The sequence below is a fragment of the Pyxicephalus adspersus genome, chromosome 3, assembly GCF_032062135.1.
Source record: "Pyxicephalus adspersus chromosome 3, UCB_Pads_2.0, whole genome shotgun sequence".
Taxonomy (NCBI): Eukaryota; Metazoa; Chordata; class Amphibia; order Anura; family Pyxicephalidae; genus Pyxicephalus; species Pyxicephalus adspersus.
Window position 1 is genome coordinate 33,559,097 of NC_092860.1, and position 144,179 is coordinate 33,703,275.

At 37.1% G+C, this 144,179-nt stretch overlaps 3 protein-coding genes and 1 non-coding gene across 6 annotated transcripts in view; 2 read left to right on the forward strand and 2 right to left on the reverse strand.

Moving 5' to 3' along the window:
- Positions 1 to 32,452: 32,452 nt before the first annotated feature.
- Positions 32,453 to 46,137, reverse strand: CFAP95 (cilia and flagella associated protein 95). 2 transcript variants are annotated; one of them, XM_072407048.1, is made up of 6 exons: positions 46,008 to 46,137; positions 43,525 to 43,636; positions 41,528 to 41,649; positions 40,543 to 40,611; positions 37,191 to 37,251; positions 32,453 to 32,815 (listed from the first exon to the last, which is right to left on the reverse strand). In XM_072407048.1, exons 1-6 carry the CDS (start codon positions 46,121 to 46,123, stop codon positions 32,633 to 32,635), a joined length of 663 nt encoding a protein of 220 aa, XP_072263149.1. In that variant the 5' UTR covers positions 46,124 to 46,137; the 3' UTR covers positions 32,453 to 32,632. The 2 variants fall into 2 exon arrangements, with proteins under 2 accessions (XP_072263149.1, XP_072263148.1); XM_072407047.1 differs by having other exon boundaries at positions 32,453 to 32,818.
- A 7,154-nt stretch (positions 46,138 to 53,291) lies between these two features.
- TRNAQ-UUG (transfer RNA glutamine (anticodon UUG)) lies at positions 53,292 to 53,363 on the reverse strand. The gene has a single exon. It is a non-coding gene; the product is annotated as a tRNA-Gln (tRNA).
- A 7,128-nt stretch (positions 53,364 to 60,491) lies between these two features.
- On the forward strand, positions 60,492 to 86,972 carry PTAR1 (protein prenyltransferase alpha subunit repeat containing 1). The gene is made up of 7 exons (XM_072404169.1): positions 60,492 to 60,616; positions 66,997 to 67,166; positions 72,310 to 72,376; positions 74,532 to 74,636; positions 80,005 to 80,218; positions 82,415 to 82,686; positions 86,123 to 86,972. The coding sequence occupies exons 1-7, from the start codon at positions 60,531 to 60,533 to the stop codon at positions 86,475 to 86,477; spliced, it is 1,269 nt and encodes a 422-aa protein (XP_072260270.1). The 5' UTR covers positions 60,492 to 60,530; the 3' UTR covers positions 86,478 to 86,972.
- Positions 86,973 to 101,533: 14,561 nt separating this feature from the next.
- Positions 101,534 to 144,179, forward strand: part of APBA1 (amyloid beta precursor protein binding family A member 1) — an 80,363-nt gene continuing 37,717 nt past the window's right edge. The window contains exon 1 of one of the 2 annotated variants that reach the window (XM_072404172.1): positions 101,534 to 101,758. The gene's annotated coding sequence lies outside the window, so the exon portion shown is untranslated. The remainder of the gene's footprint in view (positions 101,759 to 144,179) is intronic. The other variant, XM_072404170.1, reaches the window with a different exon arrangement.

Consider the following 144,179-nt stretch of genomic DNA (forward strand, 5'->3'; position numbering starts at 1 on the left):
TTGGTTAAGAGAGGTCACTTGCTCCTAAATGATCCTTTGTGCGTTATTGTTGGCCATCAGTAGATGCCACTGTGTCCTCAGGTAAAGTGCGTGACAAACTTATGTCTCAAGTTTCTGACAAAGAGTTTGTTACACAATTTACTTGATGGAACAGCACCATCTCCTGGTGTGATCCGAATATGAACTGAGATTGTTTTTCTAATAGCATTTTTGCGAAATAATATTAAAAAAAAAAAAAAAAAAAAAGACAACCATCCTAGGGTATAGAAATATAGGAGCCCATCCTATATTTTTGACATATACACCATTTTAGGGGATGCAGGGGATGCTGAGACAGGTACATGGACAGCTAAAAGGAAACTGGGGATGCTGAAAGCTACAGGGCTGGGAATAAACAGCTGATTGCTTGATCTCCTTGGCTGCTGCATTCAACACCATTGAATGGAATAAACAGAGAGGGCTGGAATGCTCTGGCTTGTGGCGCAGGATCGCCAGCCAGATATGCATCTCCAAACAAGGCCTTTACTCATTGCCACAGAGTTAAAGTGTAAAATGACAGTACACGTGCGCCTAATTAAAAAAATTCTTTTTATTAAGACATATTTACACACCTTAATAAGAACTTTTAGGTATGTTTAAATAAGTAGATCCAGCGTCAATCATGACAGTCCAGTGTTGTTTACCAGTCACTGACCCAGACCTAAGTGACAGTAGTCAGGATAGGTGTGAAAAAAATAAATCTGCTGCCTGCGTTTCCACCCAGAAATACTAGGCTGAAGAAATTTCACATTGGCAGAGACGTGTACTTTTTTTAGTGAACAGGATTTTGGGATGATTTACTGCTCATTCATACTGGTAAGCCTCAGTGGGGACTAGCACAGAAAGAGATTCGAAAGGGAACCTTTTCAAGTAGTATTTTGGCAATACCATTGGAAGGATTAAAAATAGGTTTGATCTGATCCCAGGGTCATCATTACTTTCATTATGATTAGAAAGCTGTGTCAATGCTGTAAATTGCAAACAGAAACCCAAATATAATATATTGTATCTTATGTGCATATAAAGAATATATTAACTCAGAAGGATAGAATGTGATAGAATACATTTTCAAAGAAATTTGGAAAATCCTACTTAGTAGTTAGGGGTTTTAAAGGTTTAACATAGTAAACATGTATAAATAGGAAGTGACTTTTGGAAAAGTAGCTAAAACTGAGTTGTTGTTATAAGTACTTGTGCTTCTAATAACAATAATATAATTAGACATATTTTACAGTTTTTTAAAGACAGGTTTGAATATTGTTTGCCAGAATAAGCATTATACACGACTCCTGTTACTACCAATTTAGATCTCCCCTAAATATTTCTCCAAATGACAACCTTTACCTATCAGCTTCAGTGAACGTAATACTGAAATGAAAATACTATTTTTTTGTACAACATAAAACCTGACTTAATACAACAGGCAAGGCAAAATGAAAATTTTGTTACGACATTCTTCTCTGTTGCTAAACATTCCTTATCAATTTTAATTTGAAACATGCCTAAGTTGCAATCTAGTCCAAAATACATTATGCATCAGTAAAGACTGATGAAACAGAATACAGGGGAATCTTTCACTGTTGTAAGCCAAGCTAGAGATGAAAGGCCTCTTTTTAGTCGACTCTCTCCAGGGCTTTGTTTTGTATTTTTATGACCTTGCATACTATTTCTTCTTATTTGTAGATATAATTGGTTTCTCAGTAAGTAAGTAAAGTACATTTTCAGTTTACTTTTGGAGGCATGTGAATCACATACTGATTGGATAGGGTACTTGTTTAGACTGTCATATAGGAGCCTTTAGTTACTTTTAGTACTTTAAGTTAACTAGTTCTTAGCTCTTATATATCAAAGCAGCAGTTTTTATGCTTCCCGTGCCAACAAATCCTACTTTGTCATTGCACCCCTGACTCTGTCTAATGTTAAAGGCATACAATATTCTGCCAAAACATTAACTGAACATGCATAATGTTGTGTAGGTAACCCTTGTGCTTCCAACAGCTCTGATCTGTCGAGGCCTGGACACTACAATACCTCTAAAGGTGTCCTGCGGTATCTGACACCATGATGTAAGCAGTAGTTCCTATAAGTCTCTTGTAAGTTGTGATTTCTCTTTGGATTGGACCTTTTTCTCCAGTACATAACATAGACGCTTGATCAGACTGAGATCTAGGGAAATTGGAGGCCACTCAACACCCTAAACTCATTGTCATAATCCTCAAACCATTTGTTAACAATTTTTGCAGTGTGACAGAGTTCCCTGTCCTCCTGAGAGGAGGCCACTGCCATCAGGAAATAACTGTTGCTATAAAGAGATGGACATTGTCTGCAACAATCTTAAGGTAGGCAGTCTGTGTTAAAGTAACATACACATGAATGCATGAACCCAAAATTTCCCAACAGAACATTGCCAAAGCATCACATTTCCTCCGCCAGCCTGCCATCCTGCTTCCATCACTTCCCCAGATAAATGACACACATTCACCTGGCTATACACATGATCTAAAAGAAATAGTGATTCATCAGACCAGGCTGCTATCTTCCTTTGCTCCATGGTCCAGTTCTGATGATCAAGTGCCCATTGTAGGTGCTCTCAATGGTGGATATGGGTCAAAATGTGCACTCCAACTGGTCTACAGCTACACAGCAAGCTTCAATGCACTTTGTATTCTGAAACCTTCCTCTCATGACCAACAATAAATTTCAGCAATTTGTGCTACAGTCTGCTGTCAGATTGGACCAGACTGGCTAGCCTTTCTTCTCCACTCACATCAATAAAGCGTGTGTGCTGGTTCACTGGCTTTGATTCCATAATCTGCTTTTGGTAGATACTAACCACAGCATACCATGAACACCCCACAAGACCTGCCCCAGATGCTCTGACCCAGCCATAACAATTTGGCTCTTTTCAAAGTCACTCAGATCCTTGCTTTTTTCCCATTTTTCCAATACAACACCTAAAAAAACTGACTAATCACTTGCTTTCCAACAAATCCCACCTAACATGTGCCATTGTAAAGAAATAATCAATATTTATCACTTCAACTCTGAAGGCTCTATTTATAAGACAGGGAAATTGACATTCCTTGTTTGAAATCAATTACTGCCATTGAAACATAAAGTTTAATTCCCTGTTTTAAAAGTGGGGCCCTTAGTGGTTTTATTGATTTGACTTATCAGTGTGTATTCCCACTGCTTATGCCTGGTAGAAAGAAAATGAAAGGGAAGCACTATTCAAATAAAAATGTGCAGTTTCTATAATTGTTATACTCTTCTTCCACAACTGTCTTTGCTGCTTTGTTTGTCATATAAAGGCAACCAAATGCCTGCAATAGAAATCAAATGTCCAGCTGTTATCGTGTAGTGTATTCAGACAAGGTTTAGATGAATTTATGTGTGCTATGGGGAGGAAGCATTGAGTGATTAAAAGATTGTACCTTACCTAAAGTCTTCTCTCTCTCATTCTCTGTTAAAACTATCCTTTGCCACAAATGTAGCCAAACAGAAAATAATATTACAAATTACAATCCTTTAATGGAAACAGAGAAATGGAGTATAGATGTGTGAGTGTATGCATAGGTGATTTATTAATTGTTCCTTACCTGTCAGCACTCAAAACAGCTGACCTCTCTTTCACCTTGGCACAACTAACGCTATCTTCTAGTCAAGCGCCAAGTATGGTATAAGAATAGTTGCCAAAAACCTGCAATAGAATCCCAATCTGTTAAAAACTATCTTGCCATGACATAACACAACAAACAGCTAATAGAAGAAAAGTAGATAAATTCATTCTCCCATTGTATTATACAGATCCCTTCTGTGTACACGTTCTATTGCTACTGCAGGTATTGGTGTGTCTATTTTAAGTGCATATGAAAAAGTGCACAATGACCAAGTTTATTTATTTATTTTTTATTGAATGACTCTTATTACACATGGAACAAACATAGGCAAGATACATATAAAGAAATGTATTGTGTCTCCCTTTTGAGAATCAGTTTGTTACCTAATTTGTATCCCAGTGTTGTGTGTTGCAATGTGTTAAACAGCCTATTCCAAATAAATAGGATGACATAAACAGCAGCAAATTTTGTTCCACAAACAAAATTATGCAAGTGGGAAAATTGTGACCAATGCTCCTGCAGCTGCAGCCTTACTACCCTTCAGAGACAGACGGAGATAATATAGCCATGGTTTCTCTAGCAGAAAGAACGCACATATGCAGTGCATCTTACAATTTACTGTTGAAATTTCAGAAACCTCACCACCACTTCTAATTTGACATGTGATTGCAACTAATTTGCTAAATACAGAGGATTTCAGGAGCACCAGGGAGATCACCTCTAAATGTCACGTGACTCCCGAATTTCCCAAGTGCAGTAAGTCCCCAGGTTACAAACGAGATAGGAACTGTAAGTTTGTTCTTAAGTTGAATTTGCATGTAAGTCGGAACAGGTACATTATTTTAATAAATGCAATTAGGACAGATGTTTGTCTGAACATATTCTTAGGCAGCATGGTGTCAGTTACTGTATAAAATCGTCACTGTGAGCTAATTACCATTGTACATGCATGTATTTGTACTGAAACATAAGCACCATGGAAGTGAATGTTAATACATCGTCAGTGTGAAGTAAAATAAGGCACACTGTGGTATAGATCTACTGAAAGTGTTGGTCGAACAGCTGAGTGTTGGATTCGGCAGCTATTCGATCAAATAGCCCGATATTTTTTGGGTGATCAAACGCCGAATTCGAACACCATTAAAGTGGTGGGGGGGGACTTTTTTTGGAACTGTGTAGAACGGCAAAGGCAATCAGGAGCGGAGCTAACAGCTTCGTTCCCCTGATTGCTTTTGCAGCCCTAGCGTAACTGTAGTATACATACAGAACAGCAGTTCCTCTGCAGTCACACCTAATTGGAAGCACTTGCATGCCTCCTCCAATCAGCTGTGACTGCAAGTTCCCACGCTCCCCGGGCTGTACTTATCAATGATAAGTACAGCCCGGTGACCTTGAGAAACTGAACTCAGATGGACTCTTAATGGAGAAACTCCATTGAGAGTTCATCTGCAGTTCCACTGTGATCCCAGGGCACTAGAGATTAATTACTCCAATTAATTACCATCAGCCAAGTAGTCAGGATCAGATGATTCGGGGTTGTAACTGGCTACAACTCCAGTGCATTCCTCATCCCCTTCTACAGAAGCAAGTCTATAATGTGGCGGTACCGGAATTGGCAATGAATCATCAGGGGGAACAGGCCTAATTGCAGAATGGAGCCTGGGATATATAATTTTGTGCTTAGTTTTACCTGAGAATCAATGTTTGTTGACGCAGCAAAAATAGCAGTAGATTAGATGGTCTCGCAGTTCTCTCCACACCATCTGGATTGCAAATGGCATTGCTGCTTTACGCCGATTTAGCCAGTCACGCAGTCTGTTGGAACAACTGGTACAGATGACATGTGGAGCCCAAGATTTATCCTGGTCACCAAGTGGCCAGCCGAAATATAGTCTGTATATCTTTTTAGGTTCTGTGGTAATTTGGCGACTTTGTGCTTTCGCCCTGAATGAACCAAACACGTAACAGAAACTGTCTGGATCTTTAAGGCAATTTCTATGCATGATGACAAGTGAAATCAATCGCAGTTAGTGTGGTCTCTAATCTTAAAAAAGAAAACTGCTGTTAAATGTTGTAATATGTTAAGGCTATTCATAACGAATTACACACAATATATAAAAAGCTGCATTACAAAAACTAGACATGCTAAAGTAAAACTGAACACAGATTTAAAATCTGCATCAAATATGCAACAAAACCCACACAAAATATATCTGGTGAAAATGACATGTTGACCTGTGTCATTAGTATTAGAAGTATGTATAGCAGGTCAGTTGTGTTACAGATAAGTACACAGATAATTATTAATAGAGGTAAGTATAGCAGGTCAGTGATATTACAGGTAAGTACACAGAATATTAGTATTAGAGGTAAGTATATCAGATCAGTGGTACTCATAGCAGACCGATCTTTATGGACAAATACTATTACACAAGCTGTACATATGAGGAATCTCCTGACATACTCTGATTGTAGAAGTCAGTTTTTTCCAGGGATTTTCCATTTACTCACTTGTAAGTCACCATTTCAGACAATTTCCATAAGGTTACTCATTCACCAATAAAGGGATGTCTTTATTTCTTCTTGGAAGTAAAAAGCCACATGGAACATGCAAGCAGGAAATAACCAGATCATGACTAAATCCTAGTCCATTGGATCCAAAAGCTTTAATTTCATAACACAACTGTTATAACAGTTATTAACAATACCCCAGACATGTGTTTCCTCTTCCACAAATGTAGATAGTTCCCTCCTGTTATGAACAGGATCAGTTGTATATGGAACTACAAGACTGTTTTCATAGTGGTGTGGCCTCATGTTTTATGGTAGTGTTTCTTCAGAGTTCCTCCAAAGGCTGCTAGGGGTTTCTTGAGCAATAAGCATTTTGTGTCTCTCAGATTAGTTCATGTGACACCAATGATCTTTTTGGCTATCTGTAAGGGTGACATTTTTTCCAATAGCCACCAATGTAAGAGACAATCTTGCCACTGATAACCACATTAATGTACCCTGAGCTGTGGATACAGCCATTTAACAGGGGTTCTCTGAAAACCTGAATATTATTTCAAGGGTTCCCCATGTTAAAAAACATAGCAAAACACTGCTTTACATCTTTTAAAACAAAACAAAAAATATTAAAACATATTTTTTTAAAAATGTAATAAAAAAAAAGACAATTTTGACAAATTATAATCTTTTCAGCAGGGCCCACAGTTTTGCTGTCTTCAAAGTATTGATTCACCAGTTGAACCTATAATGTTGGAACACAATCCATTACATAAGCACAAATATTACGTATATAAAAGAAAATCATATGCATAATACATTTTCTATAATACTATATATGCAAAAAATCAACAGTTATATAAATGATGAACACTGACAGAAGTTTATTATATTGTTTTCATTCAAATCCTGCCTGTCACTGCTGTAGAAGAAGAAAAGAAAAGTTTATGCAAAGCAAAAGACATGTAGTTAATATGGTAATGATGTTTGGACGCAGTGGTGTAGGAACAAAGGCTGCTATGGCAACCATTCCTGTGCTCCTGAAGGCCGCATAGGGCCCTTAATCACAGTAGGTCGGTGGATTTTGACAGGTGGGCAAGGCCTGTATACAAACCCACAGCAAGAAATAGTGCTAGGTGGAGGTGGGTCCTTGGCCCATTCCTAGGCCTATGTAGCACCACTCCTTACTGTGGGTCTGTGAATAGGGAACTCCCATTTCCATATCTAGCTGGCCTAACATCCCACTGAAGCCACTGGACAGATCAGTGTCAATACAAGAATGAAGGAACAGGTAGGTGAACTCACTAAGAGGGGTCTTACTATGGGGGTTTGCAGTATGGAAGGTCTCTCACTGTGATCTACACTGAAGGAGTTCTGCACAGAGATGGGCTGCACTAAAAACTAGGGAGATTCACTGAGAAGGTTTTGTGTGAAGTCTCATTGAGAGGTCTGCGCTGTGCTGGGAGAAGATGGGGAGCAGAGTTGTGTGCCATAAGTCTTTAGTTACTTCACTATTTAGATCTTTTCAGTGCTTACCTGTCAAATGTTAGCCACAAGGGCACCTACTCTCATTTCTGATTGCCATAACACATATTCAATCAAAATTGTCTTTAAATAACATGTTTTTTCTGTTCGATAGAAAGGGGGAAGGATTAGAATTGAGTACATTCACCTTATTTGTCCCGGTGACCATTGTAGTGAGAAACTAACATTTTTACAGTTGTTGCCAAAATATCTGACGGAACACCTCTCAGTGGAGATGTTTTAGGTGACAACTGTCCAAGGAATGAAAGGAAATACAGATTACTTGGAGAATTGGCTTCTCACTTCCTGTTGCATATCTGGGATAAAAAGTAAAAGAAAATTTCTTCAACAGGACACAAAATAAACAGAGGTTTTTAACTCTCCCCACTTTTGGCTTTAAATACGCTTTCACAGTTGGTGTGCTTTTTCATCTCTCTATATATTTTTTTTTTAAAGAAAATTATAAAACTATGTTTCAAAACGGGGTGGTCAATGAAACAAGAAGTCTAGCCATTAAGAAGGTGAGAAAAACAAAGACCTGCTGAAGAAATTAAAATATAGTTTAGCATGCACCTTATAGCATTTACAAGTTTAAATATATATATATATATATATATATATATATATATTACTGTACATACTCGAATATTCATCCAAATTTTTACCTGAGAAACAACTTTATCTTTTATTTTTAATTGAGAATAAGGTTTAACTCAGGTGTAAACCTAGAGCACACGCACACAAAGAAGCCAATTACAAAAGCATAGACTAAAGTCGGATCCATCAATTCTCAAACTTCCCAGGCCACATGAGGATACACTAATCATCTTATTCACTTCTTCATAACCTTTGCTAATCAGCCCTTAAATTATCACACATTGATCATTCCAGCTTAAAAAGTGTTCTTTGGATATAAACTTTGCAGACCCCTGCCCGAAGAAGTTAATTTAATCATTCATCATAATTGAATCAATCAAAATAATAATTGTCGGATGTCATATTACACACTTCACCTGAGCCTGCCAAGGGATTTCCTCAGTCATCTAGTTACCCCTGTTCTTCAACTTTAGATTTAATTTAGTCCCAGGGGTATATCAAACATATTTACCTGTCACTCTTTCCTTATCCTTTCACAGCTACCACTTCCTTAAGGCAGAATCTTCTAATCTCCCTTCAGATTTACAAGCAGGCATGACTGGTGCACTAGACTTCAGTGTATTAAGTCCCTCAATACACACCATGGCCCTGATTTAGTAAAGCTCTCCAATGCTGGAAAAGACACACTTTCATCAGTGAAGCTGGGTGATCCAGCAAACCTGGAATGGATCTGGTCCAGAATTGAAAACATTTGCTAGCAAATAGAAAATGACTTTGAAGAAATCCATTCCAGGTTCACTGATCAATCCTTTCCAGTCTTGGAGAGCTTTAATAAATCCGGGCCCATAGCTATGTGTTGTGACACTAGCTGGCCGAGTTATTCGGCAGCCTCAAACCCAACTTTTATTATCTGTCCAATCCCGTTGCCTCCAGGACCTGTGACAAGGGGGAAGCCTAAGCATGAACTAGATACTGTTTCCTATAGCTTTGCAGAGGCAGAAAAAAATTAGGTTTATATCCAGTGCTTTAAATAATGAGCTGCAATGATAAAAAGAGACACACTTTCTTTGGCTAAACAATGCATATTTGATAGAGATATTCTGAGATTCAATATTTAGCCTCTCTTCACTAATAACTCAACCAAAAATATTTTGTAGTTTTGATAGAAAACCAGAAAAACCACCTGTATTCTGGAAGTTTTTTGTCATTATCTTGCTGAATACTTGTGGTCCAGAATCCAGGTCTAAAAGTGTTGTAGTGAACTGGAAATTATGTCTGCCTTCTCCCAAGGGAACATAATTTTTAGGGGTCATTGATATTGTTTATTGAATTTAACATTCCGAGGTGTTTACTTCAGGAGTTAAATTGTAGAAAAATAGTTTCCACAAAGTGGTGTATTCAATTAAGGCTTATGACTATTTCATCTAAACCATTTATTTTTTTGTTGAGATGACTGACAAGTCTATTGGGGTTTAAGAGAAGATTGTTTGCCATGACCCCCGATTCCTGTTTATTCATTTTTTTGCTTTCTTATGTAGTATTAACATTTTTCTTTATAAGTTCTTTACTTAAGAAGTTCTTTTTGGTAACCGGGAATTCTTTCTTGTCATCAGCTGCTTGACCAGCCAGCTCTTGCATGAACAGACATTATTATTATTATTATTATTATTATTATTATTATTAAACAGGATTTATATAGCGCCAACATATTACGCAGCGCTGTACATTAAATAGGCATTGCAAATGACAGACTAATACAGACAGTGATACAGGAGGAGAGGACCCTGCCCCGAAGAGCTTACAATCTGAAATTAGATATCACAAAGAAGAGGTTTAAAACCTAATCCCCCTTTCAAAGATGCTAGCAAAATGGCTCTTCTGACTCGGTTACAAGGAATTCATGACTAAAAAGTTGTTCTGTTAGATAACATGGAAATCCACTACATCTCACAAGAGCAGTACAGAATATATACATTCCCTAATATTTTATTGGGAAAGGCTTCTGGAGCTGAATCATATGAGAATTATCCTTGCATTTCTTTAAAACTGTTGGCTTTATGATTTGTGTGTAATTAAGGGATCAACTCACACATTTTTCCTTCGGTACATTTCAGCTAAAGCACACTTGCTGCTTGAACTACTTCTGAAGCTATACCACATCTAGCTCTGGTGTCAGCCTTGATCACAATCTCTGACTTAATCTCAGTTTCCAAAGGAATCCATTTACTTTCATCACGATTACCCAGCCACAACAGCGGGATGGAGTGTTTGGCCCACCCGGACCTTTCCACAAACTTTGGTTCCCGATTCAAAAAAGATTCACAAATCTGCAGGTATGCAATTACTTGCTACCTAATCCAAGACTTTTAACCCCTTTTTTTTGTAAAATGTACTAAAATATCAGAAAACTCTAAACCTGTCCTCACACTACTGACTCCATTACATAGTTAATGTGCATGTCCAATGAGTGAAGGCTTGGATGATGATAGAACAGTTGTAAGGTGTCTATCTAAGTAGGGGATTTCTTTGGAGTTGTTCCTATCCAGAAGATATTATGCTGTGACTATTAGAAAATTTAATCTTTGAGACAGCAAAAAATGGGCATATAATTAGCTGTCAAGATTAGTGGGCCATTAAGAAATGGAGAGACAGGGCATGTTCAGTTTCTGTTTTGAGGGGAAATGGGATGTAAAAAGTGCTTTCAGCCAGGTTAAAAAAAATTTAAAGTATATATATATATATATATATATATATATATATATATTAGAGAACATTTGTTTGGAAGCTCTATTTCTGTAGAGCATTATATATGAAATCCCTGGAAAGAGCTTTAAATGCATTTCATATATCTGACGTTAATAGCATTTTTTTGTGATGCATTAGGTGGATAAGTTGGGTCACTCTCAAACTTTTTAAGCCAAGGATCCAAACAAGAAAATGTATGTACTTGGATTCAAGAAAAAGCTGCTTACATAGCAGCAAGGGCAAAAAAACAAAAAAACAATGGTGGAATATCATTTAACCACCTGACCGATAAGCCCGACCTTGGTTTGGGCTAAAAAAAGTTACTATTTTCGATAACCCCGAACTTTTCTCCCTATATTAAAATCATCACTTACCTGGTCCCGCTGTGCTCATCCAGCCTCAGCCGGCCGGCGGAGAAGAAGATGCCGGCCGGCGGAGAAGAAGATACCGGCCGGCGGAGAAGAAGATACCGGCCGGCGGGGAAGAAGATGCCGGCCGGCTTCTTACCTGGTCCTGCTGATCATCCAGCGTCGTTCCCTTTCCAGCGTCGGGTGCCTTCTAAGACAAGATACAAACTAAATACAAACTCCCGTATCCAATCCAATACAAAATATTAGAAAATATATTTATGTGGTTTTGTCTATAGGTATGTGATGGACACTAGGGAGGTGTTTTAGAAAAATATATTACTATAAAGTATACCGAATTATCGCATTTTCAGTATTTTTCATTTATTTATGTATTCTTGTTTAAGCTGATTTTTTGTGTCTTTTATTTAATTTTATTAAAAGTAATTTTTTTTTTACATGATTGTGTGTTTCAAACATTTTTTATATTCATGATATCTACTAGAACCCTTGTTCGGACATATTTCTGTAAGTTACATGTCTACAATTTAAAAAAAAAATTTCATGAAAACCTGTAACGCTTTTGAAACAGAAATCTAGACCTCAGTGTAACGCCCAGGTGGTTAACAAACACATAAAAAGCAGGCATTTTTGTTTACATTGAAATAATGCTTTTTCCTGAGCATCATTTCAATATAAATGCCTACCTGAAAAGGCCCCCCTGGGCAAACTATCACTCCACAATCAATCACGACTGATTTCCTCCTCCTCTGATCACATATGTACCCCTCTCCTGCATTACTGCACCTCCATAATCTCCCCTGCCAATCTACACTGTATTTTTCCTCTTTAACCTTCTCTTATCCACTATTTATCCTTTTACTTCCCTCCCTCAAATTCAGACCAAGTAGAGGAAAAAATATAAAATTCAACTGGTAATTTGCATTTCTAAAGCAAGCACTTGCATGAGTAGGACAATAAATCTGCAGGTAAGAAAAAAGAATGTTTGGAGACCCTAATAAGCTGTTGCTTCTGGCTGATTGACAGGAAACATGGTCCCAACAAAAGAACCATCAGTTGGAATAAAGGAAATGATTATAAAACAAGGCAATTTAACACAGAATATGGCTAAAGATGTTGGTTGTATTTAGTCAGCTGTGTCTAAAATTTGGAGCAAGTACAAGCAAAGTGAGAAAGCTGGAAAAGTGAAACATACAGGTAGACCAAGGAAGACATCAAAATGTGAGGACACAAAGCTCAAAGCTTTATGCCTGGAAAAAAAGAAAATGCACAACAGAAGAAGAAAATTGAAAGTTTAGTCAATGTTTATGAATAGATGTAGGAAATTGGATTTACATACAAAAAGCCAAATGTAAATTATCAATATCACCTTAATCGAAGAAAACAAGATTATATTGCTCTAAATAGAAGCAGTCATGGACTGTGGAGGATTGGATGAAAATAATATTTGGTGATGAATCACAAATTTGCAATGACCAATGGCATGATGCTGAAACTTTTGTTTAGTATTGTTCCAATAAAACATATTAATATTTGAAAGTGGGTTTGGTGATGATGAAGCCATTTTTCAGGCTGTGAATGCATCTTTCCACAGAGCAAATTGCAGGAAATCTTCAGGAAAGGCAAATCATTTCAACAACATGCCCAGTAAACAAATGGTACATGTCAAGGCTCGATCCTGCGTTGGGATCTGTTGACTTATATACAAGAAAGCTGGATCCTGATTGATGAAGAATGTTGTTTTTCATTAGTACAGTTCATGCCTTAAAGAGTCTAGAGAGGAGCCACAAAGTACTAAGTAGATTTTATGGGGTTGATTCCAAACTATTTTCCTAATTGTCGACTGATTCAGTAATTTCCCCCTAAGAACAAAACATGCACCATAAAGTACAATAATGTTGTTTATTACTTTGAGTTATGTTTCCAATGCAAGAATACCAGCTATTAAATAAAATAGTTTTGGGTCATATCTGTAATGTGTTTTCCTTGCTTTCTTTGTAAAGCAACTGAAATCCCCTAAGCGTAGTGATTGCTTGGGCTTGTAGGTGCACCAAATGAGGAACAAGAATGTTACTAAATTTCTTGTGATATGATAGAGAGAACCCATTTGGGCCTGGTGCTTTGTTGTTTTGAGTGTTTTTATTGCAGAGAATATATACAGAATAATTTATATATAATACTGTAATTGCTTCCATTTTTTTCACCATGTATTGTGCTGCAAAAGTGGGTTGGTACATTGAAGGTTTCTGATAAAAGTTAGTTAAGAGAACTGTATATTTTCACAAAAACGGTAAAATAGCAGCATTTCTGCCATTTGGTGGATGTAGTCCTTTCAGTTTGTGTTTTTCTAGCAGATTAGCTAACATTGGGGTCAGATGTGTCGATGCGTGCAATAAAATGTTGCTCCTCCAGGATAGCTGCTTTTACCTTTCCGCGTGTGGATGTACTGTTTTAGTAATTACAAATAAAGGGATAAAGTACTTTTCACTTTCTACTTCTATTTTTACTTTCACTTTCTTCCTATAGCCAAATAATAGCACTACCTATTGAGGTTTTGTGGAGAGATTGGGAAAAATAAAGGTCCCATATTTTTATTATGATATTTGTGATAGAAACAGTGTCCATGAAGTGGAGAGTCATTCAACTGTCTCGGTTAAATTGGCTTGGGGTAAACAGTAGGTTGCTTTGTGGAACCACAGTGTAGTTAGAATTTTGGCATTAATTATAGTTAGTTATAATGAAGAGAAATTGTAGGTAAACAAAAACATGGTCATCCATTTTTTGCTCCCTGTGTCCCTTGTGCATAGGTTCTTCCCCTCTCTTTGTCCTGATGACCTACTTTCCCACTCCCTAGTTTTAAAATAGCACACACAAAATAGAAAAAAAGGTTAGCTGCAAAATAACAACTGGAAAAGTTGAAATACAGCCAACAGTTTCTGGCTCGTTTTTTAAAAAAATAAAATCATGAACTATATATTCTTTCAGTATAGTGCTTAAAGGTAAACACTAAATATGCAACTGCAGCAGAATCTCCTCATCATTTTTGTAATCTCCTTTGTTTCAACAAACTTCTCCTTGAATCATTGTGTTAGGCTTAAGTCATCATATTTGAGGCTTCATTTTTTCCCTTGCTGACAGTGTGCATTATGGGCTGTTGCATCTGATTTCCATACACTGACATATGTTTGCTGTTATTTTGTGTGAGTGTTTCAGGAAATGTGAGGCTTGTATAAACACAGTTAAGATTTAAAAGAACATTTAGCTTTTCCTTTTGTTTTACAATTTTAAAATTAAGAATACTGATACACCTTTTCATTTTAGCTTGATTCTGCCAAATATTGTTTATTGAATATATTTAGGGTTACTTAATGTATGTTGAATGGTTGATGAGATCATGTTTTTTATGCTTTAAAATTGACTTTACATCTAAGCTGTTTAAAGCTGCGGTCGCCAACTGGTGGTCCGCGGCTCTGGCCGATGCAGGAGAAGAACCCTGGAAGGCCAGAGCCGTGGACAACTACAACCTCCAGGGCTGTCTACTGGATCTCCCAGATATCTGAATAAATATTTAGAAAAGTCTTTGAAATGTTGCTAATTTGCACTGCTGGCAGTAAAGGTTTTTTTTTTTTTTTTTAATTTTAATTTTTATTCAGTGAACAGTCAAACATACAATCTTTGAACATTAAATTAAATGTATCCAAAATAATCATCATCTTCCGCATAACAGGTATATTATTAACAGGCAAAATAGAATGACTGAACACAGACAATTTTCATATTATAGACAAAACAAAAAGCGAGAAATAGGTGTGGGGGAAAGGGGGGAAGGAGAAGAGGGGGAGGGGTATGGCATTGCTGGCCGGGCTGAATATTGGCCAAATAGAATATGATAGGGAACATAGAGCTATAAATTCAATAGTAGCCTCGTCACTCAAAATAAATCGTCAGCGTTATCAGCCTCACTGTAGACTGAAAGATATGCCTGGGTAGTAGTGTATTGTATCCAATAAAACCAGGTTTTAAGAAATTTATCTGATCTCCCCTCTCAACTGGTAATAAAATCTTCCATCGTAATAATGTCGTTCACCCTTCTAAACCAGTGCGATAAAGTGGGGGGAGAGGATTGTTTCTATAAGGCAGGAATGCAGGCCTTGGCAGCATTTAAAAGATGCTTAAGCAGAGAAGCATGGTGTTTCTTTTTAGACCAATCATTCAAATGTAAAAGGGCTAGCTCAGGTCTGTTGCGTATATCTACCTCTGACAATTCTTCAATAACCGCCTCCACCCCTGACCAGAAAGGGATCAACATTGAGCACTCCCAGAATATGTGGATAAGCTACCAGCTGCAGCTTCACAATGCCAGCATCGATCATCTACTCCCGGATACATTTTTGCTAGTACTGTCAGTACTCTGTACCAACGTGTGAGTAATTTATAGTTCAGTTCCTGATAAGAGTTGCTAAGAGCAGCTTTATGACCCGTGTATAAAAGACATTCCTGTTGTTCTGGGGAGAAGGTAGTATTAAGGTCACCCTCCCATTTGTTTAGAAATGGCAAAGTTGAGGGGGTAAGGTCTGCCAACAGCAACTGATTGGCACTAGAGAGAGCCCCCTAATAGGACCCTTGGCTACGCACACTACCTCCACCTGTGACAGAGAACGCACAAAACTGGACGGCAGTGGGAGAGAGCGGAGAAAATGATGCAGCTGTATACTGCGCCAGATACCCAACTCTGGGAGCTCATGAGCTACTGTCAAATTAGAAATAGGTATCCAGTCCGTGCCCCTCAAAAAATCGGATGCTCTAAAAATTCCCCGCTCCCTCCAAGAGTGAAACCCGAGGTCCGTTGGGCAGTGAAGGTTTTGATGTAGTTTACTGAATGAACTTTTGCTAGTCATGCAGTGAAAATATGAAAATATGCATTTTGAATCCTTCCCCATAATTTCCTGCACCTTCAGTAAGTTTTTAAATATGGGATCCTACTAGCATATGTTTGCTACAGATTGAAGAATCTAAAGGTCAGTTTAGAAATTAGCTGAATAGTTTGCCCAGGTTGATTACTAATTCTATTGCTAATTCAAATTCAGGTGAAGTTTTCCATTCATCCCTATTGACTGAATTTGTTGTAGGGCTTCAAATGTTTTTTTGCCACTCTGATTTTTCATCAGGATATTGTGCTTAATAGTTTCATATGCTGGAACCTCTTTTACTGACTGGTCCCAAATCTAAATCTTTATTATGACAGGGTAAGATTCTCTGGAATCACAGCCCTTACAAATCCCTAGACAGGTAAGATTTTTTTTCTAATTAAGAATTAAAAAACTACTACTGTATATAAAAGTAAAGATTAAAAGAATAATTGAAAATAATACATTTATAAAATGCTTACCTTTTGCTATTACATATAGAGGTTTATCAGCCTTTAAGATATTCCAGTGATGGATAATAATATAAATACTGATAAAATTAGTCACAACACCTGAGTTTTAGGAGTTTTCCTAAGGAAAAAAAATTACCTCTAGGGGATCAGTGTACATTGCAAGGATTTTACCAAACTTTGTTTCAGACTCCTACTGTTCTTCAAGAAAAAGCTGATTGCTTCATTATGCTGATTCCTGAATGGAAGGGCGTGCATTAACTGGGTAATGTTCAGTGTACTCATTAGGAAAGTTGCAGTATCTGCAGCCCTTTATAAGTAATTACCACTTATGGTATATCTTACCAGGAATTACATTTCTATAACAGGGAATGTCAGGGGGAATGATTTAGCTAACCACACAACCAGAAAATGACATTTCTACGGACCTTCTGTACAAACGCCTCCAGGCTGCTATATTGCACTGCATTTTATAAACTATTTTTAAAAAAAATGATAGTTGCTTTAGTTAGTTTATTAACATTAAATTATAAAATAGCTTGTGTAGAAATATAATATGCTATAATATTTTTTTGCTGCAGTGATTATTAAATTTGATCTTTAATGACCTGTGGTCCCCTTGACCAGAAAAAAAAAAGAGTGGATACTGATTTAAAAAAGAAATCACTGACCTAAGCACTTAGACAAAATCTTAGGAAAAGAAACATACTCTGTTTTATTATCTAGCAAACCAATGTAATGGTCCAATCACTCAAAGAAGAGTTTAGTAAAGTATTTCTAAACCAAAAACCAAAATCTTTTATGAGATTTAATATGTTAACTTAGTTTTAAAAGTTATTTTAAAAGTTTTTTTTATGATTTATTCCAATAAATTATAAACTTTCATTACTTTCCTCACTTCTTGATATGGGGTGACTGTCTTCCATTGCTCTGCGTTGTCATCCTGTCACATGAGCGCTTGGTGCAGAGTGGAAGCTTCTGTGCTGAGATACATGGTGCATCAAGTATTCAATCCAGAATAATATTATGCTGTTGACATGGATTTAGACCCACAAGCAGAAAACAACGATCAAAAAAGATCAGTAGCACTAAGTTGGAAAAGGGATATAGAAATACTTTGATTGTCTGGTTCATTAGATGTCCTCATTTGAGTCCTAAATGTTCCACAAAGTTTGGCAAATCTGTCTTTAATTGTTTAGCCCACAAGCCTTGCATTTCCCTAATTTCCTCTGTTTATGTGCCTTCAAATTTTCCTTCTGTTTGATCTGATTGGAGCTTTTAAAGTGCATCATTTAGGTTATCTCAGCCTTAAAGGGTAATTAAAATAACAGTTGGAATCGCTATTGGGATTTAAACAATCTCAGCCTTAACTAAAACTTCCACTGAAGCAGAGTTGACCCCTTTTAACCCTCACAATTGGAATTTACTGATATTTCCTATAGTTTGCTACAAAAATCACTAAGCATGTAAGTGTGGGCTTAGCTATACAAAAACATATAGCATTTTTTTTTAAGTTATTTTATTTTGTCCATTATTTAATTTGATTTCTTTATCTGAACAGGAACTTGTTTTTAATTTATCTTTGAATTCATTATTATTGAAAAGATCGACAGATTACTGAGAGAAGCCATGAACATATAATGAAATAGATAAGAGAATTTCTTTTAACATTTATATGATTAAATTGCACAGGGTTTTATTTAAAGACCACTTATAAATCAAACACAATCATGTGTATGGTGAATTATAATTTATCCTGGTCATTAAACACTGGGGTGCAGCTAACACCAGATGCCGAGACAGAGTAATCACATAACTTAATGGGACCATGTCACCAGTTTAAAAATAGTGCAGGGAGGAGCACAACAATCAAGTGTTTTTTAATGCTTACTTGTAGTGTTTTTCTTTATATTTTATTAACTTGCATTGTTCCTTTTATTTTGTGATGTGACTGCTCCAGGAAGAGAAAAATCCTTAGACCAGCTGCTTCCTACACGTCATAGCCCTTTTCTACTCTATAGTATTCCCCCATTCATATGCTGAAACCTAGCAGAAGTCATATGGCTTTTGGATGTCTATACAAGAGAGTTTTTTCCTATATCAATAGGCAAAATGGCAGTGACAGAAGAGAAAAATACTCCCCTGTCACTTGTCAACAAATCTGCCTTCTGCCCCAAGACCTTCCATAGAAATCATCCCAGAGTTATGACATCACAGGTAATAGGAATTTGGGGTAAAAAGATATTTATCCTAGAGTTCCACCCAATTTATGTCAATTTGATGGGTAACAGGCATAAAGTTAGGGGATATTCCCTCTTGTAGGGATACAGTTTTAAATAAAACCTCATTTTTAGTAGTGGAAAGGCCTGAGATCTTTATAAGGATTGTATTACTATCTGTGCACCCCCATTAAGGAAGTTTCTCCATTTTCTGCCCAGATGAGAGATGTCTTCCAATAACCACACAAACATCATCAAAATATAGGTTTTGGTGCATACAAAGTTTCAAGGTCCAGAATACTGTTGATAAGGAGATCCCGGTCACTGTGGAAGCTGCACTGTTTAGTAAAATTGATATAACATTGTCGAAACCCACCCAAAAACTGATTAGACTGCTACTGGTGGCAAGTAGAATTGCATTGGCTAAAGCCTGGAAGGCCCCTACAATTCCCTTAGAACCCATAGCTTCCAAACTGAATTGGATCATGGTGAATGACAAACTCACTCATACTTTAAAGAATTCACTGGGCAGATGTGAGGATGTTTGGGAACCATGGTTAACATATACCGGTATATAATAGCTGGTTATGGGACCTCAACTCGTATTTTTGCTTTGTATTTAGACTCCGATAGTGCTTCCTCTATCCCTCTCTCCCCAACACCCTGTTGCTGTTTTCCTAATTCCTGTTTCCCTTTCTTTACACCCTTTTGTGTTTCCCCTTTTGTTCGTTATGTGTTAAGAGTCAGGGTCAAAGTGCGAGAGGCATCTTCTTTTCTCCTAACCGTAATATTTCCTTTTATTTCTCCATATTTTTCTGTTTTTGCTCTGGTCTTATACCGGGATGGTAAAAATTACGGGTTCTGATTGCTGTTATTGAATTTTACAATTCCATATATCACAGATGTCTCTCATGGTTACAAGTTGTTTATTTTTGGTTTTTTGTCTTTGACCCCTGCTGTAATTATTATTGTGATTGTTCTTTAAAGAGTCTTTAATGTTACTACTTGTTCTAAAAACTTCAATAAAAATATTGAAATACAGAATACTGTTGATATTTAGATGAAGCTTCCTTCAAATTACATATTCCAGACAAGCAGCAAAATTATTGAAATCCGTGAATGTCAGCTTATTTACCTGACAGAATATCTAAATCTAGTTGAGTCAATGGTACTGATTTATTAAAGCTCCCCAAGATTGGAGAGTAACATGGGAGACCATGGGTGATCCAGCAAACCTGGAATGGATCTGGTCCAGGATTGAACACATTTGCCAACTATTAAATTATTTTTTCCAGGTTTTCTCACTCAGGTTATTCCATAAGAGTTTATCTTCTCTATTCTTGGAGAGCGTTGATAAATCATGCTCAATGTTGTGATTAACAAACTGGCAACATTTCTGGCAATTAATCAACACAATTATTCATTAACAATGCCATGTTCTGTACTGTGTTTTTGTGTGATGATGACTAGTGGTGTAATTTTCAAGAGGCAGCAGGAGAGGTTGAGGAAGTATAAATTCAAAGATAAATTAATATTTTTGCACTGAATCTTTCTCTCCAGCAAGGAGAACAGTGCAGAGGACAAAAGTGACAAATCTCACTCCACATCTGATGAGATTATCAGTCACAGGCAAACTGCCTTTCATTTAAGCTGCGTACACACTGCCAATTTTTGTCGTTGGAAAGGATCTTTCACGACCCTTTCCAACGACAAGGGAGTGCGCGATGCATGAACGATGCTGTACATACAGCACCGTTCATGCTCTATGGAGAGGGGAGGGGGAGAGCGACGGAGCGGCACCCTGCTGCGCGCTCTCCCCTTCACTTTCATTACGATCGGCTGTCGTCCATCGTCCGTGGATCCGGCAGGTCGGTCGTCCGGACGATGGACGACACCGACTGTACACACGGCAGATTTTCGCCCGATAATTGGCCGATGCCGATTATCGGGCGATAAAAATCTGACGTGTGTACATAGCTTAACACTGGTTATTACCAAGGAACAGTAAGAGCACTGCATTTCTGGGAGGAATTCAGGACAAAATCTGCAAATCTCTGGATAATAATATGGCGCAATTTTTCCTATAGTGTCACAAATCTTTAATCTGAGTTTTACTTTTAAAGCCAGCATAGCAGGACTGATTCAGAAAAAAATGTAAAAAAGAAAAGTGTCTGCTAACGTTTTTTTAACACAGATTTAAAAATTAAACACATCTGTCTCATGGACATAAGAAATATCTAATGTGTTCAAAATTTTACAGACAAACCAAATTGTTAGTAGACAAACAACAGTTGTACAGACACAGATTGCCAGTCTCTGATATGAGCCTTTTACATTATGTACAGTAGCCACGATTATATGCATGCAGGTCGGTTCTGAATTATGGTGGAATTAAAACATCTGCAACTGTTTACTGGAAAGTAAATGTTTAGAATCCCAAGACAGAGGATTGGCAGAAAGACTCCAGACCAGTGCCAATCAAGACAGCAGCAAGACAAAACAAAAGATAAACAGGCAAAGTAACCAACAAAGAAATCTGGCAAACAAGTATCAACAGATCTAGATGCTACTACTGGAAAATATTTCACAAATGGACATCCGGGGGCAGCAGCAGCTGCAGACTACAGTTGTTCAGCTATGGAGAAAAGTGTGTACTGAATAAATGGCAGACTTTATCAGCCAAAAGTCAAACCATTTATACTGCACAATTATTTTTTCCACCTAATATTAAAAGGTTTAATAGAGGATCAAATACAATGAACTCAGGATAACAATACTTTTAAGCTAAAATATATACCGGTATATATATATATATATATATATATATGTTTGTGTGTTTTTTATTATTGTACTTATTGAGGTTTAGTTTGATTATTATGGTTTGACATATGATTGAAAAACACACTAACTCTTTATATAATATATAAAATGTAATAAACGCATTATGTATCAATCATTAGGACATGTTTGGTAATAAAATCTGTATTGTTCTGGGAGATTTTCCCAGATTATGGCTTCTAGGGAGGTAGTAGTTAAAGGCAAAGTGGCTCAGACCTGCTATGGGAGACAGGTTCTGGCATTATTGCTCAGGGGGAAGTTTCTTCCCCTTTTGAGTGACACCCGGCTCCCTGCGCATGCGCGGTCTGGAGCCAGTAAATTTAGTGGTCTGTGGGTCCGAAAAGGTTGACAACCACTGATTTAGGGGAAACCATGGTGTGTGACCTGTCCTGATTTAGGCTATATTTTCCTGTGTGTAAAGAAAATAATTAGAAAGGTAAAACTATAGATGTATTGTCATTGCTTTCTTTTGCTAAAAATTTTAAAAATGGTTAATAATTACAGGAAAAAAGTGGAAAAGAACTGTAGCCAGGTCCTTTAAAAATTGGTTAGAAGCCTTCTAAATTAACGCTAGCGTTATGGTTGAAAAAATTCATGTAAAAAGTGTGAGGTTCTTCCAACATTATGATGTTATTTTAGAGGTGTATTAAAATGTTGCTTCTTTGTTGTAGTTCTTTATTATGAGTCATTCAGACAGCTGTTTCTGTCTCAGAAGGTTACGCTTTTTCTCTGGCTCAGGCCCCTTATTTGTTGAGTTATATAATGTATATATATATAATGATGGTGTTTGTACATTTGAATGCAGGTTTAGACATTAATGCTTGTTTTGTGCAGAGCAGCATCTGTAGTTGACATCTGTACCACTGGGTAAGGAGCTTTTTTCCAAAAAGGCTTTACACTGGTGAAAGTGAGAGAAATGCTGCTTTGGGTGTTGGCATATCCAGACTGGTAGAGGTGGTGGAGTATTCATGTTTGACGGCTTAGTTCATTGATGTTTGGAAAGGAAAGTGTTTTTATAGTTTGAAGTTGACCTATTGTTACATCTTGAGTAATTTGTTGTTAAAAAATTAAGCAAAAAAAAATCCATTGGCCATTTACATCCATATGCCATTGTCCAGTTATTTGTTCATTATCAATCTTCCTCTACAAGTACCATGCTGGATAAAATCCTGAATATCTTCTCCCTACTCCAGGTTTCTCACCGCAGCATGAAATGTTGAAGGGTAATCCCACAGCCTTCTGGTATACCTATGTCACTTACCCCAGAAGGCTGCAGGATTCTACACAGTACATGACCATTCTTGTTCGTGCATGGAAAATATAAGGCACTTGGTCATTTATATTTGCAGATATTGCAAATTCCCAGGACAAGATTGGGCGCTTCTGCCAGTACCCTGTAAAGAATCCTGCTGCCTCCTCGGGAGCAGGGAGGTTCATGACTTTTAGGTTGAAAAAAACAACACAAACAATTATAAATAACACATTTTCTAACAATGTCAGGGAACAAGCAGTCCTTCCACACAAAATTACATTTTTGGTGATAGGTCAACTTTCCTAGGTTAGGATGAATTTGCCATAAACATCAGGACCAGTTATTAAAATTTCTACGATCTGTTTATAAAGTATTAAACATTTTCCTTTTATTATCTTTTCATTAGGCATAATAATGTATTTGGAAGGTATATTTATACAGCCTAAGTAATCAAATTTACATGAGTAATGATGCATAACAGTAATAATTAGTAAGTGAATTACTCCCAGGAGAGCTTTGTAATCACAAGGATGACCTTTTAATGTAGAAGTTAAGATATCACAATAAAGCCAAACTTACTTTATGGTTTATGTTTTTTTCACTTGTTATAAATGAAAAGCAATATTAAGATGTGAAATTTTGACTACATAAAAAAAAAAAAATTGTTGTGTCAATTTACTAATTTGCACAGTATACTAATAAATCCTAATAACACATTCATGGGCTTTAGGTAAATATCAATCTATATTGAATTGTACAATTGTAACAGTGTTTCCGCCATATTATTATTCTAGAAGTTTAGCAGAAAAAAACTTGTTTAGCATACACCCTAGCTTTTTGTGTGAATTCTTGTGGACGTCATGCATTCAGCAAACGGGGTTTAGTCCCTGTAAGTTTTTTTCCAAACATCAGCTGCCTAGTAACACCATAGCAGAATCCATGGCTCCGTTGACAGTAAAACTAAGATGAGGTGGTTCACCAACAAGCTTTAGAAGTCACTGTGAGGCCACCACATCGTGCAAGTGCAGTGCATTGTTCCTCAAGCAGTAGCAGCTGCAAAGGATATGTGTCATTGGGCAGGACTGTACAATGATACATATCCTTTGCAGCAAAAATGTTTCGACCATGTCCTCTTCTTATGTGCATATTCACTGAGCCCCATTCACTGGTATAGTTAGGCCATATTGATACATGGATACATAGAAACCACTATGACAATGGCTCATCATCAGGATAAAATGGGCATTAGGTGCATGCGCGCTAAGCAAATGCTGCAAGATAATCAGCCAGGAGCAGTCAGGAAGTATTTTTCCAGACATGGTGCAATCACTAAAGCTACATACACACTTCCAATTATTATCGTTGGAAAACGAACGACGAACGTTCATGCACGATATATATGAACGATCGTATAGCACCGATCCTGCACATAGAGTTAACGACACGATCGTTCGTAGATATTGTACACACAATAGATACGATCGTTTGAGCGATAGAGGAACTATGTGCACGACAGGAAAGTGAACGGACGTTCGTTCATCACGCATGCTCTGAACATGAACGATCAACGAACGACCGTACACACGAACGATGTTCAACGATCGTCGCCCAATCCGATCCGTCGGTCCGGTCGTTCGTTTCCAGCGACTTTCCTCGTTCGTCGGCGTCGTTGGTTACTTTTTTACGAACGATTTTTGCCCAATCGATCGTTCGTCGTTCGATTGGAACGATAAAAATTGGAAGTGTGTACGCACCTTTAGTGGTGGGAAAAAAATAAATGGTTAATAAAATAAATAAAAGATTAAAATCATAATGATACCTTTTTTTTCCTCAGTATATGCCAGTTTTTTATGTATGGCATTACCAAAGTTTAAAACAATCTAATCATTCATCACAATCATGCAATGAACCAAAAGGACCGGTTGAGTGAGTTAAAGCTAAATTCCAGGCAAAAATCTCCATCTGGTTAACTGGGCAGTAAAGAGCCAGCAACAGATTGAATGTAATAAAAAACACATTTTTTAATGTCCTTAAAATGTTGATGAGGAATAGAAAAGAAGGAACCAGCAAAGGCTAAATACTAGCAGATTAAACTTCAGTGTCATATATATTCATGCCTGGTGTTCTGTAAGTTTGTAAGAGACGGGGAACAGGTCAGTTCAGGTTGTGTTATTTTCCAGACATTGAAGACATGTTTTTTGTTTTATTACAGGGCTCAGTGTATATGAAAATGTCCTCTACAGACTCTTTCTCTCCTCATTTGCACTCTAACAGTTTGCTTTCATAACTTGATATGTCTCTGATTTTCCTGTTTGGTTAAAAGTAATTTTTCTTTTATGCCAGTGAACATCTGCACTAGCGGAATGGCTTGTGGCAAACTTTTCTCAGTGAAATAATTCCTGTGGCTATTACTCAGTCAACTCTACATGTGACTGCTGTTATTTTTCTCCTGTGACCAAGTCCACACACATAGGTCATCCTGGTCTCCTTATTTTACATCAATATTTGTCCCATAAGCATATCATGACATTAAAATGTGCACAGTTCCATACAGTCAATTTAGAAGGTAAATTTAACTTTACAAGCTGCATATATAATGTGAAATATCAAAACGATGGAGGCCCACAGAAGAGCACTGGCTGCCAATCGAGCAAGTAATAGGGTAAACATGCAACTACTACAAACATTCTGTAGGGTGGCATTGACTTTACTCTCAGTCTGTATTTCGAGATAATGGAAAGCTATTATAAGGATATACTATCTGTATTTGTAATTACTTTGTGTTATGAGTGTTTCTCAACCAGGGTTCCCACTGGTCACCATGCAAATATACTCTGAGAGGGGTTCCCTAAGACCTAAAAGTTATTTCAATGTTTCCCTCATTTTTAAAATGTCAAAAAGGGCTTTTAGTTTTAGTTCATATATAACCTAATTCATTATCATTGCCCTAAATTCAATTTTACCGTTTCTGTACAAAATATGAGTCATCTCTGTTGTGTTTCTGTGAGCAATGTTTTATGCAAGAGCATCAAAGTCAAATAAAGCTAGGTGTGATTTGTGTGACAGGACAAAAGTAAGTGCTAACCTAATCTATCAATGTCCAGTGGGACACTGAATTTATTTGCCAGTCACTTTTACAGGCTTCTCCCTCCATATCATTTTCTGTGAACCCATTTGATTCCTTGAAACCGAGAACCATAAATTTTATTTATGTGCAGAATACAGATAACTTCATTAGGCCTGGATCAACTTCAGCTTAGGTCCCAGAAGGAATGAGGCATTTCATGGCTTTGTATTTAAAGATGTAACATTTCAGGGTTGTGAATTCACAAGAATGCAGTTGACAGAGAGTATAGGGGGATAAAGGGCATATTACTGGTGCTAGAGAATGAAAACTTCCTGATGGGGCCAGGTGATGAACAGAAGCAAGGTGCAGACTGTGCTACCACAAATCCAGCTGGTTGGAATCAAAGGAAGAACCTGAGGATTCCCAGCAGTACAACATAAACAAAAGATAGACAAGACAAAAGAGCTTCCACAACTAGGTCCAAGATGCAATGGGGGCCAATGGGCAACTCAGGAGCCAGAAACCCACACGGGGTCATCAGGTCAAAACCTAGTTAAGAGGTAGAAGAGCCCCAATCTGTTGGGGCAAATATAGGGGAGCAGTACTACAAGACAAGACACATTATGTTATGGTTTACAAAATAATTACAATGGTTATGCAGGTGAGAGGTGAAAATGACTCTCACTAATACCTTCACTCACATTGCTTTTGTCTTGAGTAAGTTAACATAGAACAGGAAAAAGGTTAACTTGGCCTACTTATATAAGCTGTAGTTTGTCCTAAAATGTTTGGTGGATATTTACAGGTAGTCTCAGGATTACACACGATATAGGTACTGTAGGTTTGTTCCTAAGTTGAATTTGTATGTAAGTCGGAACAGGTACATTATTTTAATAAATGCAATAAGGACAAATGTTTGTCTCAAAATATTATTAGGCAGCATGGTGTCAGTTACTGTATAAAATCCTCACTGACAAAGCAAAAAAAAAATAAAATCTTTATGGAGCCTATACATTCATTAACTTCTGGAGCAAGCTGTGCTTTGATATGCAAAAAGAAACAACTACAGAGTTTGAAACTCTGAGAAAGAGCTTACCCCCTAAGATCACCCACAACCTCAGCTGTGTTTAGCAAAAGTTTTTTTCTGTGTTGTGTTTAGCAAAACGTCATGCAAGCCTCCATTCTGCACACAGCGAGCAGGGAAGCTGCTCATATCTAGGAGACGTCCATATGTCCCTTTACCCAGGGACTACCTGTATTAGAAAATCTGTGTAAAGTGTCTAGGTATACCTCTGATGTGCAATAGAGGGATGAAAATGAAAGATGTGACCCTTCCTAGCTGACAGCTGCAGAGAGCAGTGATGGTGATATTATTAGGTATTATAGTGATATTTTTAGTCAAAATAACTCGATACGGAAATGTCAGGTCCATGATTTGTAACAGGTTCACTTTAAAACATTTATATGCCTACATTTTTCTAGATCAAAGTGTGCAAATGACAGAGCTATGTGACTACTCCCCTTAATTTAGCTGCTTCCTTCCCACATCCACCCTCTGCAGGGCTGTATGCCAGCAGTCTTCATAGCTGGGGGGCTAAGCAAAGTTCTGAAGAGCCAGCAGCTAGGTTTTCCCCTTCTCTTTTCCACTGGCTTCTGGATCACTTCTAACACTCCACAGAATAAGGACTGACACTAGAAGGATGCTTATGTTACTTGAACTAGCCATTGCTTCTCACTTATCATGAACAGCCGTCTAAAGAAGAAAAAGTTTTACCTTGAGTCATCCAAATACATTGTACGACTTAGCTGGTCATTTGCTAATTAATCTGATAATGTGCTGTGTTTTCTGACACTGATTTCCAGCATTTTTATTAATCTGTTTTGGTCTTACCCTTGTCACACATAGAGCATGATTTAATAAAGATCTCCAAGGTTGGAGAGCATACACTTTCATCAGTGAAGCTGTGTGATCCAGAAAGCCTGGAATGAATCTGGTCCAGGATTAAAAACATTTGCTAGCAAATAGCAAATGACTTAAGAAATCCATGTTTGCTGGATCACAAGGTTTCACTGATGAAAGTGTATCCTCTCCAGCCTGGGGGAGCTTTATTAAATCAGGCCTACAGAGTGAACGCTAAGAAAAAATCCCAATAAATAGTAGTGTACAGTAAGCTGCACTCATGGTCACAGCTGTGGCTAACCCTGCATCACTAAACCTGATCTTTACTCTGTCTCTGGATTTTCTTGAAAATTTCAGAGCCATTTTATTGACACTATCTTCTGCTTTGTTCCAAACAATAGTATATCAGAAGGTACCTAGATTGGTAGAGGTTATACATATTTATCACAAGGCAACTGTAAAACTTTACCAACAATTTTATGTAAAAATGTTTTGCAGGTTTCCGGGTATATAAACTATCTTGTCTTTTGTTATGTTAAAAGCTCTGTACTACCTTGCACTGCATACCGTTCTGTATGCCGGATGCCTTGTACTACCTGACACTGTAGAAGAAGCATTTCCACCCCAAGTCTGAAAACAAATTAATTAATTTAGTACCAACAGGGTATTCAAGTGTCCCTTGTTCCTAGCTGATTGACATGGCAAAATCTACCATGTGTATTCGGCAAGTGCAATAAGAATAGAGAACACTTAGATGCTTAGTTATGTTTGACTATTTTTTTAGTTCAAATAGCTTATTCTTTCAAATACCAAGTTCCAGATATAATCACATCTGCTTTTGTAGATTTTTTTTATATACATATATAGCCTTTCTACCCACCACCCGCATAACTTTCCCCAGATCCCATTTGGTCTAAAAACAGATCCAATAAAAATTACAAGGTTTTAGACTGGCATTAGTAAAAAAAAAAACATATGTTTCTGTATAACACAAGTAGCATAGGTTAAATCATCCATTAGGGGATCAGAGCTGATGGTTACAAAACTGAAATCCACAGAGTTGATCCAGAGGAAAGCAAAAATAAAACAATGAAGCTAAATCCAACTTGCTCCAATAGGGAAAAAGTGCTAACACAATGAGGTCTAGCAAACCAACAGGGGTCTAGCTTATCTCTAGTCCTCATAATTATATTATGCAAAATTACAAAAAAAACAATCCCTTTTCCTCTAATGCTTCTTTCATGTTCCTGTTCTTGAACATTTTTCAAATCTTTTTCTTGAAATGTTACTCCCCTTTAAATGTTTTCAAATTTATAGAAACAGGTCTCCAAACCATGTTCATGCCATAGAGATCCTCCTCGTTGTGTTTTAGGGGTTGTGGAGCTACAGGTTCTTTGGTGCACATTTGGTGGTCCTGTACCTTAGCTCCGAGAATGTCTTCAATTTAATTCATGTTGTTCTTAATTTACCACTACTAGTTAACCCTGATTGTCTTGTTTATTAAAGTAATATTGCCCTTGCCTAAACTCATCAAAAGATTGTTTGGATACATCTTCTTGGCTGCTCACATTGCACTTGCTAAAGCATAGAAATCCCAAACCAGTTTTCTAGCGGTCATATACTCCAAACTCAACTGGATCATGGTTAGTGATAAACTTACTTGTATTCTTAAGGACACCCCAACATCTTTGAACTCACTTGGGATCCTTGGCTGGACTACTACCCTTCAAGACCTCCACCTGTGTAGATGTGAGAATATATACCCCCTCGCACCTCGTTGTTAAAGATCTCCGTTCGCCCTCAACCTCCCCCATCTTTGTTTCATTTTGTAATTTTCTTTTTTACTTGTTTATAATTTCTTGAAAATGTTCTTCATTCTAAACTGTATGAAAATAAAATACTTATCTTTTATGCCCCCCCCGCCCCTTCTGATAAAATAAATAAAAACTTTGAAATATAAATTGTGTCAAAAGGTCTCGCAGTATTTTAGCCAACAGGGCCCTGATTTATTAGTTGTTTAAACAGTTTAAATCTGAACTTCAGCCTTATCTTCCACCTTGCACAAATGGAAATGGCTTACTTTAATTTTAATGAAGTCAGCTTGTTATACTTGTTGTAGTGTGCAATAAAAACTGCAGCATATTAAACAGAGCTTACCCTTTTTATGGCTAAAGGACATCCAGCATTTTCTAGCCATTTCCTCGCTGGTTTCCTGACCCTGATATGCCTTTTCATTCATTTGGTTCCAGTCCATTCAGTCATAGATCTTCAGTATCAGTATGAGGTAGGTGGATGTTTTTTGGCTATGTACAGCACCTTGTTAATCCCTCCTACCAGCCATTATCTGTCTGTATTGCACAGTAAAGAGAGAGAATGAAATGGTCTCACTAGATTAAAAATAAGATATGTAATGAAAAAATGATTCAAAATATAATCAGGACGTTACTGAACAGGGTAAGATGTCAGCAGATCAAAAGCAATTTGTGCTAGTTTGTAAATGTATTAATACAATTAATCAGTTGCTATGAGAAACACAAAAACTTTTTCTTTCCACTCTGACAAAATAAGTTAAGTGAAAGCATATGACCAGTGTAAACATCCTCAGAGCTTTTTTCCCTCTCTGCGTGCTACATACGGTTTTCACTCACCCTGGTTTCACTCATCTCTCCTCACATGACTTACGTGATAATGTAATTTTACTAAACTGATGATAAATTGTGAAAACATTCACAATTAGGAAATCCTGGAACTGTCCTACAGCGACCTCATGTTTGTCTGACTACAGTATAGTATAGGTCTATAGATACTGTTCCAGTTTTACATGCATTAGTTTTAATTCTATTGCCATTACACATTCTCATTCACATTTTTTGCAATGGACCACAAATGTGGAAGGATGCCCCCATTTTAAGGGTCTTCACCCACACTCACAGCCCTCCAGCCATGATGGTACAAATTGGTATCCGGTGGGATCTTGGGGGGATCATTAGATTCTACGAGACAGCATTGTGCTGCACCTAATTCTGAAGTGCTTTTCAGTTATTTGTATTCCATACAGATGCTCAATGTGCTTACGCATGTAGAAGCCTTTATCCTCCAATATGGTTACAGTATTGACTTTGGTTAGGTGATTTCTGCTTGTTTTTCAAAATATGTCGCCTGCCACTGGTTACACTTTTCTAATAATGCTATTAGTCTTGCTGTTATGCTGTCCTAATAGTTTGATTTCTATCTGAGCCATAGATCACAAGCAAATATGCATAACAGGAAAGTCAGAAGTCATCATCATATTTGCTTAGATAAGAGACCTATAAAGTGGAAACCAGAAAGTTTAATTATAAAGCCAGGAACCTAGCATTTTCAGAATTGTTAGCCAGTAAAGGTTGCTCTGTTTTTATGTCTGTTAGGGTTTCCTTTATTAAATTCCCAGTGTCATTTTGGGGTAAATGTCATGTGGACTGTTAGAAGATGCCTAACTGGCCAGTGATCCCATGCTGTGCGACACCACAGTATAACACGCCCCGTTTATTCTCTCTGGTGATTTCACTCACAGCAGGAAGGAACATGATTAGTTGCCTATTTTCTGCAATGCAGCTCAAAGCATCTTCTGCTTCCTTTTAGTTGTGCTGCCTGAGATGTAACTTCTTGGCATCCCCAGCACATATTCTGCGAATGTGCACAGCTAAAGGGGATTATAGGAGCAGATTAGTGCCCTGCAATTGCTAAGAATTTATAGCCTCTCTGCTCACAGTCACCAGTTGCCTGTTGTAGCCTTGAGCTTAGCGGACTTGCTACTGGTGTGTTTATCTCTCATGTTTACTTATCTCTGTGTTTACTGTTGCTGACCCTTAGTTTCTATGCTGCCTGGACTGACCTATGCCTGTGCCCCCGACTCGGCTTTGTCTAAACCCTTTGATACCTCATTTGGTGGACTGTTTACCTGTGTATGACCCCTGAATCTGTATTCTGGACTTTTCTCTGCTGGAACCTTTGTACTGCATTACCAGTGGGCTCCTGGTCCTTGGTCAGTCCCCAGATGCCATCCTGTGTGCACAGAAGTCCAGGGGGCAACCTTGTGCTGAGAAGGCACAAATAGCCTCCCAAGGCTGAGTTGAAGCTTGCTATAGGTGAAGAATGCGGCATTAGATTGAGGGACTGGAATCTGGTGAGCACTGGTGCTGGGCACAAATCTTACATGGCCAACTTTACATGACCACTTCAAACCATTTAGGCATATTTGTTTTACCTAATAAATCTTATTAGGCAAAGTCTGAAGTTTGTGGTACTGACAGTTTATTGTGTAGGCAGTTTCTTGAATATTTCAGAGACAGATTTTTTTGTACTATGTGCTATCTGTTAGATTTTACACATATATTTGGAAAAATAACCTGAACAAGTGACTCTCCATGAAATGAATTTAATCAGGAGATCCTGTTGCAAGACAATCAATATTAAAATGTGTATTTCCACTTCCAGTTTTCTAGGTTTGTTGATATTTCATAAAAACAGTTCCAATATTATTGTCAGTAAAACATGGTAAAATAAAGAACTAAATGATGCACATGATTGTACATGCCATCCTCACAAGTATGGTGTTATTGGACAGGATGGTTTTAACACCAACTGCTTGATTTGTCTATTGGCATACAATCCACTTTCATCTTGCCAGGTGTTTCTGCCATGCCTTCTATAGTCTGCTGTGTCCGTAAACTGGGAATGACATTTCTTGTAGGCTGCAGAGTTGTCTGGGACTTCTTGAACTTTCTGCTAGATAAACACAAACATACATTTGCTTAAAACATTAAAAAAAACAGAATAAATGAATAGTTAATCAAATTATCACACAGTTAAATCGTAAAATCTGCATTGCTTGAAGGAAGAAAAGGGGTAAAAAGTACAGATAGTGGAAAAATTTGTTAATAAGGCAAAGTTGTTCCAAAATCTATTCTCATGTTCTCCCTCTGGGGTTCCATGCTGCATGTATTGCTTATTTACCAACTTAGCTACATGAAGATCTGAGGATCAGCTCCAAAGCAACAACAGCTGCCTTTAAGTTATATCTTTACAATAAAAAAAGACATAAGTATGCCAATTCCCAAGTGCAATTTTTTTATGAAGTGAACATCTCTCCATAACAACAGACAGATCTTAAGCACTGCTTGCTCATTTACTGTTTATACATTTCTGCTTTAGGAATGTATGCACATCACGATATTGCAGAAACTGGACTCTGATGAAACATGTCATTACAGAGCTGTGTAATATGTTGGCCCTATATAAATCCTGTTTACTAATAATAATAATAATTTTTTATCTTTTGGGGTCTTCAGGAAAGGAATCTACACAGCAGGCTATCAAGTTCTTCCCCTTACATTACAATACACAGAAACCAATTCTCTTTTGCAATATTGTTCATAAAAGAAAATCAAAATGCAGTATGGGGAGTAAAATTCTCTTTGAAAGAAAGATTTACTATGTATTTAAGATTGAATTGTAATTAATGGTACCACATTACTCCTAAAGGACTTTTAAGGTACCTTCTTACAACAAATACAATTATATAAAAAAATGTATTCGTGTTTATTTATAAATGTTTACAGATATTTGTAAGATTCACAAAACTTTAACATAAAATTCACACATTGGGCCTGAGTTAATAAAGTTCTCCAGGGCTAAAGAGGATACACTTTCATCAGTGAAACTGTATGATCCAGCAAACCTGGAATGGATTTCTTAAAAGTCATTTGCTGTTTGTTAGCAAATGATTTCAATCCTGGACCAGATCCATTCAAGGTTTGCTGGATCTCCCAGCTTCACAGATAAAAGTGTATCCTTTCCAGTCTTGGAGAGATTTAATCAATCAGAAATATTTTTCCAACGGAACGTAATATGTAAAAATGAGTGAATCCAAGGTAAAAGTTGTATGAGTGGATAAAAACATTTCATAAATAGAATGCAGTGTCATCGCTCTGGTAAACAATATTAGGAACTGGATGAGTATCTGCTCTTACCACAGAATGTATATTCTGTTCAATATTTTATTTGATACTCTTTCCTGTATTTTCATTATTGTATTTAACACCTATGTATTTGTGAGCCTTTTGGTACTTTTTAGGCCACATCAGCATAACCTGGTTAAACTTTTTGTTTATCCTCAAGTCCTATGCAAGTAAAGCAATGGGTTCCAGACACCACACTTCTTTGGAATAAAGGTCTATATAGTAATATTAGGCTGATGTCACACCACTTACAATGATCACTAAAATATACAGGGAGAACAGTGCATGTGTAACTTCCTTGTTGGTTTCAGAAGGAAGTTGTGGCATATTGCTGCCAAAATGCTGGAAAATGCCATCGCCAGCAAGAGAGCAATGCATGCAAGAAATTGAGTGTTTCACGTCCATGCTGCGTTCTTCATACTAGCTCAGCTGCTGGCCATTACCAGGATCATGAGTGTGTTGTCAATCACAGGTTGTATATATACTGTTAAGCAGGAATCCTGAATGTTGCATTTGCTCAGAAACAAAGAGAAAGGGTAAGTATAGCATTTTACTATCTTTTGGATTTGTAATAGAAATGAGACATTCATTATCTTCTGTTTTAGAAAGGCTACACTGTGATTGATTATAACCAGAATCTGTACTTTCAAATTGTTCTGTGACAATCTAGGCATTTGAACTGTACTATGTTTGCTACTTCGTTATCAGCAGTAACTGTTTCTAAAGGCCATACGGATCTACAATACCAGAATAAAGTAATGCAGTTGCTATTGGGATATGTTTTATTGATTTCATCCTAAATAACATGGAACTAGTGTTGCTGGATATAAACATAGATATAGATAGTTTTTAACAGTGTATAGTGGTGACCTACATATCTGTAGACACTGGTTGATCCCTCAACTAAATTCCCAGAAATGTCAAATACTCCAGGATAAAAGTACTTGTACTGTCAAGGAAAGTTTTAAAAGGTCTTAAAGTATTGAAGGGTGCCATGGGCATGCAGTTACATAAAGCAGAAGTAAAGTTGAACCCCAAGAATACTTTCCCCCACCCACCGCCCTATAAGTAATTGCTTGGTTAAAAGAATAGGATAAAAAAAACATGGGAAAAAACAACAATTGCACAAATATGAGCTTTAATCTAACTTTGAATTTTGATATGTAAAAGGATTGTGTATAATTTCTGAATATTAGAAAAACAACATTATTCTTTTAGAATTTTTTCTATTGCCAAAATATTTGGTAACAATTCTTGGGAGCTTATTTCACCCTCTTGTCAGTATGTAAGCAAATCAAAATATGAGTTACTAGAAAGATGTAACTATAAACTATCTTTTGGCTGCACAACAAATGGTAATTAATAATCATAATCAACATAACGGAGTATTATTATTTTTAGAACAAAGTATGGTACGTTGGGAGTGGTAGAGAAAACTTAATTTTGAGAAACTTTAGTAAATAATATCTGCTGCATATAAATTATTTCTTTGGAGTAAAACTGTTGATGTGTTCTCTTTAACATCTGTATAGATATCACATACTGACATGGTCACGTTTCAACAACAAATAACTCTTAAGCCATTCAACATTAGACACAACTTGGTAATATAAATATACTTGCTATTAAAAAGTTCAAAGTTTTAAAAACAAAACAGTTAAACTGAAATGCTTCCAAAGTTAAAGAAAAAATTAGGTATTATTTATGGTTGTATGTTCTAACAGATAAAATATGAAAATGTTTGCCAACATCTTGTGTGGTCCAGTGAGCATGCACAATCCCTCTTTGTGTGTAGTATCATGGATATATTCACTGTGTAATAGAATCATTTCAAGAACAAATATTGGGCTGACTCTGCAACAGACTTGGGATAGAAGGAGAAAGAAACATCTCACTGATAATGTTATGCTGTTCTACACTGATCAGTAAAATTAATAACATTTTGAGCTGATAATGTGTATATGTTTTTTTTTCTTCAGTTAAAAGATAAGAACTTTGTGTCTGAACTATGACAGTGACAAGATAGCAAACTCGCTATGGGAGAGAAGCCTTGAAAAACACCAGCTTTCTTGCTAAAAAGTCTGTGACAGGCGACACATCAAGGTATGGGGCAATGTAACTCTCCCGCAAAGTGGCTCAAATCTAAACATCTCCTTTCCGCAGAGGTTGCCTCCTCCTGTTGTTCACACATTTCCAGGGCAATTGAAGACCTACTCGAATTGTTTGATTTAGGTAATCTGTGCAGTAAGATATATTTGCCAAAGTGAATGAACATTAGGTTAGGAAATGGAAAAGAACAATCTTTTTCCACTATGCCTTCTACAAGTATTTTAACACCAATGTCAGCGGTTGACATACGATTGAGTTCACAGAGCATTCTGCCTATGCAATCTGACTGCACATCTCTAGATTTTGTTATATCAAGGAAAAAAATGAAATAGGAAACAAACTGTTGAAATCTACTTTTGGTAGACTGGCAGAGCTATTTTACACATTCGTATGATCCTGAAAAAGGAAGGATCCTAATACCACTCTTTCTTAGTCTACAAACAACTAACATCCCCTTTATAGTTCTGCTTTCCTGCATGCCAGAGATAAGGTCTACTTCCTTAAGTCCTTAAGAAACGTTATTTTATGTTGATATCAACTGGAGCTTCAAATATTAGGCCAATAATACTCCCTATGACATTTGGAACTACCCCTGGCAAAAGCCCAAACTGTACAATTATATTTTGACCTTAGAAAAGATCCTTTCATATCTACAACACCACCTTTTCCTTGAATCCGTCCTATGCCACAGTTTGATAATTATTCTGTTGGCCCTCCAGGGATTGTTGTTTGATGTTTCAGGAATTCCCTCCTTTATCCTAATTTACAACCTTTATATACACACAACACACATTAATCATTTATATATATAAAGTCGGAGTTAGGCTTCAATTTTTAAGTCTCTCTTCTCTAACATTTAATTCATTTTGCTAAGAGAACAGCTTCTGTTGATAATCAACCCTAAACAATAGCAAGTAACTCAACCCACCATGTTACATACACAAGTAAAATAGAACCAATAACAAACACTTCAATTTGAGTAATACTTTAAACTAAAATAAACAAATATGTAACCAAACCATAATACTTACTAAAGTTGTTGTGTAAGGATAAGGGGCCACATAGTCTCTGATATATGTTGTGTCCAGATGTCTACACATTGAACAAACAGCAAAATAATTAGAATCAACAAATGAAAGTTGAATGCAAGTTTATATTTACAGAAATAGTTCATAATATTTAATACTTTGGATACTACCGGTTTTAGTCATAGTGCAACTGAATTGTGACATTTTGTATATTTTGTCCTGATGAATCATTCTATGTCCTAAAAGCTGCTTCACTCTTCTATTTGCAAAGAAAAAATCTGACAATGACAACTTTATTATACCCTGTTTCCCCGATGATAAGATACTGTCTTATTTTTTTTTTGAAGGCCAAAATATGCTCTAGGGCTTATTTTCAGGGGGATGCCTTATTTACCCATGAAGAAGACTACAGTACACAGATTTTTACCTAAAAAGGGGGGGCTGTCTTATTTGATGGCCCTGCCTTATCATCGGGGAAACACGGTACCACTTTGCTTTTTTGGAAAAAATCTGAAATAACAGAAGCTGGTTTGTTTTCAGCCTGTGTTCCCTACCATTTAATTTTTACCAAAACAATGTGAACCTTATTTTAAGCTATGGGGTTTTCACAGTAATGGATATGTTCAAATGGTGCTAAAGGCATTTATTATATTTCTTTTTAAAATAAATAATTTTAAAAGGGCAAAGCAACAGTAAAAATTTTACCTCTTAAGACCCATTGTCTACTCTATCTGTAATTACATTTTGGCTACATTTGGCCCATTGTTACCATTTTTACTTTAATAACAACTAAAAAACCTCAAAAACACAAGTACAGTACTATATTACAATTCATTACCCAGACATGACATTGCCGATTTATTAACAGTATTACTGTTATTTACTCATTAGGATGTTTGCTTGACCTCATTGGGACTGGAACATTTATTAGATCTGGAATATATTTATTACTTTAACTCCTAATGATTTTTTCACAGTATATATTCTTTGTGCTTTTTATTTATAGCAGAGGCAAGTCTAGCTTTCTCATCCTTAGTCCAGTTGTGTTTGATTATTCTACACAATGCAGGAATGATTAACAAGATACCTTTGTTGCTGTTTGTCTAACTGATGTGCATTACAAAATTGTAATGTATGCCATAAGAAAATGCAATTGTGAACTTTCTGTGGTTATAGCTGCACAGAATTAATTGTAATAACATTCAAACAAACATTTACTGAAATAGAACATTAAGTATGGTAAACTCTGTAGCTGCCACTTTCACAGCATGGTAATATAAAAGCTAAAAATTATAGGAAATGAATAAAGGAATACAGACAAAGGTTTTACAAAGTTAGGCTATATCTCCACATACTGCCACACTAAGCTAAGGTATGAGCTTTGTTCCAGCCCACTGTAGCTTAAATCACAGTTTTTAAAATTTGCCCAACTTTAAAGCACCTTATAAGTACAGATATACAGAAGCATAAGGCCAACAGTTCTTTGGAGGAAAACTTTTCAAAGAAACCCCAAATGTTGTAAGGCATGTGGGCTGTTATTAGGATAGCAGGAGATTGCATATTACTGCTTGTAAATATCAGTCTGCTGGTTGGTGCTGGAAAAAAAAGTGGGTAGTATGTATTTTTTTATAGTGAAGAAAAGAAAAGATAAAATCATTAAAGTGCTTAGCCTGTAAAAATTGGTTCAGCATCCTCTATAAACTAAAAATATACAACTCCAAAAATGCAGAAGAACTTTTAAAAATATATTCAACTCAAAACCTAAAATAGTTATTAACTATTTTATAACTATTTAACCACCTTGCAGTTAAGCCCGACCTTCGCTCGGGCAAAAAAAAACTGCAAGGATGGTTAAGCCCGAGATTTTGTACATCCATACTTACCTGGTCCCCCTGTGCTCATCCAGCGTCGTCCTCCATCGATGATCGTCCGCCGATCTCTTTTTATATTCATATTATCTACTAGAACCCTTGTTCGGACATATTTCTGTAAGTTACAGGTCTACAATTTAAAAAAAAATTTCATGAAAAACAGTGGATCACTTTTGGTACAGAAATCTAGACCTCAGTGTAACGCTCAGGAGGTTAAATATTAAATAGATATTAATAACAGTCCATGTTTGGTGAATTTCAGGAGAAATCTTGACATAGTTAGTGATAAATAGGATGAATAGTATAGAATGCACTTTCCCTGTGAAGAACAGATACAAGACAAAGCCTGTTTGGTGAAAATTTTACATGGATGAATCGTATTTGATGAATTTTGTTTGAAAACAGGTAAAATCCTGTTTGAAACAGATACAAATATATTACAAGTAAAGTAGAAAATTGAATTCTGATTAAAAAATGGCCATTTGTTGGATGAAGTTCTCAAATCTATGGGCTCTATTTATAAAACAGAGAGTCTGACATTCCCATTGCCATTAAAACACATGGACCTGGAAGATTCCTATGAGAGAGTGTAATGAATCCCTGTTTTATAACTAGAGCCCTATGAAGTGTGCATGCCCTATTTTTTTAGTTCAATTACAAAAACATCTAGAAAAAAAATTAATTCCTATGGCACCTTCAGGTAATTTGAAAAATCTAATAACACAACAGTGACTGTAACAGGTGAGGTGGTGCCATGTTATAAGTAAACTGCATGTTTCCCAGCACTAAAGTAGCATTGGTGTAGTTTGTTGTAAAAAATCTAAATATATATGTCAGATAAAATATGTGACCAATCTTTAATTTCACTGCATAGTTTCACGCTTGTTGTCTTAAACCTACATTATCTATGTTTCAATATATATATATATATATATAGGAAAATAAATCATGTAAGTATATACATATACATATATATACATATACATATATATATATATATATATATTTATTACTTGAACATTACTAGTGCATGTAGTTGCTAATTTCCTTTTTTAGTATGTTATATGTGATAAATAAGATGTACCGAATACAGTAGCTACTAGGTGTAATATCACAATTATGTAATGGTTTTGGTACTGTGCTACATTGGTATTTTAGAACAATTGATAATCACTTGTATTGTTACTTATTCCATTGAGGCATAAAACATAACAAAAATAAATTTAGAATTTTAATAATGTTGACACAATGAGCCGGATTTATTAAAGCTCTCCAAGACTGGGGAGAATACACTTTTTATCAGTGAAGCTGGGTGATCCAGCAAACCTGGAATTGATCTGGTCCAGGATTCAAAACATTTACTAACAAATAGCAAAATGGACATTAATTTCAGGTTTGCTGGATCACCCAGCTTCACCTATGAAAGTGAACCCCCTTCAGCCCTGGAGAATTTTATATTAATTAGGTGAAATATGTAAACTTACATTTTCTTATGATCTTGACTATGGTGTGGCAAAACAGCTCCAAATCCTTTATCTGGACATCCAGTTTGCCTGAAAAGCATACATTAATTATGTGTAAGGTGTCAATTTTTTAAACTGCTACAAAGTTTTTTGAGCAGCTTACTTTTTATTTCTTCTTCAGTGTATGGTTAGAAAATATTATCCTGGAGCATTCAAAAAATAAGCCATGAATTACACACAGTTATGTGAATAAAGATATTGATAAAATGTCCATGCTTTGGTCTATCCAAGAATATGTGCTACAGACACACAAAGAATACCCCTTTATATCTGTATATGTTAGGGATATGCACCTTATCTATGGGTCTTGGTGACTACTGCCACATTGAAAGGAAGTGATGGTAAATCCAAACGTTTACAGCTGTTAATAGAACAGGATTTAAGGGCAAACCTTTCAACAAAGAACATAACTTACAACCCAGGTTTTGAGAAGGCCTTTTACTTTACTTTGAATAGATTTCTGATGACCTCTTTGATTGCTAGGTCAAAAAGTATTGGCAAATCTTACTAATGGGATACAAAAAAATAACATTAAGGGGATCTAACCATTTGCCTTGTCGTTACAATATATTATTATACCGTATGCAGTAAGAATTTCCTATTCCTAGTTCAGCTTGCTATGTCAACTTTCTATTCCTAGCCTACCGAATTGATAGTAAATCAGAATGTTCACCTCCGTCCAATGAGCAGTGAGCTGAGCTGGGAAGAATAAATGCCTAATATGTAATCAGTAATACTAAACCAGGAGGGGGTAATGTAGCAAGATGATCCTACTGACTAACAAAGGTGTGTGTCACAAAAATTCATGGCCAAAATGCCTAATCGTGTGTGTGGCAGGAAGTACAGTAAAAAATGCATGTATTTATGTCCTGTATTTAGCTACATGTCTAAAGATTCACTTTGATAACAAAGCAACAATTCAGAAAAATTACAAATAAAAATTTACCTCCTAATATCTAGAATGCCAATGTTGTCCTTATTGATCATTGGTTTAGGTAACTCTCTGACTTGATATTCATCTTTTAAATTAATCTGAGATAAATGTTGTTGTGTTGTAGTATTCCAGTCCTAATAAAAAAAAATGGTATGTTATATAGATTATATGTTATATAGATGTCATATAGATATATGTAGCCATACTACTGTGAGCGTCCCATGAATAAACAAGCTCCAAAAACAGACAAAAAGTCTGTGCAAGTTGTAGATTGAAATTAAACCGGTGAGTAGTCCAAAAATCAAAATCTAAATCATCTGCAGCTAAATACCATTGATTGGGAAAAGGCTGAATACACTAACGTCTATTTAAACACTTCCGATTAAGGGCAGTTGTATGCTGCAGCATGACCTGAGCTGCAGTGTTGAGTAATGACCAGTAGGTGGTCTCAAGGCTTAACATCCAATGAATAACTTTCTAAGAAAAGTTCAGAAATTACCTATAGACCAGTGGTCGCCAAACTTTTGGACCCCGCGGACCACAAAATTTATTTACGCACAAAAAGCTTTTTTTTTTTTTTTTGTAATATCCCTGTATAAAAAGCACATTTTACTCTCCTGTAATAATTTTAGGCCACATCTAAATGGTTTTAATCATTTGCAGTGAACTGTAAAATTATCCAGCTGCAAATATTTCTTTTTATTTTAGCACATATATAAAAATTGTTACAGGACAATTCTTTGTTCCAACACTGCTAAAAATAAATGTGGCGCTGAGTAATCATAACCCCATTTAGCATCAAGTGTTAGTGCGCCCCCTTGTGTTAACAAAAGAAAAAACTCAGACAAGTTTCTCAACAATCATCATATCAATGTCATCATCATATTGGCATCAATCATATCGCCTCTATGTTATGCAAAGATAACAGGTTGGCTGCAGTATAGTACAATAGTGAAATGTTTGTTAAAAAAATGGCATTATGTCATTAGTTACATTTATTAACAAAAAAAGAACAAAAACAAAAGTTACAATATAGAATCATTCTGCCTGCATACAAATCTACCTGCTCACATAGATTATGTGTGGATGCTTGGAATCTGCTCATTTTTGCTGTATGATCTGGCTTGGATTACAAGGGGTGTTACTACCTGACATCCATTTTTGCAAGGCTGTGTTCCTGCAACTTTAGGTAATCTACAATAGGTAGACATTGGGGTTGATTTACTAAAGGAATATAGGACATTCACAAAACAATTAGGCTATGTTCAGACTAGGAGTGAGGTTGTAGTGTGGTTACAACTGTTTTAGGTGACATCTTTCAATACCAGCTAGTATGCAAGTATATAAAGCATAATTAAATATTATTGCAAGCTATCTCTGAGTTTACAATGTTCCAGTACTGACAATGTGTTATTCTTTACTGCTCCAATAAGGAATTTAGTTCTTGATGCTTTCTCTCTTTCCCCAGTGTCTTCCTTGTTTCTAATGCATTGGGCATTAAAACGAATGCTAGGAGAAAGAACCTCAGTTGTCTTTTAACTGCTCTCTGTGTTCCTGATTTTCTCTGACCTGCTATTTTTGTTGTCAGTGGAAGTAAAGACAGCAAACCACCTATTCAATCTAAACAAAAGGTTTTAGCTGGAGTTTTCCTTTACTATCATACAGCTTATGTTGATGAATGTTGCATTCCTGTGTTTGATATGTTTGAAATGAACCTCAATGCATATCAGCAAAACACCATTGACTTTACCTTTTTTTTGCCAAACGATGCATTTACCATTTGAACTCACGCACTTGCATGCTAATAGCAAACACAGAATTAAAAAAAGAATACCCTTAAATATGAGCCCTTAAGGTGTCATAATAATAAACCAAGGGTAAGATCATCTTTGTTAGAGCTAAAATATTTACCTTCCATCATATACCCATTCCTTTCATTCCATTAAATCCCTGAACTATTAGGGTAGTTGCTATATGAAGTCACATTTATAAAGTCAGGTGCTACTCACTTCTGCATCTACATTTCCAAATCTCCTATATGAAGAATGACATAAATTCTTCTTGCCCACAGGAGCTTCTCCAACGTCGTAATCCTTAGGTTCAGCTTCACGATTTTGATGCCTAAAAGAGGAAATGAAATGGGAACAAAGGTTCAAAGTTCAATAAAATATGCACTCTTAGACTGTAAGCTCTTTGGGGCAGGGTCCTCTCCTCCTTCTGTGTCACTGTCTGTATTTGTCTGTCATTTGCTTCCCCTATTTAATGTACATAGCTGCGTAATATGTTGGTGCTTACATTGTGTAAAAGTTACAAATTCACCTGATGTGAAGAATAGAGTGCATGATTGAATAGATAATGAACACAAAAGTATTAACATACTCCAAACAAGTAGCAAAGGCACTTTAAACAAGCCATCATTCATCTCTGCAGTTTTGATTACGTGAAGGAATTGATTTTTAAAGATCACAGACAGAGGAACTATGTTTTCCTATAAAAGCAGAAACTTGGCAGACTACCATCCCTCTCATGTAAACAGTGAGTGTTTCTAAACTGTTAGAAACTAACAGTTTTTATGATCTTTAAAAAAGAATACATGAATTCATAATAATACAGCAAAAAGAAAGGTCATTTGTAGTTCGATTTAAAGTTCCTGAATTAAATAAGTAATAAAAAGAGTATTGCCAACTCAACAGGCCCATAGCAGAAATGTTAACATTTCTCTGTTTAAAAGGGACGTATGCAGGTATGACAGCAGACATGGTTAAACATTACATAAATAAATCAGCACATAGCTAAACCTACTATAGGAATGCATCATATTAGAAGATCTCCAGCCAAATAGAACATAAAAAAAGGAATTGCCACATTACAAAAATAAAAAAACAGGTTTGCTTTAATGTTACGCCAATGACTTTCCAAGCAGTCCTTCTTTTAACCCGCTGGACATCCTTAGACTACGTTCAGACTGGCAGAAGGAACAACGATTCCCACACAGTTCCTGTAAGCCTGCACCTTGCTAGTCGCTTGGCTACCCCCTGTATCACTGTGCTTGGTCACAAAAAACAGAGTTTGAGTATTTTACAGTGGGCAGCAGTAGCCTGTACTAAACCTGACACCCCTATTCATTCTATGGGTGAGACGCTACATGATCATCTCACCCCGAGAGAGGGTTCAGGGAAGTTAGGAAGCAGTAACCTCCCACTAAACACAGCCTTAGTCTGATGGCTAGGTGTATTTTACTTATTTTCCTGATCACCCTGGATAATCCCAGACTGGACAGTGAAGGAAGAAAAAGCACAGTGATAAACTCATCTCTATATCACTTTTTCTTTCTCTTCTTAAGCTGAATGATGTGCTGCTTCTTCCTCATTCCAGCCCTGCTATACAGAGATTATAAGGGGCTAGTAATAGGACAAATTATTTTGTGTCTTTTATATATGCCTGGAGTATAGCTAGAAATAGTTCCAATGTTGCAATGTTCCAATGCTGAAAACGTTTCATGGCTCATTCAGATGACTTCCCGGTTCTAATATGTATCAGAAACATACCCCAGCATTTATATGCATAATAGCGTACCTAAACTCAAAAATGTTTTTTTGTCTGTAGACAACCCTTTTATATTCAGTAAAAATTGTTTTGTTTTTTTTTGTTTTTTTTTTAGTGCAACAATAGTTTAAAAAAAAAAATGGTGCAGCACCACCCCCTAATTGCCGATCACCTAGGCAATCAAGAATGAATGGGAGCGCAGAGCCTCCCGAGATACCTAGTTTTTCCCCATCTATGTCACCTGATCTCACGCCTGCACAATGCCAGATTGGGTGATGTAGGAAGAACGCATTAGAAAAAAGGAGAAGATGTCGGCGCCTGGCGCTCCCTCTGCACCGGGCCGAGGACAGATACTGGGACAATGCAGGACCCGATAGAAGAAATCTCCCAACAGACTGATCTGCGAGATTGAAGGTGTGATTTTTTTGTTTTGGGTTTACTTCCGCTTTAAATGGAGCAAGGGAAATTGTGATTGGTATGGAGCACTGGGCTCAAGGCAGCAGCAGACATAGCCAATAGTGGACCTCTGTGCAGTACTGCCTTGGGACCCCCCTATCGAACTCCTCCTTTTGGCTGAAAAGGGTATGGGCCCCCCTGTAGTGGTACACTTTGCACCTTTCCATGTCTGCCCTTGATTACAGATCGATGGTGGCTAGGCATTCACACATCACTTATTGTATTCAAGGTATAGTAATTATTAATAAGTTGTTATTAAACAGGATTTATATAGCACCAACATATTACGTAGTGCTGTACAATTAAATAGGGGTTGCAAATGACAGACAGATACAGACAGGAGGAGGAGAGGACCCTGCCCCGAAGAGCTTACAATCTAATATCATGGAGATTGGATAATGATAATATTTGCTGTGCAGTAAGGAACATAAAGAGAAAAGTGAGCTGTACCCTTGCTAAATAAAGCCAGTCATCCTGTGTGTGCTCTTACCAGCCAGTCACCATAGTGCTCTTGTTATAGTGCATATGGTTTGAGCGCAGGTATAGCGATCCTTTCCTCTCCAGCATCTCCCCCCTCAATGTGCCATCCATCACATACATGGCCATGGCGCAGCACTCACTTCTCTGCCACCGGAAATGGGATAGGAAACTTTATAAGGTGTTCATCCGCACTGCTGCTTCATACATATAACATTATAGCTCACGTCAATTCATTGCTTCTAAAATAGGAAACAACCCAGGGATTACACATAACAAGCTGCGTACCCGGTTTTGAGTATACAGAGGGAAGAAAAAAGAAAAATATTGTGCACTTTTTTTAGTCTCCATGGAGACAGAGACGCCAACGGGAGATGTGTCTGTGTGGATCACTCCGCCGTCACCGTGCTCCTTATAGAGAATGCAATGAGCTAGTGTTGTCACAAACTATCCGACTTGTCACAGTGTAATAAAGTCATTTGTAAAATAAAACATTATTTTTACCAGAATAGCAGAATATAGTGAGGAGAGCATTCCATTACTTCTTTGCAGTCACCTGTTAGAATTAGCGGCACAGGGGTTTGCTGTCATTAAACAGGTTTTGTGTTTATATACAAATCTATCAAAATGCAAAACTTAAATTAATTAGGTAAAAGGCAGGTTATATGCACCTGTCAATGAATTCTTAGGCTGGGCTCCCATATATATGGCTGTGATGATGTGTTTACGCCCCACTACACCCCTGCCTATGTGTCACTCAAAGGGGAAGAAACTTCCCCCAGAGTGACGTCATGATACCAGAACCCCAGGTCTGAGCCTGCGATGGGAGAGTCGGCGGGTTGTGTTCAGAGAGATAACCTGCCCACAGCCCCGAGCCTGTGATGGTCCGCAGCTGTGGAGGGGTCCACCAAGAAATCCTTTGCAAAATAAGAGTGGGTACGCATGGCCATTACCGAAAAAAGTGAGGGCACAGCATTCCCGCCCCACTACACCCCTGGTTAACATGTGTGTGTAACATGCATTGCTTTGTTGCATCGCCATTCATTTTATCTCCAACCCAATACGCTAAAACTAGGCCTCTATTTAACAAGCCACAATATATGAGAGTGCAATGGCCTGCGTTGTGTTACAAAAAAGGGTCACATATGATTTTAAGCTTCTTAGAGTGCCCTCACATAATGCTTTTGCTTCACATAGCAGCTTTCATTTTTATTATCTCATTCAAGTTCATATTTTAAGTTGTACGGGGGAAAGACCCAAAAGAAACAGGACTGTCCTCCGTGTGGTTGGACCATGAGTGGAGGGGGTTTGATTAAGGTCAGTGCTTGTTCCCTCATTCCTCCAATCAGTAGCCAGACGGACACCTCTGTGAAATGATCCCACTCCTCAGGCAGTGATTGTTTTTAAACATTTTCTCGAAAATTGTCAAATTTCAGGGAGTAAAGAACTTGTATGAAACTTTTTTTTCTCCTTGGCAAAACACTAATGGAGTCATTACAAATGATTCAGATGGCTTTCAAAGGAAAACTTCTGAGTCGGACGAGAGTTTTCGATGTTTTCACACTTCAAAAAAGGAAATTTAAGCATCAAAGGTCAGCCCCATTCTGCACACCCCTCAAGCAGTCAAAACGATGAGAACAGGTCTTCTGTCCTCTGTACTGAGCTCCATGTCAGTCCTGTAGTTTCTGATAACTATTCAATTGTCTAACAGTGGTCTTCAATGATTTTTTTGCATTTTTTTCAATGTTCTTGTTCTTTAATGATTTTATTGGTGTTTTGCAAAGGAGAAAGTTCTTTGCTCCCTTAAATTTGAAATCATAATTTCGACAGGGTAACTAGAAAAGTGTTTAAAAACAATCACTGCCTGAGGAGTGAGATCATTTCATAGAGGCGTCCGCCTGGCTACTGACTGGTGAGGGATGATGGAACAAGCACTGACCTTATTCAAACCCCCTCCACTCACAGTCCAGCCACAGGAAGGACAGTCCTGTTTCTTTTGGGTCCCTCCCACACTAAGGACAGTCCTGTTTCTTTTGGGTCCCTCCAGGACAGTCCTGTTTCTTTTGGGTCCCTCCCACACGGAGGACAGTCCTGTTTCTTTTGGGTCCCCCCTCATATCTGCTGTCCACATTATTAATAGGCATTTTCAACAAACCATTTAATATATAGTATACCCTTCTAGATGGATTTTTTTTTACAATTGTAGGAATGTTACAGATCAACTTATGATTAGCACATCCCAATGTTACATTGGGTAGCCACCAAAAAAGTGGACTTGGATTGAACTCCGCCAATCACTAAATCAGCAAATAATAACCATATTTTATTAATATAGCCATATACAACATAAAGCCTGCAGCACCCTGAGGAAGGGTGGTGTTATGTTACTTGCTTTTTTATTAACATACAATATCACCTATACTGACTTTGACATGATGTTCCTCTACGCATTTCACTTGTGAGCTTCTTCAGGGGAAACATATAGTATAGTATAGTATAGTATAGTATGGTATAGTATAAATACTGTAAGCTGGATCAGAGGAAAAGCATGATTGCAGTGCTTCTCAGAGTCAGCAGAAGAGAAGAAACCAAGAACAAGTAACCAGGTGATATAGACAAACATTATGAAAGAATAGCTCCATCAAGCAACAGATGGTAGCTTTGTTATTAAATCTATATTTATTAATATATATTTTATTTATTTATATTATATTTATTAATAATAAAATAATTTATATTTTCTAAACAGCTAAAAAGAAACAAAATATACCATTCATAACATTTTTATGTATTTTTAAGCAAAAAAAAATCATATATAATACAATATAAAATTTTATAGCATTCACAAAGCTATCAGAACTAAACACAGATTTTATTTATTTATTTAGTATGAACAACTACAAAAAATTATAAGCAGCCCAAGGTAATGACCAATCACAATAATAATTCCAAACAACACATAGGGGCTCTATTTATAAAACTGACATTCCCTCAAACATTCCCTAGCGAGAATCTTCCAGGTCCATGTGTTTTAATGGCAGTAATTCATTCCCTCCATGGAATGGTTTTATAAATGGAGGCCATAGTGTCAAGGCTGGATATTTGTGACCTTGTGGGAGTTGTGAGGGTAGAAGTTGCAGCAGATTTAGTTCTTCTTCTAAGGAAATATATAGTTTCCATGTTCTTAAAAAAAATTTAAAAAATACTGTACATGTTAAAGGTTGTCTTTCTGTAAATATTATTTGAAGTTTTGATTCCTGGGATAAAACTCGGCTTTGGAAACGTACCCCAATCCACCATCCCACTGTGCAGTAAATCGGCTCCGACACTATTAAACTATCCCTGTTTAAGCCATTCCCACTGTTGGATGTGTTCTGGAAAACCCCACCATTCTCCACCACACTCTCCACCAACCACAGAATTACTTTATTTAGGATTTTTTTATATTAGTTCTTACCTTGATCTGCTGTCATGTGTTGCTGGACAAGACAAAGTTGTATATCACATTTTCCACTGTCTAACTGTAAAACAACTATACTTTTAAAGAGTTTTAAAATAAAGGTTTATTTTTTGTGAACAAGCTTGCTGTTATATGTGTGTAAACCGTACAAATCAATTGTACTCTACTGCTTGCATATGATATTTAATAATAAATTGTGTTAAATAAAGATTACATCGAGGCTCTACATCTGAAGACTGCTTTTGGCAAGACTGTGCAATGGCCTATATCGTGAGGTCTTTTTTTAGTAAGAATTATTCCTCTTCACTTCAAAGAAATCCTGAAAACATTTAATCCCTTCTTATGAATGTTATGCATCAATGAATAATCAACAGATAACCGCTGATAGAGTAGAACAAATAGGATGGAAGATACACAGGCTAAGTAAATTTTCTCCGCACTAAAATGTATATATTTTGTAATTAAAATAAAATATAATTGTGCATTAAAGTCTAAACACTAAATAAGGAGTATTACTGATAAACATTTTATTAGCAATGTGGCTGGCATATAGGTCAGAATTATTGTCAAGTGTTAAGCTAATGGTCAATAGCAGTTGTTTGTTCTCGCCATGTGCTGGGTTTTGCCACTTTTCCGAGCAACAAATGAACCACAAATTGATCCTATTGACTTCAGTTATGATGGTTTCGTCCACATATTGACCGAAAAAGGTGTCTGAATTTCCCTATTTGCTTTTATGCTAGATTTGGATAACGGTGTCTGCCCATAATTTACAGGTAAGTGACCTCTACAGACATCTTGCCGAATAAAGCCTTACTGTTCAGTCTGTAGGGAGAGACAAAATTATGAATTAGTTTGTGCAGTATAACATGAGTATAATGCCAAGATAGAGTAATTGCAGAGATAGATCATCCACAAGACAACCCTGAACGTTTGTCTGATCCCCCTGTAAAAATAGAGTACATATAAATATGTAATATTAAAATGTATGTAATATGTTTCATTTGAAATTGTCTTGCTTGTTTCCAGCATGAGAATAAGATGACTGCACCATTTCTGCAAAGAGAGACTGGGTATAGTCTATGCAAAACAACAAAGCACCTTGACAAGACAAAATTAGAGCTAAAACAAAAAAGTAGGAAAAGAATCCACAATGATATTTGTTGTATAGGGAGAAATAGTGGAAAACGGTTATATTTTACCTATTTCACAGAAAAAAAGTCATTGCACTGCTGAGTACAACAGATAAAAATGGAAGACTAAGGGGGAATGTCTTTTATCATGTATTGGAATGGAAAAAACAGATATAGACTTTACCAATAGTATGTGGATTCGATGTATAGATGTACACCGTATGACAAATCTAGTTGAAATGTAAAGAGAGGCACGTAGCCGTAAGAATTAGGCGCAGTGACTACATGACCGGGGGCTGGGCCTAGCCCAGAGCTTTTAAGGGGTTAAGAAAAAGGGTAGTGTTGCCAGAGGGGGCTGGGCTAGTGTACAACGTGGGATAGGAGGAGATTAGGAATGGGAGATGTTAAAAGGGGCTGGACGATAGTGAGAGGCCCTCTTTTGGAAAGAAAAAGTTTCCCACCCACCCTCCCTCTTATGTTTAGGTAGAGTTGAGAGGTGGGTTCGTTTTAGAGGTTGGGGTCTTGGAAGGCAGGGATTCAGTGTATTGAAAAGGGGTGGATTTTGGCAGGGGGGATCCCCTTTGGTGGGGTCTCCCCTTTATAGTGAACGGATGATTATGGCTCCTGAAGGCAGTGATGGGCAGCTAGGGGCCAAGGTGGAGATGTTGGAAGGGTTCAATTCTTGTTGGGTGGGATTTTGCCTTCTGAGACCTGCAGCTTGGTTGTTTGGGTGTATAATTGGGAGTTTGATAACATTATGGATACTGTTGTAATGGTTATGTATTATTAAAAGGGGAATTAAGTTGTTGTTGGTTCATTAAGCTATATTCAATGTAATATGTTAACATTATATAATCCCGTTTAATAATAATTATATTAATAATGGAGTGTTGTGTTAATTTATGTTAATGTATGCTTATCAAAGTGTAAAATGTAATTTATTTGGCATTTATTTATTTGGATATTTGTTTGTTAATTATTTGGAAAGTTAAACTTTATTTAATGGTGTTTTAAATAAACGGCTGCTTGCCAGCCAATTTAAATCCAAGATTTTGTGTTGGGATATTTAATTGGGGGGAGTGGCTGGTATGCAGGGGGAGGTTTGGTAGTAGAAGGGAGTTATGACAATGGTGTTTATAAGGGATGGGCTAGAAGGTCCGAGCTCCCCGGGTCATGAGTATGGCAGACATTCATCTGCATTTCATCAGTTTCTAACAGGTTTATGAGTGTGAAGCAGTAAATATATTAGAAGTGCTAGAAAAAACTTTAATACGTACTAAAAATAATCCTTGAAGGCTTTACTAGAAAAGCATATCTTTTAAGGATTAAAGTGCACTGGGTGGTATGATTAAGAGAGATTTACCTACTATCATAATCAGACAGAAAAAAATAGTATAGAAATGCTGGAAAGTCAACTGAAGTGCACAAGACTGACCATACAATAGCCTGATAAAGGAAAACAAGACAACTGCTCTGAAGATCTAGATGAGAAGTTTCATTTAAAATGTAGACTTTTAGGCATCCTGAAATGGTATTTAACAAGGAATAAAGACATAGTGAGAAATATAAGTTAGCATACCTGCAGCAAATTGCTGCTTTGCTGGACTAGGTAACATGTTGCAGGATTTAATATTGTACAGAACTTGGACAATGCCAAATCTATAATGGTAAAAAAGCTCATAACAAAAACATGTAATAACAAACCAGGAAACCAGGTAGGTAATTAGAAAATAAACAATATTAAGGAGACACAAAACCTAGGCAATGATCACATGGTGCCTGACTACCAGGGGCATTGTGTTTGTTTCAATCCATTAGAGACTGCATAGTGTAATATTTATTGACAAACTTGTGATGTGAAAGGATGAACAACACACAGCCTGCAAAGATAGATGGAAATTAGTCTTTTGTTTTTGTTAGTAATGGATGAAGTAGTAAACTTCCTCAATTTTTTCAATAATTTTCAAGTTTGGCCCCTGACTTGGTCTATGTTTTTAATTTCGGCCCTCTGTTTATTTGAGATTGACACCCCTGGTCTGGAGGATTCACACCTTTTACTAACTGTATTCTACTGTCACCCTGTTCTGCAGCTCATATGTTATACAAGGTGACAAATATCCTATGTACATGTATAACATCATCCTGCAAAAAGGACCCCACTACTCTTTTTTCTTTGCTATCATTTACACCAACTATGCTACCTTTTTAGACCACCAATCTGGAGTGGAGTCAAGGCAGCCAAGATAGAGCCTGCTCTTTACCTCTAATATCTTGAGTAGATAGAATTGTTGGTGTTACTCCAATGCCCCTTTTCCCCCAATTCTCTAGTCTGTACCTTTAGACAGAAGGTAAATCAAAGACTCACAAAGTTTCCTATTTGAATACCTCTCATACTCTTCATATTACTCTTGGCAATTACCCACATGCCCTTCAGACTGATACTTCTCCCTCAACAAATGAATTTAGTGATGTAAATTGAATTTTGATCCCTAAAGATTTTCACACAGATCCCACTTTGTCCAAGGCCACAATTAGCAGCTGTATTTGTTAGATATTTTTTGCTTGGGTCAGGTTCAGCTCTAACGTTCTTTTTTATAATGTAACAATGTAACCTTCATTAACCACCATACCTGTATCTATTGTCATGAGAGTACTAAAAACGACAGATAATTTGTAGAAAATTTACTTTTAGGCTAAAAAGCCTAGGTTCCACCGAGATTCGAACTCAGATTGCTGGATTCAAAGTCCAGAGTGCTAACCATTACACCATGGAACCAGTTGTTGGGGAAGGTTTTTGTTGTCTATTTACACATGAATTATCTCTTTGTGTATAATTATATATTTGTATATATGATTCAGTAAAATGTGGATTATTGTGGGATAATTATAACCTGTCTCTGCCTAGGTTTAGTAACTTAACTAGTTTAAAGCCACTCCCAATCCCTAAAAGCACTAAGACTTTTCAATTAGTCAGTCAAGTAAATTCCATAGAAATACTACTCTGAGATGGGAGTAATGTGCAGTAGTTGTATAAATCTTAAGCCTTCTTGAAGCATATTAGTCATATTAAAATTAAACAAATGGTCAAAATTCGTGTTGATTTTTAGTAAAATAGTTTCTGATGAAAATGTTTGGTAAAATGCAATACATGCTTTTAGATATTGCTTAAGTCAGTACAATTTCAAATCTAAATTGATATTTCAAATTAAATAAAATGTAAAATTTAGGTTGTATTGGTAACATCATTTTTGTCAAGTGGTTTATGGCCTTTATGCGGGTGTGAAAACTGTCTTTGCCCTGGCAGCTACTTAGTGCTACATTATTTGTAATTTAATTCTGAGAAATATATACAGGCAGCTAAGCAGCAATGGTGGAACTGGTGGCCTACTAGTTCATGCTGTATACTTTATTTCATCTTAGGCCCATTGATATGTATGTATTAAGCAGACATTGCTTAGAGGTACTTTTGGAAACCTATAAAAGTTTGATCAGCTATGTAGGGTGTTTTAAGGTTTGCCATTACTGTATTGTTATCCACTGAAAGAAGGGAAAATGTTGTTCTGGCCATTGCAAACACAGTTCATGGTACTTTTAATCTGATTTCTGATTCTTCTGTCAAACAAATCTTCTTTGTAACATTGGTCTACTTTTCTATGTCTTGCTTTGTTTTTTTTTATTCAGGACCTGAATATTCCAGTCTCTTCTACTTCATTACAATCTGGCCCTCTCTTCTACATTCCATTCTGTTTTACTCTGCTCTGACATTCTATGCTGACCCTTGTTCTGGCCTTCCTTGTGCCATTCTGATGTACTCTGATCTAGTCCTTTCTGCTCTGTGATGCTCCATCTTGCTCTGGCCTTCAGTACTCTGAAAAAACTTGGACAGCAAAGTTCTAACCTTCCCCAAGATATTCAAATCAAATAAACTTGCCTGTAGCTGGAATTTACCATGCATATGTTATGAGAGAATTATTGACCTGAAACGAGTATAGTAGAACCCCAAACTCAGATAACCGGAAAACACAGATAACAGCTCCGCTTTCGGTTTTCAGTTATCTGAGATCTGAGTTCCGGATAACCGGGGTTCTACGACAATGAAGAAAGCAGAGCAATAAGCAGAGCTCCGCTGATTGCATTCCTCCCTGATTGGCTGAGGAAAGGAAAACCCTGATGACACTTGAGCCATCTGCATCCAAAACACATGCCACAGCTCTGCTAGGGCTGTAAGAGCAATCAAGAAAGCGGAGCTGTCAGCATAGAAGAGCTCCGCTGATTGCTCTGCTCTGTGATTGGCTGAGGGGAGGGAAACCCTGATGACAGTCAAGCATTGTCAGGGTTTCCCTTTTCTCAGCCATTCAGCACTAGAGATTAATGGGGAAAAGTCACCCAATTCAAGTCTAGTGCTGAATGGCTGAGAAAAGGAAACCTCAGTTATCTGGAAACTGAGAAACTGTATACAAAAGTGAAATTTTTAAAAATATAACAATATAACAAAATACAAACATATTGGGTCTGATTTAATAAAGCTCTCCAAGACTGGAGAAGATAGAACCTAAGTTCACCCATGACATCTTCTCCAGTCTTGGAGAACTTTAATAAATCAGGCCCATTCACTCAAGAAGAATCAAGACACGAAGTGTTTGTGATGTAACTTAAGGCTAAAAGCACTTGTGGCTGCCTGTGCACCAACAGAGATGAAAAAGCTATTTAAATGCCATTTGATTGATAATCAGAATAGCATGTGGGTAATATTGACAATAAACATGGAATGACAGTAACTTAATACAATTGCTTTTGACCTGATTCATCAACAGCCTTATATATGTTGGTTCTTTGCATGACTTCCTTCGGAGCATTGTTTCTCACAGTGAAACATGATTGTGGTACTCATCTCCACCCTATACATTCCATTTAAACATTAAAATTTACCCAAGCCTGACATTTGTATTGCTGAACCTATAACTGGACAGACAGCATGAATGTTTAATTGTTTTCTCGTATCTATTTGCAATTTAAAGGAGAACAACAGGCACTGTAATATTTTCACATGTAAATGTTAAATGATCATCATTATGTGAATATTCCTATTCATGTGTTTTAAACCTTGTGTGAAACTTTGCATATTAAATACACTGTTCCTGGTAACCAAAGACCATGTGATTTTTTTGCCTAGGCACAATTTTATTACAAAAAACAGAAGTTTTCTATTTAAAATAATGGATGTGGTTTGATAATAGCAGCTTCACTTATTTATGTGAATCAATATATTATATTTAATAACTGCAGTTATTGTTGCAAATATCATTTAAAATTACACTTTCTAATGGGGTCACTGTGGATGTTCATTAATAAATATCTTTATTACCAGCACTGCAATATGTTGGTGTTACAAAAGAACAGATTAAAAATACTGCTTAAAATGTAGGTCACTGAACAACCTTTTAGAAATCATATTTCCCATTTTCCTATCCTTAAATGACCTCAGGCTCACATAGTTAATTTATTGAACCTACCCCATCCTTCCGTGCTAAAAAAATCTATTCATAGCTGCTTGGTTCCCACACATTCTATAACATTAAATAGCCATTTTCATGCTGAGATTTGACCCAAATTCTTCTATGACCACATTCCTGTCTTTAGCCTCTGTTTTACCCAAATGATAATTTACCCAACATTTACCATAATCACAAACACTTTCTTATAAGGTACATGTACAGGAAGTATATTTTACCTGCTACAACCACCATACCTTATTATGTTCTTATTGTACAAGTGCAGCAATAGCTACTACCATGTAGCATGCAAAAATGTATTTTTGATTTGATAAAAGATAGCTTTTTAAGGGATGACGTTTATATTAAAATGTGTTTGCATTATAGGGATCTTTTCAATAAAAGAGACAATCTGCTATTTGCTTGCCACTGCTCTTTGAAATGGGAAATCATTAAATCATAAATCATTAATTATCAAATTACAAATACTAAGGAAATAGTTAAAGATTTAAAGCAAATCTTCAGCCAAAAATATCAAAATAAAAATGATTAGCCAATAAAAGATAAAATAAAGCTCTTGCTTTTGATGCAATATTCACATTTATACCAACTCTACCCCACAGTATTTATTACTCTTCCTCTATTATGTGTCCTTCAGGCCACCTCCTCTGATTTATTTAAATTTACTTTAAGATAAGGATAACAATCACCAAGGCACTAGTACATTTTGCAAAAAAAAAAATAATGTGAGAATGGATTCACAAATCGCTATAGGTTGATTAAAAAAAAAAAAAAATCAGTAATAGCTTCTTGCCTCTCGTCACACTTTATATGACTCTTTGCCATGAGCAGGCAGATAGATGATATATGCTGATAATCAACGGCCATTAATATATTTGTTACATGTAGAGATGACAAATGTAAATGTAAAAAGGTGTATGAAGTTGCTGGTTAAAAATAATGCAAATAATAATTTACAATATTTTATGTTAACCTAAAAAAAGTACTTTTTATTTTTTTTGTATAATCATATCAAGGGATTATGGCAATGTACAGTGAGTGTTGCAGTAGATCAATGCTGTTTATGATCACCCTGAGAAAACCATCTGCATGGTGAGTCATGGCTGAGGTAGCATCATTGATTGATTGTTTTCAGCAAAAAAGAAATGTGAAAAAAAGAAATGAGTGATGGGCAATAGGTTTAGGACCTTTTCATACCAACCAGGTCCACTGCAGTGTGGTAAATGTGTGGTGAATAAGGCAACATACCATGGCAAACAAAAAAACCTTACATGCAGCATTTCTAAAATTTCTCATATTGCAGTTTTTTGCAATGCATACGCAAATGTGGATTTGGGTGCCATTCAATATGAACAGCACTGTATTCCACCTGTGCATAATGCACCAATCATGTGTTGTAAATGGGTTCTTAAGGTACAGCGACCCTGATTTATTTAAGTTCTCCAAGGCTGGAGAGGATACACTTTCATCAGTGAAGCTGGGTGATCCAGCAATCCTGGAATAGAAGTTAATTGCTAGCAAATGTTTTGAATCCTGGACTAGATCCATTCCAGGTTTGCTGGATCACCCAGCTTCACTTATGAAAGTGTTTCCTCCCCTGCCTTTGGGAGCTTTAATAAATCAGGCCCAGTATGTGATCTTTCACAAAATTAAAAAGGCTGAACCAAGAGTTATGTTACCTGTTAATAAAAAAAAAGAATATTAACCTTCTTGCTGCCAGCACTGCTGATAGTCAACACCAAAGTCCACTGGCAACCAACACTTTTAGACGTCCCCAGCAGCTTTAATTGGTTTCTTGTGCAGACCTCTAGGAAAGACATTCAAGTTCACGGCAACTTAGATGTGATCAGTGGCACCTGGTCCTAGAATGTCTTTTTATATTTTGGATATCTTTATTGAAGTTTATTAAAAGTAAAATACAGTACAAATACATTACAACATACATAGAATAAGAAAACACAAAATAAAATAAAGAACATCTCTTGACCATGGTGACATACAAAGCAATAGTGACCAAGAAATTTCAACATTTTTTATACAGTTGATGCACAGATAACCATTCGTTTACCAAATAACATTTTATCCATTGTGAACAACCCAACAACTGTGGGGTAAAGTTCTTCATTTGGATTCCATGAAGCAGGTCATAACTGTCACATACCATTCAGTACCTCCAGAAATGTTCATATAATCTAGACAATATAACAGCAGCCTTTTTATTTAGGCTGTGGCTACTTTAAAAGAAAACAAACTGTAAGGCATTAAACACCTTTTGCTTTGATGCACTTAGAAAATAATTAGCTGATGTAAACCGAAGGTTTCATTGGCTTTGAAATAGACCCTTAAGTTCAATGTATATAATGTCCAAGCCCCTTACTTTTTAAACGTTATAGATGATTATAACTAACCTGTAAAGCAAAAACTTAGATTTGATATGTTTGTGAGGGTTCCTGTTCATCTAGAGCAGTGGTTCTCAACCAGGGCTCTTTGGAACCCTAGGGCAGTGGTCGCCAACCTTTTTGGACCTATGGACCACTAAGTGCACAGACTCATGACTGTGCAGGGAGCTGTGTGTCACTCAAAGGGGAAGAAACTTCCCCCAGAGTGACATCATAATGCCAGAACCCAACCACTCTCCCATTGCAGGTCTGAGCCTGCAATGGGAGAGTGTATGGGTTGTGTCCAACCCACCCACCGTCCTGAGCCTGTGATCTGTACGGAGGACATGGTACATGGCTCTGGCGGGTGCGTTCCCCCAGCGGGGTCCTCCTGCCCCCAAGAGCTGTGTACCACCAAAATTTTACTCACGGACCACCAGTTGGCTACCACTGCCCTAGGGTACCCATGGAGGATGCTAGGAGTTCTTTGAGCAATGAGCAATTTTTGCCTCTCAGGTCAGGTACCACTGACACCAATGATATTTTTAGCTCTGTAATGGTGACATTCTTCCCACTGTTCAGCAGGATAAGAGGCATTGGTCCAACTGACCACCATACTAATGTACTGTAAGCTGTGGATATAGTAATTATACCTGAGGTACCCTTCAAGAATTACTGCTCTAGATCATGGTATATCTAGTACTAATTAGCCATATACATCTTGTTCTTCCCAATCCAGAGCAGCCCAAGTTTCTTGAGAAGACATTGTTACAAGAACGTCATTTTTTGCCAGATTTGGGCATCTCTGTATTACCCAGGACCTTATTGGAGGGAGGGGGATGTTTCCCCTATCATGGACATTAGAGGTGGGTGGTAAGTGATCTAACTGGACATTAAAAGGGCCCTGTGTCAATGGGATTTGAGCTGCTTCTGAGTTTATTTAGAATTCATCTCCAAAGGTGACGTAGGTATCCTGGGAGGCTCTGTGCTCCCATTCATTCTTGATTTCCTAGGCAATCATAAATTAAGGGGGCAGTGCTGTACTTAAAAAAAAAAAACACAAACAGAATTTTTACTTTAAATAAAAGGGTTGTCTACCCTTTTATGTAAAGTGAAAATTCTGAGTATAGGTACGCTTTAACTCACCTTTGTGCTACGCTACATGGAGGAAGTGGAATTATAATGGCTGCATGGGACCCCTGGCGGATGGCAGATCATGGGCACCGAGAGGACCCCATATTGGTATTTATGCACCTGCACCCAACCTGAACTTGACCAGCTTGAAGCAGTATTTTAAATCTAATAAACTCGTGCAGGAATACAAAAGCCACTTTAAAGGGCACCTAAACTTAGAACTTTCACTTTACATAAAAGGGTAGACAATCCTTTTATAAAAAGTAAAAATGAATGAAGAATAAATGGGAGCCTCCCAGGATATCTACATCACACATCCCAGGGCGCTCTTGGCTGCTCCTTCTGCACATCCCCCAGCATCTCGGGCATGCGCAGAAGGAGTCCTTTCGCCAAAAGCGTAAAAACTTGCCAATCGCATGCATCCGCAGTGAGATCGGCAAGTTTTTTCCCATCTAGGTCACCCGATCTCACGCCTGCGTTGGGTAACATAGGAAGAAGAACCTGGAAGAACAATAAAAAGATGGGGGCGCCAAGCGCGCCAGCCCAAAGACGGATGCCGGGACGACGCAAAACCTGATAGAAGAAACCTCTGGACTGATCGACTGCTCTGCGGGATTGAAGGAAAAGTAATTTTTTTTTGGTTTTGGCGTTTTTGGGTTTACTTTCTCTTTAAAACAACAAAAGTCTAATGACACCAGGCCTGATCCTTAATTCCACACTCACTTTGCATTAAATCAGTAAATTGTTGCTGAAGAGGAATCAGTCCATTTTAGGGGTCACATGCAGCAGATTAGTGTCAGTGTGTGTGGATTATAACATGTGACAGCCATGTAAACACAGGGAAGGGTTAATCAGGCGGTGCGGGAGGAGCGGAAGGCTGACCCGGAAGCGCATGTGTCTCCGCCCGTAGCCTCGGAGATGGCGGAGTGGAAGGAGGAGGTGGAGGTGCTGGTACAGCGGGTAGTAAAGGACATCACTGGAGCTTTCCGCAGGAACCCCAATATGTGAGTCGCCATTGTTACGTCATTCACACACGTGATCACAGCACCGGCTGATGGACGCAGCTGGCAACTTGGAAACTTTAAGCGCTGTCATCTGCTGAACGCAGCCACGCTATATGGGGGTGACATAGTGATGGGAGGTTTTACATGGAATGTACATGTGTGATAAATAGCTATCAGGTCTATATATATATTATATAAATGTACACACACACAGCTGGTGATGCAAGCAATCTAAGCCTGTAATTAGCCTGTGACAGGTCACCTTGTGTTAACTGCTGCATTGCACTGATTAGGAATCTCTAATTTTACTAAAAAAAAAAATCTTTAAATTGCTGATAGAAAAGTAAATAACACAGATCTACTAATATGGGCTCTGTATTGTGGAATGTGGTATTATTAATAATAAACAGGATTTATATAGCGCCAACATATTATGCAGTGCTGTACATAAATTAGGGTTGTAAATGATAGATACAGACACAAGAGGTGGGGGCCCTGCTCCGAAGAGCTTACAATCTAGGGGGTGATTACTATTAGGGTAAAGCAGACACCAGGAGGAGGGGATCCTGCCCTGAAGAGTTTATAATCTAAGGGGGGGGGGTTTAGTAATTGTGATGTAAGAAGAAACATTATTACCCCTCATTAAACATTAATACCCCAGCTGGGGTAAGTCCATCACTTTGTTCCTATACAAACTTGTGTGGATCCTATATGTGTGATGGTATTCTAATATTTATATATATATATATATATTACATCACATCTCATGCTTTACTGGTTGGCCCAAGATTTTCCAAATGTCCTTTGGAGCTGGGCTTGTAACAAGTGTTTATAATCCACACTCAGGTGGGATCATGTATGTTATCAAACTACAAAACACAGCTTCATGTGAAAGTGATCTGATCCTTGTTTTTATTTGATGGATATGTAGCCTGAAGATATAATCCCATACACACTTTTGTTTTCCTTAGACTATTAATAATTTCCTTAGAATAGTAAGGATAGATTGCAAATTAAGCAAAACCAAACGGTTGGTTTTCCAGATCTTGTCATTTCCAAACAAACCAAATCTAAATAAAAAACAAATAGCCCAGTAGTAGTATTATTATAATAACAAACAGGATTTATATAGTGCCAACATATTACACAGCGCAGTACATTAAACAGGGGAGCAGCAGACTGCCCAAAAAGAGCTTACAATCTAAGAGATCACTAATATGCAGTGCTGGGTCCCAGGTTTGAATCTCAGCCAGGACACTATCTGCATGGAGTTTGCAGGTTCTCCTCGTTTTTGCCGGGGTTTCCTCCGGGTGCTTCGGTTTCCTCAGTTAGGTTATTTTGCCACCCCCCAAAACCTTAGACTGTATTGATGACATATGACTGGGGTAGGGATATTCGATTGTGAGCCCCTTTGAGGGACAGCTAGTGACATGACTATGGACTTTGTACAGCGCTGCGTAATATGTTGGCATTATATAAATAGTGTGTAATAATAATAATGTGTATTGTAGTGGCCAGCTGTGCAAATAAGTACTTGTTCACTTGCAAAATTGCTGCTGAACCTACAGTCCTCTGACCCCTTCACAATATGTTAGCTATGGGTGTAAGAGAGTGAGAGAATTACATATGGGGGTGAGAATTATTGTGACCGGATCCCATCCTTATATTCACCCACAGCTGCAAATATCTGGAGCATTAATGTATTTAGCAGGCATAGATCCTACATACCTGGGCCATTCCAAAATAGTCTTTGATATCCAGCCATTACTTATTTCTCTATCTGATATCCAATGCTGCTGAGAAATAATGCACCTAAAGTCCGACGTCATTTAAACTAGCTTTTCTCACTCTTTTTACGCCAAAAGGAACACTCAATTATTTTCACACAATTAACACAATTATTTTCAAGGAATCAATTTATTTGGGTGCTTTTTTTGGTGACGTGTCTGGTTATTCAAGTGGCTTTGGCCACAGATCTATGCAGCTAGGATCAAATGTAGAGTCAGCTGACCACAGCTCTCGGAACCCCCAGCCACTTTTAAAGGATCCATGGAACCCTGGATAAGAACTGCTGATTTAAACTATTTCAGTGCTCAGCCCAGAAATTATTTTAAGCTGGGTGGGTAGAAATTTTAGGTGGGTGGCATCCCCTGTATTGTGACCCAACTCATCAGTAACTACCCAAAAACAGCTGGGTGGTTACTGAAAAGTGCCGGGTTGTGCACCCGGCTAAAAGGGGCTGGGGAGAACCCTGTATTTACTTTGCCAGTGTGTCCACTGACACCTAGTTATTCTCCCACTGGGTATCTTCATCTTGTCTCTGTGCCTATCATTGACTGGTTATTCTTCCATTAGCTGCCTTCATTTTACATCTTGCACAGCATACTCAGGGTGAAACCAATCAGTCATGTCCAAATACCTCTGTCCTTCTGTGATGTGCATGTGTTGCTGATCTCTGCATATCTTAACAGTTTGGGAGATCAGGTAGAGATGGAAATAAGGTTTGGTCTGTTTACTTTCAACAAAAAGTGTAAATCAGCAGTAGCATATTTTGGCAGAAGAAGTGCATTTTACAAAGCTAAATTTGCATTTTTGTGATGGAAAGGATCGTTTAAACAGATATAGGCCCACAATCAGCTTATCAAGATATATAATATTTTCTTTTTATCTATGACATTTATTTAACATAACATAACTCATTGTAACCTGACCTTAACACCAACCTCTAATGATAATTTCAACCCTGCAGCAACCTACTTTATGGTTTTATAAGGTACCACAGTCATATATTAACTGAATTGTTGCCAATATGGTGTCTGGATGCCCTGGCTAGCTGGAAAAATTGATATGGAAGGCCTTTCACGTCTCATATGTTTGCGTAGGATTTCCAATAGGTTAATCTTACTGTTTAGGTGTACAATTACTGATCCTTAATAATGAACAAATGTGCAAATTGATATTGAATGCATTTTGCAGATGGTGTATATTTAAAACCATCAAGTTGTACATTACTTTGATATGACTTTGCAATTGTCATTTCATTAAAGGTGACCAAATGTCTTTGGGCTAAATTGGTTATACACACAGTGTAAGGTTCTGTACTCACAGGCAAATGAGCTGCCTGACTTATCCGATTGTTACCTTGATTGGCCAAGATTCCGAAAACATTCTGATTTCTTGTGGATAGAAACTACCAGAATTCTGATTTGAAATAGTTGTTCATTTGTACACAGGATACAGCTTGTGTTCTTCTGATAAGTATTCACTAAAATGGGCTGGATGTAGATTTCAGTTTCATAAGGTAGTTTAACAAAAAATGATATGGGCATTTGAAATATCCTTATTAATGTAATATTGATTAAAAGCCACTTTTGTTTACTAGTAGGAGAAAAGAAAGCACAATGTTACAAGTGCTTCTTTTTCCAGTCCCCATTTGGCAAAACAAAGGTAACATATAGTTCTGCTGACGCTAAACAGAAGCTCCTCCATAGATTGCCAGCAGCTCCATGCCATGCGTGCACACTGCTGCATCACGTTCTTCACCTGTCCTGGACTTTATTTCCTCTCCTTAGAGCCAAGAGCTTCACTTCTGCACATCATTCAAATCCTAATATTTTCTCACAGGTAGTCTCTGAGATCCTGGGCACTTAGGAGTAACAAGGTAAACCAGGAACTAGTGTACCTCATCCCCAATAAAGTATAGCTCAGAGATTGTGTAACATCAATCTGTGTGCACTGATCATTCCCCCCGTACCTTACTCCCTGGGCACAGCAAATCCCACATACCTCACCCCCTCTTCGGTCACAGAACATCTTCACCCACATCACTGCATACCCCTCATCTCCACTGGTTATAGCACCACCACACACCTTACTTTTTGGTAAGAACCTTTTACCCCTTGACCCCCTCCCTCCAGCAACAGTGCTTCTTCCACAGCCACAATCGCACTCATCGCCCTTTTTTCAATCACAGCGCCCTGATACCCACCTCACTCCCTGGTCCCAACATCCCAGCCTTGCCCTCACTACTATAGTAGTGCCACCACACCCTTTATTGTTTTCTTTTACCCCGATTGGAACACCTTGCACCTAACAACTCATTTTTATCAATGCAAATGATTCTTGCTCAACAAATATTCCATCTGCTTTCTCTATCGCTCATCACCTGCACACTAATATCTACTCTGCTTTACAAACCAAAATCTGGAACAGGCTGACTTTTGCTAGGAATATATAAAGTATGCCACACTAAGATCAGAACAGGAGTACAGCTGCCTTATACTTTTTTCTTTTGCTTTATTTGATTGTAGAAAGCATATGCCCTGTCCTGCTTAATATTCCATGTGTTGCCTGTTGGATTTGCACCAAATATGCAATTTAGAACAACCCTCAGCCAAGAATTAGCTAAGGTGGCTGTGTAAGATTTCAGTAGAAGTTAAGGCTTGTTTATACTTGATGTAAATAAAAAGCGTGCAGTGTTATGTGATTTAGTACACACTGTCATGCATTTTATTATGTGTTGTGCTACTAGTCTGGAACTGATTTTAGTATAAGATTGGTACCACGTGTACCCAGACATACATGTACAATAATTTCAAAACACCCCGCAATGACCTTGTGAGTAAATTCCCTAAAGCAGGGGTCGGCAAACTCCGGCCTTTAGTCCAGATACGGCTTGTCCATTCCTAACACCTCCCTTTCAGTAATAGCTGTATAGGTGATGTGAGTTTTCACCACCCTCTAGTTAGTTGCTATAAAAGGAATATGTAATGGTACAAAAAGTCTAATTCAAATATAGCAGGTTCTTTTTGATGTCATCTGCTAAATCAGCTACAAAAAATGTAAGAAACATATAGGATGTAGGGGAAAATGTCAGACAAGGGAAGTGAAATACAATGATTATCTTGGTACAATGGCACATCAGTGTTCTCCCCAGCCCCTTTTAGCAGGGCGCACCACCTGGCAATTTTCCAAACCAAGCGGCTGTTTTTGGGTAGTTATTGATAAGTTAGGTCACAATACTGCTACCTACCTACAATTTCTTCCCACCCAGCCCAAATTTCTGGGTTGAACACTGCATCAGCAAGTAAACTGTTTTTGAGGTGCTGAATTGGGAACAGGAAAAATTGACAAGCACAAGAATCTGGGCGACTTTGATAAAGGACAAATTACAATGGCCTGGGTGAACATTTTTAAAAAGCAGATCTTCTGGGGTGTTCCTGGTATGTAGTGGTTAGTACTTACCAAAATGAGTCCAAGGAAAGACAGCTTATGAATTGGGGACGGGGTTGTGGGTTCTGAAGATTCAAAGATGTGTATTATAATACTTTTCTAAATTTAAGTGTGGCTTCAGTACGTGTAATGTGGTCTCTGCCAGGTTTGTTATAGTTGATTTGAACCACAGTAACCTTACACAGTACGTGTAACTTTCCTGTATTAAACAGAGAGGGGTAATTTGATAGGATAGAATTTCACAGAAATTGTCCTTAGGCTAAGTTCAGATCTATTTTTTTTTATTCAAGCAGTACCCCTGCATTTTGCAACACCCCTAAATATGCTAACATTAGAACAAATGGGTTTGTTCATTTATCTGAGCCTGATATAATAAAGCTCCCCGAGGCTAAAGAGTATACACTTTCATGGATAAACCTGGGTGATCCAGCAAAACTTGAAATGGATTTCTAAAAATGTTGTCAATCCAGGACCAGATCCTTTCTAGGTTTACTGCACCACTAAGGTTCACCCATGATTGTTCATCTTCTCCAGATTTACTCGGTCCTCGGATTACCTTGCCTGTTCATGTTGATGAACCAGAGGACCAAAACTGGGCTACTGATATTGCTGTGTAATGCTTGTGGACTGGTAGGCAAATATTGCACAATCTTTTATGATAAGCATGCAAACATGTTGTTTACTTGTTTCTCCGGAATGGACATCTGAGAATCTGGCAAGAATTCAAGAAAGACTAGTAGTCTGTATTGGATGCTGTAATCAAAATTCAGTGTAAAATGTCTGACAGTTTTTTGGATGTGATTTTGGGGATAACACTTCTTATATTTACTTCATCCTTCACTGTTTATTTATAATACCTGCAAAGAAATGGCCTAAACAATTTTTATGTTACTACTATGTAATATGAAAGAATACATAGATCCAATAAACTCTTTGTAGCTTAATATTTTAATTTGAATAACTAAGTATATACTATTGTCTTGCACCACAATCTTATCACCCCCCTTCCCGAATGTAGGCATTTATATATGTGTTCAATACAGTAGTCATAATGCTAGTTTCTGCACATGAACAAAGATAATATTCTGGTATTAGTATCTTTGTTTTTACCTGGATTGCTGATAATCTCATTTTTTGTTTTTTGATAGAGATGAAATTGGGTTGATCCCATGTCCTGAAGCAAAGTTTAATCGCAGCCCCATAGTATTGGTGGAGAACAAATTGGGAGTTGAAAGCTGGTGTATCAAGTTCCTGCTACCCTATGTACATAACAAGCTTTTGCTTTATCGACAGAAGAAGCTGTGGCTTAATAGAGATGGTGAGTGTATTTTTGATGTTTACGTGTACCTGACACTTCAGTATTCTATGTTTTCTGTGTATCTTGCATCCCAAACAGACCCTTACGTGAAATAAAGAATACAAATTTAATGTTATGCTTCCTAAGTGGACACGTTGCAAGAGCTTGGTAGCCTTTGTACTGGAAAAGTTTTGCTGACATTAATCAAACATAATTTATGCTTCCCCAAAAACTTTTAGGAGCTCATAGAAGGCCATATTTATCAAAATGTGAGCCTAACTATCTTACATAATCTGTTTTACTTAATAGCAACCAATCAAATAACAAGCTATGACAGTAATGCAGTGTTTAACCCAGGTGGGAAGAAATTATAGGCGGGTGGTAGCCTCTGTATTGTTACCAAACTTTTCAGTAACCACCAAAAAAAAGCTGGGTGGTACTGAAAAGTACCAGGCGGTGCGCCTGACTAAAAGGGGCTGGGGAGAACACTTGTAATAAATTAAGAATGAGAATGGGGATCGTAAAAAATGTATTGCTCTTTGTCATACGTAGTAACTAATCAAGTAAATAGTTTGTAAGAGTACAAGAAACTGTCAGGTAATGTTACTTTTTAGTATCCTGGCGAAACAACCATGCACAGGGTCTACTAGTGAGTTTCTGCAGGTTTGGCATATAGGCACCTATAGATGCCTGGCTGCCTTCTTGTCATTTATAAATCTTAGACCAATCTGATAAGCAGCACTTCCTAAGGGTGCCACAGCCAGGGGTGTAATGGGGCAGGCACGGGCAGGAACACCGCTCCCCCATTTTTTAGGGAGTGTGGGCATGCGGTGATCCACGGCTCCACCCTCCCGCAGGGTCAGAAGAAGGACTCGGCTGCAGGGGTGCACTGGCCAGAGCTGTGGACCATGTCCTGTATTGAATTGTAGGCTCAGGGAGTCTCAAACCTGCAATGGAAGATTGGGCAGGTTCTGGTATTGTGACGTCACTTTGGGAGAGGTGTCTTCCCCTTTGAGTTACACAGGTAGGGGTGCCCCCCTTTTTATTTTTTATTTTTTACTACACCACAGCTTGCCTGTTCCCCCTACTTCCTGCATATAGTCATTTACAAGTTTGCCACTCTTCCTCCTAATGTCATGGTCTCTTTAACTTTGACCTTAGTGGTTTTGGCCCAACTCAAATTTTTACACAGTTCTGCTCATTCAGTCTTGAGTCACATCCAGGATTCTTCTTTATTTTTTAATTGTATTTGTAGGTACTGCAAGAAATCTCTTGACAGTCCAGCTGACCTCTTGTGCCATGCTTGCTGAGGAAGCTTGTTGGCCCTTTCGGCTCTACCTGCTTTCAAGGTTGTTACAGAATATACAGACATACCTCATTTTTCATACTGTAGATTTTTGAGTAACAAAAAGAAATAATCTTTATTTTTGTGAAGTGTTCTGTAATACAATATTTAGCATATTTCTTTTTTAGTTCGCAAGATAACAAAGTCATAAAATGTGTATACAACACAATAGATTCACTACCATACCTGCTTCTTTTTAATATTATATTTGATTTCTTATTGAATGCAGAGCTGCATTGATTTGGGGTATAGCTGAAGTTGGGCTTTAAGTAAAAAAAAAAATACCTCTCAGTATACCACTTGCCCAAATCAATGTTTTGTATAATTCACAATATATTCCCGAAAGCTTTTAAATGTAATTGTGAGTAAAGCTGGAGCTATAATTAATATGACTCTATGGCTGCTCTTTGCAAGAGAAGGCCCATAGTGGTAGGTTTGTAAACATATAAATTTACTTGCCATAAAAATATTTTATATTAAAATTTTAAAATGAATAATAGATATTTTATAATCAGTTTATGCACTATGGGAGGAATATGTAATGCATCGCACCTGCTACACTCCCAGTCCTAGGCCACTGCAAGCACAAATTACATTTCAGTTTTAGGTTTATTAACTATTTGGGGTTTTATACTAGAAAACACATTTTAATTTTCGATTGCAATATTTTAGTGGTATATAGCCAATGTTTATATTTTACCTATACCATTGTACACAACGAAAGAGTAACCTAAAGTGGACTTGACTTAAGCAAACAAAAGGTGCACTTGTTTAGCTCTTCAACAGAACAGCTCAAGATAGACTTGGCTGGTTTTACGGATTTTCCCATTTCAAAGACTCCTTTGTGTGAAGCCAAGCCAATAGTGACCACTTCTCAAATCGGGCATAGTTTTGCTTTGAAGAGCTTTATGCGTTTTCATTGTTGCTTTCTTCCCAGATGGTATTGCTGTATGCGATAACATTTTGTTATCTTACTTTCGTCTATAGCAAGCTTGTAGCATTTTATCTGTAAACAGAAAAATGAAAACCTTTTTTTCACTTTTAAGAAAAGACAACACCCCAAATGAAAAAACAAACTGACTAAAGGTTAACTTTGGCAAAATTTATATATTTTTTCCCTTGTAGTGGGTCCTCCTTTCTATTAATTTTTTTCTAGAGCAGTGGTTGCCAACCTTTTCGGACCCAGGGACTGCTAAATGCACAAAATCTAGACCGCACATGTGCGGGGAACCTTGTGTCACTTAAAGGGGAAGAGACTTCTCCCATACTGTTGTCATAATGCCAGAACCCGCCCACTCTCCCATCACAGGCACATGGTCCACGGCTCTTGCGGGTGCACCCCTCCAGGGGGGTCCCCCCTGCTGGGGGGTGCACCAGCCAGAGCCGCGGACTATAAAAATTTTCTTACGAACCACCAGTTGGTGACCACTGTTCTAGAGGATGCTTCTGGAGAAAAAAACTGACCTCGCACCCCATTTCCATAGCTTCCAGCCCTCTACTATCACTTTGCTAAACCAGTCCTGCTCAGCCAAAGCAGCAGCTTCTTTGTGCTATTAGTAGGACCGATGAAGTCATCCCATCAGGGACAGTCTTTAGGCCTTTTACTATATAAGATGAAGCTAAAGCTCTACCCACAACCTGGATCATGGGGCTGTGGAAAGCAAGCAGATGCAAGAGTGAGGGATGAGGTCAGTTTTTCTCCAAAATTCAGCATTGAGGGAAGGGGGATCTGCAAGGAGAGAAAAAAAAATTAACTTCAGCATTGTGTTCCTTAAGCTATTCCTATAGTAAGGATTGTCCTAAAAACAAACAAGTTTATGCGTCTTCGTTATATTGGATGTGTGTGTGTTTAATGTTAAATTGTTGTTTTATACTTCTAATGAGAAAATACTCTTTTTCAAAAACTTGCATAAATTTAGCTCTATTGTTTTTATAATCTTAAATATATATGTGCAAAAAAAAAAAGAAAAACACTCTATTCAGTGTTTACTAAAAACGTTGTCATACTTTGCCTTAGAAATTTAAGGCAGTGTTGCTCGCCTATTCATGTACCATCAAAGAGCACCCCAATCTTCTTTCTCCTCCTCTTCTTCCCGTAAACTATCCTGTCAATTTGATTGGTTGTACTGAGATATCGTAACTCCCACGCAGGAGTTCATTCTTCCCCGGCACATGCAAGGTTTCCTTTTCAACCAAAGTTGATGTTGCACATGTGCAGCTCAGCTTTGTGTCCAGAAACCCAGAGTGATCAGGCAGGTAAGACACATTATTGCAGAAGAGACGACACCTGTCCCTTTCTGCAATAATGACCTGCCTGATCAGGTATTTGTAGAAGTGGAACTTTAGTTCCATTTTACTTGATATTCTAAGCAGATTTGACCAGTTTACCATGGGTTCCATAGAATTAGCTCAGTCCATTGAACTCCCTTATTTATTGATTTTTAAAACAAGAGAATATTCAATTGCATAGTATGGTAAACTACATCTGACGTTTCCTTATTCTCCTTCACCCTACCGTAAAGGCTTTGGAGAGTATTGTTTCATTATTGGGGTGTTAAAGCTTTCTTTTTGGTAGGGTTTAATAGAAACGTGCATTTTGCCTGTTTAACATTTAGCACAGCTTTAACTAGCTAGAAGCACTTCATTAATCTTTGATGAGATCATTGATGCCCTGAATGTAAAATAGTGCACAGAACATTACAGCATCTGTTTAGACAAATTAGGGCCAGGTTGAGAAAATGTGTGTTCAGATTTAGTGCATAGACAGATGTAAAGATTTTTTTTTAAATATTGGTTCAGATTTTGGGAAAAAAAGCCTATACTAGCCATCTGTCAGGAAGTATGTTTTTTTTTTTCTTTAATTACATATATTAGTAGTATTACTTCTCCTTTGTCCAGAATCCTTTAGAAAGTAAAACTTACAGACCTTTAGGAAAAAAAACCAAAAGCAACACCCAATATGTAGGCTGCTATTGCTGGCCTCTCTCTCTCTGAAAATTTAGTTCACTGTATAGCCTAGACCAATGGTCCCCAACCTTTTGGACCCATGTGTCCCCAACCTTTTGGACCCATGTGTCACTCATTTTTGGGCTACCCCCAAAATGGTATCCTGATGCCAGAACCGGCCCACTCTCCCATCACAGGTCTGAGCGAAAGATACAACCCGCCCAATGCCCTGAGCCTGCGGTGCATGCAGGGGACATGGCCCGCAGTTCTGGCCAGTGCGTCCTAAGAAAATTTTGGTGGGCCGCGAACCACCAAACTTTTTTCAGGTTAGGGACCCCTGGCCTAGACTAAATGCTTTCTGTGCTTGGCTTGCTTCAGGCATATTTAGGTAATAAAATCATTCAATGAAACTGCTACTTTAAAGAAGTTTATCTTATTTATATTCAATGTTCTGCACAGCTAGAACAGGGCTGCAGAGGTGGCCTCAGTGGTACAAATAATGACTTTTTATAAAGATTAGGAGCTTGCAGGATTCAAGAATTGAGATTGCTGGTCCTACAAAATTGTGTACACATATGATCATTGGCCTGAAAGTGAACATAAAACCTCACTGTCAGCCCTTGGGTTTGCTTGTACTGCACCTTTAGCAGCTGAGTTCATGCTGTTGAATGCAAAGTATATTAAAACTCCATATTTGCAGGATTAGCATAATTTTGTAGCAGCATCCACTTGCTGTACTAATAACAATTTAGTTGTTTATAAAAACCTAAATGTCTGCTTGTGTATATAATTGATTTGCATGCATTTACAAATGCCTCCTTATCTGGTTTTATACATTTGTGATGTGGTATTTTCTTTCCCTCATTTTTGCAGAATTAATTGACGTAACATGTACACTACTGCTGTTGAATCCGGATTTCACCACTGCCTGGAATGCAAGGTATGTAATACATCCTAGGACTTACATCCTTTCCTTTAGTATCCATCAATGTGTGAGCACACTTATTAAATGTATATTGTTTTTTTTTTTTAATATTAATAGACCACTTCTGACCCAGTATAAATATATTGTATAAAAGGATTTTCTTCTTTTCTATTAGACAGAACTTTTGCAAGAACATACGATTACTGAATACAGATTAGCAGAATGTTGGCAAATAAGCTATAGGACACCACACATAGTTTTAAAACCACAATTCTACATAAATGTATCTACTGTTATAGTTTTGTTAGTACTGACTTGCAGTATATAGACATTTATCTTTACACATGCCAATAAATGATTCATTCTTTAAAGACTGCATATAATGCCATCATTAGCAGGTATTTTCTCTGAATTTTAGTTTATTTATTATAAAATATTAGGCTTTAAGTGATAGGCATGCATTGGTATTTGATGAGCTGATCACCATGTATCCTGTGGTTTCACAGGTTTGGGACTTTTTTTACTATATTCCCCAAAAGCACAGTGAGGGTATGGGTTAGTTTTCTTTCGGCTAGAAGGCAGTTGAGCCCCATACTGTATTGTTTCTGGCCCACCTAGTTGTCCAATCAGTCTATTGTTTCAAAAGGAAAGGGCTGACAATCCCCAGTGTACCCAGAAACCTACTTGTAGGGAGATTTATTCAGAACTGTTGGTGCCCTGAAAAAGGTGGCAATGTAACATGTCAGCGGTTTATCTGCAATTTGCCTTTACCCGGTGTGATGACCCTTTTCTGTTCACAAACATGCAGTTGAATGCTATGACACAATAATCTTACAGATACATAGCATGTTTTTTTCCATTCACCTAACCCAACCCATGTATAATTCTCCTACACTTGAAGATAATATCTCTGTGCAGATATATTTCCACTCTGACAGGTCAATTAATATTTACATGTTAATATGCTGGGGTACAGAAGGATATTATTGTAGAACAAAGCTTTTCTGATACAGGCTTTTAAATTTTATTGTCTGCATTTCTGTAGGCCACGTATAGTTGACTGACATGCAGTAAACATTGGTAAAAATTTTCACAAAAGCTGAACCATTGTTTAAAATAGTTTTTGCTGACTGAGTATCACTGATGCCAGAACTCTCTCCAGATTCAGCCAAAATAATGTGTTGCATAATCATATGTTGGCTGCACCTGTTAAGTGGATATTGCATTCAGTCAAAACATTTACACTTCTTTCTATAAATGTTTTCATACAACTTTCACATTTTCATTTGAATCCTGTTTAAAACTGTGTAAATATTGTTTGAAAATTTTTGCATATAGACCTTAAAGTATATGTAAATCTGCTGTATTATGACACAACTTTTCAGTAACAACCCAAAAACAGTTATGTGGTTACTGAAAGTTACCGGGTGGTGCGCCCAGCTAAAAAGGGCTAGGGAGAACACTGTTTCATTAAAATAGTACCTGGTGATTGGGCTGTAAAGGTCATTGTTCAGAAAGCTCATGGAATAGATGACAATTTCCTATTCCTGTCTACCAGTTGTCCGTCTACATTGTCCTTGTCACATGGACTTCTGTTGGCAACCACAAGTAGACAATTCGTTGCACACAAAGAGTTGCTGTTTTTCAAAACTTTTAGAACAGTTTATCTAAAATTTGGGCTCAGTAAATTTCTTTTTTAAGAAAACAAGTAAGCTGCAATGCGTCATTTGAGTTTTCTTGTGTTCCAAGTTCAGATCTGATCATTTTTGCTTTCAATATGATCTGCAGAGCTAATGAAGCAGCACAGTTGGAAAGAGACCTGGCTGACTGACAACAGGATAATAGTGTGTGCTGGCAGATTACTCCCATGTGAATATATTTGATTTTATTGGAAATATGTGAAAAGATGCCACAAATGCTGCTGATATGGCAGCTAGTCATTACTTGCTATTTTTCATACAGCGTCTTTATTTTTAGGGCATGCTAATTGTCACTGCTTGGTTTGCTAATGATGCTGCTTTTTTTTTTCTTTTTTACTTTTCAATAATAAAATGTCTTGATGATACGGTTCTAAGTGCTAGCTACTTTCTGTTTTTTATGGTCTATAATAAATGTTTTGGCAGTGAGAGTATGTATTTCACTCAAATGAGCGTTTCTTTTCTCTCAACAGGAAAGAACTAATCCAGTCTGGAGTCTTAAATCCTGTAAAAGATCTGCAATTGGGAAAACTGGCTTTGACTAAGTTCCCTAAAAGTCCAGAAACATGGATTCACAGGTCTGTACAATGAACATTTAAATATAAAATTCACATATTAAAAGAAACCTTTACTGAGATAACAGATATTTATTGAGACAATGCTTTTTATTGTCATTGAGGAATGGTCAAGAAAGCTGTAAACTCCCCCTGTATGAATAATAGGACAATAGGATGCCTGTGGCAGAATGCTTGTGTGTTCTGCGCTGGAGCATTGATCAAATGATCTTAACCAAAAGAGTACAGAGCCATTGATCAACCAGCCCACAATGTCTCTCAACAAAGGTCATGCAAACAGTTCTTTGGCTATTTTCACAACCCTTTTATTTAAAGTTAAAATGTTGTTTGTTTGTGTTATTTTTTAAATGCAACACCTTTTTTTTTTTTTTTTTTTTTTAAAAAAAGATGTGGCACTGCCTGCCTCTCTAATTCTAATAAATGGGAGCGCAGAGCCTCCCGGGATACCTACGTCACACATCCTCGGGGGCTCTTGGTTGCTCCTTCTGCGCATGCCCGAGTCCTTTCATCAACATTTGTGCAGTGGGATCAGCAAGTTTTTTCCCAATCTACATCACCCAATCTCGCGCATGCAAAGTGTGAGATCAGGCGACGTAGGAGGAAGAGAGGAGAAGATGGCGGCACCTGTTTTTTTTTTTTTTTCCATACCATTGTTAAGCCCTTTTTGAGGTCCAAGCACTTGGTTTTGGTACTGTCACAAGAGCTGTTGTATACAAAAGAAGTATAATATTAAATACAGTTTAGTTTGGAGCCCATAATATCCTGGCTGAAAGTCATGAAATAAACAGATGTTTAAATAACCAGAAAACACTCCAATATTTCAATTCTGAACTCCATAAATCCACTTACTATCTGTTTTAGGAGATTCGGTTTAATGCATTTTTCATGCAAGGTGCACTGCATTTTAACATTGGTACGACAAGGTCTAACTGTGTGAGTCATTTAGATAAGCTACCCTGTTTCCCCGATTATAAGGCACTGTCTTATATTTTTTGAAATGCCAAAATATGCCCTAGGTCTTATTTTCAGGGGATGTCCTATTTTTCCATGAAGAAGACTACAGTACACATTTATTGCTGAAAGTCACTCATGATCACTCATGTTCCATTGATTGTCCCCTTCTGATCACTCATGTGCCGTTCATATTCCCCTTCTGATCACTCTATGCCATTCATTGTCCCCTTCTGATCACTCTATGCCATTGACTGTCCCCTTCTGATCACTCTATGCCATTGATTGTCCCCTTCTGTTCACTTACTGGTAATTAAGTGTAGGGATCTCCTTTAGGGCAGGTAACTTCGTTAGGGCAGGGATCAGCAGCGTGCTTCCTGGTTCAGAATCGCGGAGGCGCGTGTCCGGCTTTTTACTTTCAGTTTGGCTCTGCACTGCAGCCAGGAGCAGACACGCGCTGCAGCCAGCATTAAGGAGACACACACAGGATTGGATATCGGGGGATGTCTTATTCACGGGTGAGTGTCTTAATTATTTTTTCAAAAATCGGGGGTGGCTTATTTAATGGGGATGACTTAAAATCGGGGAAACACGGTATGTAGTTGAGTTCTAGTTGACCTTTTATTACTGGATTCAATATAAAACTAAACACACTTGTTTTTACAGTCAGTGTTCTTGTTAAAGTACATTGCAGGTGCCTTACCAGACGGTACTAAATGGATGTGTTAACAAAATTGTATAATCTCGCAAAAGTGTGTACGCGGCCCTGTATCTAATGTGACCTCCATGTCACTATTGTCGCCTGAAATAAAGTGGCTGTCATTAGGGGAAAAAAAAGAAACGTGGAGGACCCAGGAGATCAACACTCCTGAAAGTGTCCTTTTCCTGAAACACTTTGGGGGAAGAAGGAAAGGGAAGAATATACTTTTTTTTTTCTTTTACAAGGTATGTTTTTTAGGAAGGTTATTATATTGATGGGATCACTTAACACAATTAGTTTATGCTTCACTACATAGCAATTGTTAAAATAATTTTCTCTCAAACTTTTCACTTGCAGTTTTAATTTTCTGTGATAGTGGTTTTAGGGCAATATGGCATAGGATTAACATGTGTTTTTTCCCCTATGTTCCACAAAATATTCATGGGCCAAATAGCTTCTTATCTGCTTTCATAAACAAAACCTGCAACTAACACCACAAAATTAATGAACTTTCTTCAATCTATATACCAACCTTTTACTGATGCACTTACTTTAATTGACCTAATATCCAGGCTGTTATGTGCCTCTTTAATTGGTTGCATTCTGAAATGATTTCTCCTAGGAGTTATGACGTTAAGTAGTTTCCTGTCAAAGTCTTCTGTGAGCCCATTTCATTTTCGGTGGGTCGCAGTTGGATTAGCAGCGTCCCTGTAAGGGAACTTTCCAAGGGAGATGTTATCTCCAGAGGGCCTGCACTGAGTATCCTCCTATTTAGGAAATTTCTAGTTTTCTTTCCTTTTTTTTTTTTTTTTACACAGAATAGAAGATGATACTATTTCAAGTTTCTAAGCTTCTAGGAAATATTTTGTATGATAGAAGTGAACTCTGGGATTTTATTGACCAATGTAGCAGAAATGAATGAATTAACTTTTCTTTGGGAGTATCCTCTGCCGAGAGGTCATTTATCAAGCCCAATGTATTTCTAGATAAATGGTAGTAATGTGCTATGTAATATTGTAAAAAAAACAAAACTTTTAGATTCCATGATTATAGTCAGGTCACACATGTACAGCAAGATCTTTTTGGTCAATAAAACTACCTCCAACTCCTAATGCATTTGGTGTGTGTGTGTGTGTATGTATGTATATATGTGTATATATATATGTATATATATATATATATATATATATATATATATATATATATATACACACACACACACTATTAGTTAAGCCATGTCCTTTTGGAAATATTTACTCATCTCAGCCAGCTGCACTCCTGCTTTCAATACTTGGTGGTGCAATACTTGGAAGTGCATCAGGTCCACTGAAGGCCTGAATGGATGAAGGAGGACCCAGCCCTTAGTGTTGTCTATGGGACTTGAACCTGTAATTTACTTTGTAGGTACGGTGTAAGGCCCTGGTCCAGGGTCAGTACTCACCAGGTGCCAGCCCCCAATCTAACTCTGCACTCTTCACCTATAGTAAGCCCCTGCTCAGCCTTGGGAAGATACATGCACTGCCCCAGCACACGGTTGCCCCCAGGACTTCAGTGCACAAAGCATGGCACCTGGAGAAGGACTGACAGAGGACAAGGAGCCCACAAAAACAGGACAGAGGACACAATGGAAGTTAGACACGGGAGGGTCTGTTACCAGGTGATCCACAGATAACCCAGTAGAAGAATCCAGCAGAGACAAGTCCAGAAACAGATCCAAGAGTCATACGTGGGTAAATGTGCAAAGGTCAGTCCAGGCAGCAAACAATCACAGGGTTAAGAAACAGGAAGAGTCAGCAACAAGTAATCCAACAGATAGTCACACCACCAGCAGGTTAGACAAAAGGCAACTGGTGCCTGGGAGTATATATGTGTATATATATATGTATATATATATATATATATATATATATATATATATATATATATACATATACACACACACACACTATTAGTGTGGTGTATTTCAAGAAAAGGTTAGGTTAGGGCATGCTAATTGCTGCTTGGTTTGGTAATGATGGCCTGGCCAGTTCCAAGTCTTAGGGTTTAGAACTACAGAATTGTGCAGTAGATGTTCTGGATTTATTTCCTACAAAAAAAAAAATGTTTTATTTGTTGTGTGTGTGGTTTTTTTACTCTATAGCCTGCTTCCATATTTTGCTTCAGGTATGAAAATCTTTACTTACGACCTTTTTCCCAGACTGGCTGTACTGTGTGTAATTTCAAAAGGGATTGCAGCATTAGGTACAGATGAATTGAAAGATGTGCTTTATACATTTCAATGACTCTGGTGATAGAAACAAAATAAACGTTGTGCCTAGAAGTGCCCAGAAATACCAAATTTTCTCTGGTGTGGCATGTTAAGGGTAAGGAGATCTAAAGCAACAGATCTAACACTAAGAATTAATAATGGGTAAAAAGCAAACCATTATATATTAGCAAAGGTTTATACAGTCAATCTGTGTAGAGGTGGTCAGCAGAGTGTCTGGAATATCAGTTTCCTTCCTATAAGAAAAATATTTGTCCCCTTATTTTGTATATAAAGGATGTGGGTGTTTTACACCTGTAGACGTGGTTCTCTACTGGGTAGTTGGATGACTACAAATGAAGACATAAAGCATGAGTTATAGCCACAGGCATTATGATATGTATTTCTATGAAAAGTATATTTGGTATTTTAAAGCAACAGGGGGAAAAATTAATCAGAAGATATTAAAGTTTTTCTTTGTTTGCACTTTTTTTTTAACTTGATGAGAAAGATAGTGTTGTGTTTAAGACACCTTGTCATTATTTAAAAATAACTGTAAAACTACAGAAAAAAATAAATATTTAAATAGTTACTTGCAGTGTTCTTCTGTAAACCTAAACATAAATTATTTTTAGTTCACTTACAATGTTCCTCGTAACTTGCTAGCAAAAATGGCTACCATAGGAGGAATCGGTTCCCTCTTCTTCACTTCAGAGCTAATTACAGTCTGTGCTTGCCTAGTTCCTCCATGACTTAACTCCCTGCAATACCTTTTCTGTTGCTGTCAAAGAAGACACAAAAAAGATACATTAAATACATAGACACAATATCTTTTAAAAAGATTTTGTTGAAATCAGTGGACTTGTGACGGGAACATCTTAGGAGTTAAAGTTGGGAATAAGGTGTGGGTCAAAAGCCGACCTTTGCTTTTAGCTTACAGATATGTTAAGTTGCAAGAATGGAAAAAATGTAAGCATCGCTACAGGTAGGCTTAAGCAGCATTTGCTTAAAATACATGAGTTCCATGCAGCTGATCAGAGATTCCTGAAGGCAAAATTAAAACTTCCCACAGATGCTTAAAATAATAAAAAAAAGACTTGCATTTGTAAATGTAAAGTCATCATACCCTTGCGATCATTATTCAGTCGGTCCCGCACCACTGCATCTTTCTTCCTGATCCTGGCACAGACTGGACCCCGCGGTGTTCTTCTTTACTCTTCTCCAGGGAAAGTTAGGGGTCAGGTTATAAAGGCCATATGGCCAAAATATATAATTGTAAGATGCTTTTACCATTGAATTTCTGTACCTACATATACAAAATGTGAACCCCATACATACATACAGAAAATGAACCCCTGTGTGCATAGGTTTATTGGGGTCATATGAAAATGACTTTCTGTAGCACCATGTTTTCAGTAATTTAGGTTTGATTATTTATAGTTGGATAATTCTACTTTTTGTTTATGTGGTTATAGGCGGTGGGTTCTACAGCATCTTCTCCAGGAGCACATTTCTCCCTCAGTTGCATCTAAAGAGGGAGCACCTAATACTCTTACAGAACAGGTTCAGGGAATTTTACAAGAAGAGATGAATGTCTGCTGTGAAGCAGCAGGAAGGTACCCAAGTAACTACAATTCTTGGTCCCATCGTATCTGGGTTCTACAGCACCTGGGAAAGCTAAATGTTAAGGTATAGTAAGACATTTCAAACACAATATGTTCTGGACAAAAATGTTGTACTATGGACAAAAAGTATTCAGTCCACTGCCTTGGTTATATATACTGTTTGTATTCATAATTCAATGTATATCCTATAAGAATTTACGATTTGAGGGAGGCATTTGGCTTTAAACTGACCTGACACATCATTTTTCTTTTTGTACTTGCTCTTTTGTGGTTCTAAAAAATGTTTGCTAACTTTTCTTTTGTCTTGGAGAATTAAAACTGTCTTCTATTAAAACATTTCTTCTTACACTAGTGCAAATCTCCAGGGATCCCTGAAGGTTTACTAGAATGTATCTGAACAGATAAAATAGATTAGCAATATTCTGTAGTGAAATAGGAAAAAAATTGTCTGCCGCTTGAAGATGAAAGTGGTGTGAATTGCTTCAGTTTCCCTCCCTTTGGGAAACTTGTCTAGAATTGGAGACATGGAACATTTTGTCCAGAATATCCCTTTGGAGCTTCACAGTGGCACAGGATACTTTTGTATAGGTTTGATGTGCTAATGTAGAGAATTTTTTTTTTTAACCTATCATTGTTTTACGACCTACACCCCCTCCCCCAAGTAATTGTTTTATACTATGTGACAGTGGAACATATTCCAGGAGCTCCTATTATCCTATTACTTACCAAGCATCATAGCGTAAGTCTATGTATAAGTATACTGTGCTTTGTGAAAGTATTCATCCCCCTTAGTGTTTTTACTGATTTGACGCATTACAACTTTAAATGGATTTTAGGGGTTAGCCTGATATGTTTATTACAACCTAACTACCACTTTCAAGGTGCAAAATATTTTTTTTATTTTGATAAACATGTATTCAACCCCCAAAGCCAATACTTTGTAGAGCCACCTTTTTGCCGCGCCTATATCTGAAAGTCTGTGTATGTATAAGAACATCTGTGTGTGTGTGTGTATGTATATATTTATTTGTCTACTAGCTTAGCACCAGCTAAGTAGCTGGCCACTGAGAATTTTGACCCTCAAGGCAAAACTGCTCCTTTAAATTTACATTACTGTATAGAAACCTTTAAGTCATGCCACAGATTCTCAATTTGATTTAGGTCTGAGTTGCTTCGCATGACTTGCAGAAGAATTTTTTTGCTAAACACAGCTGAGGTTGTGGGTGATCTTAAGAGCTGAGCTGATCTGTAACATCTTGTAACTCTTAAATGACCAAAGACAAACTCTGCAATTGTTTCTTTTTGCATATCAAAGCACAGCTTGCTCCAGAAGTTAATGAATGTCTATGCTCCATAAAATGTTTTTTTTGTTTTTGTGATTAGCTAACAGTGAGGATTTTGTACAGTAACTGACACCATGCTGCCTAATATTATGTTGAGACAAACATCTGTCCTATTTGCATTTATTAAATAATGTACCTGTTCCAACTTACATACAAATTCAACCTAAGAACAAACCTGTAGTCCCTATCTCTTATGTAACCCAGGGACTACCTGTATACTTCTGATCATTGTCCTGCTGCACACTAAACACAGGGGGATGGCATCATGATAAAATATAGAGTATCTGTTTCATCATTCTTTGCTTTATGTGTACATTTCAAATTTTATTGCAAGCATCCAGGACCCATTCAGTATTCTGTAATGTGCTCTGCATCTCAAACTTTGGCTTAGTCTCCACGGACTATTTTTTAAAAGCTTATAAAGCTACTTTTGAATGTGTTTACATGAGTTACAAGTGTTTAAAAGTGTTTTAAAGCAAGCCGAAAACTCTTATACAAGCCCACAATGCTTCTTTTGGCCGTTTCTAGGCATTTAAAATCCGCTGATATAAATTCGTTAAGAGGAGAAAAAGAAAGGGGTGTAATTACGGTTTATATGGCTTTATGATATCACAAATACAAATTTATAGATTCAGTAATAAAAAAACATAGGAATCAAAAGATTAGTTTTAGTAACTGTAAGTGACAGTTCCTTAAAATGTTTTTTTTTTTTTTGCCATTGTAGTCTTTTGTTGTCTGCAATTTCAGAATCTAGAATAGATGTCAGTGTGTGTTTGCATCCTCCTAATTGTTCTCAGCATGTGCCTGAATTAGACAACTATTTTGATATTCTTTTTGCAATGGAATCCTATATTTATCTCCCATAATTATGTGTTTATAATAGGATAAACAATAATTGCATTTTTGTTTCTTTTTAGTTTCTTATAGATGAATTGTCTTCCACAAAACACTGGGTCTCCATGCACGTGTCTGACCACAGTGGATTCCATTATCGTCAGTTCTTGCTGAAGTCTTTGCTATCTAAAGCACAAACAGACTCTGATAATTCTGCTGTGTCACAGAGTCCCTGTCTTCCCAGAGAAGAAGAGGGCCCACGACTTGATGTTCCCCTATTGATAGAGGAAGAAATGGAGCTCAGCAGAGATTTAATTGAATCCTACCCAGGGCATGAAGCACTTTGGTGTCACAGGTGAGTTTTTTTTTTTTTTTTTTTTTTTTTTTATACATTTGCACTTAGAGGCAGGAGTTTTTGTCCAGGGATGCTGTTTTCCTGAATGTGAAATTCATTTGGAACACACGTCAAATGCAGGTCATCAAAGTCCTATTTTTATTGAGCCATGCTTATGGCAGTTCAGAAGCTGTGTTTAACCTTTTTTGTAGCATTTCCTATTCAGGCGCATTTGAACTGCAGACAAAACGGGTCAATGCAGCCTTTCCTTCTTTCCATGAAACGTGTGCATTTGCAGTTAAATAGCTATTCAACCATAAATATATTCTATTCAAATGCAAATGTCTTTGGGTGGTGAAAATAATGCCTGTGGATTCTTACCCTGTGTCCCTTAGGTAACACTAAAAGATTTACTGCTACTTCATTGTTGGGTGTTTTTCTTATATTTGGGTAAATTTCTTTAAGATGCTTATTCATGGCCTTGACTGCTTGCTCTTCATAGCAATTTCAAGTAGCATTATCATGAGGGCATTAACCTGCTGGGCGGTTCATTTCTGTCTAGTTTTATATGTCTAATAAAGTTTGAAACACAAAATCATGTCAAAATAATAAATTAATTAAAAAAATTATAATATACTCATACTATTATATTATACTGTAAAAAAAAGTACTACTTTTACACATTTAAATCCACTGTATTGCATTCAATACAGTTATTTTGTATTGAATGCAAAACATGGATTTGAATTTCCCACCCCTGCCCCGCCCCGCCTGCAACGTCCTCACGCACCGACGTCACGGGCAACTCGAGTGCCAGGGAAGCCAACCGAAGGAAGAAGGACGACGCAGGATGCCGGCGGATCAGGTAAGTAGCGATTTACTATTGTTTCCTATAGGTTTATCTACCCCGAGTGTGACTCAGGGTTACCGCTTTTAGCATCTTTTTTCTACCCCAAGTCACACTCAGGGTTACCCCCTGGAAGGTTAAGTAGGCATATTAATATTTAGCCTACAATAGATATATGCCCATATTTTATTTGGTGGTGGTGGTGTGGGGTACATTTGCTGATTATTTGCTTTGGATCTGTTCAAAAACTTGGAGATTAGTCTCCTGTGTTTTCACACTGTCTGTCCTAGAAATGGTTATAGCTCCAGAAATTATTGCTATGGCTATGTATGTGTAGAATCCAGTACTACATTTGCACTTTTCCCCAATTATTGTTTCTGGGACCATTTAAAGTTTGTTTTTGTGTTCTACCCTCAGATGGATTGTTTTTGGGTTTTTGACACATAATGGTACATAAACTTTGAAATAAAAAAAAATCCTTTTCTTGAGGTTGGACAAATATCCAACACTTCTGTGTATTTGTTCATTTTTGGGTACTGCTTGCCACAAACTGAAGCATGCTGATAGTAGGAGGGGTTATTTGAAGTGTGTGCAATCAACCTGTAGGCGGCAGTATAACTTAAAAGTGTGTGACAGTGTGTGTACTTTTCCCATTACAGGGTCAAAGTAAAGTATTTTTTTTACTAAATACAAGATTTATTATATTTATCTTTTTACTGTTTTGTTTTCTTTATTTTACAAATAATAAAGTTTGTCCATACCACAGGTTTTGTAAATTGCACAGCAGTAGCCTTTTTAGTGTTCAAGCTGTATCTCCCTAATTGGACCTTTGGATAAATTCTTATACAAAGAATTTATAAAGTATAAAGTACTGCATCCCTATCCTTATAAAGTAGAAGGATAGGGATGCAGAGACGTCTCTTGAGCTACTTAGCTCTGTAAACCACAAGCTCTTTTCAGTACAGTTTATACCAGGCCTGTCAATTTGTGAAACATAGCACATAGTTTTACCTGTTGTGTATTACATAAGCAATAATCAACATTGTTCTGTTTTTACAGTGTAGTTTGTTACAACCAAATATAATAAACAAAGTAGATATACAAAACCCTGCATTCTCTCTCTCTCTCTCTTTTTTTTTGGTGGTAGAACACCACATAGCAACTAATTTTGCATAGTTTACAGAATCAGTGCAATACCGATTAATCAATAATATAAAAATAGGAAAAATATGTGATCTTTTCATTTTTAGGGTATATTTTTTTTCACCCTTTACATATTCCTTTATAGTAAAAGAGACAAACCCTATGCAATCTGATAACACATTTCCCTTTAAACATGTAGATTGGTATTGGACCTAGACATCAGTGCTGTAGGCCATTTTGATAAACAAACCTGTAAATCTTCACTTCCCCCTGGCCACAGCAGCATATTTCCAGTAGTGAAAGAGTTTACGACTCTACAATTTATTGTCCTGCCAATGTCCTCAGTGTTAGCCGGGCATTAACATAGAAAAGTTATCGTTATCTGTGTAAGCAGATGGCTCCCCAGCAGCTCTACAGCAATCATTCCCAGCTCACTGCTCTGACAATGTGACCAATGCAACCGGTTGTTTCTGCTAATATAGAACTGTAGGTTTATTCCTGGAAGCTGCCTTCGGCATCAGTGCCAGTCTGGTGGCTCGTGGGAACAGTTACTGCATCCTATGCTTTGTCACCGTGTTTAAGTTTTGCAGTTTTCATTTATTCCAATACCAGGGAACAGTCATGAACCTGAATATTCCATTCCAAAGACTGAGGTATGTATTTTCATATAACCAGGGAATGTAATTGCATTAACCTCCTCTTATAAACTCTGTCTCTTATTAACTCTGCCTTAACCCCCTTAGCGGTCTAATTCTGTCCGTATTTCCACGCAAAAAGCGTTCCTTTTTTTTTTTTTTGCATGGAAATTTATTTTACATTGTAGGCCTATTATTCTTAGTCATAACCCCCCGAAATATGTGCAATATTTAATAAATTTAATTAACTTTAAATAAAAAAAAACACAAAAATCTGGTAAAAAAAATAGTGAAACATTTATTATAACTGATAAATAGCATGTATAATATATGTATTTATAATTATATAAAGATTTCGTTGTATTGGACTCAATACAGCTATTTTGTATTGAATGCAATACAAAATTTGAATTTCCCACCGCTCCTTCCACCCACACCAACGTCGCCGGGAAACCCCAGAATTGGTCTCGGCAGTCGCTGGCTGAAGATCGAAGAAAGAACACGTGTCTGTAGGACCTGCAGGGACCAGCAGGACACCAGGGGACGACAACGGAACAAGGTAAGTGTTTTTTTATGTTTTTTGCGACCCCGAGTGACTCGGGATTACTGCTTTTTACATGGTAAATCAACCGGAGACTCGGGGAATACCGCTACGGGGTTAAATTTGAACTACTCAAACGGAGTATGTAATGAAAATATTTGTAAGCACAGGTTACCTTTAAAGAAAACTGCATGTAAAAAGAATTTTGAAAGATACAAACAGCAGAGATTATCTTGCAAATTTTTTTTTTTCAGAGTTTCACGTAACTAATTTTGCTTCTCAATTATATAGGCGCCAGATACTTGGCTTGATTCATCAACTGCACAATGAACAATCTTCCTCTTCAACTGTGCAAGTCACAGATGTGGATGGCGCTGTTATTGGCCCAGAAAGCGGTTCTCACAACTACACCGGTTTTCTGGGGCACCCTACTAACACTATGGATATCGATGGAGCGTGCGACACAAACAAGCAGGGCTATACTCAAGAAACCAAGCGGCTAAAACGCACCCCTGTCCAGGACTCTCTTATATTTGAATCTGAGCTCAGGTTCATTAGTTGTGTCTTAACAGGCTGCAGAAATGCTGAGCAGTGCAGGTTTGCTGCTTCATACCGAAAATGGCTGCTGTCTATTCTAGGTCACTAACAAAACAATTCTGTACAGATTACTTACGGTGCAATATTTTCTTTAGCAGTGATATGCCATGGTTGTCTTTTGAACCATGTGCTTTTCACTAATTAAGACTATCCAGGAATTATTATTATTATTTTTAATTTATTTTTTGAGTCATTTCATCCCACTGTGTTTTTATTTTGTTCCATTTCTGTAACACAGAAAAAACAATAGACTTTTTTTAATGCTGCATTTGTTCATAAACTTTGCATTATTTACTCTCATTTTAAAACATTGTTACAAGTAAAAACGTATTTAGTTGTTAAATAATAAGCATGAATGGGATGGGAGGGATTGAAATAAGGTGGTTACTTGAGAATTTTTAACTGGGATTTGCAATTTTTCCAGTCTTGGTTTACTAACATTCTAGATTTCAGTAAAACATTGTCCTATTCCACATTTCTGTGCCTGACCCCCTTATTTTAATGTAATAAAATACAATAGAAAAAACTTTGGTAGCAGTGTGTGTTTTGTAATACCACCCGATTTTGGTAGCTTTGGATTTAAAGCAATGCATCATTTAAGGGAGTTTGCAGTTAAAACAAAATACTCTTTAGATAATTTTGATCTTTCAGCATAGTAAGACCGAGATGTTGTCACATATTGCTGTCCAACTTGAGCAAAGAGCAGGGTCCTTGTTGCACTCTAGTTTACATTTCTTTATGAATATGAGGACACGCATTGCAATATTTCTTTTGGTTGGCTAGTTGAACTGTAGCTCATATATCGTGCTATACATTATTGTTTAAAATATCTTCATAAGTATCTAGGAAGGCATGAGACCTAACTATAACTTTTCTCTGGGTTGGGGCATGCCTAGAGTACCCATTCAGAGTAATAATGGCTGTTGCTTTATGGCTCAACACTGTGACAGTGCTCCATTAAACCCCGTTGTCCTTAATGTACTGAAAATACAGCTTAACAAATCCTACCCTTGCCACCCTTTAATGTGATTCCTTTTTCAGACTGTGGTCTACAGACCCAGGAAGATGGCAGCTGTTGAATACACAGTATTGGGCATTATGATGCTGGTCCAAGGAGCTGTCTTGCCAACCCCATTACTATGATCACCAGTTCCACATGGAAGTAATAAGGCCAGTAAACACATTCCCAGATTTGTTTTCTGACTGATCTCCCCACCGATAGAAAACATGTCTGTGGCTTATTAAACCTTTGCCTATTTTCCTATCTTAGTGACACAACAAAATCAAGGAACTTCTGTTTTAGACAAATTACTCCCAAAAAAGTGTCCCGATGACTGTAATCCTCTTGCGATTTCCTTAACTTTTGGTGGAGTGGACACCAGGACAAACAGATGGTGTATACTTCCAATAAAAGCCCAGACACCGAAAAAAATATAGTGGAGGTTCTTACTCTTCCCAGTCTAAATAGAACAAATAAAATAGGCCCCAGTGGTGTGAGAGACCCCCAACTGGTGAATCGAGCAGACCTCCTAGAAAAAAATAAATTTATTGACTGCCAGATACAAGTTATAAATACCTGGTTATTCCACTTCTAAGTTACACCATAGATCAAATTGTCTTGATATTGAGATGTTGAGATGATGAAATATCATTATTGTAAAATTATTGTAGGACTGAATTAAAAAGTCTTAGTCTACCATTTACATGATTTCTCTACAAACCGATGGATCCGGCTGTTCCTTTTTCTGAGCATCCTTTTGGAACCGAATAGAAGTCTGAAAGCAGAGATTTTTTAACTGCACACATTTTTTTTTTTTTTTTTTTTTTTTTTTACAATGTTGCCACAAAGTGGTTGTAATAACTATTTTATAGGACGATCCCATTTTAGAATCATATAAATGTTCTACAAATATATCTACCGGTATGTACATAAGGTTTTTGTTACAACAGTGGCATAAAATGGTTGTGACTAGTGACAGCGCAAAGAAATAACCACCCTACTGCCAGCACAAAACAATGATTATTGTGATGACTGCTTTAAACACATCTCAGAACACTACAGTCTCTGTCATACACAACTAAGCTTGTATGAAGTTACATATCCTACAGGCACAATAGCACTAAGCTATCCAGCCCTCACAGCTGTAGAAATTAAAAGTTCTTACCCCCCCCCCCCCCCCTCGTCCCCATTTCTATGTCAGTAGCAGAATTTAATTGAATATCAACATTATTCAGTTCTTGGAAACTCAAACTGAATGAGTAATATCCGAAGAAAAATTTTATATTAACCCAAATCTGAACAACAACTCTACTAGGGAATAGGACAGACACCTAGAAAAGGCCAAAATAGTTTTCTGAAAAGTGAAAGCAGGCTCCCTGAATGTATGTTGTCACATGCAATTCTCACAAGGATTCTTGGAAGCAGATGGCTTATCCTATACCCTAGATCAAAACAAACCCTTGGAGCTCGAAAAGAGAAAATAAATTGGAGTAAACAATCAAGAACACTTACTAAGCAGATTAGTAAGAAAATACTCATCCTGTGTTGCCCCTATGTGATAAAGTGACTGATTACTTAAAAACAAATTGGGGGAAACAATTTCTGGATTGGGATTGGTTCAATGAACTTTAGAGAGTCTACAAAAGTAATAAAGAGTGTCCAAAACATTGATAAAATAATAAATATATATGTTTTTAAATAGACCTATTCGGATTCTATGCAATCACCAGGAATATACAGTATAAATAGAATGCAGTATACTGTTGCTAAGTAGTTGTCCCATTTTCTAGTACAAATGCAATTTTACAGATTATAGATTTTGGAATATAATCTGTATCGTTAAGATTAGTTTTAAAGAGCCATCTTTTAGGAAAGAAACAAAGGACCTAATTATATGGTCTTGTATCCCTTCTTCATCTGCCTTAATAGGTATAAATAACAGGGGTCCTGTAGGATTGGTATTGTTAAATTGAATATTTTCCACTGTTTTATTTATCAAATTGTAACAACAAGATGCTATGCCTGGGTATATTTCAAGTGTCAGTATGGTTTCTCACAAACTACTTCAAACAATGAGAATCAAAATGCCGATTGGGTATACTTAAAAACTGTCCAAAGCTGTGAAAATAATATAAGCATTTTCCCAACTAGTCTTGAATGGGATATTTGTAAATCACATAATTAGAATCAGGTTCTGGCATAGTTGATAGGGTTTCTCTTTAAGAAGGACAAGTTTATTGTTTTCAAAAAAAGTGATAGATTCTATATCAGGAGGCAGTCAGTTGGGTATGTTACCAAAGTTGCCTGATACAAGTGATACATGGCAAGTGGTGTCTCTTAGGGGGCAAAATAGTGTTTTTTATTTATCTGTTTCTGGACCAGTTTGCAAAAATGGAAGCATAAAGCGGAATTCTTCAATCTCGCAGATTAGTCTATTCATCGGGAGGTTTCTTCCATTAGGTCCCATGTCGTCCCGATATCTGTCTTTGGCCCGGTGCAGAGGGAGCGCCGGTCACCAACATCTCTCTTCTTCTGGGTTCTTCTTACTGCATCACCCGTGTTTGCACTGTGCAGGCATGAGATTGGGTGATGTAGATTAGGGAAAAGAAAATGGCCGATTTCACTGCACATGCATGAGATCTGCAATTTTCAAAGCAAAGCATGCATATTTTCTCCATTGATTTGGCAAGGTCCAGTCTCATTCCTTACACATGTTCAGGTGGAGAATTCGAGTGACCCTCCTTTAGTAACACTTTTTACATGGTGTGTGTTTTCCTAAATTATACACTGTTTCTTTGTAGTAAAATTTCAATTTTCTCGAAGTACCTCTGAATATTTTGTTAATAATAATTTTCCTGGTACAGAAAATCTATGCACTGTAAAAAAAAAGTTGATATATACATAGGTAGTGTATATTGCTGTAATAAACTCAAATGAAATATGTATAGAAGATGTTGATTTTTTTTTTTTTTACTGCGGACAACATAAAAAGAATATAGACCATGCAAGGAAAGAATTCTTGAATTCTCTCGCAAATGTAATTCATTCAGCTTTTCATTCAGGGGGCTCACACTCCCAGAATGAAAGCTGAAGTCCATCAATATTCTTAGCAGTTGCAAGACAAATGCAATAATCAATCATCTACCCACACATTAGCTATGAATTTGTGTGGAAAACTTAAGGTGCCTCTTGACCATAACACTTTAATAGTATTTTGACTGCTTGATACAGTAGTTCACACCAGGTGTGGTGTAATAAAGAAAAAATCTTTACCTTGTGTTCAAATTAAATACTCCATTGAGTAAGGATTATGTTTTTAAAAAAAAAGAACAAGAAGCCACCAAATAAACTTGCTAGATGATTGGGAAGGGAAAATATTAACATGCTATATTTTACTTTAATGAATAAATATTTCATAGCAATTAAAATCCACTATGCGTGTCAAAATATTCAGTATAAAGGCAGCGAATGAGCGGTCTAACTCTTGCTGTGGCTGGCCTTGACCCTGACATTATTATTATTCGTTCACTTTGATCAAAACCTTTTACAAGCCTAGTCAACGTAATAACTAGGTATATGATAAAAAAAAACTAAAAGCAGTATTACATATTGCATATTACATTAATCTATGACAATGGGATGGAAACTGGGGTGAAAATGTAAAATATTTTGCTTGTTGACCATTAGAACTAATAATATTCCATTAAAACTGACCACAAATACAAGAAATCGCAATTCAGAGAGAAGCTGATCATTATTTTGCCTGCAAAGAGAATGCTGACAGTGGGGACAGTAGCATTAGGGTAAACTCAATGCTTGTATAATATTTCATCTCAAATTGTGGCACCATGGAACTCTTTATATGTAGTTTGGAATTGGTGGTTTTGTCAATGATAACCAATCAAGTTGTCATTTTGTGTGCATTTTGCCTTAAGGAAAAAATGACAATTTAATTGGTTATAATTGACAAAACCACCAATTCCAAATTATATAAAAATAAAAAAATTCCATGGAGCCACAATTTGAGATGAGAAATTTTAAACATTTTATAGGTCTTTAACATATTAAAATAATAGCCAAAGATGAATGATCCTTTGCTTTCAATACTCTTTCTTGCCCAGTGCCTCACTAGATAGAGAATTCTTAGAACCTACATCTTTAAAAACAAGCCAGTAATAGCAACTGCTATATTTCTATCCTCAAGGTTCTCTTTAAATCACCATACAACTCCTTCTAGTGACAACAGACATATAAATATATCACAGCTCCTAGTGCCAGGAAGAGGTGCTAGTTCAGCTTTCTCAGAAATAAGAAACATGCATTTATCATGAAGAAATCCTCACACTTCAATCTTCCAACTTTAAATCATTTATTGCAACAAACATCGTACTAAAGGAAAATGTATTAGACTTATTCTTACAGTTTCCTTTTGTAAACCATTTGCTACAATAAATTATTAAAATCTGAACTACAGGAAGACATAAAATAAACACATTTTAATCCAGTATGTATTTCAAAGCTGAGACCAGCAACAATGCCAGAATGTCAGAATATTAAAGCCAATAGATCAACAAGGAAATTAGCATTTACAGACGGAGAGCTCAGCAACCCTTTACAAGTTCTTTTTGATGAGTTTTAAAGGTCGTCACATACTGTACTAGCAGGGGTGTAGTGGAGCGGGCACGGGTGGGAAGCCCTCACTTTTTTTCGGAATGGGCACGCATGGCCACTCTTATTTTGCAAAGAATGCTTTGGTGGTCTGTGGCTCTGGTCATTCCGCCCTACCCGTGGGGTTAGAAGAACCCGGACCACATCTCCCGTATAGAATCACAGGCTCAAGGTGGTGGGTAGGTTGTCTCATTGAACACAACCCGCCCACTCAGAGTGGGCAGGTTCTGGAGTCATGATGTCACTCTTGGAGAAGTTTCTTCCACCTTGAGTGACACATAGGCAGGGGTGTAGTGCACATTTGCTAACTTTTAATACACATTTCACTAAATATTCACCAAAAAAGATCTAACAACACTCAAAAAATAGACAAAACTAAGTCTCCTGATACTGAAACTAAAAAGTTACTGTAAATGTAACATTCACCCGAAATTCACAAATAAAATGAGAAAAAGTAACCAAGGATTTTAGCATAAGTTTCCCAATGTACAACCCGCTAATGTTCAGTGAAACAATCACCAGTCAATCTAGACATTTTATACATTCACCCTATATTGTCAATCAGCTTTGCTCTGTTCTATATTCATGTAGTTTAATTTCATAATAGGTTAGAATTTTACTTACTTAGTAATAAATGAAAGAGGAAGGAAGATATACATGGTGTCAGCATTATTGTATAGGAACGTTAAAACCAAAATACATGGGTATTATGTTGCAAAAGAGTAAAACATACTTGCTTGTATTTGCCTAAATATAACAAACATTTAGATGTTGAATAATGTTTATTGTCAGACAGCAACTTAATGTGCAATGTCAGTGTGTTCTATTGAAACTTTTATAATTCCCCTCTGCTTTTAAAACTTTCCTAATGATTTTTGCCTACATGCAGAAAAAAGCCCTCAGTCCCAGTATTGTATGCAGGAGGGTTTCAGGAGGAACAACTTCTCTGTGTTACTTTGTAAAGGAACTCATGAACAAGTTGGAAAGCAGTTGCCTAAAATGAAAAAATCCTATAAGCGCCCTTAAAATTTGCATTGGTAATGGACAATACATAAATGTGTGGATACACACATATACACATACCTCCAGAAACATTATCGGGCAGTAATAAACTGCAGCAAGGTGTGGCTGTATGAAATTGTAACAAGATGAAGGGACAAGCTTCAGTAATTTAACTTTCCTTAATCCTGTAATGGCCTACTATTGACCTTTTATTTTCTCTTCTTTTGTTAGAGGACAATTTATTTTTAAGAAATCCAGACATACAAGCCCTATTTGCACCTGAAAAGGGCCGTAGATTGCTTTTCATTACATGTGTTTCAGCTGTGGTTTTTCTCAGGATCTGGAAGATCAAACCCCAGAAAATTTACAATTTAACATTGCTAAAGCTGCAGGTCCCCGTATCATAAATGTTGACTAAAGCAAGAACCCCATTGTTTATTCTGAAGGTATGTCATACTTGGCACTAAGTTAAAATATTACCCCAATGTTGAATCTACTTTATCCAGGAAATCAGAGGCAGATATTGTACCATAAAATTATTTCCAAACTTTAAAATCAACTTCCTCTGCAATCAAAAACACCTTTTTATCTTGAACAATGTCCTATGTCAACTACTAGGGTCATGCAAGGAAGTTCACAACAAAGTTCCAGACAATCGGCCGAACTAAGTGAACAATTCATTTGAATGGATTTCTTCTACCTATTACCTGACATCTGCTATTGCATGCCAGTGAATGATCCTGCACTTAATCAAGCATGCATAGACATAGGGCCTGATTTATTAAAGCTCTCCAAGGCTGGAGAGAATACACTTTCACCAGTGAAGCTAGGTGATCAAGCAAACCTGGAATGGATTTCTTCAATGTCATTTGCTATATGCTTTGAATCCTGGACCAGATCCATCCCAGGTTTGTCACCAGTTTCACTGGTGAAAGTGTATTCTCTCCAGCATTGGAGAGCTTTATTAAATTAGGGCCATAGCACGATGTTTTGTAAACATAAACAGAACGTTAGTTCAGCTATACTACCAGTGATACTACCAATGAAAAGGAATAAGGAGTAAAATTAGTGTTGAATGGAATGTCAGCAGAACTACAGATTTTCTTTAAAGAATTAGGCACAGGTGAACAGGTGAACTTTGGAATGAGGCAGCAGTGTGCCCTTCTCTTGTACTGTGTGTCTGGTGTCTCCTCAGCTACGTTCTTGTTTTGTCCTCCACAGCTATCACAGTTGCTATTTATTTTCAGTGTCCACAGTCATCCCGTTGACTACAGAGTTTTCCATCTCTTCCTGCTTCAACATCCATTCAGCATAAAATCAGTTTGAACACAAAATTCTTCTGTAATGCAAGGGTAAATATTTTCTAGCAATTGGTTGTGTTATCCTGAGCTACCAATAAGCTTAGAAATTGATTTTTTTTATACATGTGAAAAGTCACCAAGCTGCCATGCTGTCATATTGGAATGAGGTAATTAAGTGCCATGCTTCTTTTTCCATATCTATTAGTCAATTCCCATTGCTCCTTTAGGAGAATGAAGGGAGATGTGCATCCAGATGATTGGTAGTTGAAGTGTAGTCTGGATCTCTGTATTCTGGTTACAAATATATCCAGCAGGTATGTGTTGCTAGGTGGCTGTGTTCCACAGAACAAAGCAGAGTTTGCAGGAATCAATGATCTGCAAATTAAACTTCTCTTACGGAATGGTACAGCCCTTAGCACCAGCACCCTTTCTGTCCTCGTATCTGGTGATTGCTCAGAATCTTTTTACCTATTCTTGCTAAGATGGCATTCTTCTGGTATGGAATACCTTCATATGTTAACACAGCTTGTTAGTAGTATATAACGTTTATTTTTTTATCATGGGACTCTTTTGTAGGGTTCCCAAAATTCCAGAAATAACAAGTTCAGTAGACTCAGACAGAGGCTAAGATGTGATTCCACCTTTTCCAATAGTTACCAGTATTTCTTTTTCTCCCAGGATTCTCAAAGGTGCTCATTACATTCACTGTTCCTCTATGATTCACAGAGTTATTATTATGTTGTTTATTCTCTTGATCATTGTATACCTTTTGTTAAAAAAATACAAGCAAAAAACAAAATAAGTGTGTATATTTATATATATTACACAGCTCAACAAAAAAATGTTTTTTTCACTTGCCAAGGATTTTTCAATATATTTAGTGTATTTCAGGTCTGCTGAATCCAGAAGAGACATCAATTTAATTGAATTAGCTCTAGTTCTTGTGATACAGTAATCAGAATAGACGATTTTCCCAACAACAAATGTTAACACGGCATATTATTATCAATCTTTATAATCACCAATGTTTTGCATTTTATATATTAAATGTAGCATTATTTTCATGTAACTTAATTTGCCTTTTTTTATTCATCCATTTTCTTTTATTACAGAAATATTCTTCAAGAAGAAGTTGTTTAAATGACCTTAATGTCACCCTTCATTGAAGCTGGTGTACTGTTGTAACATCCCTGGACTACTATCCCATATAGGAGTACCAGAATACCGAGCAGAAGACTGGCGGCTTTTCATAGACAGTTCCACTCGAAGTTTGAAATCTGTTTTACTGCATAATGGCAACTGCTATGCATCCATTCCAATTGGTCACTCAGCAAAATTTAAAGAAGAATCTGAAAATATCAAAATGGTCCTAAAAAAGCTTTGCTATCATGAACACCAATGGTCCATATGGGTTGATTTAAAAATGATGAGGTTCCCACTTGGACAGCAAAGTGAATACACAAAGTACCCATGTTTCATCAAAAAAATCATTCTCCCTCCACTACACATAAAGTTGGGATTAATGAAGCAATTTGTTAGAGCTCTGAACAAGAATGGTGATTGCTTCAATTACCTTTGTAGATTCTTTCCTGGATTGAGTACTGAAAAATTAAAAGCAGGAATGTTTGATGGACCCCAGATTCAGAAACTGATAAATGATTCAAATTTCAAGAGTTACATGACTGATACTGAAGCTTCTGCCTGGCACAGCTATGTCATGGTTGTCAGGAACGTCTTGGGTAACCATAAAGCACAAAATTATGAAGAACTGGTAAAAAAAACTTGTTTTTAAACTTTAAAAATTTGGGTGCTAATATGAGCATAAATGTACACTATCTCCATAGCCATTTGCAAACATTTCCAAAAAACCTTGGTGATTTCAGTGAGGAACAATGGGAGAGGTTCCATCAAGATATAAAGGTGATGGAAGAAAGGTATCAGGGCAGATGGGATAGACACATGATGGCAGACTACTGCTCCTGATCATCAGCATTAAAGGAATCATATGAGTCATGATCATATGAGTTTTTTGATGACTTCTTTGTGATTAGTTCTGTAAATATACTGAATATAGAATATATTGACATTAGGTATTTCAAAAATAAAATTTTGTATATATAGGCATATCTAGTTTAATTTTGCCTAATTTTCATGTTTCATTAGTTTTCTATGAGGTTATTATTGAGGTCATTATTTCAAAAACTAGAGCCAATCTAGCAAAAACCAATACCATATTTGGAATCTGTGCATCAAACATAACCTAAAATGACTTTAAGTAGTTTGGCAAGAAAATGTTTGTTGACCAGTGTTATTTATATACAGTATATTGGATAAGTGCAATTGGATAAGTGCAAAATATTCTGTTTATTTAAACTACAAAACATTTTTTTGATCTGTCCAATAAGATAAGCTATATGCTTCCTGGTAAAAATTGTCATCTCTTGCTAGATTAGAACTGCATTGACAGCGACGGAAAGTGAGAGCCTGCTGTGAGCTTCCAGCAGCACTTACATGAGTGTGCATAAATGATTGCACATTAAGATTATGTAGATAGCATTCTTTCTATCATGTGTACAGTCATTTCTTTACTCATTCTTTGAATGAAGCAATGATTGATTGGCAATCTTGATTGGCTGGCCAGGATGATATAACTTCTGCGTTCCTGCATCCAGTTCCTTCACCCTCAGGGGAAGCCGAGCTGTGCCAAATATGCTGGAAACCACTGTTGCTCAGCTCAGTAAATTTTGACAGGTGAGATAGTGATCAGACAGAATCATCATTGCCTTTCCCTTTTTGCAATAAATTCCAACCTGATGCCACATTCATAAAGTGGAACTTGAAATTTGTTTAGATGTGATCAGAAATGTTTTTTTATTAGTTTTCCTCCCAGGGTTTTATTAGATGGCTGATTTTGCATGCAGAGCGCAGCAAATGATAAATATGGGTATTATTATTCTCCATCACACAAGCCATACACTCCCAAAAAAGTTAGTAGGCAGTAGGAAGACAATTTCTCATTAATTTCTTTTCTCTTTTTAGACCCTGGCAAAGGCAGATAGAAAAGCTGAACACTGAAAGCTGAAAACATACGTTTTAATTTTTAAACAACAAAACATTAAAAATTCAGAGAAGTATGTAACGCATGGTGCATCCTCTCAGGCCCAAATGTAATTTAAGCTTCTCTGTATGGATCAGACCACGTACAATTCTATTAAAGGTATTTGTGTTTAAGGTTTATTAATACATTTTTATACAATCCTAATATTCAATTGCAATGTTTAATTATTTGTTGATATAATAAATTTCAAACATGCACAAGAAATGCACAATCACATATGTAGATGGTAAAAGTGATGATATATCTTAATACCCTAGCCAAGTAAAACATGTTTCAATAAATACACAACACACAATTTCTTTAACACGACAGTGTTCTGATAAAATGAATCATAAAAGGTATTTTCAGAAATAAAAATACATTTAGTTATTATATGAATATTATCAGATAAACATGAGCTTGAATATGAATATTTGTCTTTGCATATGTGGCCACCCTGAGACTCTTTGAAGCTATTCCTAATGATCCTGTTGAAAAAAAAAGTTCAGTGACTTCAGTAGCTCAAGCTAAAATGTATAGATACTAAAAATTAGTCTGAGCAGTGACTGTCTGTTCAGTCTAAAAAGGAACAGCTTATGGGTCAGACATTATGAATAATTTCTATAACATACATAATGTCCAGGCAAATTTGTGCTTTTATTGTAATTGATGTTGAGTATGCATTTGTAAAACAAAGATTTTATATCTACGGAAATAAAATAAAATACAACTGACACAAACCCATTACATTTTCTCTTTCAAATAAGAGTTTATGACACACCTTTCACCAACACCTAGGTGAGAGGTTACATTACTGGACTTTACCTTACTTCTAAAACAAAACCTGGGAAAGCTGAAGTTTGCACATCTGAAGGATGTGTTTGCACCACAGAACTTTATATAATACATTTCCATGCATGTAAAAGGACGATGAGTAATTTCCACATAAATAAATACTATTACCACTTTCGTAACATATACAAATATCTAGAAATACATTTTAAAAATCTGCCAGTCAGCTCTAAAACATTTGCACCTATAGGGTCTCATTTATCAAAGCTCTCCAAGACTGGGGAGAATACACTTTCATCAGCGAAGCTGGGTGATCCAGCAAACCTGGAATTAATTTCTTCAAAGGCATTAACTAATTGCCACCAAATGTTTTGAATCCAGGACCAGATTTATTCCAAGTTTCCTGGATTACCCAATGTATCTGATGAAAGTGTATCCTTTCCATCATTGGAGAGCTTTGATAAATCAGGCCCATTGTCTTTACTAAAACTTTACCAAGACAACTACAGTCTTTTCTGAAACCTGAGATTGATTTAGGGCCCATTTACTTCTTTACAGTATGTTAACACGTGTTATGTCACTCTCACATTAACTTTGTGTTGTGGTAAGGCAGTCCTCTAAAAATAAACTGGCTACACCTGTAAACCTGTACGTGATGCTTTTTTTTGGAGTGCAACACACTATTATGCTTGGCTGCATGCTACAAGGTGAGTGCATTACCTGGATGTATAGGGGTGTCATTAAAAATCAGGCACCTAGGCACCAACTGGCAACCCAATGGGTAACAGTAACCTCTAGGCTTTCTCAGGTGTTTGCAAGCAGCTTTAAAATCCTAGCAGTGCTTTTTTATTCACTCATTTTAGAGTTTTTTAATTCATTTTTTTAATTATTTTTTTACTCATTTTATTAACTCTAGGATGATTATAAAAAAATAGGTGCAAATGTTTAAAAATGTTTTTTTAAGGTTTAAGTTCAAGTCTACGAAGGCAGCTGGGATGCCCCAGGACGCAGCTTGTAATGTCTGACAAAACATGCTGTTTTACCTGCAAAAAAGTAAAACCGGGGAAAATATGAAATGGACCCATTGTTTTCAATGATAACCTTTTTTGCCAACAATGTTAAGCAAGGAAACTCTCAAAACCCTTTGCAAGAACGTTTAGTGTGAACACTAAGGGCACTTTTAAGACAAAAGTGTAAAACCGTGAGGCGCATAGCAAACTGCTGTTGTATAACCGGGTGAGGCAAACCACACCGTAGGCAAACACAGCCATGCAAATCCTGAACAGCATCTGCACAGCCAAAAGCATATTGTTGGGAACGATGCTGGGATCTGACACAACCATGTGCAAGAACATGGTCCCCAATCGGTTTCATTTGCTTGAATGGGAGCCGCTTATACCGTGGATGAGCTTGTGATAGAATGGTCTGAAATGGCCATGACTTGTTGTGGTGATAACTATAAAATATTGGTGACATTGGTAAATAGCGCAAATAGAGATGTAAATCCCTCCAAATGGGGACACAAATTGCTATAAAACATGGCAGAAGGCTCGACCCTTCCACAATCTCTTCAAACAAATGTACTCTCATTTTATGAAGAAGTAAGTAAACAGGTAGACAGTGGAGTAGCAGTTGATATAGTGTACTTGGACTTTGCTAAAGCATTTGACACCGTACCCCACAGATGGTTATGGCAAGTTAGGGTCGATAGGCTTAGAAAAGTCAACCTGTAAATGGATAGAGAACTGGCTTAAGGATCACATCCAGACAGTTGTAATTAATGATTCATACTCTGAATGGTCTAAGGGTATTAGTGGTGTACCCCAGGGTTCAGTGTTGGGACCTTTACTGTTTAACATCTTTATAAATAATATAGAGTTTGGGATTAAAAGTACCATTTCTGTGTTTGCAGATGACACCAAACTATGTAATGGAATTAAGTCCATACAGGATGTCTATAATCTACAGGCACTGGATGTACTGTTTGATTAGGCAGCCAAGTGGCAAATGACATTTAATATAGATAAATGTAAAGTTATGCACTTGGGAGCTAACAACATGCATGCTTCATACTGTCTAGGGGGAATACATTTGGGGGAGTCAGAAATGAAGACGGATCTGGGGGTAGACTTAGTAACAGCATGCAATGCCAAGCTGCAATATCTAAAGCTAGCAAAGTACTTTCTTGTAATAAAAGATGAATAGACTGCAGAGATCAAGACATAATCCTGCCCCTGTACAAAGCATTGGTCAGACCACATCTGGAATATGCAGACCAGTTTTGGGCACCAGTTCACAAAAAGGACATTGTGGAATTGGAGAGAGTGCAGAGAAGGGCAACTAAACTAATAAAAGGAATGGAGGAGCTCAGCTATGAGGAGAGATTAGCTGAACTGAATCTATTCTCCCTTGAGGAGAGACGTTTAAGGGCCTTCCCCTGGACCAACCTTCTCCATAGGGTTTTATATCTGGGATATGTTCATTTCCTTAGTGGTTAAACTTGATGGACTTTTTTCAACCTGACCTACTATGCAACAATAAAAAACGATCTTTATAAATGTCAGCACGTTAGAAATCTGGGAAATGTAATGTACGGTGGCTCAGCGGTTCGCACTTTGGGCTTTGCAGCGCTAGGTCCCAGGTTTGAATCTTGGCCAGGACATCTGCATGGAGTTTGCAGGTTCTCCCTGTATTTGTGTGGGTTTCCTCTGGGTACTCTGATTTCCTCACACACCCCAAAAACATACAGTTAGGTTAATTGGCTTCACCCCAAAATTGACCTTAGACTGTGTTGATGGCATATGGCTATGGTAGATACATTAGATTGTGAACCTCTTGATGGACGCTCAGGGACATGACTATGGGCTTTGTACAGCACTGCGTAATGTGTTGGCGATTTATACTGTGTAATATTACATTTTTTTATGCATTTCACAGCTTCTGAGTCGAGAGAGTGGCAGAAAAGGAACCTATTTATAATGTATTATTATTTATTGTTTATATATATTTTATTCATTGGCACAGGAGGTATGTGACAGGTTGGTCATTGCGGATACATTTTCCAGCATTCATGTGAAGAAGCCCTGAGGTAAAGCTGTAGGTGCCATGGCGGCCTCGCGCCTAGAGGGGGCAGCAGAGTGCGGGCGTGTTGCAGGAGGCTCCTGTGTCTCCCGAGCTGGGTAGCAGTGGCTGTGTGTAGCTGGGAGTGCCCGGGCTGTGCTGTGTTACTGATGTCACTGGGAGGAAGGAGGAGCTCACAGGAAAGAGCTGCTGGTGGCTGCAGAAGGAGAAGAAAAGGAGGAGGTGGAAGATGGTGGAATTAGAGGTGCTATCTGCCGCTATAGTGACACCTCCATCCCCGGGCTATCGCCTCTTCCCCTGATCACAGCCTGGACCCTGCAGCCGACGCCTTGTCATGTAGTTTGCTGGCTGTGTGATTGACAAGGCTGAAGAGATCCGGGGATTTGTGGGTAAGTGAAGGCTCTGTCACGGTGGATGTACCTTTCCAGGGAAGGTGTGGGCTTCCTGACAAGTGCTGCACAAGAGGGCCGGCTGGGAGGAAGCAGATGGCCTAAGCAGAGAATAGGAGTATGCAGGCTGTGGGTGGGATGCAGCATCTGCTGTGTATTCATGCAAATACATAACCCTTACAGGGCTGCTGGACACTACAACATTATATTATCATCCCAGGTGCTGCAGCATGAGCCCTGCAATGTGCATGCACAATATACACTGGCCAGGGGATATGGGGGGTGCAGGGGATATAGGGGGTGTGGGGGCAGCAATGCTGGGCAGCTAGCAGGAGACATGGCAAAGTTAATTGAGCAGCTCTGTGATTGCTGTCAGTGTTGTCAGGAGCTGGACCTGAGACTGGAGGGGAGGGGCCGCTCTATAATTGAATTGTATGAGCTCCAGCACATGGCAGTAGGCTGGTCATCATTGTGATGTATGGGTCAAACCACACACATGTGTTATGGGGGGGTATGGAAGGGTCTCTATTTATATAGCGTGTATGTATGGGGGGGTCTCTATTTATATAGCTTGTATGTATGGGGGTCTCTTTATATAGAGTGTATGGGGGGTCTATAGTGTGTATGTATGGGGGTCTCTATTTCTATAGAGTGTATGAATGGGGGTTTCTTTATATATACCTTTACTAGAAACAATCTCACAACTTGCTAGATTTCAACCAAACTTTAGACAAAAAAAATACCACTATCCCAGTTTTCACACATAGATGTCCTAATTTAATACAGAAGACATATGCACCATATTCCTCATATTTACATACTATCCGCTGTAGTCTCTATCTACTTCTGGACACTCTACTGTTTGTGATGTATTTCATCTTGCCTGGGGTGATATGTCTTTTGTCTACATTTGTATCTTGGTGGGTGGAGGTGCACCAGCCACTTCTGTTCAAACTCTCATTTGGCCAGATATTAGCATATTTCTCAAATGTTTCTTGTTCAATCCATCTTCATTGTTAGCTTTAAATTGTTCTTTTACTGTTGTAGCTAACCTGCTTCCCGTAGACGGCCTTTTCCACAGATTTGCTCACTGAACACAAATCCTGGGAGTCCCAGACTCCAGCGATATGTCCCGAACATACCAGTTTTGATCAGCCGATCAGTTGGCCTCCTGAGCCAACAACACAGAACCCAGTCTATGTGTAAATTACCAAAGGCTTTTACAGTAAATTCTCTCTCTCTCTGAAAGCATATGCTAATTGCACAATTACACCCTACACACTCTTATAAACAGATACACACACTCACAGACATCCACCGGCCTGCACCTCATCAATTCACCACCAATGTGCTCACAATTGAATAGATCCGATGTTATTCTTCTTACTATACCATCGTACAGAATATCAGCCAACACATTATCATTTTCATATCGGCTATTATACGATTGCACAGAACATTACCCAACACAATACCATCTTCATATCGGCTATTATACCATCTTACAGAACATCACCCAACACATCATCATTATCACCTTCATATAGGCTATTATACGATTGTACAGAATATTACCAAACACAATACCATCTTCATATAGGCTATTATACGATTGTACAGAATATTACCAAATACAGAATATTACCAAACACAATACCATCTTCATATAGGCTATTATACGATTGTACAGAATATTACCAAACACAATACCATCTTCATATAGGCTAACAGACTAAGCAGACAATGAGTCTAAAGGCATTTGTATATAGCAAGTTACAAAGGTGATGATATTCTACTATTTTGGCTGCAGTGCTCACTGCATCCTGCGAGACAGGACCGTTTACCAAAACGCAGCCATAGGACACGTTACTGCTTGTCCGAGACAACCACAGTTGTGAGGATTGACCCAACCTCACTCTTGGCAACCAGGTTAGTTGAGAGGAATACATTAAGGACATTTAGACTGATTACCCGCACAGATACAAATTCCACACACATAAACAACTCGCACGTGTACAGATCTTCTAACAGCTGAGGTTCAAGTGATGGAGCTTGTGAGTCACCAGGCCAGACAATGTAACTTAGCAGAGCCTAGCACGGGAAGAACCCCGGTAAGCTAAATAGGCTTTCATGCCAGCTGGGGCATGTCTCGATTGCTCCAATGTAGTTACTAAGGCTCTGGTCCAATCATCATCTGTTCTTCTCGGACGATTCGGCACGAAATGTCAAGGAAAAATATATCTGTTTCTTAAAGAAACGTGTTGTCCCAGTATCCGTCTTCCAGCCGGCCCTCCAGGCGCCGCCATCTTCTCCTCTTCTTCCGGGTTCTTCTTACAACGTCACCCAACCCGGGCGTGAGCTTGGGTGACGTAGTTGGGGGGGAAAAAACTGCACATGCGTAAGATCGACTTTTGACGAAAGGGCTCCTTCTGCTCATGCCCGAGCACCCAAGAGCCTCCCAGGATGTGTGACGTAGGTATCCCGGGAGGCTTTGCGCTTCTATTCATTCTTGATCGCCTAGGCGATCGAGAATTAGGGGGCTATGCTGTACCCTTTAAAAAAAAAAGAACTAACTTTTACCTCACATAAAAGTGAAAATTCTGAGTTTAGTTGCGCTTTAACTGATGTGTGCTGGGTGGGCTTTTGCCAATATGTGAAAGTATACCCAGCATACTCGTCCATTATGGTACACTTCTCTTACAGGTACGCCTTGCGCTGTGCAATGCAATGTCCTCCCCTGCCACTGCTACTTAGATTCTCAGGCGTCATTTTCAACTACTGTGGCCACTGATAAATAACTTTTGTGCATGTCCCAAGCACCGAGTCCATACATATTTTTGCTGGTAACAATTATTAACAACCGTCTACAGCAACTATAGCTGAAAGTTTGTATAAAGTTAAAGGGAGAATACTTAAATCAGTATTAGTTTTTTCCTAAAATCAAACTTTTTGTTCCAAATCTCTACAGCCTGAAACTTTAGTATTACACAACTAGTGACAGTATGCAGAATACCACCCTTGAGTATATACCATAAGCATGGCCTTTTACAGAATACTAATATATAGAAAAAATATATAATACATAAACTTGTATTATAATAGATTACATTAGACATCATATATATCACTGTCACAATATGAGCTGTGCATAGTAATACATTTGTACAATCAGTTGATGTAACATTATAATATACACAAGGTAAGTACATGAGTCTCTTACAATGATAGTGGTATAGCTTAAGCAACATTTCTAATTTTCGGGCTCTTTGGATCCCTTGGCATCTGGGACAGGTAGGTAGTATATTCTTTACAGGCAGATAAGACATCCACTTGAGGACCCCCAAGGTGCCTGCAGGCATTCCACAGACACCTCCTGCAGCTTGGACAGCCCTAAGGGACCCCATAGCTGAGCATCTCCCATTGCAGTCTAATAGCTGTTGGCAGTGAATCCCTGGGGGGATGTAACATTAATCAATAAACCTTTTATTTCATCATTACATTAGTAAAAGTGATGTTTTTAATCTCCCACCCCTATAAATATGCATAGATGATCTTTCAAAATTGGATTTGGGAAAAACAATCTGCCTGATCCTGCGCTTTTCATTCAACCAATCACAATATTTTTTCTTAGTAAAACGGATTAGGATGAAGCATAAGTAATATTTTAGTGACTGAAGAAGATATATCTGATGAAAAAAAGTTGAGTTGATCATGTTGGAGCCTATAGTATACAGTTGCATGATATTAATGTTTGGGCAACAATGTTACAGGCTGGGTGGGAAAGAGGATGGGATGGTGGTACACGGTAGCCTTAGTCTCTAGGAAGGTTTGGCTAATGAGGTGTTTTATACCACACACAACATACACCGCATAGAAGGAGGTACACACAGCATAGGAGGAGGATTTAAATATAAATACCCAGCATAAATACACAATATAAATTATATATAAATACACAGCATAGGAGGAGGGAGGTGGGCAGAGGTTCAGCCAGTAGGTAAGCATGGTCTTCCCAATACATTGCCTGGATGTACACAAGCCACATAGGTGGGAAGTGAGGTAAGTGTACAGTACAACATAACTCACCTTCCACTGCAGACCATCCAATGAGTCCCCATAGAACTGCTCAGCTTTTTTAACATAGCATGTTGTACAATTTTGTATTTTAGTTCAAAAAAGGACACCCCCCCCCCCCCCCCATATTATAAATTTTCTGAAAGCTGACCTGCTGCCCTTTAATGTCATTATATTTCTGCTGTCTATGATCATTGAGTTCATGGGTTCACCTATGTCTTTGTTCACCTACAAAGACGGTAAATCCCAGCAACATGCAGATATCAACAAGAGACAGATTACAATGATATTCACCAGGTCCCACAAATCTGGACATGGCATTCACCCCCATAGCTGAGCATGTCCCATTGCAGTCTAAAAGCTGTTGGCAGGTAATTCCTGGGGTGATGTAACATCAATGAATAGTCCTTCATTTCATCACTAGCTGATTATACAGGAAAATAAATCAAATAAAGCTACAGTGTTAAGTAAAAGGCACTTTCACTAAGCAATACATGCAAATATACCTCTGACATATACCATCGCGCTGTACAAAGATCAGATCTGAGTCATATGTCTAGCATGTTTAGTTGAAATGTGTTGATGCGTTTCCTAGTGATGACATACATACATCCAAATACAGCTCTGACATATAGCACAGCGCTGTACAAAGCTGACTGGTGCATTTACACTCACATATATATAGTGTACTATGTGTATGTATGGGGGTCTTGGTTTGTTACTGTTGTCTGTGGTCCTCCAAAGTCTTACACTTGGATTGGGATAAAGAAATAGTAGAGCAGCTTTATATGAAACAACCAAGCAAAAGTGCTGACATTACCATGATAACTGTAATGAACGTTCTGTATGATTGTATGGAAACGCCACTTATGTAGGGGACGCCTATCGGTAAAGCTGTAGGCCTTATCTTTTTGGTTTCTTCCAGCAAAGTAATGATCCTTTTGAAATGATTTGTGGTGAGACACAAAGATGTTTCCTTCTTTTTTTAAAGCTGATTATTTTTATTAGCATGTAAATTGATCTATTGAAGCACAATGATATTTAAACATACTAATCTTATACTCTGAACAGCAGTGTTGTTGTTAGTGCTATGGATTTTCTATAAATGACTCTTCTACAGGAAACTCCAGGCAGCATCCAACGACCATACTGACCCGGTTCCAGCTCTGCAATGGCGGACTGAGTGCATAGCTTCTCTACCTTGTTCTGCTACATCAGAGCTCCCCATCCTGTGCCATCTGCAAGGTTCAGCACCTCTGGCAGTGTTGATCTCTAGTTCCTTCCCATATCATATTGGTCATTACGGATCAATGGGAAGGTGAAGGAGGGTATAGAGCCAGCAATATACACTACAGTTTGGAACCCTGTAGGTTATGATGATCTGGGATTTAGAGCTAGTCTACGGAAGAAAGCATATAAAGGTATGACAGACACTGCTTGATGTCTGTATTGCACTGATGGAGTTGTTCTAGTACTCTCAGAGTGACAGTAGAGCTTTGGGACATCTTATAAATAGTATGGTATAAATTATCCTGACAATTATTGGTTAACCCATAACATGAAATCCCATAAGTAAAGAAGGTATGTACTGCAAGAATATAGATACTGCCTTTGCTGAACTTTTCTTTCTGGACACTATCATTGCCTCTTCTACAAATGTCCCTCTTGAACCTAGCTCTCCATATATAGGTAGTCCCCGGGTTAAGGACATCCAAAAATGGAAGACTCCCTGGTACGAACAGAGCTTCCTTGCCCGCTCCTGTGCAAGTCAGGGGGTGCGGCTTGCGTGACTTGCAAAAGAAATCTTTTGCTAAACACAGCTGAGGTTCTGGGTTATTTTAAGGCCTTAGCTCTTTCTGCAGCCTCTTGTAACTCTTTTAATCCCATAAAGTTATTTTTGTTCTTTTTTTGTTGCTTTGTTTGTGATTAACTCACAGTGAGGATTTTATACAGTAACTGACACCATGCTGCCTAATAATATTTTGAGACAAACATCTGTCCTGATTGCTTTTATTAAAATAATGTACCTGTTCCGACTTGCATACAAATTCAACTTAAGAGCAAACATACAGTGTATGTTCGTATGTAAACCGGGGACTACCCGTAACCACAGAACTCTCCATCCAGGCATTTGTTCCAGAGGTGGATGGCACTTTCATGGGTACAAATACAGTGTGTTTTTTTTATCACAGAAGACGTTGGCCATTTTTGGTGTAGAGGCTGTTATGGCGCCCAGTAAGCCAAACCTGAACATTTTTTGGAGAAGTTAGGGCAAATAAATGTAAGATTTATACTGCTATATAATGATAATGCTATTAAAAGTAAAAGTATATTTAAAGCAAGATTGCTTTTTTTTTGTCAGGTTTAGCAGTAGTTTATTTTGCCCTATTTCTGACATATTTATTCTCATGCATAAAAGGGGAGCAGGGGGTCATTTCTGCTACTTTGATTCTGAATATTTAAGCATGCAGTACTAAATCAGTTGTAGACTACACTTATGAATGCTAGTATCAGAGCAAGGTGTAAACTGTGAGAAAACAGGTGAGTCCATAGTAATTCATGTCTGTTATCATTATATTTGTGTATAGAGCACCAAGTAGTCCATAGTCCTCTTACTAACCTTAGAGGAACTCACAGATATGAAGGTATGAATAATGTGATTTTATGAGTATGTGTCACATCTTGGGAGTGCTCACATTACTGTTACTGATAATATAAATATATTCTTTCATTTTTGCCCATTTCTGTTCACAAAAGCCTTTTTTTTATCCACAGCATCCTCTTTAATAGATTTTCTTTCAGTCATTAAAGAGCTTTGCAGGATGCAGAAAGGTTTTGTCTGAGAATGTTTTTAAGTAAAGTCAATGTTTGCAATTTGAGAATATGTGCCTTGGGTAATGTTGCTTTATAAAGCCCATTCTGTGACTGATGCATGTTGAAGTAATACTGGAACTTTCAGCACAGCAACACAAGAATTTTTATTTGGTTGCTTTTTCTATCTCTAAAGACTACAGAACTTCCCCTATATGTTTCAATAGTAGAAGGGTTGAGTTCTGCGGTCCTATATTGTTTCTGTTCATCTTCATACCAGATTCTTCTGTATCTATATACAGAACAGTGATTTTAGGCAATGGGATCATTAAACAGCATTTCTGCGTGCCTTGTTCCTCCCTCCTGTAGAAGCTGGCGATTTTCTCTTCTCTCCAGCACTTGGTGTTGTTGGGGGTACGTTCAGAATCCTCCTGTATGATGCAGGATAGCTGTTGTACTTATGAATAGATACAGGTGTAGTTGAGATTTTGTACCTTTCATACATTGTACCTAGTGTTGCTTGAACATGCTTTTCTTCAGTAAAAAGTCTTTGAAGTCTATTTTTCCATCAACCACTCCTACTCCTTGATGACCAAAAGGCAAAGAAATCACATACAGCCCGTTGTTTGCAAGCATTAAGGGCATTCTTAAGCTTCTTTGTATTGTACATGGCAGCTTCCCACTATATACTAAAACTGAGCTAACTCCAATTAGCTTGAACAAGGGAGTTATTTGGATTCTATTAGAACCCAACTAAATAACGGATGTTGAATCATCAACACTGGTTCTTTATTTATTTATTTTTGTGCTTTTATATAAAGTGTGAATTGTAAGTTGTTATTGACCTCAGGGCATTGAGGAAATATTTATTATGTTGTTTAACTTAGCTACTTTTCAGAATCAGAACTTCCTCCTGGTTTCTTTCCACCATCTTCTCTTCCTTTCTTCCGTGTTCTTCTTCCTATGTCACCCAAACTCGCACTGCATATGTGTGTTGCACTTAAAAAAAAAAAAACACAAACAAAAATATGTTTTACTTTAAATAAAAGGGTCGTCTACCTTTTTATGGAAAGTAAAAAATCTGAGTTTAGGTAGGCTTTAAGTAACTACAGAAACAAGGGGAGGTCATGCAATGACTTTAAATATCTTTTTTTTATATGCATATAACCCTCAACATGGTGCTGTACCTATTAAGTGTATGAAAAGGCAAAACATTTTATTTTACTATTGGATAGAGCAGGGAATTTTTTGTCCTGTCTGTGACCTTGCCATGGACATTCTGCCTTATAATTTTTCATGCTTAAAAAAATTCCAAAATGTAAGAGTTTTCATGAGAGCAACATTAAAGGGTAAATCTTTCAATGTGGACAAATGTAATGTGGAAAATTTACTGTTTACACCTGTTTTAGATAGGATTTCCTCATTTAGAGAGATTTCCTTTCACTTTCCAGGTGTTCTCCTAAACAGGAAGTGAAGAGAAATCTCCCTAACAGGATGCAGACAGAAAAAAAAATATATAGGATATAGCATTTAACCCTTTTTACTTTTTATAACTAAAAAGAAAGGCTTTGGCGTTACATGCACTTATAATGAAGTCACTGAGAACAAAGTTTTGGTCCCACTGAATACTTTTTTAGTACATGCATTATGTTACTTTTAGAGCTCCTGGATAAACTAGCTATAAGAGCAAGCATGGCTGTGCAGTAAAAGTTTTCTATATGAAGTTTATTAATATGAAAAATACATCTAGTGTGAAATGGCCACCATAAAATGATTGTGTTCATTAATAGGTTTCAAAACCTGCCCAATGTTTTAAATACTGTAATCTTTTGAGCTTTAAACCTGTGTAACATTAGCCTATGAAATGGAGTGTTATTCTACGTCCTATACATCTTCTAGTACTAGTTAGTTCTGTATTACTGTTAGCACTAAAACTGTGAGAAAGGTATTAAAATTCATCCACCCTCCTGTATAGCTATATGTAGTTTAGGCACTTTACAAATACTTTATTGAATTCCTTAGTTTGGCAAGCCTTTCACTTTTCTATGCAGGGCTTTCTAAACCCATCTGGTTATAAGATAATAATGTCTCTTTTCTGTATAATGTACTACTAAAAAGTGTTTTGTTATATTTGCAAGGTTACTTGTTAACCTTTTGGGAAATTTTGTGTTCTGATAAAGTCCTGTTCTCTCTGCTTGTGATGATCTGTTATCATTTACATGGTGCTTGCTGAGCTTAGGTCTTTATACATGTAGCTACCTGGCTACAAAAGCGTTCATTTGTGCTGATTTACCCTTGTACAATTTGTATTATATTGTAAAGTACAGTTTAATAATGAAAACATGTGTACCTTTGATCTTGGCAGCTTAGACTGTAGTACTATAAATCTACTTTCTTACCTGTATCCCGATGCCTATTTTTGTGTTTCTAATGCTATATGCCATAAACATTTTATAAGCAATTCACAGCCCTATGCAATTCACACTGAGAAAATCATGAAAATATATATAGATGGGAAAACCACATTCCTCTGCAGCTGAAATAAGGAAACATAGATATTACTGTAGAGAATAGTACACACGGGCTGATTTTCACTTCTTGTTTCTAGATAGATGGGACATGTTGTTAAAAACCAGTTGTGTAGTGTGAGGCAGCGTTTCTCAACTAGGGTTCTTCCAGTGGTTGCTGGGATATCTTGAGCCATTTGTATCTGTCCAATTGACACCCGTGATCTATTTGGCTATATTTGTAAAGCTGACATTCTAGCCTCTGGCCAGCTAAGAGGCATTTGTTCCTATTGACTATCATTCTCATGTACTTTGAACTGTAGAGTAATTAAAGCAGGAGTTCCATAAAGATCTAAAAGTAATATCAAGGGTTCCCTCATTTTAAAAAGGTTGAGAAAGCCTGATCTAATACATCCGATCACATTTTGGATCCTTTTCCATCTGATGAAAACAATCAGTAAGGAGAAACGTGTGTACGGTGTTTTCGACGTTATGATCATTCACCTAATCAGACTATTGATTGCAACATTTGATTGAGCACAAATTTAGCAGAACATGTACTTGTGAGGACTAAGCCTAAATGCTGACTTTGCCTGCATCCCGTCCTAGTTCCCATTCATCTATCTAGCGCATTAGTTCAACCGTATTTCCATTTTATTCTCACTACTTCTTCTTACAGGTAATGGAAAAGGCTTTAATTATTTTTAGATTAACAGCAAAATATTCAGGTATTTTTATTTTAATTAAAGCAGACCTATGTCTTGAACATTCAAGGCAAACCAACATGTCTCCTCCTCATTTGTATCTCATACTCGCTCACCTTTTTCTTTGGTCCTCTGTCAATTTGGTAAACTGCCAGGATTAAAAGAAGCTACAAGTCGTCCAGTTGGGGCTTAAGGAATTCTTTAAACTTTCCCAAGCACTGTAAATACTAAGTACTGCCTTTGTTTCCCCTAGCTGAATGTAGCAGCTAAGAAATGAAGGAAAGGTTCCTGATTCTTAAGATGTAACAATGCATTCCATTAATGCTTATCATTGATCCAAAGTAGAAAAGCAAATTGCTCCTCCTATACACCACATATCTAAATGAGGAATACTAGCACCTTGAACATGCATTTACGACCATGTGCTGCAGTGCTCAACCCACAAATTGTTTTGAGCGAGGTGTTAAGAAATTGTAGGAGCGTAGCAGCCCCTGTATTGTGACCCAACTTTTCAGTAACTATCCAAAAACAGCTGGGTGGTTACTGGAAAGTGCCGGGTGGTGTGCCCAGCTAAAAGGGTTTGGGGAGAATACTGTGCTGCTTGAAAACTTTACTAGGAATGAATTTCAAAAAACAAAGAACAACAGAACATTTTAGCCTTGTGAAGTATATAAAAAACACTAAAAAATTCTGGCAAAAGCACTCACAAGAGAGTAGAATGAAGAGTATGCTTTTCTGTCATAATCAACAAGAAAAGTAGGACCCAAAACATGTGGCCATATCCATATGAATAGAAAAACCCTGAAGAGATCAATATAGATGGACAGCACTGACATATACGTCCATCTCATTTAATGTAGAAGAGATCCTCCTCTACTCTGCATCCTGAATGTACCTGCAGTGATCCTGGGCTCACAGGGGAGACGACTGAGTGTTAGGCCCAGGAGGCACTGGGACTGTTTTTATTTGCTTTATAGTAGTTATCAGGTAGCTGTAGAACTGCCTAAATCAGTAGAAAAACAAAGACTGATTATTTTTCTGCTATTGTGTCCGTAAGCTTGTTTTCAGTCACATTTTATAACATTCACATCCATACCTTTTGTTTTTATACCAGGAAAAATACATTGTCAAATATCAAAGCAATTATACCCAGCTGGTGTTGTACTTTGAATATTTTGAAGAGTGAGATATCAAGCAGCTGATAGGAGAGAAAATTAAAATGAACCTTGCTTTTGAGTCACATTTCATGGAATATTCATGTACTAAAACCCATGACATTGTAAATGCATTTGTATGCAAGCCAGAGCTAAATCTGTTGCTCTTAAAGAGCTACTCCAGGTAAAAACTGTAAATATATAATGCTATGCTGGGAACTTTAGAGAAAAGTCTACATGTGCAGCACTGTAAACCTTAATTTTAGTGATATATATGAAGAACAGTGCATCAGTACTTCAGTTTTTCATCTAGGCATAATATAGCGCACCCTTCAACCCTACTTCCCCTTGCCCGTTATCTGGTAATCCGAGAATCCCTGATTGCAATGTAAAAATATGTATTCTTAAGCACACCTATGGCAAGATTATTTTGGTTACGCCTGTAGAAAGCTAGTGTTAAAAAGAAAAACATTTTTTTACACCTGCCAAACATCTAGCTTTTACACTTTGAATGTTATTTGTTGCCTGGAATTATAAGGAATATGGCAGTCAGGCACATTTTAGGTACTTACACACTGCCTTTAATTTCCTGCACAGTGCACCTACTGTTGGATCCCTATTGAGTAATTCACCAGATCTGTTCTTTGCTTGAAAGCAGATCCAGCTCCTTTTTTTTTTTTGCATATTTGATCCGAAATTAAATCTGGGACTCCTGACAGATGTTTGTCAAACCTGGGACTAAACAGGCCATAATAGATATATATTTAAAAGGCTTAGGTGACTAATCAAAAGTAACTGTATATGTGTGGTATATTTGAGCTCCTTTGGGGATTCTAAATCCTTATGTTGCAAAGTGCTAGAATACAAAAAGACATTCAGTGATCTTACTAGTGTTGATGTAAACAGGCAAGCCATACATTTCAGCTATTTTTAGGGCAGAACAAGGTTGTAGTTTGTAGTAAATAAAAAATCATATATTTGGTCTTATTAGAATAAATGTGTGTAAAATGAGTCCCTGCCTATTTTTGGATCATACATGTATTTCAGTGCAAACCTTTTGTCTTAATGCAGTGCATATTTATGCATGATGAAAAAATATATATGCAAAATTTTGTGAAACACTGTGCAGTGTTCAACCCCGAAATATTTTTTTTTTTGCTGGGTGGGAAGAAGCTGTAGGCAGGTGGTGGCCCCTGTGTTGTGATCCAACTTATGACTGGTGTTGGTCGAAAATCTCACTATTCGATTCAACAACTATTCGATCGAATAGTGGGATATTGTTCGGGTGATCGAATGCTGAATTCGAACACCATTAAAGTCAACGGTGGGAAAATTTGGGTTATTTTTAGGCACTGTGAAGAACTGCAAGAGCAATCAGCTGTCAGCTCCGCTCCCCTGATTGCTCTTGCAGCCTTTTACTAGTTGTATGTGTTCTTGGATAGAGATTCTCTGTTTTCCTGGATAGAGAAACTATCCAGTAACACATAGTAGATGGCGGCAACAGCAACCAGGGGAGCGGAGCTGTCCTGATTGCTGTTGCCGCCCTGCACTAGTAGTATGTGTTCTTGGATAGAGTTTCTCTGTTCCTGTGTTCCTGGATAGAGAAACTCTATCCAGGAATAGGGATAGTGCTCCCAGATTGGCTGAGGAAAGCTTTTCTCAGCCAATCAGAGAGCACTAGAGGATTGAATGGGGAGACTTGTGCCGGGGACCTCTAGTGCCAGGGATCTTCTCAATGAGAACAGTGTGCGATCCACGGCACTAGAGGTTAAGCATGCACAGAAGGAGCCCCAAAGAGCCTCCCGAGATGCCTGACGTAGGTATCCCAGGGGGCTTTGCACTCCCAATTATTCTTGACCGCCTAGGCAGCCGAGGATTAGGGGGCAGTGCTGCACCTTTTTTTTTAAAACAGAATTTTCACCTTACCTCTACCCTTTTATGTAAAGTGAGTTTAGGTACGCTTTAATGGGGTGCTGGCTGTGGTGGTAAAGATGAATTTAGCAGGCATTTATCAGTCTTCAGCATTTTGCCCAAGCCTCAGTATCACTCACAACTTTAAAATTTTAAACAATTTAAACATTGTCAATGATAAAAAATATATACCTATAAATAATCTTGAATTTGCTTTAGGCATAAGATGACCGATAAAACGTTGCGGTGCATTCATTTATCTTGCAGGTAATGGTATTGCTACCTAATCTGTTCTGTGTAGGCTGGTAAAAATATTCTCACACAATGTATCTAGGAAGTGCCAACAATAGGAAGGTTTATATTTTTTTTTATAGTTGTACTAATGAGGAACACTAAGAAATCATCAGTCTTTTGTGAGGCAAAAAAACATGTAATTAGTTCAGTTGATCCCTGCTGCAAATTTATAAATAATGAGCACTTGTATGCCTTTCATTTTGTGCTGGAAGAATCACGTTCCTCAAGAGCAAATGTGAAAGGCGGAATACAAAGGGTTGGAAAATATTGTGACATGGAGCTAATGAATGTGTTAATCTTACATTATGCAAAATAGGAGTAGCATTAGTCATCGTTGGGTTATTAAAGCTCCAATGACAAATGTTTAAATAGGGAAACCTTATTCTTATGGAAGGCTCCAAAAGCATGGGCATTGTTTACTCTTAGCATATTAGTGCTATAGTCTAAAAAGCTCCAGCAAGCAATTGCAAAATGGATAAAAAGCTTTGAGTAGCTTTCTGGAAGCCCTTAAAGTATTCTTCAGTTCCATTCTGGAAATACTAAGCATGCCTTTCAATAGACATGCTTGTCTGTAGCTTTAATTTTTTTTTATATATATATCCATCTGAAAAGCAAGTTCCCTGCTAATGCATTCTAAATGTTGATGTATGGTGGATTTTATCTACCATCACATGTAATAATGTTTTTGTAAAGTATGTGAACTTAAATGTGATTTAACGGGCTTGGTTTTTATTATATTCTTGGGGTTTGATTGTACATGTGAAAGGAGAAAGGTATTACAATGAACAGCTTTCTTTATTCATTAAATGTTATTTAACCCTTTTGTACCCAGAAGTCATTAAAGTCTCCAATGCCTAGGTCACATTTACCAATGTCAATATGTGTGAATTATAATTTACTTTGAAAATTATATTTTTTAAAGAAAATTAAAGCCTTCTATATAGCACACTATTTCTTTAAACACATTGCCATAGGTTTAATTATAAAAAATAGACAACAATGTAAATAGTAACACAGTTTTAATAGTCTTTGTTTTTTAATACTGTGACTGTATCTGGTATCTATAGCAATAAACAGAAATTTGTATTTTTTGCAAACAAAACATTCAACCTTCTTGTGATCAAGAATGTCATTACTATTGTGAACAAATTCCATCTTGAGCTGTTCAGTTTGGTAAACATTTGTTTTCAGTAGTGCAGATAAGGATATGCTAAACATATAAAAAGAGTAACACAGAGCTTATTTCATACCTGATATTTGTAAAAAAAAAAAAAAGTCTAAAATGCAATAAAGAAAAATATTTTTTTTAACATAAAAATAAAAAATATATTTTATATATTTTATATATAAAAAAATATATAAAAATATAAAAAATATAAAGAAAAATTATTTTTATTATTGTTATTAAACAGGATTTATAAAGCACCAACATATTATGCAGGGATGTACATTAAATAGGGATGGAGCCTGTCCCGAAGAGCTTACAATCTAGGAGTTGAGGGAAGTAACACACAATAAGAGGGGAGATTTGTAGTAGTGGGAAGTAGTGAGGATTTCAAAAGACACAAGAATTTGCAGATCATATGATGTCATGTAGCCACCTTTTTGGCAGTGAGTGAACAGTGCAGACTGATCTCACTACTCATTCTGTTCTTTCTATCTTTGGGCACATTTACATGTAGCAGAACTGATAAGCTCCTAGGGGTAATTTACAAATGGTTGAATTTTTTACCGTTAACCCCATTTTTCATTTCACCGTTTTTGGAGATCAGCACTGTACAGAAAATTTAACGCTTTTAGAAGATTGTTCCTTTTACAAAGTTTTACAGCACCTAATTGGCATTTTATGGTTTGACTAAAAGCATTTTGCACTTTAAAAATAGAGAATAGCATGGACAATAGTGAAAATCAGTAGTGCTTGTATTAAACTCCTTGTCACTTCCCTAGGTAGGCATTTTTTTTAAATGGTGATCATAGCCACAATGTAAACCACTGGCTATTGATAATGGCGCTTGCGGCTAGAGAAAGTGGTGATCATTCTGTCTGCATGGGACTCTTTTGTTACTGATATCACTTGAATCATCGTTTATGATCACTCAGGGTGAATTTTTGATCGTTTTGTATACAAAGCTTGAGTTTGCATGAACCGGAGATTTCCAGAGGCTGAAAACAAGACAAATTCAGGTACTTACACTAGTTGCTTATTCAAATAATAATTTTGAATGTGCTTGTATGTAAGTTCAGAATTATTTAAAGGTAAGGCATTAGAACTCATTTTAAACAGTTACTAATTTCTGGGAACAGTTGCGGGTTTTGAGAACTGGTCATGGATATATCCTTGGACTACTAGTGTAGAGCCAATGGACTTGATACACTAAAGAACTTCAAGCTGCTCATAGCTAAGTGAATAATCCCCATGCAAAGGATACTTAGCAGACATGTGTTATGTTTGTTTAGAATATGAAAAATATAAAACCCCTGTCAGTTGCAGATTCCCTTCTGATTTATTCAGTAAGTGGTCATCATGGCAAATTGAGGGTGAATCTCACCACTGGGGATCCAGACAGCAATATACACCTGATTGTGTTTATAACCGTTCCCACATTTTCTGAAAACTAAAAAAATGTTTGTGCTAGGAATACAGTTTCAAGAACATCTCCACTGAAATAGAAAAATATATAAAATTGGCATACCTTTTTCTTAATGTAGTTTATATAGTAATTAGGTGTTCAAATCACAAATCCAGGGCAGCTAAAAGAGAGGGCTGGGGCAGAGAAAAGACCTAAAGAAAAAATACTTACCTTCAAACCTGCAGGACAGTCCGATCCTTCTGGGGGTGTCCTGCATCAAGTCCCGCATGGTCCCGGCATTCGCCACCCAGGCGCGAGGTCGGGTGACATAGGATGAAAAAAAAGGGTGTTGCATTTAAAAAAAAAAAAACATAATTTTTATTTTTACTTTTACATAAAGAATTGTCTACCCTTTTATGTAAAGTGAAAATTCTGAGTTTAGGTATGCTTTAACTGCAGAGCTAAATACTGGATGGGTTTTGTGAGCTTTTGCACTTTGGGCAGGTTTTACATCCTTATGCGATTCTTTGGAATGCAAAACTCACTTGGAGTAGGTCAGATATAAAGCAGAAGGAAGGTAACTGCAGATCAAATTTATAGAGTCCGCTCTAGCATGTAGGAGTACACATTTTTCATACAGAAACTATTTTTCTGTTTTGTCTTGTGTGGTATTTAGTGGCTAAAATATATATCAGATTTACCTTTGAAGAAGGTGATACTCTTTAAAAATGATTGCTTTTCTATGTACCCATTTTTATAATTAATTTTACAGTGGCAGCATTGTGGAAAATTGTAAGTAAGAAATGCTTTGCGTGCTGTTTTGATATAGAAAGTTGCAGAGAAACGCATAGCTGCTTAAAATGAATGGCTGTATGATAAATTCAATCATCATGCCTGTCGCCTCTATCTCTCCTCATCGCCCTGCAGTAATCTAGCAGTCAAAGTATTTGTGTCTGACTGAATTGTTGCTTGATAGCCATACAAGTGTCTAGAATTCAGAATGTTACAGAGGATGCATTATCATGCTTTGTAGAGCAAAGCCATAGACTGACTCACTCATTGTGTGCCCCTGGATGTGATTTTATATACAAGTTATCTTCTAGAGTTCTGCTGGTAAAAACACAATTCATTTACAGTTGTGCTTGCTACAGGTCTGGGCAGCAAAATGTGGATTTATAAGTCAATCAGCAATCCTACACATTTTTCTTCTTGTCCCCCTTCCCCATTTTTCGGCCACTTGCAAAGTTATTAAATTGGTCCTAGGAAAAGGCAGTAAACAAGACCACAGTTATCAATCCTGTAGTTCTATTCTAACATGTATTGAGAATTCTAAATTAGAATAGGAACCTTATTTTCAGTCCATCTTTGTATAGGTCTCTGGCAGAACTTTTGAAAACTGCTCACCCACCAAAAATACATAGTTGGCTATCTTTAGCGGAAATCTTTTTGGCACATTTTCTGTCCATTTGATCCTCAGAGGGATGTGTGGGTCTATTTCCTGCTACAGGAGATGTGCAGGACAGGACCGGAAGCCAAATTGGGATTGGCATCGGCAAGAATATTTTAGCTAATGGATCTGAAGATTGCTCTAGGTCGGTCCATCTGATTTACTTTGGTATAAATCTGGGACAAGGGAGGGAAACTTATTTTCTTTACTAGTTAGGTGCACCTCACATCATTTCCTCCCTAGCCCACTCCTACGCATGGAAACGCCGATACCTGCTGTCAGATTTAAAGCTAAGGTCCTGCTCTGTGAGTCATAGCTGTTCTCAGTAGCTAGTTAAGCAATGATTAGTAACACAGTGTCTCCCCGGCAGTATTTGGTAGCATTTAAACAAATATTGATACCGTCTTTTAACCTGTTAGAGAAACAATGCTTTTTTATTTGGTTTTACACAGGAGTTGTTAAAAAAAAAACCTTGTAATCTGAAGTCCAGCCAAAAATATCAAAAACCCATTAAAACATTCCAATATTCATCTTCAGTCAGGGATTTTTTTCCCCTTACTACTTTTCTTCGACCTTTCATTTGTCTTTAGTCCGCGTCATTTGACCCACTTTCTGAATCCAGATCATGCTGGACCCCTCCCGGCCTGTGACTGGAAATTGAAAGAAGAAGCAGTGCAGCGATGAGGTCACCTCCCCCTTTATTCTTTCACTCTGTTGCCCAGGGACTGCAGGAGACTGATACTTGGTCACATTGTGGTATTTACACAGACTGCGTTCAGAAAAGACATTTTATAATGTATTTCTGATTACCAGTCATTTGCATCCCTAATATCTACATATAATTCAACATTAACCTCTTATTAAACCCTTTCATATGGTAATTTGCCTTGTTGACTTCCTCCTCTGCCTGCTAATCTTAGCTTTTTTGCCAGTATTGTTTATTTTATTGTTCTTATGTATACAATTATTTTTACTATTTTCCTAATACTTTTTTTTCTATAATTGTTTATTTAGAAAAGGGATGTTGTCATAACAAAGAACCCAGGAAAACAGCTGAGATATGCAATGCATGTTATAACAATTTTTAGTTTCCACAAAATGACAACAGGTAATAAGGCATCACATTTTTATGTCATACCCGGGAATGAGGGAAACAGATCCTAAGAAATACGTCAGCGTAGAGCTAATACTGCAGTGATAATAAGGCAGCATACTAAAGGATAATAAAACGGAGCATCAAGCAAAAATCCCTGTAATGGTAGTATAGATGTTTGGAAAGCAATAAGTGAGAAGGCAAAAGTGAAATGTTATAATGAAGTCTATATAGAAGAAAGAAGTCCCTGTATTTGACTCCTAGGAAAGAAATATAGGAAAGTGAGGGAAAAAAAAAGGGAAAGAAGAGAGGTAACTTGGAGATGTTAAATAGGGATTATGCCCCATTAGGGGAAGGGGATGTCTGATTTTTGGAAATTAATATTATTACTACACAGTATTTATATAGCGGCAACATATTACGCAGCGCTGTACAAAGTCCATAGTCATGTCACTAGCTGTCCCTCAAAGGGGCTCATTATCTAATGTCCCTACTATAGTCATATGTCATTACCACAATCTAAGGTCAATTGTGGGGGAAAGCCAATCAACCTAACTGCATGTTTTTGGAATGTGGGCGGAAACTGGAATACCCGGAAGAAACCCACGCAAACTCAGGGAGAACCTGCAAACTCCATGCAGATGGTGCCCTGTCCAGGATTCGATCCTGGGACCTAGTGCTGCAAAGGTCAGAGCGCTAACCACTGACCCGCCTTGATGCCCATAACTAATAAAATACAGGTCAGCAGGCAGTAAAAACCCAGGCCAGTGGTACCATGTGTCACAAATGTTTCATTTGGGCCCTTGCAAGATCTTCCATCAGTCTAAAAGCATTGCCTATGTCAATCCAAAGCAGGACAGTCTGAAGGCCAGGCTGTTTCCAAATGCATGTGTATATACATACACAGGCAGCATAATCCAGGTGAACTAGAATAGTTTTTGGTTTTTAATGGAAAAATTGTTTCAGTATATGTCAAATACCTGTTCTATTACTGCTTGTCATATACTAGAGGTCTTCCTAATGAACTAGTAATCGGCACCTTTTCTTCATATTTCGGGAAATGCTGATAACAGGACAGTTATGCAAGACAGAAAAGCAAGCACAGCAGAAGTTCTGATCTTGGAAGGTTTGCGCTATGTTCATTACCACGTGCATACATTCTCTTGGCTCTGGTACACATATATGTCCATCTTGTTATAGCTGACACTACAGGAAAAAATAAATTCTTGTATTTATTAAACATTCACATACTGTTAATATGCTTAAAAGGGCACCATGGAAATACCAGAAATTTGGTGTAAGATGTATTTTTTATTGTGATTTAAATCTAAACCCTTTTCAACAAAACTGATTTGCCCCTGGCCCAACCCACCTGCATTGCTAATACATAGCAATTATGTCACTGGATCTGCAACTTGGTTATTCTTGTACATAGGTAATAAGTTTTATATAGTAAAATAATTAGCATAAAATAATTGCTCCCTGGCAGGGGTTCCATACATTTCACACACTTTTAATGCTGGAAGCACCATCTCTAACAATCTCTGGACATTCAGTCCCCACTGGGTACTATGGTTCCTCCACGTCCTTAGTCATATAGCAGACAGTAGGAGGAACAATGGGAGGAACACTTTGAATTGAGAGCACTATTCAATACACTTATGATGTAATGCTTCTGTCCCTCTATGGCTGCTTTAATAATAAAAAATATCTTCAGTCTAACAAGCCCCCTTTAAAAGTGATTTTAAAATGTATGTTTCTTTTTTTGTATTGATAATTAATTCTAATGTTTTGCTGCTGCATCTCCACATATGCTCCAACTGTGGTGTACAATGAAAGCGCAATATTTTTAAAGAATATACCGCTGGTTTGGTATAAAAATTATTTGTATCCTTATCAAGTTCATTCACCCTGGAGCAAAGTAAGATTAATTGATGTGCCTGAGGTCTGAGGGATCCATGGTAAAACAGGATGTGGATGGCTGCATTATACAGATGGTTTATTTGCATGTGTCATTAAAGTTGGTGAAATCTACATTCATTGCCCTCTGGATGGATCTGTCTGAAAGTGGGTTTGTACTTGTACATACTTAAATTCTGGTTAAAGAAAACAATATATTTTTTTTTTACCATGCATATACAATGTTTATTCTGCAAATAAATAAAAGTTACATTGTGACACTAAGCATGATAGGTTCTCTTGATAGTAAGTCCTTTTAAACATGATTTTTATCTGAAAAGCTGTTTAGTTTGCTTAATATATAAAAACCTCATCCTGCAGCTGCTTCTAATTATCCCAGAAAAAGGCAGAGACAAGCAGGTGACCAAGGTATATTGCTGACCTGCTTACCCCTCAAAAAAGAGAGGCCGACCTGTAGCTTAAACTCTCTGGCATGGCCAAATCTCAAAATTAGGCATAAAAAATTACAAATATTTTGGCAGGTAAGATTGTTCACATTGAAGCCTTTTAACTCTGTGTTGAGCAGTTAGTAGTAAACTTTGGATCAATATTCTGATATACTTCTGACAAATATTTTAAAGAAAAATAAAAGTTTCACCATTTTGTTTGGCAGTGAGTGTTTGTAAAACTGAATTAATAATAATTTGTTGCAGAACCTCCCCCAAAAAAAAGGTTTACTATCCTACTTGTTCACTTAAAAAATTTAAATTTTAACAAATAATAATCTGATAACAGTCAATTGTCGTCCTGCACTTTGCATAATGTGTGTTCTTTATCTCTTCTACCTACCTGTGTATATGCCTTCTATATAGTTCCTTTAGTTTTATCTTTTTGTATAATTTTTATAGTACTGCATGCTCTTCTTTACCATCTTCATTTAAATAACTTTGGTCTCCACTTTATTTCATCATTATTACACAGTATTACAAAGTCTATGGTTATGTTACTAACTGTACCTCAAAGGGTCTCACAATCTAATGTCATGGTAATATGTCATTATCACATTCTAAGGTCAATTTTTGAGGGAAAGCCGATTAACCTAATCCAAAGGAAACCCACACAGACATAAGGGGAACATACAAACTTTTTGCAGATAGAGTCCCTGGCCGTGATAGAGTCCCTGGCCTTCAAGTTGGAAAGTGTCAACAGCATGTTGGCACTCTAGTTTGGGTCTACATGATGATGATTCTTGAGTATGTGACCCTTGCCACCTTCTAAATGCTATATTTTTACAATTTTTAAAATACATTTACCTGTCCCTGTTTTGGCAGAGATGCTGCTATCATTTTTTGCGCCTTTTCTGTGCTCCCCATTTTTATCTATTTTGATTGGCCGGAGCAGAGTGACGTAACTCCTGTGCATCCTTGCAGGAGTTCATACAGTCCTTTCAGCCCCAGAGACGTTGCAATACCCTGCTTATCCCGACTTCATATGCTTAGCTTCTCAAGAAGGTAGTGATCAGGCAGGCAAATATAAATCCTGCCTGATGGCCAATTTTCAGTTTGTCATCACTGACAAGGCAAAATAGTTTGAGATTGGGGGGTACTCCCTTTTACAAGAAGTGAAACCAAAGGTGTATCTTTTTTTTAAAATATTGAGGGAAGAAAGTCAGTATTATTTAGAAACCATCTATTGACTGCTTAGCATTTAGTAACCCCCTTTAAAAACACCCAGACATTTGTTGACCCTTTGCATAGTCCCATCAACCCCAGGTGCTCACTATTGACCACTTTAAAAAAAAAAAAAAAACTGAACCAGAGAGGTTTTTGAGGGACATTCTAGCAAATGCAGAAAATTAGGCTTTGAGATGCATTGTTACAGTTAGTGTCCTGGGTCACGTTTGGTATCTTTCACATTTTTCACTTGTTGGGTTGCTCTTCAAAGTTTACTGTATATGAAGTAAACATGGTGTTTTTTGTTTTGCGGTGGAGGTTAAGTTTGCAGTTCTATGGAATTTAAGTGTCATTTTGCTTTATCCACCCACACCCTTGCATTACCAGTAATAATATACGAGGGGGTGCTGAGATGTTCCTGGTTTTGCCCCCTTCCAGATGAAATAGAAAAATAAATGTGGGGGCATATGACAGCCTAATATCTTAGTATGTAACTGTGCAAATATCAGGTATTTGCGATTCTTAAAACTGTTTTTTCTTTTAGTAGGAAGCTGCGATGGCAGAGGCACAAGCAAGTTTCACGTCGTTTGAAATTACGGGCCGTCATGAACTTTTTTTTGACAGTGCTGTAGGAAGGACACTTCTCCCCCAGTGTTTGTGACATCTCCGTGTGAATGTCCTTTGCTGACTTTCCCTGGAGGAACAAAAACTTCATTTTATTGCATATAAAGTTTGTGTATTATTGTTATCAAACTGTAGTTATATAGCACCAACATATTATGTAGAGCTGTACATTAAATAGAGGTTGCAAATGACAACCAGATACAAACAATGACGAGGTGGAGAGGACCCTGTCCAAAAAAGTTTACAACCTGAGAATCATTATTCTACATGAAATTTTGCTTACACTATTGTATAGTATACACTGGCAATTTTCCTTAATTCCTTCTTTTCCTGAACTTTTCCTTATGCCTATCAGAATTGTAAGTAGTGTATATTATGTGTTCTATACAGAATTTACAACATAAATAGTGATTTGTTACTGCTGCAAGCTATGTCCAAGACTTCTCAAATTTAGAAATCTGCTGCATCTGTCCATCTTTCAAAGTACTTGATCTTGCAACTTGTCCATGGTGTGGTGTTCAGTGTATATTGCACAGCAGTTGTAAAGCTTTTAATCATTCTTGGGATTACTAAAATACTTTTATTCTCTTCCACCGTCTGTCATTATTTAAACATCGGATGTGTTTCATCATTAAATGTGTCTGATAACAGCTGATGCTGAAACCAAAGCATTGATTTTGCTTTGAACAATAGAAGGATGATCTGCCTGCTTAAGATGTGGTTTATCACAATTTTTCAAAGGCCTTTATTCTCTCCCTGTATTTCTTATGTTTAAAATGGTTTCATTGTTTTAGAATGTTGGAATTGTTTCTGATCTTGTTAATAAGATTGCATAATTCCTTTAGATATTTTCACAATTTTTATCCATTTGTTTAACTAAGTATAGCAGACAGAATGACTGTGTGCTTATTTTTAGCCAGTGTAATCATTTCACAGGATATGCTGAGGAAAGGTATTTTTAAACCTGTGGCATTTTTAACCTGACATCTCCAGAATGTGTAGTTAGGACTTGCTGTTGCAATGCATTAGGTGTTGGGGACCCTTGCTAGGATGAGATAGTCATGTTGTCATTAATGTTGATATTTTGGATTGTATGTCAAGTGAAACAGTGTAGGCACTTGCACATTGATCATAATAAGGGCTACATTATGATGGGCCAAAAAGAAGCAGTAGCCCTGGGCATATCAGGACAGGGAACGTCTCTATAGAATTTACATCAGTTATGCTAGGATTGTAGAGGTTTCCTATTTTCGCCAATACCACTTATTTTAATGATAAAAATCCATATATGCAAAAACATTTTATTACTGTACTGCTGAGTCAGTCCCTGAAGGTCAGTCAATTAGTATTCTTTATAGTGTCATTTCACATCAAGAAATAAAATACAGAGCTTCTCACTACAGGTAGTCCCCAGGTTACATACGAGATGGGGACTGTATGTTTGTTCTTAAGTTGAATTTGTATGTAAGTTGGAACAGGTACAATTATTTTAATAAATGCAATTAGGACAGATGTTTGTCTCAACATATTAGGCAGCATGGTGTCAGTTACTGTATAAAATCCAAGCTGTGAGTAATCACAAAGCAAAAAAAAGCTTTATGGAGCCTAGACATTTATTAACTTCTGGAGCCAGCTGCGCTTTAATATGCAAAAACAAACAACTGCAGAGTTTGTCTTGGTCATTAAAGAGTTTGTTTTGTTCATTAAACAATTTGGTCATTGCTCAGCTGTGTTTAGCAAACAATTTCTTCTGCAAGTCATGCAAACCGCCCACTTTTAAACCTCTCTCCTGCACAAACAAGCAGGGAAGCCTCGTTTGTATCTAGGAGTCGTCCATTTGTCGGATGTCCTTAAGAGTTGGATATTATATATGTATGAAAATTGTATGCAGTCCATGTAATTATTTCATTCAAAAAAAATGTTCTAAAAATGTCCGCTCGTCCTTGTTACAACACCATTCCCATTTGTAGAATTAAGACTAATAACATTGGGGCTGATGGAACCAAACAAAGGGCATTTTAGAGGAAAACCTGTTTTACTGTACAAAAGGCGTGATTGAGACTAGTAGTACACCTTACAACAGCACTATGTAGCTAAACACACAGCCAAAATCAACACTGGTTTATTTTCAAAATCACAGACCTAAATATTGTAAAATGGTCTTGACTGAAAATCTATTTGAAGACTTGAAAGGTCTACATCCAGCATGACACATTTGTAGTACGTTTTTCCAGAAGAATGATAAAGATGCAGGATCCAGATGTGCATGTCTGACATAGACTTACCTAGCAGACTTGAAGCTCTAAGGACCATTTCACATTATTGATCCTCTCAGTGGCAACTCCCCAGGGACAGGATCACTATATAGTGTTATATGGGATTCCAGGAACATAATCACTATGCACTGTTATGTGGCATATCAGGAAAAGAACCTGCTAAACAAGGCTTAACATGACTTGTTTCTAAGTATTGCACCCTCACTGGCTAGGTGACTGAGATATTACTCCCTCACTGGTGATTTACATTCTGCAGCATTTCCATCATATAAAAACAGTTATGTAACTTTATTTGCAGTTTTTATGGATACTTGGTTACTGTTTTTTTCCCCATGCTAAAAGTGTTAAAGCTATGCTGCAGCCAGAGATCCTAACTCCCACAAACACCTTTACCTCATTTTAATTGCTGCAGCAATTGAAATAAAAAAGTTTTATTTTACGAACCTAATCTTGTGGCCACATGACTCGCCCAAGTCTCCTCTTCTTCTCACTGCAAAATGGAAGGGTCATTCTTTGGGTGTTCACATCATTGGCTGCCTGATGGGGGCATCCTCTGTGGTCCATTGACGTTGTTTTCTAGGTTGAATAAATTGTCTAAAAAGTTGGTAAATGACTAACTGAATATGTATTTTTTTTTTACTTACCATAATGCAGCATCGTTGCTTCTGATGCAACCAATTACAAGTTAGCAGTAATTTGGTTTATATTGCTGACAGTAGTTTCATGGCCAGTAGACTGTAATGAATATGAAATTTACAGTGTTGGCTTCAGCACAAGGATTATATACTATAGTTACAGGGAAATCCATAGTGACATTTAATCCATGTTGATGCAGGACTGCTCAAGAAGCAGGTGCAAGTCAAATCAGTTTCATCCTCCTGAGAAATCAATGTAGCTGTTCGGAATTGCTGTAAGGTATGCTGCTTTCCTTTCGATTACATGCTGTCTTGCCTGTTTGAGAAGAGAACCTAGATTTGGCTGTGTATGGTACTGGCTTGTATCTAAGCAGAATACTGACTTTGCTTTTATAAACTTGCTGAAAATGGAACAGTGACTATAAAGAGGTGGACTGAAAATTCAAATATGGCATGAAATCAGTATATGTAGCCTACATTAGTAATATGATTTGCATTGGACAATAAAACCACTTCGCTTTTTTTTCCTAAGTAAACATTAATTATTACAATATTTCTTTGAAGACCAATCCTTATACACGAGTAGAATGTTCATTATAAATAATTGGAGCTATTCAGAGCCTCATAAATAGAGCAAAATATTCAAAGGCATTAAATTAATATTATAACACTTTATATAGCCCCATCATAATATGCAAAGCTGTACATTATATAGGGGTTACAAAGGACAGACAAATACAAACAATAACACATAGGTACTATGGTGTATTCTGTACAAACTGCCAAAATGAGGTGCAGTTTCCAGTTACAATGAGCTTCTCATTTTTGATCCTAATATATATAGAGAAACCATTGAATTTATGGGCCTTTTAGCCTTTTTAGCTCTTCCCTAAAGCTACGTACACACTTCCAATTATTATCGTTGGAAAACGAACGACGAACGATCCTGCACGATATCTACGAACGATCGTATAGCACCGATCCTGCACATAGAGATAACGACACGATCGTTCGTAGATATTGTACACATAATAGATATGATCGTTTGAGCGATAGAGGACTATGTGCACGACAGGAAAGTGAACGAACGTTCGTTCATTACGCATGCTCAGCCCATGGACGATCAACGAACGACCGTACACACGAACGATGTTCAACGATCGTCGTCCAATCCGATCCGCCGGTCCGGTCGTTCGTTTCCAACGACTTTCCTCGTTCGTCGGCGTCGTTGGTTACTTTTTTACGAACGATTTTTTGCCCAATCGATCGTTCGTCGTTCGTTTTGAACGATAAAAATTGGAAGTGTGTACGCACCTTTAGACTAAAGAACACTTTATCTCTGTATTGTAGAGATGAGGAGAGGAGCACACATTTGTAGTTTAAGGCAGACCTGACACTATTCCTTTTATGTTTATCTCCAGGGTCTTTAAAGGGATAACACACAGGGAAATGTTCATGTATTGCAGGGGTGTAATGCATACATTTTTAGTATTTTTCTTTTTTTTTTTATTTTGCCCTGACATTAAAGAGCCCTCCAATGAAAGAAATACTATTTGTCTGGTTGTCATTCTAATCTTCTACCTCCAATATTTTCTCACTGTTGCTGCTGTGTTTTTTAAATGTACTTCCAAGCAAGTGGAGTGCTATCAATGAGTTCACATTTAACTCACTTGTTAAAGTTAGAGGAAAAAAACTGAAAAATGCCCAAAACAAAAAAATTAAAATACACTTACCTTCAATCCCGCAGTGCAGTCGATCGGTCCCGGAGGTGTCTTGCATCGAGTCCCGCGTCGTCCCTGTATCTGAGCGGGTGTGCCAGGCTTCGCAATCTCTCTCCTTCTTCCGGGTTCCTCTCCCTGACCCAGCTACTTATGAATTGGGCTTTTATTAGACAGTGGTGAAGTGATATGTTATTTTTTTTTTCAGGAATTTGATATGCAAGACCTGATAATGCTCTAAATACAAATGTACAGTAGTACAATACAGTACATAGTAGAGCATTATACTGTAAGCTTCCGCTTACCACCGATCCATCAACTTGGTTCTGCTATTCTATAATGTTGTACATTTCCATTCAATAGCTATCCTAGCATGTGGGACAACAACTCCCAAGAGGTTACAGCTCTATAAGGGCACTTTTAATGATTAATTACTGCACTACAGGACAGTTCAATGGAAAAGTCTAAAAGGTTTCATACATTTTATATTCCCGGTGAACACCTAGACAGGCACATGGTTGGGATACTAAAGAGAAAACAGAATAAAGGGCATTTTCAAAACAAAGGACATACTCAAACCTATTACAAATATGTTTTGCCTTTCAGATACACAAAAATGTTGTGTAGTTCCCCTTTTTTCTACACAATACAGCTTAGAAATACCTGATTTAATAGCCATTTCAATGTTTGTTGTAACTTTCTGCTTTTTACAGACATACAATGTGAATGTGACATCACACAGTCACCTTCCACTCCACTTGAAAGATTACCTTTTTTTTATATAAACGTGGATAAAGATTGTGCCATGTACACAAAAACTGCAACAAAAGTCTTGGAAGACTGTGGACAGGTGTAAGACATAAGACTTTGGGGGGTGGACATTAGTTGGTGCACCTATAAAGGATACCTGTACTAAAAGTACTGTTAATTTGTAACATAATTGTACATGGAGAACATCAAATAAACAAAATATTAGTCATGCAGTACCCTGTCTTTTATAAATAAGATTAATATATTGATTAAGTTTTCTTTGTAATTTTTACCATTTTTATGCTGTACATTTGGTGAATATAACTGTTTGTGTTTGATCTTTAAACCAGCAGTCGACAACCTTTTGGACCTCAGGAACCACAAAATTCATAATTTTAAATCCCGCGGACCAAATTTTAATTTTTTATTAATTCTTTTAATTTTTTTTTAAAAGATAAATATATTTGTAAAAAAAATTATCTTCCTAATGGTGCCTGACGAGGACTGTGGAGGCTCTGATCTTTTGATCAGCTGACGGTTAAGTGAAGTAGTAATATTGTTACTATTTTCATTAGTTGGTATTACTACCCTTGGTATTACTAAACAAATATTTGCTTGCTTTATCTCACTCAATATGGGTTTATTTTTTTTTTAATCTAAGAACAAACAAGAAATGATAGTTATAAAGTCAAAGTCAAACTATTTGATGCCAATAAATATACCAGGTAAAGAAAATACACAGGGAAGGTCATGCTTACCTAAAAGAGCATCCGAGAAATAAAATAAAACAATTGGATGAGAATCATTATTCGTGGAGCGGGGTGACTGTTGTAATAGTGGAAACGATACTGAAGCGTACGGCTCGGCAACGGTTGCCTCATACAACTTAAGACTACACTGACGTCACGCTGCACCTCCCTTGTTTTTCCGTCTCTTGTACTGTTTGTGAATTTAGTGCAATATAAAGCCGAAAATTGTCTTTCAGAAGATAAGAATTTATTTGAATATTATTTTTGTTTTATTAGCATTAAAACATAAAAATTGCTAATAATATCCAAATATTTCTGCCAACCACCAAAATTTTCCCTACGGACCACTGGTTGGCGACCACTGCTAACCTAAACAGAGCAAATAGGAGCAACATACAGCCGCCAGTATTCAAGAATGTAAACTGCTAATGTTTGTTTTCCTTGATCTATTTGCCAACTTTTGCAACCAAAGCCTAATTGCAAATGGTTGGAATGACCTGAATACTGAAATGTATACCCAACATCAAAACTAGTTTAGGCACAGAAACACACATGTACACATTTTCCAGATGCTAAGGTGTGTATTGTGGAAAGACTTTCTTCCCATCCCCACCATTTCCATCATTTTGAATCCTTAGGGATGGGATAGCCCCAAAATAAATGTGGATAGGTGGAGGTTCTACCTATATGCACACACCAACACCCTTATAGATAATAATGAAGGCTGCCTGCAGCTGTTCTTCTCTGGTCATCGGTGCTAATAAGTACAGATTCATGCAAAACACTTTTTCTGTTATATTTTACTTTGGTAGTTCTGTGTACACAGCAAGTGCATTGCAGATGTTTCAATTAAATCTGTGGATTGTGGCAGTACAGCACTGTTTAAACAACAGTGATTGCTAATCACAGGGGGTTGCTAATAGGGCTATGGCATTCCACAAGTTCTGAGAGCACTAGGCTTGCTGAGCCAGTCCAAAGCAACCAAGACCTTGGAAAACCTTGCTACCTACCAATAAACAGTTTACTAAATCATTGTACAAATCATTCCAGTACTTATGGATTAAGTTTAAAGTATTTGTGCTCTTCTTCTACATCTTAGTATGTTACATTGCTGAATAGGTAGTAAACACAAGAATAGAAAAATTAAAGTTTAAAAAAATAAATTCAACTAAGGTTACATGCTTTGGATTGGATACTTTAGAGTTGGAGTTTTACCTGCAGCAGTAGTAATGTAAAACCCTACAAATCTTCCCATTCCACTAAAACGTCTTCTGATCCCCCCCCCCACTGCTGCGTTTGGATACAGTGATAAAAGAATGTGCTGAAATGAAGCATGTTTCTATAGAGACAAGAATACTATTTGCTGCTTTTGCAATTTTTCTTTTCACATGCACAATTTCTCCAAAACACTGAATTTGCGGTAAACATTTTTTCTTTGGTGTGGAAATAATTCAGTTGTTTTACAGAACCATTTATTTTTTTGTTTTTTTTTGTCACATGCAGCAAGCAATTAATAGAATTGCTGTTCCCAGGAGGAACCTCCAGGTACATCTGTTTGCTATATGTTGACTTATCAAAATGAGCTACTGTGAGCGAGGTAAAGCAGCTCAGGAGAAACACAAACAAGAGGATGTTAGCTGATGATTGTCGGGAAGCTTGAAAATTGATATTTCAAAGCTTTTATTTCAGTTAAAAATCAGAGATTGTATTACATCTAGTTATCCACTAGTTATCTTTCTAGTGGATTCCTACTGACAAATGGTAGCTCCATATCTGCATTTTTTACAACACTATTGCTTCAAATGAGGATATCATGACTGCAGATATCTATAGATAAAAAAGGATTTTTTTTATTTGGAGTTGAGTTTTATTCTGGGTGTGTATTGTGGTGCAAGTAAAATCCAAAGGGCACCTTGTAGATTTTGTAAGGATGATGCCTGTTAGTGCCACGTGTCACCTGCAACTTCTCAAATTGCCTAAATAGATGTGAATCTGAGCTGCAGGTGCTAATAATCTTCCACATTTGTTTTACCTTTTTTCATTCTTTCTTGTATCTCAGTGCTCTTTATCCAATCAGCCATTACTGGTCTAAATGCAGTCTAGCGATGGCTGCTTTTCATTTCTCAGGGCAGCTTTCCAGATGGGGACAACAGTGGACCATTCCACTATAATTCGTACTTACTTGGCTCCATGTAGTCTCCATTGGGAGGCCTTGTGACACGATGGCGACACAGGAACACAATTGGGAAACAGATTGTTGTCATCCTGAATGGGGACCTTCAAAGCTAGGTATTATTTTATTAAAAGCTGCACATAAAATTGTTGAAAAACACACAAAGTCAAATCAAAGTCCATAAACATAGATTTTAGGTTACCAGGTTTATACATACTTTTAGGTATTTGTTGCATGTGTTATGTACAGTAGGCCTTTGGTATTGCATGAAAAACAAGTTAAAAAAGCTGTTCAGTAGTAGAGGATGGGAAAAAAAAGATCTCACTGACCTTTCTAGCTGCTAATTGTCTTTAAACCATTTAATCCCAAACCTCAATGCAATAATTGCATAATTCTGAGTTTGGAGGATTATGCCAAAATGTTACTGACTTCATAATTGGCAGATTTTGTCTGTGAGAGAATGTGAGAATGAGAAATTAATTAAAATGGAAATCTGTCTGATAACTGTGTAAAAAGAGGTTAGTTTTTACAGATTTTCTCCCAAGATGCCTTAGAACACATTTACGTACAATTTTATATGGTGATGTTCATGGGAAGTTTTACTAAATCCTTTTATTAGATTTTATTACAGAGACACTGCTTCTTCCATGTTATACATTTTGTTTCCTAAAGGGGAGATTTTCTTCATAGAATTAGCTTTAGGTTTTTGGAGCTGTTGATGAATAGATAAAGTAGTAGAATTAAATATTACATTTTTTAAATACTCCAATATTTATTTATTTATATATTCCATATATAAAACCACACTCACCAACTCATTTAGTTTAAATGAAGTTCAATTCAAAAGTAGGGACCATCCTTCTCAAGTGAAGATTTACACAGTCCAGAGGACTCTTCTAAGAGCAAAACAGTAATATATATATTACTGTGTATATATATATATATATATATATATATATATATATATATATATATATTGTGATATTAGATACCAGATGAAATGTGGATTTAGGAATTAGGAATTGATGCTTTTTTCTTCCCAAAGTGATAGTATAAAAAATTGTGCAATGCATGAGAAAATGCACTTACTTACTATTTAGGTGTGTTTGGAGCTGGTAACATTCATTTGCTGGTGATTTACCAAACCATTCTTATTTATGACTTTAATATTTACATGTCCACAGAAAAGTTAAGACCAAGTTCCTATACACACACCTTGACATTATGTTCAGTTAATCAACACTATTCAACATGTCATGTTCCGATCCAGACTATAAAAAGTTACAAAAGTTACACAAACTGCTCTGGCGAAACAAAAGGATTAAATGAAAAATGTTCTGCTTTAATTATATATAAATATATAAATCGTGATAATATAGAGTTACTGTATCATTTATGGATATAATATACAAACCACTCTGATCCATATAGTTCATTTTCTCCGATATATAAATTTTTTTAGGATGTCCATTCAAAATGTAACTTAAAAAATAAATTTAAAAACTGTGCCAACACCATTTTATTTTCTGGTAATGGTTTGTACTACTGTAGGTTTAATAGCACAATTTTAGTTTAAGGAAGCCATTATTCAGTTAATATTTGTTTTCATGTTTTATTTTTGCAGCTGGATTTCAAAAACATTAGATAAATACCTTTAGAAGTAATTAATTGTCTTCTCCATTGTGCCAGCATTTTATTTAAGCTGATAAAAGGATCATTTGTTTGAATAGTTACTGGGACCTAATAACATTGGGCCTAGCCTGAATTAATTCATATCTATTAATATCAAGCTAAATTACAATTTCTCAGGCTCTGCAGTTTCTGTTAATTAGTTCTTTGTCTCTGAGGTTCTTAATATGTATTGATATAACATGAATATGTTTTTTTTATAGTTAATGCGATGATAGTCTCTTAAAGTCGAAGTAAACTAAAAACATAAAAATGCACCTTTATTCCGGCAAATCCCTCGATGGATCCCTCGCTGGTCCCTCGCTGAGGAAGCGCCAGGCTACACCTCCTTCTGCCTTTTCTGGTCTTCTTGTTCCTTCACTCGATCTTGCACTGCGCAGCTGTGACGTAGCCGCTGTGAAGGAGGAAAAAAAAGAACCAATCTCACTTCGCATATGTAGGATCAGCATCTCTTTCCCCTCAGAGTAGAAGATGCCCCCGATCTCGGGCATGCGCAGAAGGAGCAGCTAGAGCCTCCTGGGATGCATGACATTGGTATCCCAGGAGGCTTTGCGCTCCCATTAAGTAGACATAAAGGAGCTGTGCTTAAAAAAACAAAAGAAAACACCTACATTTTTACTTTATATAGTTGTCTACCCTTGAGTTTAGGTACGCTTTAATCATATGGTAGTACAGATTCCTAATTTTGCTTTAGGTGATCACAACTTCACCTTCTTCTAACTTTTTTTTGTAGCTTTTTAATTTTAACTTTTATCCATGTTACATATCCCAGGAGACTTTAAAGCTACGTACACAACATTCAACGGTTTTCGCCCGATGATTGGCTCAGGGCCGATATCGGGCGAGAATCTAGCGTGTGTACAGCGCCAGTCGTCCATTGTCCAAATGACCGTCCTGGCGGATCCTCAGATGATGGAATGGATCGTAAAATATCCCTTCCAATGACTAATTTTGCACGTGTGTATGCAGCTTAAGACATTCTACAGCAATCTGTAGAGTATGTGTATGTACAGCTTTATCAGGGACTGGCTTTCCAATTTAGTATGGCTGGCGTTGTGCTGTGGAGACTTGTGGTACAAGGAAAATGGTACCAGATTACAAAGTCAAGTAACGTGTTATTATATTTGTACTCAGAGCAGAATGTTTTAGTTTGGATTAGGCAGTTGTAAGATCCTCTTTATATCGATTTCAGATTTTCTCCATGCGGTGCTGTATAAAGGGTAACTGACAGTAAAGTGCAGCTGAGTTTACTACATTCAGGCTAAGCTCATTGACTGTTATTTCAATGTATCCATGGATGGAAGTTTGCAGCAAACAATCACGGGTCATTGAGTAGGGAAACATAATGTATCAATTCTGAGGCTAATTTTAGTAAAAATTTAGTATGAGTGCTGGAGTTAATGCATGGAATTCCGCCCCAGTAATTCTGTATGTGTTTGCCTTAAAAGCTTGTTCTGCTAAGCTGTTCCTCTTTGTTCTATTGTATTGTGTTGCACAGGGTGAACTCATGATCTAGACTGTAGAAAAGTGAGTAGATTTTCTGAAAGGGCATTTAGCGAAAGTAAAGTGGACCAGAATTTAAAAATTGAGAATATGCTATTTTATAGGAAATCTTTGAAATGTTAATTGTGCCTATGCAGTATCCTGAAAATGGAACTTTTGTTTGGAATGCCTTTTAAATAGCTGTGCACTTTCTGTACCCTAAATACAATGGTTCTATATTTGTAAGTTCTGTTCCTATATCTGCTAGTCCCACAAGATTTGGTTATGTCACTGTGTTAGTTGGGCTGATTAGTAATCCAGGGCTGCAGTCTGTGCCCATGATGATATAACAACTCATGGGACCAGAGAGGACACGACTAGTGGACAGCCAATAGGTAGCATGCACAACGACCTGGCAACGATGTAGACATTTAAAGAAAAAAATGATAAAAATCAGGGCCTGTCACATCGCATGACCATGGATTTAGGGAAGTAGTAAAGGGAGGGCCTTATATGAGAACTAATTATTATTGAAAGTAACCTATTGATTAGGTTTGTGGGGGTGGAAGTTGTGTTTAGCGTTTAGTAAGGAAGTATAAACAGTTTCAAGTTCATTTTTTGATTAAGGATATATTCACAGTATTACTTTGCTTTTCCTATTTCCTTAATAATATGCAACATCATTTGGAATGGGTTTATTTATTACTAAAATTAAGTGTTCTCTCTTCTTATACATTCATGTTCTGTATTTTATTGCCTTGCTTACAAATCACCATTGTTTGCCAGTGGTGAAAGGCATTTCCAATACCTTCATTGTTGTATGCTTTTTAGTCATTATTATTATATTTGTAGTATTGTTGGACTTCTGTATAAAATAATTTAGTGTATGCACTTTTCTTCCTGTACAGAAAAATCTTTTTTTTTTTTTTTAGTTTATAGAACTAAAGAAAAATCTTTTTTATCCACACTACCCTCATTTTTAAGAATACTCCTTTATAGGATACCTAATATACATTTTCTTTCAGCGTGTGTATTGGCATTAATTAGGATCACAAAGTAAGGGAACAAAAACACCTGATTTAAATTGTTTTAAAATGGAAAGTAAATACCTATTTTTTTCTATTTCTATGCCATACTTTATGAATCAGAAGACACAAACGCCCCATATGACTTATACATAAATACAATACATCTGCATTTATTTTTATAGTAATTTGCATACCAATTATAAATATAGCAAAGTGTTCTGTTTTTATTGCCTTTTATTTTCACTATATAGCCATTATCATTATAATTCTGCCTTAGTGAGGCAGCAAGAATGTCATCCACCAGCCTTCAAGGTCACTTGTTTTATTTCCTAAAATCGCTCTTCATTTTATTAGCTTCATTTTGTGTTTCTAGCTGCAAGTGTAGATTTTGCTTTTTTTTTTTTTTTTTTCATTCAGAATAATATATTACTTTTATGCTCTTACAAATTATTCAGCTGAAAATATCCTATAGCTGGTATGACAGATTTACCAGAAACCAGTAGTTATTCTAAGCACGATAACTTCAGCTTCTATTGCATTAGATTAATAATGGTGATATCTCTTTCTTGTCTCTGCTGTCTTTTAGAATATTACTTTCACTGCTGCATGTTGGTAATCTAACAGTCCAAACAAACATGTCATACCGTGCTCGAGAATCTGATGCATAGCTATACATTCAATGAAGTGTTATGAAAGTGGAAATTTATATGTTACTGCAGATAAACTAAACCTATTAAATATTTTTAACTGTGTGCTTTCTTCAATCAATAGTGTATTGTACTGTTATAATGCTTAAAATTACCAATCAGCACTTAATATATTACAAAATGATCCATATAGTTAAGAAAGTGAGGCTAGCATTTTTATCCTGCAACTAGACGGTCACCTGCTGTCAGGAAGCATGGACTGTGCACAGTACAATATAAAGATTATGGGGAAAATGTGGGCTTTGGTAAAATCGTTCCTTACAATTGTGTGATCTACATTTCTTTTGGGCTGTATCCTTGCCAAGATGACTTTTGGAAGAGTTTGAAAAATGATTGGGATGGATACATGAGATGCAGGAAGTTTAATATATTAAGCACTATTCAACCTACTTGCATTGCACTGGTGGAAATTTCATAATACTGGACATTTATAGTCTATTCACATGGTATATTTATACTTTAGACTGTTTATAGATCATATAATTAATTATGAGTGTTCAATATATATTTACTTTTTTAGAGTTATATGGAAATAATTCAAGCATTGGGAACTTTTCCTACATGAAGTAAATTGCCTCAGTAAGAGGTTTGCTTTATGTTCATACCCAGAAAAGATACAGAAGTACAAGGTACTTGAAGAAAAAATGGCTTGTCAAAATAATAATACATATCCAGAGATATCAGCAGCTAAAATTATATGCAAATCATAACTTTTCCTGTTTAGGTCAAGCTTGTCACAATCCTCTGTTGACTCATGGGCTTCTTTATTGGCTAATGATTACATTAAAACATGATAGGAAGGCCCTGGAAGTGATATGTAATGTTCCCAAACTTTATTCTGCCTCCCTTTATAGATTTGCTTATGTTGATGCAACATTTTCACAGAAAGCAATCTGCGCCTAAATGTGTTATTGTTTGTTAAATTTTAATTTGCAAGGTGGCACAGTGAAGACTTCAATGCAGTGATGGAAGCAGCCTTCTGTAGGTTGTCACGGTTGTGCTCCTGTTTGGTTTTGACTGCTCTCTGGTCCTCATATAGGTGTATTTTGTTTTCCCCTTGGTATTGCTTGAGCAGTGAAAAAGTTAGGAAAACTCCCCAATAGTAACACTAATAAAATGTTTACTTTAGTAGGGTATGGGAAGAACTATTGTCAATTTCTCATATCTTTTTGTGTCTGTGTTACAGATTTTCTCTCCAACAGCAGGTAAATCTTTCTAACAGGGCCCTGATAAATAGCAGTAAAAACCCATCAGGATTTCAAAAGTATTTGACTTGAAGTACAGTTCAAATACCGCTTGCTTATGACAACAACAACTTTCTTGGATCTTTTTTGTACATTAGTCCTTTTGTACATTATTGCTCCTCTAATCAACGACACCTTTACTAGCAGCTCTGTTGATTGGAGGGGATTCTGTTGAACCTAATAAAAGCTGTACCAGCTCTTTTGTATGTGAGAGCAATTAATATTATTACTATTAATATTAATAAACAGTATATTTATAGCACTAACATATTATGCAGTGCTGTACAATAAATACGGGTTGCAATGGACAGACAGATGCAGACAGTGACACAGGAGGAGGAGAGGGCCCACAATGGTTGGATGTTTTTACCTGCTGCCAGACCAGATATTTTAATCCTTTGCAGTTAAAACAATAAAAGAAAAGCATCTTTTTTAGTGTATATTCAGCCTGACAATATTAGTATATAGGGCTGACTTGGGCTTCATGTGAAATATCCCACTTAGGCTATCTACACACATGGGATAATTGTCGCTGAAAATCTTTTTTGTGATCATTTCTGGTGACAAATGATTAAATGAGTGCTGTACATACGGCACACATTCCGTTTTATGGAGAGAGGAGGATGAGTTAGCAGCACTCCGCTGTGCCCTTCTCTATTGAAATGGCCAGTGGTTGTTCCCGATCGGTCATTCATTGATCCACTGGAACAGATCAAAAAATTGTATTTGGGGATTGCTTTACACTTGTCAGATTTACGATATTGTGTACTTTACAGAGATGAAAGTGACTGTTCTTCTCTGGTGAGAATAATTTGATGTGTGTACACAGGAGGAAAATGTTTATTTTAGTGTTAATAATAAAAAATATTAAACCCACTGCAAACGTATAAAGTCAGTTTGAAAGTTAGCAGCAACACTAAATAGTGACAAACTGCATAAGCTTGCATTTTTTGGAGACTGAAAAAGCCCTTTCCTTCTGTCCTAAACTTCAATGCCCTGTTTATGAACCACTCATCAGCCAGTCTTGCAGCAGCAGGTATTTGCTGTTGGCTTTTTCTGTATGCCACCTGCTGCTGCTAACTTCATAGTTATCTTTGTACTTGTCCTTTCATCCAGATTCTTTTTCATCCAGTTGTACAGGAGGCTATAGTTCAAATGTAGACAGCAGATAAGTAAATGTAACCTTATACCTTGTGAGCAGAAATCCTTCTATTAATCCCAGTCTATAGTGTACCAGATCAGTTCTAGCCACAACCTCAGTTTTCCTACACAGGGTGAAGGAATTGGGGTTTGGGCTTTGTCTGGGTGATTCATTGATATTAGGTATAGCCTGTAAACGACCAATGTTCAATTCTTGTATTATTTTTTTTTTCTAATGTAAGACTTGAAATAAAAGTGTCCACACCATACAGACCGAACAATGTGAAGAAGAATTTCAACTCTATTGGTATAACGGGCCTGATGTATTAAAGCTCTCCAAGGCTGGAGAGAATACACTTTAATAGACATTAGTGAAGCTGGGTGATCAAGAAAACCTGGAACAGATTTCATCAAAGTCATTTGCTAGAAAATATTTTCAATCTTGGACCAGATCCATTTCAGATTTGCTGGATCACCCAGCCTCACTGATGAAAATGTATCCCCTCGAGCCTTGGTAAGTTTTAATAAATCAGATCCATTAGGTTACATTTACGTATTGCTGTACGTGAATTCACATATATGGTAATTGTGACAGATTTACACAAAAGAACTAGACACTGATTTAACCTAGGGGGCGCCAAAGTAATAAATAAGCTAAACTATAATTTGACCATATACTGGTAGTATGGCTTGTGACAGTGAAGGTGACATGGTCTGTTCATTCTCATAACAAAGTTTTTGAAAATAAGGATAAGTCAGGTGGAAAAAGTAGATCCTTTTCTACATTCACCATGAATTTTATTCCATGAATTATAATATGTTACAAATTAGAAAGCAGTAATACCAGCCTTTATAGAGCGTATGTCAGTGGAATCTCAGATATCTCATTTAATCTCAGATATTAAGGATCTGGTGTTTGCTTTCCTATTGACCTGTTGTCGTACCATCATGAGATGATCAAAAGGGCTCTTCAAAGGCCCTCTAAAATAAGGTTGTAGATGCCTATTAGTCTGGTGAGTGATTTTAAATCAGTCATTCCACTGTAAAGAAAATAATTACCAAGTGCTATTCTGATAACAGTTAAATCGTTCAAGATTTGGCAGCCCAGCAAATGTAATCCAAGAGCTGACTGTTTAAATGTAAAAATAAGTTTTAATGAAACCCAATGTTTACACTGCTGGATTCTCAGGCAACTTTTGCAATAGCTGAAATCAAAGTGCATTCATTTACATTCAGGGATTGCACCAATGAAATATCCATGAGTTGTGCAAAGTAAAAACCTTTGTTATTCAACATATAAACGAAGCCCAGGCCTTCTTGTAAATGTGTCATGGACTAATGAATCAAAGGTTGCTTGGCCAGAATGAAAGTAGATTTATTTAGGGCAAACCAGAGATAGCTTCTCAGGAGAAAAACCTCATACCAACTGTAAAGCATGGTGATAGAATTATTTGGGGTTGCTTTGCTGCTTCATGGTCTAAGGAGCTTGAAGTCATGGAGGTCAAAAGAAAAATTGTTGTGAGAAACCCATATTTTAAATTTCTGGAGAAAAATATAACTACTTTATTTAGGATTGTTTCATTGTTATGATTACATGTTTCAGGGAAGCAAAATGAGGATTAAGTAATGAAAAAAGGAAAAATGGTGACTTTGTCATAGATCATACAAAGAAGGGTTCTGCAGTAATAAAATCTACAAATAAATCAGCAGTCACAATACATCGACACATCAAGTTCATGAACTCAGCTTATATCTATTTATGCATTCCTCAGGGATTTAGAGTGTCAGTCCATTAGTTTACACCAGTATGAGGTTATATTTCATCCAGTTATTTATTCATTTATGGAAATGGATCTAGGATATATTCCGGAATATCATTAGCACATATTTGACACAAGCTCACATATGGAGTATCCATTTATGAAGTTTCAAATATTTTGTCGGTTCCGTAACACGCCGTTTTTTTAAATTATTGATAATTACAGGTAGCCCACAAGTTAAGGACATCCAACATACAAATGATTCCTAGATACGAACGGGGATTCCCTGCTTACTCGTGTGCAGGACGGAGGCTTGATGGGGCGGTTCGCTGCCTGCCCACCATGCCCCCACCCTGCAGCTACTGCTCCTGACTGTACAGAGCCTGCATGGGGTGGGGGGGGGGCGTTTCACTGCCTGCCCACCACACATCAGTGAAGGTGACAGTGTGGAGGGCAGGTGCTGAACGACCTCTCTCTGCCCCCATTTATTCTCATAAGGAAGCCTGATTGTGCTGTATGAACATAGCAGGAAGTTGTCTCTCGTCAGTACAGTACACCAGACATGCTGACTAGTGGTGCCTTTCTGCTGTGACAGTGTGTACTGTACAGTGCTGTGCAGAAGAGCTCATCTTCACCCTCTTCATCCTTTTCCCCAACTCTATAAAGTTCTACCAACATTGTTCAAGGCTGTACTCTATTTGGAAATGTTTAAGCATTTACTGTGCATGCACAGAAAGGTAAAAATAAATAATATCTTGAGACAATGTTGAGACAAACATCTGTCCTAATTGCATTTAATAAAATAATGTACCTGTCCCGACTTACATACAAATTGAACTTAAGAACAAACCTATAGTCCCTGCCTCCTATGTAACCCATAGACTACCTGTATCTATAATTGTGAAGGGTTCAATCTTTGATTGCTCATGTATCACAGCGTATGCAAACACCAAATCTTGTAACAGTAGCGCATAACCCTTGTGCCGCTGTGACATTTATTAGGAGTGTTTATTCAGTTGGGTTCAATATTATGAGCTTTTTTTGATATATTACCTGTCTCAGAAGTTATTGTGGTAAACAGTGTTGCACAATTATTAGTTCACACTGCTAATTTTGTTTTTTTATTTTGTGGCGGGAGATTACTGAACTTTTGTAAAATTTTGGCAATAAATACATGTACATTGTTTGATAATCATGTTATAATTCAGTTTAATATAGGTGATGGTTTTTTAAATTGATGGCATCATACTATAATGCTAGTATACTATGGTGTGGTGGAAACTGTAAGTGTTTCTATAAATATCTACCTGTCTAGATATCCACAAAATATAAACGTGTTTGTGAAGCATTGCCTCAACATAGGTCTCTAATTATAAAAACAGGTAATCAGACCTTCCCTTGTGGAAATTTTTCTGGTCAATGTGTGTCAATGACAGTAATGGTTTCCCACCAGGGAATGTTTGATTCATTGTTTTATAAATAGAGCCCATAGTGTTGTGCAATCTTATAATTTTTAGTAGCACATCCCATCGGTTCTATATTCACCTAAATGTGAAAGAACACAGGCTTATACATGGGTACATTTATAGCTTTTATTTCATTTTGTGCTTGTGCGTATATTAGTGTCTGTTTTTCTTATTGTTGCAGCTGTTTTCAGGAGAACATTCACGGAGGAACAAAAAAGATTGCTTATATTAAATATTTACTGTTTGGTATCATAGACATTTAAGATAAAGTTAAAAAACTATTGTTTGGTGTGTGGGTTTTTTTTTCATTACTATTTTTCAATTTCTTTTTTGAACATTTCAACAAAATAAATATTGTTTAAAAACCTCTGGACCCTGTGAGTCACTTTTTTTGAATTTCTTCAGCAGCAAGGCCATCTATATTTTATGGCCCTGTATGCAGTTATCTGATGCTGGTGTGGGAATCCTTCATGGGTTCCTTCTGGAACTGTAAATCACAGTGCTAGTGCAAATCCAGCAATTTGTCATTTTTCAGCACTGAGCTGCCTTGATAATAGAGCTAGGCAATCTTGTGCCAAATGATATTAAATCTAACCTTATAAATCTAGTGTTCCATTGCAGAAATTATACTATGCATTACATGTCACTGAATATGTTTTCTTTGTTCTTTTACTGTAAGACATTAAACAAAACAAATTACATACTGAGGACAAAAAAATAGTTTTTCAAATTTAGTTGTTTGCTTTCATGTATTTAGAGAGCTTTGCCGTTCATTTTTTTTTTTTTGTTCCAAACTCTACAATTATTAAAAAATATATATATATATATATATATATATATATA

Bases quoted from the DNA above. Each gene is read 5' to 3' on its own strand.
- CFAP95 (XM_072407047.1), bottom strand. From the start codon at position 46,123: ATGGCCATGTATGTGATGGATGGCACATTGAGGGGGGAGATGCTGGAG. The intron at 40,612-41,527 runs GTAAATTTTTAT...TATGCTTTTCAG, and splicing joins GGCATTCTAGATATTAGGAG to GCAAACTGGATGTCCAGATA. The intron at 37,252-40,542 runs GTAAGTTTACAT...TTCAATGTGTAG, and splicing joins AGTCAAGATCATAAGAAAAT to ACATCTGGACACAACATATA.
- PTAR1 (XM_072404169.1), top strand. From the start codon at position 60,531: ATGGCGGAGTGGAAGGAGGAGGTGGAGGTGCTGGTACAGCGGGTAGTA. The intron at 67,167-72,309 runs GTGAGTGTATTT...TCATTTTTGCAG, and splicing joins GCTGTGGCTTAATAGAGATG to AATTAATTGACGTAACATGT. The intron at 80,219-82,414 runs GTATAGTAAGAC...GTTTCTTTTTAG, and splicing joins TGGGAAAGCTAAATGTTAAG to TTTCTTATAGATGAATTGTC.